Here is a 142,576-nt window from a genome sequence, read left to right on the forward strand (position 1 = left end):
CCTCATGCTTGGGCAGCAAGCACTTTACCCACCAAGCCCTCTCCCCAGACCCATTACCCATCTACTTTCAGGCAGTGGTCTCACAGAAGTCAGAGAAGCCTCCATGGCTAAAGCATCCCTCCACCCCACCACACAAGACAGCCAACTCTTGTCATCCCTGCTGCTGATCACATTTATGTCACTAGTCACCTTAGAAGTCCTTCTTAGCTTCCTTCTCCTTTACTGTCATTATCCTACTCCTCCCTTCCCACAAAATAAGGATTTTGCCCAAATTTTTCACTTTCATATTCCCTGTGTCTACAGCACATAAGACACCGTCAATAAATGTTTCTTGGTAGCACATACCTGTAATTTCAACACTGGGAAGGATGAGGCAGGAGGATGACATGAGTTCCAGGCAAACACGGGCTACAAAGCAAGCACTAGGCCAGCCAGAGCCACACTCTAAGACATCCCATAAACAAACAAACATGCAAACAAACTTTCAGATTAGAGGCTGGGGAGAAGTCTCAGTGGGCAAGAACACTTGTTGAACAAGCACAGGGACCCGAGTTCAAATCCTTAGCACACATGTAACAGCTGACCATGCCGTGTGTGTCTATAATCCCAGCATTGTGGTGGGCAGAGATAGGAGGGTCTCTGGGGCTTTCTCATTGCTAGCACAGGTCCAAGTTGTGTCAATGGAGTGATGCAGAATGTGGTACAGCAAGACAATTGATACCCTCACTTGGCCTCTCCATATGTACACCATCACACACACCTGGGAGCATATATCACACACATACCACCACACACACTCACATACATACTTTAAAATTTTACTGGTTGAATGGATGAATAAAACTTTTGTCTAGTTAAAGGACATTTCTCTATTTTTTTAAAAGGCAAGGTCTCGCTACGTAGCACAGGCTTTCCTCAAATTTGTATTCCTCTTGGCCCTGCCTCCACAGTGCCAGGATTAAAGTCATTCACCACCATGCCCAGTGAACAAGTTTTTGAACCATTTTATATCTGTTGCAGAGGCAAAACACAGCACAGGTGCTGGGACCAGTGAGGCCTTGGTTTTTAACCCCAGCTCAGCTTCCATGTGTCCTTGGGAAAGTCACCCAACCTCATTGTTCCGGTCAATGAAGTAAAAGACACAATGGCAGAGGCTCATCCTGATAAGTAAATTAAATGATTCAAACATGGAGCTCAACAGAATGTTTGGGATATAGTATGCCCTTAGGAAACACCATGCAACTTTAGCTGAATAATGATAGGAATGGTGAGTTGTCCCCAAGAGTAAAAAAAAAAAAAAAAAAAAAAAAAAAAAAAAAAAAAAAAAACTAACTAGAAATCTGCCCAAATATTATACCCAGTGGTTCTATACAGAGCAACTCCGGGTGCATACACAGTACAACAAGGCTGCTAGCCAGCACTGCTTCAGGGAAAAGGTGACTGGTTGCCAAATTGTTCAAAGTGAGTAACAATTCAGAAATAGAGTAACAATTCAGAAATAAAAAGATGAAATTATGAGGCTGGAGAGATGGCTCAGTGGTTAAGAGCACTGGCTACTCATCCAGAGATCTTGTGTTCATATTCCCAGCAACCACACAATGGCTCACAACCACCTGGGATCTGATGCCCTCTTCTGGTGTGCAGATCCAGCACTCATAGACATAAAATAAATAAATCTTTTTTTAAAAGTACAAACTATCTTTACATCATACCAAAGTTTGGTCCCAACCACCTACAATGCCAGCTCCAGCAGATCTGACACCCTCTTCTGGCCTCTGTGGGTATACACACACATGTGCACGAACCCACAGAGATATGAACACACATATAAACAGAATATAAATTTATTTTAAAAGATGAAATTATTCCTACTGAAAAACATTTATTTTTAATTATTTTCTCATCCATTACATCCCATCTGCTGTTTCCCCTCTCTCCCCCTCCCCAGTTTCTCCCCCCCACCTTCCCTTTCCCCCAGACCCACCCCCCTCTTCCTCCCCTCAGAAAAGAGCAGGCCTCCCAGGGACTTCCACACCCACCAAATAAAGATTCAAGTTACAATGAGACCAGGCATGTAACCATCATATCCAGGCTTGATGAGGCAACCAGTAGGGGGAGAAGGGTCAGAAGTGGCCCGTCCCCTAAAGTTAGCTTGAGGAAAACTAACAGAAAAGTGATGAGTCAACAAAAATGCATAATTCATTGAAATAGGATGAAACAAAATTAACCTCTTACACCAACAATATTCAAAATGACAACAAAACTACTTTATTATTATTATAATTATTATTTTATTTTATATGTTTGGGTTCTTTGCCTGAATGTGCATCTGTATTCTACTATCATGCCTGATGCTTGCAGAGGCCAGAAGAGAGTATACCCCTTGGGAAATGGAGTTACAGATGGCTGTGAGGCACCATGTGGGTGCTGGGAATTAAACCCTGATCTTCTGGAAGAGGAGCTAGTGCTCTTAACTACTGAGCCATCTCTGCAGGCTAACAAAAACTATTTTGCAAGTGCTGAGATGCAAGTAAGAAGCTGTTATTTTCTAAGGTGTAGATGAGGGAAAAATAAGGTTTACTAGATAATCTATAAACAGATATGTAAATATGAGCACAAATCAAAACACAACGAGGCATCAATTGTAATCCCACTTGCTTTCCCCGTTGCTTTGAACATTTCAAAAACTAAAAGAGCAAAAGCCAGCAGGGTTTTAAAGGGTTAGAGAGTGACCTCACCCCCCTCAGCATCCCCAGATTAGTCCAGACCATTGGACTTAAACCTTAAACGTGTTGCACTTATTGACCCTTCCACATGGCTATGAACGGAATAGTTGTTTTTCTTACTGCTAAACTTCAGCATTTTCTGTATGAAAATGTTCACGCCAAGTTAAACTGACACCAATCCCCAATGCAGTTTCAAAACCAGGAGTCCACGGACAGCAGCAACCTCCTCTTCGGTTAACCAATCACTGGGCCAGAGAACCCAGGGCTGCTAAGCTCAGGGCAGCCAGGACTCGCCAGATTCTTGGCAGTGCTGACTGCTGCGTCAGTCTTAAACAGGGTTGCTGCCAGCAGAAGTGGACCATGACCTCTGCTGACCCCTCCCCCTATTCTTTCTCTTCTAGAACTGTCAACAATGGGTGACTGGTCTCTACCTACAAGTCCATAAGAGAGTGTCCCCTATGCCTGATGAGGAGGGACATAAATGGCACTGGCTGTAAGAAAGCTTCAGAGAGGCCTCGGCTTTGGTGAAAGGGTGTGAGCAGGTGGGATGCACAGTGCTCTACCTCTTGCCATCTCTATATCTCTGTGCTTCGTACAGCCCAGAGCTCCCGAGCTTCCAGAAGGCCATTCCCATCCCTCTCCGTCTTCCCTTTCCTTTTTGACGAATTAAAACACTACTTTCTAGAACAGTTTTAGGCTTAGGAAAGAAGATTAAGTATGGAGCTCCCGCATACTTCTGTCTGCCTCACCAGACTCTGCGGCCTGCATCTCCTAACAGCGCTACATTTGTTACATTGAGGGACCTCAAGTGCTTAGCTGACACAGCATGATCACCAGAAGTCCAGTTTACATGAGGGTGCCCACTTGCACACATACAGGGACGCCAAGCCACGATTACAATGTCACACAGAGCAGTGTCACTGCCCATATATCCTCAACCCTGGTACCCACCAACTTCACCACAGTTTTTCTGTCTCCAGTCTTAGCCTTTCCCAGGATGTTAACTAGATGGAATCACGCACTGTTTCCTTCCCAGATTGGCTACTTCACTCCTCCCTCCTTTTGGTTTCCTTGCTCACAACAGCATCACCATTGCCAGGTCACAAATGAGGAAACCAAGGTGTAGCGAGATGACGCAGTCTGCCCAGGGCCACCCAGTTAGAAAGTGGCAGAGCCAGAGTCCAAGTTCAAGTCTTGTTCGCTTGGGCCCTACATTGTTATGATTGTTTTCCCTGGCCAAGAAACAGCAGAGGCCCACCGGCAGCCATCTGGACTATATCTTCACAGCTCCTGGCTGCAGTCACAGACTCCATGAGGAAGCAAGAGGTGAGGACAGATAGAGAAACATGCCTGGCCTATAATGTTGTCTCCCCAGCTGAGCAGGTGAAGGCCCTTGTGGATCTGCTGGCTGGGAAGGGTGTTCGGCTACTACAGGCCCCTGACAAAATGCCAGACTCTCCCCTGGGATCCCAAAACAATGGTAAGTCTTCTGAGGTGGGGGGGGGGGAATACCTGACCCTCTCACCTTGCCCTGGGACCTCCTCACCTGTTTTGTCCTGTGTCCCACAGACTCAAGGATACGGAGGCACTGTGAGGCCCTGCTGAGCAGGGTGGGAAATGACCCAGAACTGGGCAGCCCCTCACATAGGCTGGCCAGCCTCTTGCTGGTAGAGGGCCTGACAGACCTGCAGCTAAGGGAGCATGACTTCACACAGGTGGAGGCCACACGTGGGGTCTGGCACTCTGCCAGGGCCATCACCCTGGATAGGCTCTTCCTGCCTCTGTCCCGGGTGTCCATCCCACCTCGTATCTCTGTCACCATCGGAGTGGCTGGCATTGGCAAGACTACTCTGGTGAGGCATTTTGTTCGTTGCTGGGCCAGAGGACAAGTGGGCAAGAACTTCTCATTGGTTCTGCCTTTGACCTTTCGGGATCTTAATACCTATGAGAAGCTGTCTGCAGACAAACTCATCCACTCCATCTTCCCAAACACTGGGGAAGGTAATCTGGTGGTAACTGCTCCAGACCGAGTCCTCCTGGTCCTGGATGGCTTGGATGAGTGTAAGACACCCCTGGAATTCTCCAATACCATGGCCTGCACAGACCCAAAGAAGGAGATCCAGGTAGACCACCTGATCACTAACATCATCAGAGGCAACCTATTTCCAGACATCTCTGTCTGGATCACCTCCCGTCCCAGTGCTGCTGGCCAGGTCCCTGGGGGCCTAGTGGACCGAATGACTGAGATTCGGGGTCTTACTGAGGAAGAGATAAAAGTGTGTCTGGAGCAGATATTTCCTGAGGACCAGAACCTCTTAGGCCAGGTGTTGAATCAAGTGAAGGCCAACAGGGCTCTGTATCTGATGTGCACTGTGCCAGCCTTTTGTAGGCTCATGGGTCTGGCACTGGGTCACTTGTACCACAGCAAGCTGGCTGTCCAGGACACAGAGCTGCCACTGCCTCAGACCCTGTGTGAGCTCTACTCTTGGTACTTTAGGATGGCCCTTGGTGGGGAGGGGCAGGACAAGGGAAAGGTAAGTCCTAGGATTGAGCAGGTGGCCCAGGGAGCTCGCAAAATGGTGGGGACATTAGGACGCCTGGCTTTCCATGGGCTGGTCAAGAAGAAATACGTGTTTTATGAGCAAGACATGAAGGCATTTGGCGTGGACCTCGCTTTGTTGCAGAGTGCTCTGTGCAGCTGGCTTCTGCAGCGGGAAGAGACCCTGGCCTCCTCGGCAGCTTATTGCTTTACTCACCTATCTCTGCAAGAATTTGTGGCAGCCACATATTACTACAGTGCATCCAAGAGAGCCATCTTTGACCTCTTCACTGAGAGTGGTATGTCTTGGCCCAGGCTTGGTTTCCTCACACATTTCAGGTGTGCAGCCCAGCGGGCCACACAAGCTAAGGATGGGAGACTGGACGTGTTCCTGCGCTTCCTCTCTGGCCTCCTGTCTCCAAGAGTTAATACTCTTCTGGCTGGCTCCCTGCTGGCCCAAGGTGAGCATCAGAATTACCGAGCCCAGGCGGCTGAGGTCCTACAAGGCTTGCTGCGTCCCGACACTGCAGTTTGTGCGCGTGCCATCAATGTCTTGTACTGCCTGCACGAGCTGCAACACACAGAACTGGCCTGCAGTGTGGAGGAGGCCATGCAGAGTGGGACCTTGGCTGGGCTGACCAGCCCCTCGCATCGCACTGCTCTGGCCTACCTCCTGCAGCTGTCTGATATCCGCTCCCAGGAGGCCAATTTATCCCTGTGTCTCAGCCAGAGTGTCCTCCAGAGCCTGCTGCCCCAGCTGCTTTATTGCCAGAGCCTCAGGTGAGTATGGGGTCCATGCAGGGAGTAAGGGCACAGGAGAGACTCAAAATGGTTCCTTGTTTCATCATGCCCCCTTCCCTGTAGTCTGCTGAGACTGCTACCGCAAAGGTCCACAGCTGGGTGTTGAACCATCATGGCAACTGATTCAGTTCGGGAAGCCAGAAGTCTGAGGTCAAGGGCATGGGCAGTACTCCCTCTGAAACTTTGGCAGGAGGATCCTTTCTGCCTCTGGAGCTCCTGAGGGCCAGCAGTTGTTGACATTCCCTAGCCTCCACTGTCATATGGCCAAGCTATGTCAGTATGATATCCTCCTAGCTCTTACATCTGCAAGGAGCTCACACCCATATTCTTGAAACAGCAAGGTTAGAATTTCAACATGGAAATACAATCCAACTCATGAGACCCTCTGAGAGCCAGGCATTGAGACTCAGACCTGTAATCCTAGCAACGAAGAGGCTGAGGTAGGAAGACTGCTGAGTTTTGGGATAGCCTGAGCTACATAGCAAGAATATATACATATATATTGTGTATATGTACACACATATGTATGTATGTATTATACACACACACACACACACACACACACACACACACACACACACACACGCGCAAAGCCAGTCGATGTTGACAGAAGCTACAGAAGCTGAGGAGCCATACTCTGAACTTAGCAAGCAAAGAGGGCAAGAGGTAGGCCACGGATCAATCAGGACCTGAGAGTGGTTTTGGCATCTTCAGAAGTAAAGCTAGCCAAGACTCTGTAAGATGCCACCTGGGAGGAACCACCTCAGGGAAGTCTGAGCTTTGTGAGTCTGGAGTTCTGAGTTGAAACAGTGGACCACAGCAGGAATGAGAGGAGGTGGAGGCCCCGCCCTACTCATGGGCTGCAGTACCACTCACTGTCATGGCTTCCCCTGGCCAGGCTGGACAACAACCAGTTCCAGGACCCTGTGATGGAATTGCTGGGCAGTGTGCTGAGTGGGAAGGACTGTCGCATTCAAAACATCAGGTAACACAGCCTCCTGTGTATCTACCTGTTGCATGGGATGGGGGGGGTGTCTTCCCACTCTGCTCAGCTAACCAGGGTACCCCAAGAATGTGCATCTTTTCAGGGTGTGGCTCAGGATGCAGTCTGTTCTTCTAGAAAGTTCCAAAGGTTCAGGCACTTGGTCTGTATGAAAAGGGAAGTGATGGGTAAGGCTCAGACTCTGTCCTGGACTTGGGGATGTGTCTCCAGCGCTCATGTGCTGCCCTGGCTCAGGCATTACCTTCTCAATGCTCCTCTCAATATTCACTCTCTGTAATATTCTGAGCACAGGATTACATGTTAAACTAAAACATTTAAAAGTTTAATTTTAAATTTAATTTTTAAATACGATTTAAGGTAAATTTTAAAAATGTTACTAGATGTATGTGTCTGAGTGCTTTGCCTCTTGCAAGTGTATGTGTGCCATGCCTTGCTTTTTGTGTCCACAGATGTCAGAAGACAGTGTTAGATCCTCTGGAATGGTAACTATGGATGGTTGTGAGTCGCCATGCGGGTGCTGGGGATTGAACCCAGGTCCTCTGCAAGGAACAAGTGTTCTTGACAGCTGTGCCTTCTCTCTAGCCTCAATTATTTTTGCTTGGACACAGGGTCTTGTGTAGTCCAGATTTGCCTCAAACTCCCTATATAGGTAAGGTGATCCTCCTGAGTGCTGGGATTGCAACAATGTGCCATTATACCCAGTTTATGCCATGTTGGGGTTGGAACCCAGGGTGTCATGCATGGTAGGCAAGCCCTTTACCTATTCGAGCTACATCCTCAGTCTTATTCTCCAAAACTTAAGCTTAAAATTTTGTCTTTAGCTGGGTGTAATGTACATGCCTATAATCCCAGCACTCTAGAGACTGTGAGACAGGAGGATTGCCTGGGCTACACATACTGAGATCCTATCTCAAATAAAATTATTGTTTATGTTGTAATTAGAGAAAAGTCTGTATGCTGACTTCAGCACTTATGAGATTTCTACACTTGATGTAAGTAACTCTTAGGTTTGCAGTGTGGTGATGTCAGGAAGGTTTGTAGAACTCTGAAGTCATTTTGGAGTGTAGGATTAGGAATGAGGTGTAGTGAGGACTTTGCCTGGCTAGTGAAATATGAGCCCCTTTGAAAAAAAAATGATCTTGCCAATTTCTCATTGTCAGTATTTTGTCTTTCACAGTCAGGCCTTTTGGCACATGACAAAATAATCAATTTAGTTTTGCTTAAAATGGGGCTCAAAAATGATCGTGAAGAAAGCCAGACATCTCTTCTATGGTCACAAGTGTTTCCTCTCTGGTTCTCAGTGACACTTGCTTACAATGTCTAAGTCATTCTGCCGAAAAACACATAAGGCTGTTTGTGACATATTATTTATATGACATTATATAGATTTTATGGCCACAAAAGCAGGCTGGTCACTGAGCATTGGTGGCTCACACCTTTAATCCCAGCACTTGGGAGGCAGAGACAGGCAGATTTCTGTGAGTTCGAGGCCAGCCTGGTCTACAGAGCTAGTTCTAGGACAGGCTCCAAAACAATACAGAGAAACCCTGTCCTGAAAAACAAAAAACAAAACAAAGAAAAACAAAAACAAAAAGTAGGCTGGTCTTCAAACATTTTGATGATGAAGGGCAGGGAAAGAAAGTCACCTTGTAGTCCAGACTGGCCTTGAACTCCAACCTTCTACGTTCTATAACGACAGATGTGTACCACTACATCTGGCTGGTACTCAAATTTATTTATTTGTGTATTTACTTATTTTTGAGGCAGGGTATAATTATGCAGTCCCGCCTTACCTAGAACTAGTGTGTAAAACAGGCTAGCCTCTGACCCATGGATTTCTGCCTGCCTCTGTTTCCCAAGTGTTAGGATTAAAGGCGTGCACCACTACACCTGGATCCATTTTATTTTTAAGCAACAGAAGTCATTTGAAAAGTGGTGTCAATCAGAACCCCAATGAATAAAATGGATGATGGGGAACTGTTAGTATTAAAAGAACCTGTTCACTTGGCTTTCCTCGCCTTCCTGTTGGTCCCTGGTACCAGGAACCCAAAGTGCTCTTGGAATATACTTGATTCTCACATTGCAGGGATTCTAATGGACAACTCTATCCTATGGGGTGCTGCTTATAAAACTAAAAAGCACACACTTCTGGACACAGGAAGCAGCACTGAGTGGATCCACCAGCATGCTCTAGGAACCACCTCTCTGGGCACATGAAGATGAACCTTTTTATTTATTTATATATTTTTTAAGATTATTTATTTATCATGTATACAGTGCGTGCCTGAAGAGGGCACCAGATCACATTACAGATGGTTGTGAGCCACCATGTGGTTGCTGGGAATTGAACTCAGAACCTCTGGAAGAACAGTCAGTGCTCTTAATCCCTGAGCCATCTCTCCAGCCCCCAAGATGAACCTTTTTAAAGCTTAGTTAATTTTGTGATAATTTTATTATTTGCTGTTTTGTACTAGAGAAAGGCTAGGACCAATGGTATGCTTAAACTAGTTTGTACTGGTTTATGAGCGCTGTGGGTTTTCAGGAATTTCACAAGCTGAGGATGCTTGAAATTAGCCATGGTTTGGGGCATTTGCACCATTGAAACCAGCACCAGTGTTTGGTGTTTTGCTTTTTTTGAGGGTCACATGGACATTATACCACCAGATGAGGTCTAAATAGAAGATTTTTTTAATATCCGCAAATCCAATATAAAATTTACTGCATTTATTGTATCTGTGCTAGTGCATATGTGTGCATGTGTGTAAATGCACAGACCACACACACATGTGGAGGTCGGATGGTAACTGCAAGCGCAAGCGTCAGTTCTCCCCTTCCATCATTTGGGTTTGGGGACCAGATTCAGGTTGTCAGGCTTGGTGGCAAGTACTTTCACGCTCTGAGCCACCTGCTGGCCCCATATGAAAGACTTCTACCTTTCAAACTCTTGGCTGCATATTTGAGAAGAAACCACTGTGCAGTATGCTGGGCAAATTTCCCTAGGACCCTTTGTCAGGGCGAAGGTCATGAGGCCAACTCTACCTCCCCGGTCCGGGGTCTTCCTACTCCTGGTTTTCTGCTCCCTGGTCACTCTGTCTCCACTTACATCCTCATGGGTGGCGCTGGGCAAACAAGGACGAATCATGAACCTAATGTCACAGAAGAGGCAACGAGAGGCACAGACTTGAAATAACCACTTTCCCTTTTCTTGGCAGTCTGACTGAGAACCAGATTGGTAACAAAGGGGCCAAAGCTCTGGCCAGATCCCTCCTGGTCAACAGAAGTCTCATCACACTAGAGTAAGTTGGACACTACAGGCCCGTCTAGGAAATGTCTTGAGGTTTCTCCGTCTTTCTCCAGCTCCCCAGAGTGGGTCCTGCTGACTATATGTCCTTCTGGCTGGCTGGAAGAACAGCTGAACAAGCAAAGTCACTATTTCTTTTGTCTCTTGAACTTCATTTCACAAAACACTTGATTTTTGACCCTGATCTATAATCATTGTTGTCATCTCCACACTTAGCCCACTAGACCACCACATCCTACATTCTCTTCCCTTTTCTCATCATGTGGGGCTGCTTTCGGGAACCTCTTTATTCACATGTACATACATACATACACACACATACATATATAATACATACATACATACATACACACACATACATACATAATACATACATACACACACATACATACATAATACATACATACATACACACACATACATACATAATACATACATACATACACACATACATACATAATACATACATACACACATACATACATACATAATACATACATACACACATACATACATAATACATACATACATACACACATACATACATACGATCTCTGTTATAAGTCAAACAGATCTTTCCCTTTAAGAATTGTAGACTTTAAATGTCAGTGCCATTTTGATCCTTCTTCCTACCCCAGTCAACATTTCCTTTTTTTTTTTTTTTTTTCTTGCTTCTACCAGCCTCCGGAGTAACGCCATTGGACCACAGGGGGCTAAGGCCCTGGCAGATGCTCTGAAGAAAAACCGAACTCTAACCTCTCTGGGGTATGTAGCTCCACTCCTGGTCTCAGGAGAGGGCCCAGAAAACAAAACCCTGGCTCCAGGAGATACTGTGGAGTGGGAGGGGACTAAAAACGGAAGCTTTGGAATGTCTGCAAACTTCAGCTTTCAGATTGCCCTAACTCATGTGCTCCTCTAAGACCCCACAGTTTCTCAGGACAAAGGAAAGCCTGCTTTCCAGAAAATGACTATGCTTGGGCATGGCTTGCAGTGTCCCTTTTAGGAAACTGTGGCTGTGTTCATCTAGTTGAGGGTGTATTACTCTTCTGGTTTTCTACTTTCATTATTTAAATGAAATTTTTGTTGTTTTTTTTTTTTTTGAAACAGGGTCTGGCTATGTAGCCTTGGCTGGCTTGTAGCTCACTATGTAGGCTAGGCTGGCCTTGAACTCACAGAGATCCACCTGCCTCTGCTTCCCAAGTGCTAGAATTAAGGTGTGCACCACCACACCCATAACCAGGTGAAATTTGATAATATAAAAATTATCATTTTGGGGCTGGAGAGATGGTTCAGGGGTTAAGAGCACTGACTGCTCTTCTAGAGGTCCTGAGTTCAATTCCCAGCAACCACATGGTAGCTTACAGACATCTGTAATGAGATCTGGTGCCCTCTTCTGGCATGCATGCATATAGACAGAACATTGTATACATAATAAATAAATCTTAAAAAAATTAAAAATTATCATTTTGAAATATATAGTTCATTGGCATTTGTTTTATTTTATTTTTGGTTTTTCAAGACAGGGTTTCTCTCTCTGTGTGTGTGTGTGTGTGTGTGTGTGTGTGTGTGTGTTTTTCCGAGACAGGGTTTCTCTGTGGCTTTGGAGGCTGTCCTGGAACTAGCTCTTGTAGACCAGGCTAGTCTCAAACTCTCAGAGATCCGCCTGCCTCTGCCTCCCAAGTGCTGGGATTAAAGGCGTGCGCCACTACTGCCCGGCTTTTCTCTGTGGTTTTAAGACAGCAAGTTCCTGGCTGTCCTGGAACTTGCTGTGTAGACCAGGGTGGTCTTGAACTCAGAGTCTGAGTCTGCCTCTGTCTCCCCAGTGCTGGGGATAAAGGTGTGCACCACCACATCCTGGCATTTTGTATAGTCACAATGTTGTACAACCACCACCTCCGTCTAGTTCCAAAATGTTTTTGACTTTTGTATTTGCTTTTTCCTTTTTTTTCTGGACATCTCATATAAATGGAATTATACAATAAGAACTCTGTGTCTGTCTTCCTCAACTAGCACATTTTCAAGATTCATACATAGTGTAGCACATTGGTTTTTTTTTTGCATTTAATAGCTGAATAGTGTCCCACTTTATGGGTGGGGCACAGTCTGCTTATGTACTCATGCACAGATAGACATTCAGTGTGCCTCTTTTAGCTGTCATGAATAATGCTGCTGGCCACATTTGTGTAGAAGTATTCAACTACCTGTCTTTAATTCTTTGGGGGAATATATCTAGAAATGGAATTGCTAGGTCATGTGCCAAGTCTAAGTTGAGAACTGCCAGACTGTCTTCCACAGAGGCTGGACCCTTTGCATTGTCATCAATAGTGTAAGGCTTCCAGTTTCTCCACATCTTCGTTGATATTTGGGTACTCTGGCTCTTGATTGTGATGGGGACTAATGATGACTTCATTTTAATTGATACAGATAGAAAGCATGGACACCTTGTTCCTAGTTGGCAGGCAGCTACTTAAGAGACTTAATACAGGAGGGTTAGCAGTCTTCCCTGAGTAGTGGAGCACGGAGAGGGCATATACGCATCACTAAATCTTTTCATGGCAGTCAGTTGCTTCTTGTCTTGGGCCTCCAAGGCAGGTGTCCCCATTGCAGTGTGAGTTCAGGCCACTGGTGATACACTTCTTCTTACCTTTGTAGTCTCCAAAGCAACATGATCAAGGATAATGGTGTCATGTGCATGGCTGAGGCCCTGGTCTCCAACCAGACAATCTCCATACTACAGTGAGTAGACAAACTCTCATTGCTTCTCTTCTCTCCTAGTGAGCTTCTGCCTTGTCCCTGATAGAGAGAACAGGAGGTGGTCCTAAGGCTTTCTGACCCACCTGTGTGGTCCCTGGAAAACATGATGTCACCTGTTTCTCCAGAGAAAATTCTTCATAGAATTCCTGAAAATAAAAACTCCTGCCAACCTAGGAAATCATGTCCACAGACACAGGAAAAGAACATATGGTTCTTCTATTAAATAAGCACCAATCTGACTGTAAAGCAGCATCACGGGTAATCTGCCAGTGAGGTTGCAAAGACAGAGGCCTCTACAACCCAGCAGAGGCAACCATTCCATGTGTGCTCCCAAGACCAATGACAACTTGTCTTTAAGTGTAAGGAGCTGGTGGTAGCACTTTACAGCAGCTTGTCCTAGGTACACCAGACAGCTAGAAAGGTCACAGGTGCCTCAGCAAAACTTCTGCTACCTTTGTGACAGCCTGGTACATCCCAACTTGGAGCCAGGTGTCCAGGCTAATTCCCACAGCAGCAGGGAGACAGGGGCGCTACCTTAGTTGATGTTTATCTTGGAAAAGAGGGCCCTTAGAAAGACCCCAGGGAGTCTGGTATGGTGGTACACATCTTTAACTCCAGCACTTGGGAAGCAGAGGCAGGCAGATGTCTGTGAGTTTGGGGCCAGCCTGGTCTACATAGTGAGTTCAAGGCCAGCCTGAGCTATATATAGGAGGCCCTGTCTCAAAAACCAAAACAAACACAGAGAAACACACTCCTGGGCTGTGAAACCAGAGGCAGCTGGCTGAGCTTGCAAAGAGACAGAGTACGGATTTACAATCTATAGCTTCCTCAAGAAAATATTCTAGAAAAAGGGAGATGTCTTTTTCCTTAAAAACAGATGTGAGGACATGTACAGTCCAGGTACATTATTTTATGTTTTATTTCTTTATTGTGTGTGTCCACATGCATGCACATGCCATGGCACAGTATGGAGGTCAGAGGGCAACTTGCAGGAGTCAGTTTCCTCTTCCCATCATGTGGGGCCTAGGGATTGAATTCTGGTCTCCAGGCTTAGTGGTAAGCACCTTCACCTGCTGAAAGACCAGGCCCCTGTGTCTTTCCTTTAAATGGAGGGCGTTTTACCCAGGAAAGGTCCTTCTTCATCTATCCTATACCTCTTCCCAGGGAAGTTTCTTCGGGTGGGAGGTGGACTGCGTTCAGATGGGAAGTATACTTTACTGGCTGGCAGACTTGTGTGTGGAGGCCTATCTATCAGCCTCTGCTCCCAGCTGCACCTTCCCCTTAACTCTTCCAAGCAGATACTTTATGAGGCCCCTTTCCATTGCTGTGTAAATGGAGATGGTACCTATATCCCCGTGACCTCTCACCCATAACCTCAGAATACCTTTGGCCTGGGAATGACTGTGGCTGGCTTTGTTGATGGAGCCGTCTCATGTCCACAGGCTACAGAAGAACCTAATTGGGCCTACAGGAGCCCAGCGGATGGCAGATGCCCTGAAGCAGAACAAGAGTCTGAAGGAACTCATGTGAGAAAGGCCAAAGGGCAAAACTGGTATTCTCCATGTCAAACACAAGGCCAGTGCACCCCACATATCTGTGACTAGAGGAATGGGTGAAGGGGCAGATGGATGAAGGGATGAGGAGATGTGTGCATGGATGACTGGAGGGGTAGGAGGCTGAGTGGATGGTTGGATGGACGAGTAGATGGTTGGATGGGTGAGGAGTAATTTGATGGGTAGTTAGCTGGATGGATGAGTAGATAGACTAATGGCTAAATGGATAGAAAGGGGTATATAGGAGATTTAGTGAGTGATTGCAGGTTAGCCGGCTTAGAAGCGCAAAACACTGCACAAGGAGAACTGAAACCCAGACTCCCAGAACTGGGTGAGCCCAAACACCATGAGCTTGTTTACATTATCGCTTTCCTGCTTTCAGAGGGAAACATCATTTCTGTACCATCTTCACATAAAGTCCCAGAAATACCTTGAAGGGTTTTTTTTTTTTTTCAAAGAGTTAAGGAAAATAGGGTCACCTTCAGAGACTACTGATGAACACAACTCAGGCCAAATGTACTGCACTGGACACCCTTGAGACAGAGGTGGTCTCTCCCCTGAGCTCTGACTCCTAGGCCCAGCCCATGGTCATCTGTCTCTTGCAGGTTTTCCAGTAATACCATTGGGGATGGAGGTGCCATGGCTCTGGCTGAGGCCCTGAAGGGGAACCAGGGCCTGGAGAACCTAGAGTGAGTCTGCTAGAGAACCCTCCCTGGATGACAATGACCTAGACAGAACTCGCTTCCATGAGAGAGCCCTACCAACCCTCCCGACAGTGCTGCTTCTGTCCCCCACCTACCCTTGTCCTATTCCACCTGCCAGCTCCACTCCCCTGCAGCTTTTAGAATGACAAGGTCAATGTGCCTTGCCATAAGCAAGCACCTGTGGCTGAAGAAAGCCTTGGTAGATGGGGCAGGGGCGGGCTGGATACTGCCGCCACATTAGGATGGTTTTGCTGTGTCACTTTCTCTGGAGCTGAGTAATATGTACTTCCTTGAGGATGTGTGTGGTCTCCATGTCAAGGCAGTTTACGCCTCAGGCTTATGCTAAACTACATTGCCTTTACCTGGAAGGAGCTAGAAAGGGTGGTGGGAGAGGAGAGAGGGATGAGGAGAGAGATTTCCAGGTTCCCAACTCTCTGTTGAACTCGGGGGTATAGCTCTAGTCTAGATCAGACAGCTGTCTCCAGGACCTGGGACAGCCACATCAGCAGTGCCTTGTCCTTTATCCGCAGCCTACAGAGCAATGCCATCAGTAACACTGGAGTGGCAGTGCTGATGCGAGCCCTCTGTGTTAACCAGACACTCTCCAGTCTCAAGTAAGTCCTGACCCCCAAAGCTCACAACCAGGGTGTTGCCCCTTTGACCAGTGGGAATACAGGGCCTTTGGGACTTGGAGGAAAAGGCTGGGACTGAGAAAACTGCTGTAGAAAAAAATCTGTAGTTGTATGGGCTTGGTCCTGGCCCTTTTCCCACTTTGTCAGTGTGGCCCCAGTGGGCAGCTGCCTTCTATGGACAAGCCCTTCAGGTGCCACTTGCCCATCATAAACCAGCTCTTGTCCTTTTCCTCCTGTACTAGTCTTGAGTGGGACACCAGCTAGAACCCTGGCTGGCTAGAATAGGCTTTCACATTTCACATTTCAGCCCAGATGGCCCAGGAAGCCCAGGGCCTGTCTGTGGTTTCTTGGGGTGTGAGCAGCCTAAACATCTGGGCTTGCTCTGTCAGAAGCCTCACTTGCCTGGTTGGATGTTCTGCGTCTCATCTTTCCTCAGCCTACGAGAAAACTCTATCAGCCCAGAGGGAGCCCAGGCCCTCGCTCAAGCTCTCTGCATGAACAACACTCTGAAGCACTTGGAGTATGTAATAATTGGGTCTGGAGGGATGGAGGTCAAAGGGAGATTATGCTTCCTCACCTACTCGGACACCAGGGTTAGTGGGCACCATTATGATGGGTTAGACCCTTGGAATCGTCACAGTTCACAAGGGTGGACTAGGGCAGCCTGGAGACCTGATACCGACTGGCAAACCCTACACAAGAACTCCCCAGCCTTATCCCTGGAGATGGACAAGCACATGGGAGTGTTCCCTAAGAGTTGGCATGGGACCATGCCAATAGGCAGTAAATCCTGTTCATAGAGGTGTGTGTTCTCCTTGCATGGCCTGTAACCACTCACTGAGTTGAACATGGGATATTCTCTAGTATGCTTGGCACACCAGGGTTCTCCATAAGCATGAGCTACACAAGCCTAGCATCGGTGTGTCCCTTGGAAGGATGGGGAATGACTGGGATCCCCTAGTTACCAGGATGGGGGTGTTCACAGTGGCTCCTACTTGCTCCTGTTTCCTTTTTACCAGTCTAACAGCCAACCTCCTCCATGACCAAGGTGCCCAGGCCATTGCGGTAGCAGTAGGAGAAAACCACTCTCTCACACACCTTCAGTAAGTCTACTATCCCCAGCTCTCACTAATCTCCATTCTTCCCAGGTTTAGGGCTACCCACAAACCAACTGTGGCAGACAGAACCTGGCTTTGGGCCATGCCTTAGGCCTTCCCAGGCTACCTGCCTCCAGCAGGTATACCCCATCCTGTGTTTGGATTCCTGAGGTTATACTCAGATCTAGATTATGAGGCTAATGTCATGGCTGTAATGGCATGATGTATGTCTTATGGAGAATATTTAAGCTTGTTCCCATGGCTACCACTGGTAAAACACTGACCCTCTGGGGACTGAGCCCAAAGGGAACTTCAAGAATCCCCATGCCATATCCTGCAGAGACTCACCCAGCACCAGACCCTCTTGGATGCCTTATCGTCTCTAGCTGCATTCTTGGGTTTTATGGTCACGTGTCTGTGTCTTTATAGCCTGCAGTGGAACTTCATCCAGGCGGGTGCAGCTAGGGCCCTGGGACAAGCACTCCAGCTGAACAGGACCCTGACAACCTTAGAGTAAGTGTGCCTATGGGGATGAGGGTCAATCTCCAGGCACAGGGCTGGCCTGGCCTGATGACCCTCAACAACAGCCTCCTCTACCATGAGACCACAGACTTGTTTCAGTCCTCACTGAAACAAGAGGTGTGTGTGTGTGTGTGTGTGTGTGTGTGTGTGTGTGTGTGTGTGTGTGTGATAGCTTTACTAATATAATCCATACATCATAAAAACCAACTGTGCAAACATCACAACAACCCATTTTAGAACATTTCCCTAACTCCAGAGATGCTGTGCATTGTAACTGCTGTCCATTCTCACTTCCATATTTGCAAAACACCAGTCATTCTGGACATTTTACATGAATAAATTCATATGGTCTTTTGTGCTCTATAGCCTGTATGTGCACATACATGTCAGAAGTTGAAACTAGGGCCTTGAGAATTTTAATCATGTGCTCTACCATAGAGCTACACCCCCAACAGAGCAGTTTTTGTTTTTGTTTTTGTTTTTCCTGGTAGCATGTTGGTACTTCCTTCTTTTTTCTAACTTTGTTTTTAAAGAAGTGTGTGTGCATGTGTGCATGCACTTGCCATGGCATATGTGTGGGGGTCAGAGGACACATTTCAAGAGCTGGTTCTCTCATTCTACTCTATGAATTTCAAGGATCCCACTCAGGTCATTGGGGTTGGTAGCAAGCACCTTTACCTTCTGAGCGCTTACTAGCCCCCACCTTGTCCCTTTTTAAAATCTTCGTATGTGTGCACATATGTGAGTGCATGTACTAATGCGTGACAGTGTGAGTGTACACACACCAGGGCATACATATGGAGATAAGTGGACAGCCTCAGGTGCCTTCCACCTTGGTTGATACACCCTTTCCCGGGTTTTCTCATGTTTGCTTGCACTCTCCCTGTAGGAGAGCTGTGGTTATGGACGTGCCGCTGCAGCCAGCCAACTTGCTCTGTTCCCTCTGCTTACGAGCTAAGCACTTAAGCCACTGAGCCACCTCCCCAGACTGGAGCGTAGCCTTTTGAACCTTTTTTTGCATCACATTTCGGGTTTTCTCCTGTCAGTCCATCACTTCACTAGCTCCCATTTCTCCCTCTTTCCTGGTGTTTTACTCCTAGAGATTGGAGCTCCTCCGAGTTCTGCCCTTGGGCCTCTTCCTTTGAATGAACTGAAGGATTAGGAGGTGTGGCCATGCTGGAGGAGGTGTGTCATTGGGGGTAGGCTTTGAAGTTTCAAAAGTCTAAGGCATTTCCAGTGTGCTGTCCCCGCCTTATGCCTGTGGATCCAGATGTAGGCTCTTAGCTACTGTTCCAGGATCATGTCTGTCTGGTACCCGCTGCCATGCTCCCTACCGTGAGGGGCATGGATTCTAACCCTCTGAAACGACAAACCCCAAGTAAACTCTTTCTTCTATAAGTTAACTGGGTCAAGGTGTCTCACCACAGCAATAGAAAAGTTAACTGTCTCTTGAACATCATGAATCCACATCCCTGTTGCCTTGTGCCCTTAGTGTCTCACAGGCATTGCAAGTTGCTGCATTTTCTTGGTCACAAGCTTGCTTCTTAGTTCTCCATCTGACCCTTGGACCAACCAATTGTGCAAGCTAGAGGCACCACCTCCACTTCCAGCTCATTTCCATGTCCTGCTGGCCCTCTTTTCCACTGTCCATCCCACAGTTTCTGTCAACTGTCACCATCCGGGCCATATCACCACTCACCTGCCATACTAGGTGACCTCCATCCTCATCTAGCCCATCCCTTCCAACTGCTGGCCAGAAATCTTTCTGAAACATCCATAATTCTTCATTATGGGTGAGATCCTTAAATGACTGTGCCTGCACAGTCAAGTGTAACCCTAAAGCTTGGATTCCAAGGTCCCCAAAGGTCTGTCTCCCTCACACTTCCAAGCCTCATCCCTCATCACTCCATGACCTCATCAGTCTCCAAGATTTCTTTAGCTGTACCAGCCTTCAGATTCACATGGACTTCCAGACTCCTCTGTGTATTAATATGAGGCCAAGGGCACAATGGCTTCCCAGAAGAGACAATTATCTAAGGTGTAGGTGACTGGGTGTAGGTCTGGTGTGTGTAAAGGGCCTAAACCCCATAGGCCTTGGCACAAGTGTTGGTTTGTGCACCTGTGTACCAATGGGTCATGCTGTGTTTAGTTTACAGGAGAATGCCATAGGGGATGAAGGAGCGTCTGCAGTGGCTGGGGCCCTGAAGGTGAACACAACCCTCACTGCTCTCTAGTAAGTCCCCAGTAGACCACCCTTTCACCACCCTCTCATGCCACAGCTGCTTTTTTTATCAGCCTAGGAAAGTTGTTTTGCTTTTCTTAGTGATGGATAATCAAACATCTAGGAAGGATTGAAGGTACAGACAGCATTCATCCCAGCCCTTCTGGAAGACACTTTTACTCCCCATACTGTGTCTAGATCTTTTTCTTAGGTGTCAAAGTATAGATGGGAGATCCAGTGTTCTTGGAAAAATCATAAGAGATCAATCCTAGCTGGGCTGTGGTGGCACATGCCTTTAATCCCAGTACTCAGAAGGCAGAGGCAGGCTGATCTCAGTGAGTTCAAGGCCAGACTGGTCTACAAAGCCAGTTCGAGGACTGCCAGGACTGTTATACAGAGAAACCTTGTCTCAAAACACTAAAAAGAAAAGAAAAAAGGAAATCAATCCTTAATGTTATTTCTCAACCTTTAGCCCTAGCTAAGGGGTACAGAGTATGGAGGGAAGCCGCTAGTAGCCCAGGGCAGGGAGGGGCCAGGAGCACAGGGGGTCCAATTACCCACATTGATTGCACTCCCGCTCATAGCCTACAGGTGGCCTCCATTGGCACCCAAGGGGCCCAGGCACTTGGGGAGGCCCTGGCTGTGAACAGAACCTTGGAGATTCTCGAGTGAGTATTCCAGTGTCTGTTGACAGACTTTTGCTGGAAGAAATCAAGCTACAGATTCAAAAGGAATAAATATGAAGACAAATATCCATTTACACAGACACTCACAGATAATTTTCATGACTGTTATGTGTCCATCTTCCCTGTTCCCACTTTATGTCTTTCCCTGAAGTTACCATGGCACTACACTCTGGATTGGGCATGACCCAGACAAACATGACCAAAGGATCTATTTAATAAAATCCTCTCCTCCCCCCACACACCATAGAAACCAGTAGCCACCTCCTGGGGTGGAGTTGGGTTAGGGCTCAAGCTCTATGAGGCTCTCAGCATGCCCGTGCCATTCCTCCTGCCCAGGGTCCCTATAACACAGTGTGCTGTAGACCTCTGGATGGAGAGTTACCTCTCGCATCTCAGCCTAGGTTTCCCTTTGCTGGAGTGGCAAAAAAAGAGCAGGCTTCCTTCTGTAAGTGCTTAGGAAGAAGCCGCCCCCAACTCCTGTGATGGGAATGTCCAGACACCCCACATCCATCTGAGGGACATCAGTGTCACCACTCAGCCTATCCCTGCACCTTAGGCTTCTTGCTTGCCCTGACAGCTTACGAGGAAATGACATCGGGGTAGCTGGTGCCAAGGCCTTGGCAAATGCTCTGAAGTTAAACTCCAGTCTCCGAAGACTCAAGTAAGTGATCATGTTACCCATGTGCAACCCAGAGCAGCCAACTTCTGCCAACACTTTTGGGAAGAAACACGCAATTTCCTTTAGTTGCTTCCTTCTGGATGTTAAACATCCATAATGTCCTGACCATTACTGTCCACATCCAATGAAGTTAGCTTTGTTCATTCATCTTAAGTCCTTTACTTAAAATTCACATTTATGGTCTTGGGTAGAGTACCTGGCTACAGTTGCTATGGTGCCTGTGGACAATCAGCCCAGAACTACTTATTTCATCCACATTGCAACAAGGCAGTTGCCTCCTTATGTGTCTTCTGTCCTGATGGCTCACCATGGTGTCTCATCTCTTCCCTGCCTAGTCTTCAAGAGAACTCCCTAGGGATGGATGGGGCCATATATGTCGCGGCTGCACTGTCTGAGAACCATGGTCTGCATCATATTAAGTGAGTATACTCAGTGGCTTCTGCTGAGCCTCAGAACTGCTCCCAGGTCAGGTTCTGCCTTTAGCCCTATTCTGGGAGCCAGGTGACACAAGGACATGCTAGCAACCCCATAGGGAAACTAGGTCTAAGAAGGAACATGCCAGAGTGGTGTGTGGAGGGACCCCAAAAGGGCAAAGGCACAATTATAGCAATAATCGCTGCACTAAGGACAACTTGCAGGTGCTGAGTTCTGCCCTAACTCTCCTGTTCTAGTCTCCAGGGAAATCCTATTGGGGAATCTGGTGCCAGGATGATCTCAGAGGCTATCAAGACAAATGCTCCCACATGTACTGTGGAAATGTAAGGAAAGCAAGTTCCTGGTGGACCATGCAGAGACTTCACTGGAAGCTTTCATCAGTGACCTACCTGTTTCTGCATATCTTCCTGGAATCTGAATGCCACTGAGCCAGCTCTCAAGCTGGTCTCCTGAACAGAGGAAGGAAGGGCCCTTCCAGCAGAGGTCTTTCCTCCCCAGGGTCAGTTAAAGGGAAGATGGATACTCTGTGACAGCATAGAGAAGGGAAGGAGCTGCTGCCAAGGGGCACTCAGGGACAAAACCTCAAAGCTCCACAAAGTAGGAAGCTTGTCCTGGCTTATTCATACCCTAGGGTCTTCATAGCCCCAAGTTAAAAAACAAAACAGCAACAACAAAACCAAGTGTGTTTCTGCCCTTGTGCACTTACATGGCTAACATCATCAGTCTTTGGAATCCAGCTGCAGTCTTCAAGTCCAGTGAGCACCTTAGCTTGGCAAAGGTGATAATGCCCCCCCCTTTTTTTTCTCAAGAGAAAACATGAGAAATCTGTGAAGTAAAATGAAAGGTTAATTCTAAGGTTCTGGAATCAGAGATAAGTCTCCAAAGGCTCTGCATTCTGTAAGATCTCTCAGACATCTAGAAGGGTCTGCCATATTTGGAGTCCAGCACACTGGTCATCCACTGTAAATTAAGTGTTGATACTTGGATGCCATTATCTTGTATTTAGGCATCCAAAACCTCTACAGTGGCTATGGCTTCCCCTTGGAGACAAACAAGCTATGCTTCCATGAGGCAAATTCCCTCCATTGTCTGATTGAAACAGGAAAACCTAAATGAGCTTCACAGACCTCAACTAAGCCACTAAGATAAATGCTTATAAAGACCATAAAATGAGTCCAGGCATGGTAGTGCACACCTTTAATTCCAGCACTCAGGAAGCAGAGGCAGGAAGATTTCTGAGAATCCAAGAGCAGCCTGCTCTACAGAGCAAGTTCCAGGATATCCAGGAACTATATAACTAGACCTTGTCTTGGAAAAACCCCAAACTTCGAGTATCCAGAATCTAGACATGGAGGCACACACTTGTAATTCTAATATTTGAGAGGCTGAGAAAGAAGGCTCATGACTGAGGTTTAAACTACACAGGGAGGTTCTTATAACAAAAATGTAAAGATGAGTGTTCAGATGAATTGCCATGGAGACTGCTAAGGAGAGGTGTTACTCCGGTTTTATACAAAAAGAGGTATCTTAGCAAGTAACACAACAAATGCTGATGTAACAAAGTGATTAAACTTAAGCTAGGCATAGTGTTATGCACCTGTATTCCCAGCACTTGGAGGAAGCAGGAGGATCAGGAGTCCGAGGTTGTCTTTGGATACATGGTGAATTCAAGACCAGTTTCTGCTGTATGAGATCCTGTCTCAAGAAAAAACAAAAGAAAATAAAGTGACTGATTTAATCTCACAGCCATGGGGCAAATGAGCGTCATGCATGACTGCAGACAAAGCACCAACAGAGCATTTCCGCCACAAATGCCTACCCAAGCCTAACCGTAGAGGTATGGAGACACAAACTCCAAACGGAAGGACTTTCTACAAAGCTGGCCGGACTGCTGAAAAAGTTACAACAGTCTGGAGATGGTTTTAAACTAAACAAATGAAAAGGACCTAATAGTTCTTGATGGGTTCCTAGGCTGGAAGAAAAATATAATCTTCAAAGAATGGTACTTGGAAATTGAAGTTGTATTCATTTTGGTTTTGAAGGGTACTATCTGTGGGTATTGGATGCTACTCTCTTTCTTTTGGTACTTTTATGATGTTGCTCTCAGACTGGGACTACATCCATCTCAGTGGAGTAGGTCCTGGGTTCTATCCCTTGCACTGCCAACAACAACGTTGCTCTAGGCCTCTGGCTTACATTGTTTCTGGCTGAAGCTCAGCAGGCAGAAAGACATCAGTCAGTCAGTAGACAAATGCAGGGAAAGTTGTATCCTGTAGAAGTCTAGTATGTAAGTCTTGTTAGACCCCCGGAAAAAACTCAGGCCTCCGGGGTCTCAGCCCACGACCATGGTCACCCCAATCACCAGGCAGATTCGAGAGCTTGATGCAAACTGCATAAGGCTTTATTGTTTTTTAACGAGCTAACCCCATGTTAGCTCGGGTCTTTCACCCACCTGCCATGGCGGACGGCCAGCAAAATCACCTCGAACCGGCTGCCGAGCGATCTTGTAGGGCAGCGTAAGAGGCGTGTCTAGTGCACAGGCTCAGGATTGGTGTGCCTCCAGGCTTGGAGGACTTGCCCTGTGTTGATTGGCCAACTGGTTGTTATGGCCCATAGGCCCTCCCAGGGTGGTTGCTATGCCCTGCGTGTCATTGCTGTGTGCTTGTCCATAAAGTACACCTAGAGCCATAAAGCATAGCACCACCAGCTAACTTCTGATTGGTTCCTTGCCACGAGGCAGGCATCTGACCTCTTAGTGACCAAGGCAAGGTCATAGCAAGCACGTGTTACTGTCATGGCTGCCGAAATGGGGAGCTGGTTCCTTCAGTCTGAGGCCTGTCGTGGCCCGGCATGTCTCAGCCCCAAACCACGGAAGCCATGAAGTTTGGTCTGAGTGGGGGAGTGTGGACTTGGAAATTCCTAGCAACCCAATGGTGATAAAGACCAGACACATGCATCTTGTCATCTTTAGAGAGCTCTCAGTTCCATGCTGCAAAACTGGAGTCTCTCCTTTATTCAACATCTTCTTGACTGTTTTCTAACCATTCTTCCCTGACCCTGAGACCGTTTCTCTTCCATCTTCCTAGACCCTATCAGCAGATCTCTCTCAATTGTCTCTCCTCCTGTTGACCTCTCTGCCCAATACCTCCTCACCATCTCCTCACTAGCCCCTTAGCCTTGGTGCAGGCCTTTTCAAATGCTTAGTCCTGTAGAGATGCAAAACTAGGGGACATTCTCCACTGAGGCTATGCCATTCAACAGCAAATCAGCTAGCATCTGCAATACAATGCAGACCAGAGAGGTTTGGACCTCAAGAAATTCCCTAATGGAATCAGTTCTTGGCTCCCAACAGAGGCCCAAACACTGTGAGAACAGAGGGTGCTCTCCAAGGATATTGAGAGCAAGCCCACTAGACCTAGAAGGTTCCCTTCCAGAAGTTCTATCCTATGTCTTCTGATACCGCTATGCTTCTGTAGTTCTGTCCTACCTGATCTTTTAAAAAAGATTTACTTTTAACTCTCTGTCTCTGTCTGTTTATCTGTCTGTCTGTCTGTCTGTCTGTCTCTCTCTCTCTCTCTCTCTGTGTGTGTGTGTGTGTGTGTGTGTGTGTGTGCGCGCGCGTGCGCGCATGCACACATATGAGTACAGGTGCCCAACGAGACTGCAAGAGTGCATCAGACACCCTGGAACGACAGTTATAGGTGCCTGTAGGTCACCTGATATAGGTGCTGAGAACTGAACTCAGGTCTTCTGGAAGAACAGCAAGTAACCTCAACCTCTGAGCCATCTTTCCAGCCCCAATGTTGGGTTTTGTTTTATTTTTTCAGACTTAAAACAATCCTTTGAGATTTCACACATGTATACACTGAAATATGATCACATATACCCCCATTTCCGCTCTTCCCCCAACATGTACTCCCTTCTAATTTCAGATCTTTTTTGTTTGATAACCCACTAAGTCCAATTAGTATAGACCATATGTGCAAGCAGGTGGGGCCATCCACTGGAGCATAAGAAACAGCAGTGGGGACTCCCTAAAAAAAAAAGAAAAAAAAAAGATTGTCTTTGTTTAAGCAGTTGTTAACTGCCAATAGCTCCTCAGTACAGGACGGGGCCTAGGGACTGTCTCTTTTATATAGGATGGGGCCTAGGGTCATCTCCTCATCTATGTGGGGATTCTGGCTGGCTTGATTGTACATGGATCTTGTGTGATGGAGTCTTGCTTGCCTGTCCAGGGCTGGGATGCAGATCATGGTAGAGCACTTATCTAGAATAGCGAGGCTGAGTTCCATCCTTAGTAGTACAGAGAGACAAACAGACCACACCAAGCCCAGAAGACCCAGCCCAATCTGACTTTCACTGACTCTCCAGAGGCAGTTTACTGCTTCTTACTCTGGGTTCCCAAACCTATAATACCCTACACTGTACACACCTTGCATGCAGATGCTAAGACACATTCATCTCTGAACTACTGTGAGTATAGCAGCTGAAAAGAAAATCTGCACAGTGTACCTATGACAAAATGATTCCATGGCCAAGGCCAAAGAGACTCTATGTACCAATGTATTAGGTTCCTGAAATTTATTGAGACAGGGTCTTTATCCTCCTGAACCAGCCACCCTGCCCTGACCTCCTGAATGCTGGGATCATAGTCATATGTCACCACAACAAATTTCTACATTATAACTGCTCTTTCACTATTATACATTCATATCCTTGGAAAACAATTCCTCAAAATTACTTAAATGTACCATTGCTCAACTATAAAGTGACACTGAGGAGTCAAGGTTAGGGCCCCTTGACTACATAGTGAGATTTAAACAGTACAGATTCTGTCTCAGAAAGCAGGAGATTGAAGGATGAGGCCAAGAAGTCTGCTCTGTTGATTACACCAATGTGTGGACCTCTGAAGTCTCTTCCAACTCTCAAGCCCCTAAATATGACCATCTGACCCCTCCTTCTCCTCCACAGTGTTAGACCCCCAGAAAACTCAGGTATCCGGGGTCCCAGGCCACGACTGCGGTCACCCCAATCACCAGGCAGATTCGAGAGCTTGCTGCAAACTGCACGAGGCTTTATTGTAATTTAACGAGCTAACCCCATGTTAGCTCGGGTCTTTCACCCATCCTCCAGGGCGGATGGCTAGAAAAGACAGCTCGAACCTGCTGCATACAGATCTTGTAGGGCAGCATAAGGGGAGTGTCTAGGGGTACACACAGGCTCACGATTGGTGTGCCTCCAGGCTTGGAGGGCTTGCCCTGTGTTGATTGGTCAACTGGTTTTTATGGCACATAGGCCCTCCCAGGGTGGTTGCTATGCTTTGTGCGTCATTGCTGTGTGCTTGTCCGTAAAGCACACCCAGGGTCATAAAGCATAGTGCCACCAGCTAACTTCTGATTGGTTCCTTGTCACGAGGCAGGCATCTGACTTTCTAGTGACTAACTAACTTCTGATGGGTTCCTTGTGAAACAGGCATCTGACTTTCTAGTGACTAACTAACTTCTGATTGGTTCCTTGTCACAAGGCAGGCATCTGACCTCTAAGTGACCAAGGCAAGTTTATGGCAAGCATGTGTTCGGCTGTTATGGCTGCCGAAAGGGGAGCTGGTCCCTTCACACAGGAAACTGGGAAACAGAGAAAGAGTTTATGTTTTCTTCTTGACTCAAGTAAAAGGGAATGGTTTTCATGTTTTATGATGTAAAAAAAAAAAACAAAAACAACAACAACAACAACAAAAAAATAAATGCCAGCTAGTGGATGCGTAAAGCATTTGCTGTGTGTGTATAAGGCCCCAAGTCTGACTCCTCAGAGTCCATGTAAAACTGGGTTAGTAAAGTGTGTCTGTGATCTCAGTGCTCCTGTAGTGACGTGAGAGCTGGTGAGAGACCCTTCAAAGTTTTGGGGTTGGCTGGCCTGCACTATGCAACAGCAAATAAGTGACTCTGCCTCAAATAATGTGGAAAAATGGGGACTGACTAGAGGTTTTCCTCCAACTTCCACACACACACATGGCATATGCACACCAGCATACCTGTGTGTGGTATACATACACAAAGATTTAAAAAAGAGAGTACCAGAAGTGGTGATGCATGCCTTTAATCAGAACTCTAAGGCAGAGGTAGATAGACCTCTGTAAATTGTAGGCCAGACTGGTCTACATAGGAGTTCCAGGCTAGTTAGGGCTTCATAGTAAGTCCTTGTCTCAAAATAAATGCCAATCGGGCTGAGGATATAGTTCAGTTGATAGAATGCTTGCCATGCAGACATGAGGTTCTGAGTGCAATCTCCAAAACCCTCACAAAAACTCCAGGTGCCGTGGTGTGTGCTCAGAATCCTGGCCCTGAGATACCTAGAGCTGACTGTCTAGTCAGTCTAGGCTAATAGGTGAGGTCCCAGGTCCCAAACAGACCCATCCCTACTCCCCAAAAGGTTGTTCCTGAGAACAACCACAGAGGTCTTCTGGCCTTCACACAGACATGCACACATACTAGCATAAACATGTATACCTGGGCACACACTCACATGTGCACATGTAACACTCATGCACACACACACTCACATGGATGCCTGCCAGCAGGAACAGACAGCAGCAGGAGTTGGAGCTGCAGTTGCTGAGACAACCCATCTAGTAGTTCCCAAACAGCCCAGAGTGAGGGCTGTGAAGTGGGAATCTGAAGTGACTCTGCCTCCCAGAAGAACACCAGCCCTCTGAGAGAAACAAAACATTCATAATCTGGAGCCTCTCTGTGGGCTGAACATCAAGGAAAATTAATTTAATAATAACAGCAGTCAAGACTTACATGGTGTCAGTTTATATTTCTCTTTTCTTGTGGATTTGAATTACTTAGAACACATGTATCTCCCAAATGTTACGAAATAAGACAAAAGAAAATCTTGGTTGGGGTTTGGGGTTTGTTTCAGTAATGGTTAAGCCCAGATGGTGTAGTGAAAAAAAAAAAAAATACATGTTACCTTTCCAGTCTGCTGATTCCCTGTTTACCTAGAAATCTGAGGCTCTTAATCTGCCTGTGTCCCTTGGCAAGAAGGTCAGAAGTCATTGTCACTCTCATCCAGGGGTTCAGGTTTCCGGACCCTACGACTGGGCTTAGCTGGTGAGAGAGCAATGCTCTCATCTTCCAAATCGTCATCATCTTCTTCATCATCTTCCATGTCAATTTCACTGTCCTCTGAGTCTTCCTGAAATAAAAAGACGGCACATGCAACTGAGGTGCTAGCTCACTACAATATCTTGTCCTTCGAGACCCCACTTTACTCTATCAAGGACGGTGCAATAACCAGCAATACCTCTATAGTGGAAGGTTGTGGGAACACTGCACGCTGCCAGCTGAACAACTCCACTAGACTGAGGACATAACCAGTAACTCAAACACCAGCCTTTACTGGGGTTGTCGAGCAGGAGTTGGCTTTCCATGGATGTCTTGGGAATACCCTTAATATATGCTGAGGGACCTAGATGCTGAATGGCTCCTGCGGTCTAGAGACACAGCAGATAGGTAGACAGCAAGAAGGGCAGGAAAGTGAGGCCAATTCCAGATGGAGACGGAAAGCAGCACAGATGTGGGTAAGAAAGCAAGATGAAGGGGCCCCAGCTCCTTCACAGTCTGGATCCAGGGATCTCCAACTCGAGTTGTCTTATTTACAGCAAGTCCTATGCTCCATGTATACCAAGATGGCTGGCCACCCAGTCTAGATTATTATTCCCAAGTAGTACATACATGTTAGAATTCTCATCTCACTACCACCTTCTCTAGCTACCCTGCTCTGTATGCTTCCTTCTCAGCAGAAATCCTTGGGAAAGCCAGGTCTGTGGTGGTATAAGCCTACAACGCCAGCACTCTAGAGGCTAAGGCAGGAGGATGATTATGAATTTGAGGCCAACCTGAGCTACACAGAAAGATCTTGTTTCACAAGAAAAAAAAAAAAAAAGAATGAACTCCTTGGGTAAATTGCTGTACTCAAGTGTGCTCCTCCCGTTACATAAGTACAACAGGCTCTATCCCATAACCCCAAACCACTCTTATCAAGACTGAAAGGATTCCAATCCAGTGGGATGGATCCATAGTCCTTCCCACATCTGTCACCGACATACCCTTCTTTCCTGAAGGCCACCCCCCCACCCTCCATGGCAAACACTCTAGTCTGCCCTCCATCCCTAGCTCTCTGTATAGTGTGCTCCAACTCCTTTACCCGATCCTTTTTAATTCTCTGGCCTCTGCAATACAGAGGTAGCTCAGGACTGCAGGCCTCCTCTTTTCTCTTCCTGCTCTCCAAATAGTGTAATCACATCTTTATCATGGCTTCCATCTAAATATGGATTGCTCCCAAGTTCCACTTCTGGTCCAGCCCTGTTTCTTAAATTCCAAACTTTTCCTGATCTGCCCTATCAGTCCCTTCCTCAAATCATTTCTGTCTCAAGAAGTTAAAACCCCAGGCTTTCGGTTAGTTCCACCACTGAAACATTCTGCATTTTTCTTCTTCATCACCCTGGGGTATTCAACTAACAAAACAAGATGGGTCAAACCTCAGAAACACCCAGAATCTATCTGCTTCTCAATACCAACACCATCATGGCCTCGGGCTAAGACGTCCTCACCTCCAACTTACACAGTTGCACTTGCCACCTCTGAATCTCTCCGCTGGGCACACAATTCTTTAACATCTCCTATCTTACCCGGTCCTCAATGCACCCTGCATAGTTCTGTCCCCGTTGTCTCTCACCACTTGCACCCTAGTCCCTTCCATCCTGCCTCTGCCTTACTGTAGGTGCCCACACACCCTAGGCCCAGGGGCTCTGCCCATCCCAACATGGCTTACTCTTTCCCTCATTCAGGTCTCTGCTTCAATTTGTTACTAGATAGGCCTTGCCTGAACATGTGAAAAGATACCTTGTCTATCATTTCTCATCTCCTGAATCTACTTTATTTATTCCCTAATACCTATGACTGTGGTAAATCTACTTAGTTGTTACTAGAACATGTGCGTTGCAAAGGCAAGGACTGTTCACCCCACTCCCCGCCACACCTCCCCCTCCCCGACCCCTACTGCATTCAGGATCTAACACTCATAGGATCCAACAAATTCAAGCCCTGTGATAGGAGCTTCATGAAATAAACAAGTGGGAAGACTGCTGAAGCCACTGCAGACACATTCATCCTTAAAGCATGCGAGCAAATAAAACAGAACAGAAACCACTTTCCAGGAAGCACTGGTTTCTTTAAGCCAGATCCTCCCTGTTTCAGACTCAGGTGGACAGGAGTAGATGCGCACTACCTTATCACAGTGCCCTCTCTGTTAAGAAGAAAGTTATTGTTGAGTGATTTCCCTGACTCTCCTTTGACTGTCCTCTAGGAATTCAAGGTACAAGCTTCTCTGTTCCTGCCCAGAAAGATAAGGGCCAGCTTGCTCTGTGTATAGCAACACTGCACTGAGGTACTTAGTAAGCCAAGCTTCCTACAAGAGCATATGGTCCTGTTTAGTCCCTGTGCAGTCTGGCACCAGCGCCACACCCCAGACAGGCTTGTTCCTTACAGACTGACCTGGGATTGGTGTCTCTCCAGTAACCTTTGCTAAATGGGCCAAATGGCACTGCCAAGGACTATCACAGAAGAAGGGCTCAGAGAGTCCGGCAGGGTATGCTCAGCCTGCTACTTTGAGAGCCCAGATTTCCCTTTTTGGTTAAGTTTTCTAGTCAGTTATTTACCTGGTAGAGTGCAAAGCACTAGCAGCCTGACTTCAGCCTCCTGTTGGGCCTCTCTGAGGCCCTGGTCTAGGAGGACACCTTTTCCATGTTCCTGCTGCAGAACCATAGGACAGTGCTGAAGAAAGGCTGGGCCATGGCCCTTGGCATCAGCACTTTATCTCTGTTATAATTCAGGGCCTGATGACTGTCTTGGTGTTTGAGCCTCCTTAGTTTGGTAATGCAAGAGACCACTCTGCCCTTCTCTCCATGGCATCTATTCTGAGGGCTTCTTGCCCCAGAGAGGAAGCATCACCCCAGAGGAGAGAGGCTCTGCTGGCCCTGAGCAGGTCAACACACACCAACTAACAGATGAGGCAAGAAAAGAAAACCAACCTGCTTCCTGGAGCTGGGAGTCTTGCATTTACCTAAGAGGACTGGTGCTGCTTCCAACTTTGGAAAGCGAGAATGGAAAGAACAGTGAGAAGGCGGGAAAAAAAAGGGCGAGCATATTTGTGTGAAATGAGAAACAAGCTATTGACAAACTCTGTCACATTCAAGCAATGTGCTGGGAACAGGCAGTCCCTGACTTCTGGCAGCACCTGAGCTAATCTAAGAGGACAGCCCCAGGACCAGGAGGCACAGGAGTGGTGAGAGGGTGCCGGGACTCACATCTTCATCTGAGTCTCCACCTTGCATTGTGCCCACGATGCGTTTGCTGGGCCTTCCTGAGAACAACAAAACATGAAATTATAAGATCCTTGGAAAATACAACAGGAAATGACATTTAAGACTTGCTTTCCCTTAGAAAATGTAGTTAAGCTTCAACTAATTAGAATTACCAACAAATAATCATCCATTTCCTGTATCCCCTATTTTGAGAAACTCACTATATAGCTGAGGCTAGCCTTGAACTCTTGATCCTGCCACAGCCTCTAGAGTGCTGGCATTGCAGGTTTGTGCTACCATGCCCTGCTCTGCAATTCTACTTAAAAGATAAAAAAAGAGCAATAAAATTCAGCATGTGATAGGGTACATCTGTTATCTCAGACTCAGGAGACTGAGGCAGGAGGATTACTGGGAGCTCAAAGCTAGCTTGAGGTACATAGTGAGTTGTACCATGCCTCAGCAACAATAATAAAAAAAAAATGAACAAATAAATATAAAGTTAACATGGACTGGCAAGATGGTTCAGTAGGTACTTGCCACTAAGCCTAATGACCTGAGTTTCATCTCAGGAATTTACATGGAAGAAGGAAAAAAATGAGTTCCAAAAGTTTTCTTTGGATATGTGATTATGTGTGCACACATAAATGAATGTAATGAAAATTTACATACAAAAATATACATGAAGGCTGGGGGTAAGGATAAGTGGTAGAACATTTAGCCATATGCTTAAGGCCATGGATTTAATCTCCAGCACCACAAAACAAACATGAATTAAGAGTACTTGTTTGTTTGTTTTGACACAGGGTTTCTCTGTGTAGACCTGGCTGTCCTGGAACTTGTTCTATAGACCAGGCTGGTCTCAAACTCACAAAGATCTGCCTGCCTCTGCCTTATGAGTATTGGGATTAAATGTGTGTACCACCACCACCACCACCCAGCAATCAAGAGTATTTTTAAAACATATTCTCTGAGTATCTGAGGGGGAAAAAAATCACTGAACTCCATTATTAGTTTACATGCAGTAGAACTTTCATGGTATCTGTTGAAAAAGAAAATATTATTCTTTTATGAACTAGTGTCTCCTCTACTTTAATCTAGGCCTAAGTTTCCAAGTGAAAATGTTAGCAGGGTCACTGCTGGCTGGGTCCAGGCAGAGCAGGAGAAGGTTGCTCATATCAGGCCCAGAGAGACAACTGAGCACTGGGCCAGACAAGGTGCAAAGCCTTATGGCATTTGAAGGCCCTTGCCATATTTTTTGGAACTGGACTATATGAACTTACTCTGCAAGATAAGTACTTAAGCAGGATTTGAATAAATCGTTGCCTTTCTTAGATTAACACCGAATCAGTTACACACCTTTTCCTAGTGTTGGCTCCCATTCATCAGATGGAAGACCTACCATTAGCCTCTGTTTATGTCATGAAGCTGTGAAAAAGTGAAAGGTTACAAAAGAAACCAAAGCAATTAGTCATCCAATGGGAAGCATACATAAGAAATAAAGACAGCTGGGCCCAGCATAAACAAAAGCAGCTAACAACAAAGTTAACATAAAATGATGAAAAGATGATGACAACACCTCTGAAACTTATTAGGTATAAACTATTCTCTACAGTACCAATGCTTTAGAGGCTGAGGCTGGAGACTGAGTTTGCATCCAGGATGAGTTGCAAAATAAGATCCTGTCTCAAAGACCAAAAAAGTACCTGTGGGCTAAACATTAGCTGGGTGATGGGTAAGAAACATATTTAAAGGTAAATACAGGGCAATTGAGTAGCTATCAAAATTAGAGTTTACAGTTGGGTATGGTGGCACCTGCAGTCTGAGAGTCTGAGCACTTGGGTCCTTGGAGTGCAAGGACTCTGAATTTGAGGCCATCCTGTGCTATACAGCATGACCCTGTACCAAAAACAAAAATTAAAGTTAATAGAATGTTTAACAGAAGAATCCCATTTGATAACAAAGTTAGACTAAGATATTTTTGTTAAATAGTTTTGAAGTGAAAAAATCCAAGAAGGCAATCTAAAGCTTTAGAAAGGCACATAGTTGAATGTGGAACTCATCAGGGAACAAGAACAAAGCAGCCCAATTATCATTAGCAGACGTGCCTTTCTTGCTAGGATTGCTTGATGACCCAAGGTGATGATTAATTCCTTATACCCATTTCTTCCCTCAATCTCCTGATATAAAAAATTATTAATGAGTGGTTATGCACCCAAAGTTTTAAAGTAGAGCTGACTGATTCTTTTTCATATACAAAAGTTTAGGTTTGTGATTCCTTATAAGATTACCTTTCAAGATAAGTAACAATCAGTCCTCTTTTAAAAAAATACCATTTGAAATGATGCACACTAAAGAAACACTTGCACATATGCAGAAAGAAGTATTTACAAGAAAAACAGTGAAATTAAATATCTCAGCATATAGCTAAATAAATTAAGGGTACAGTTATGCAGTGGAATATGATGTGGCCATTAAAAAGAGCATCTCTGTTTACTGATAGAGTTACTATCAGTAACTATCTATCACAGACAGTTACTGTGACAGAGTCCCAGACCTTGGCACAACTGACTCCATGATGGAAGTACCATTCAGGCTGTAAAACTAAGCATGTAGACAGCACCACCTGCCAAAACTAAAACAAGGTCTAAACCCATCAAAGTCCATAGTTACGGGAAAGTCTCTAATATACCAACCTTGTTTTCAGGCTTCTGTAGTTCTGCTTCTGCCTAACTTGTTCTTGTGAACTGAAGTATATCAACCCAGAACATGGTTTTTGTGCTTAAAAGCTCACTCCGAAAAAGGCTCAGGGTTCTAATCAGATCCCGAAAATCCAGTGTAGTCTCCAGCTAGCTAATAAAAATTTTCTATTGACTAAAACCCATACCCAAGCAGTCTTCTCTGGTGAATATTCTACAACAGTTACAATATATTTAATTTGGGTGTAGTGTATGTATGCATCATATTCATGTGTGTGAATACATGTATGCCTGTATGTGTATATGTGGAGGCTAGAGGTTGATATCAGTATCTTCCTATATCATCCTCCATATATATATATATGGAGGACGATATATATATATATATATATATATATATATATATATATTGTTTGTTTGTTTCTTGTTTTTTGTTTTCTGAGATAGGGTTTCTCTGTGCAGCCCTGGCTGCCTGGCTATCCTGGAACTCACTCTGTAGACCAGGCTGGCCTCGAACTCAAGGGATCCAAGTGCCTTTGCCTCTTGAGTGCTGGGATTAAAGGCATGTACCATTAACAACCAGCAAGTCAATAGTTTTAAAAAGAGTAAAATTTAGAAATATTTGTACCTTTATGTAAGGATATGTTTATGCTTTTGTTGAGATAGGGTGTCACCACGTAGCCCTGGCTGACCTGGAACTCATTATGTAGACCAGAATGGCCTCTAATTTAGAGATTCAACTGCCTCTGCCTCCCAAGTGCTGGAATTAAAGGCGTGTGCCACCACTGCCCAGCTCCATATCTTTATTTATTTATTTATTTATTTACTTACTTTTTTTTTCCCTTTTTGAGAGAGGGTTTCTCTGTGTAGCTTTGGAGCCTCGCTTGTAGACCAGGCTGGCCTCGAACTCACAGAGATCCACCTGCCTCTTCCTCCCAAGGGCTGGGATTAAAGACATGCGCCACCACTACCCGGCTCCATATTATTTTTTTGAGACCTGATTCAATAAGACTGGCCAACAAGCCTCAGTGATCCTCCTGTCTCTACCTCCCCAGTACTAGGGTTTCAGACAGGCACTACAGCATTTGGCTTTTCACATGGGTGCTGGGAATCTGAACCCAGATTTTATACTTGAACAGCAAGCATTTTACTGGCTCAGCCTTCTCCCCAGCCCCAATATATTTAATTTTCAGAATAAAAGTCATAGAATAATGATGTAATCTGTTCCCACTTAGGCTGAAGAATTTTCAAGCAATATTTTTACCTATGTTTGACAGTATGTGTGTATGTGAGTGTATCTTACATGTGCATGGAAAATCAATTTGTAAGGACAAAGCCCCTGAAAATTAGCTATGACCCTCTAGGTTGAAGTGGAACATGAGAAAAAACCATTTTAAATTTTTTTTTTTTATGAGATGTACTCATGTGATCCCTTTACTCTGTGTTAATTCCTTGGCCACAGGGATGTAACTGTACCGAACCCAAATGAGCAGAATACAGAGTTCAGTTGCAGAGGCCATTTCTGAGGTATCTGTGAATCATCAATTCCCAGGGCCACAGAGAAGAACATTACAGGTGCTAGGCATGGTGGTGAATGCCATAATCCCAACACCTAGGAGGTAGGGCAGGAGGATCAGGTTCAAGGTCATCTTGAGGTACACTGTAAATTAAAGGCCAGCTTAGCCACATGAAATTGAACAGAAGGACTGTTAGAGGTAACGATTCCCAATGAGCAGTATGAGGACAGATCCGGAAGAACAAAATAAAAGGAGGCAGGAATGGCTTCGGGGACCCTTCACAGTACCCTGTGGATCTCAATGCTAAGCAGCACCCATTTGACTTTGCCCTTGGTGATCTGAGAAACAGGCAAGGGAGCTGGGCAACAGAAGGAGTTATACTACCTTGCATGAGCACCTCCATGGCTGTCCGAGGCTTAGATAGCCGTCTCTCCTCTAGCTCACTATCAGATTCATCGTCCTCTTGGATGTCTATGTCTGAGTCATCATTACCTGACAGGAAGAACAGAAGGCAGAATAAAGGAGTAGTTCTTGCATTACAGCCAAACATCTCCTGTCTATTAAGGCTTCAGTGCAAAAGCATCTGCCTTTCTTGGCCCCTTTTCATCTATTAGCTTTTATGAGACCCCTTGGATTTTCTCAGGTACTAGTGAAGTGTTAATGCAGCTCATAATAGAGCAATTTTTCAAAGCAAAAAGAATGTGGACCGTGTTATGACAGACTGAATTTTTCACAAACTGAGTAGCTGGCTGTCAAGGTAGCTGGAAGCCCTTGGCTAATGGGGGAGGGAAAGCCACTCTGTCCTATGCCAGGCTGTCACTAAGAGTCCTGACCTTAACAAAGATAAAGAAGTGGAGCTAGATGAAGAAGATAAAGCAGGATGGAGGCGAGGAGGGAGCCCAGGCTTGGGCAGCAAAGCAGGATATCCCGAGAAAGAAAGTGCACTAGTACATGACATTCTTCACTGGGGAAAGTTCTAGATAAAGGCTACATTGGGTCCCTGGGATTGTGGCTCAGTGGTAGAGCATGTACTCACTTTCTGCAAAACTCTGGGTCCAATTCCTAACCCCCCCACAAAACTAATTAAGAAAGCTATTTTTAAAAATAAATTGTATTTATTTTGGAGGGGTGTTCATGAACGTACTCTATAAAAGGGATTTTCAGTGCAATTGCTTTTTTGTTTTTTTCAAGAGCAATCACTTTTTTTTTTATTAAAAAATTCTCAGTGTGTGTGTGTGTGTGTGTGTGTGTGTGTGTGTGTGTGTGTGTGTGTGTGCTTGTATGCCATATGTGTGGGGAGGCTTGTAGAGACCTGAAGAGGATGCTGGGATTCCCTGGAGTTGGTGTTAAAGGCATTAAAGGCAGTTGTGGGGTACTTGGTATGGGTGCTGGAAACTGAAGTAGGGTCTTCTGGAAGAGCAGCAAGGGTTCTTAATCATCCTCTCCAGCCCTGAAATCACTCTATACACATTTAAAAAATAGTCTTTGTGCCTATAACCTATGAACATTTTCTAGACAGAACCAACAGAGAGAGACTATATTGGGGAGAAAAATCTCTCATTGCTTCGTGCCTCACTAAGCCCAGGGAGTGACGGGTGGGAAGGAGGAACTTGGAAAGATTTGCAGTCGTTGGTCTGACATTGACTTAGAAGTCAGCCTGGAAATCCAGCAGTTGTTGGTCTTCCAAAAGGCTTTCCTTTGTGCCTATATGAGATAACTGTATCCACCCAGGAACTATGGAAGGCAACTTGCTTCCTTTAGCCAAAGGAAGAAGAGCTGTGTTTTTCAGTTCATGAGGGAAAGCCTAGAGCTGGTGACAGTGTCACAAAGGGATCCCTCAAGATCACCACCACAATCTCCTAAAAGTTTTTATACAGACAATGGATTCATATTAACATAATTTAATAACTATAACACAAAATCACCACTCAGTTTAGTTTCCTTCTTACTTCATCCATGAAAATTTGATATCAATGAAATATAGATCACTATACCACTTGTTTTCTGTCTTGACTAACCTAGAACTAAAGCAGCAGGAGTGGCTTGGCTAGAGACACTTTTCAGGTTTTCTAAACCTGTTCTTAGAGGATTCCCCGAAGTTCCTGCTCTCTTTCGAGGGCTCTCTGAGAACAGGTACAAAGGAGATAAACACAAAGGGAACAGGCAAGTTGGGGGAAGAGCTAAATGGTCAGGTGTATTGTCTTGACCCTGAGAATAAAAACATCTTATGAAAACAGAGAAGTAGCAAGAGAAGTGTAATGGTGATGAGGCAGGAAGATAACACAACGCAACTGTGGTGTAGCAGGAAGACCACACACTGCTACGGCTCCCAGTGTTGGATGGACGCCCTGATGTTGTCCCGGTGAGCAATGCCAGCTCATCATGGAATCCCAGAATCTAGGTCTCAAGTTTAGTGCATTTTCCTATAGGTGAGAGCCTTACTGAGCACTCCTGGATGACTGTATGGCATCTGCCAACGAGCAATGGTCCCTTCATAGATACTGCATGAAACAGTTGCTTTTTTAGCATGCTCTATAACGGGACCATTCATACTACTAGGAACAATTTGTCTTTCATAATTATTTATTACATAAATTCAAGCTAACTGTAGTATTTAATGAGACAAAAATGTTGTATCATAGGAAATGAATATTAGTTAGATGCTGTGTAATTAGAAGCAAGCTTTGATATTATTATTATTATTGAAAAAGACTCTAGCCTGGTGGTGGTGGCATATGCTTTTAATCCTAGCACTTGGGAGGCAAAAGCAGGAAGATCTCTGAGTTTGGTGCCAGTCTGGTTCTAAAGAATGAGTCCCAGAACAGCCAGAGCTACCCAGAGAAACCCTGTCTTGAAAGACAAAAACAAAAACCTAAACAAAAACACAGAAGAAAATAGATTCTTCTCTCATATAATTCATCCCGACTACAGTTTCCCTCCCTCCACTCCTCCTAGCTCTCCCATTTCCCCAGGTCCATCCATTCCACCTCATTTCCTCTTCAGAAAAGAGCAGGTCTCCAAGAGATGACAGCCAAACAAGACAAAACAAGATAGTTACAATAAGACAAGGTGAAAGCCTCATATCAAGGCCAGACAAAGCAACCCAGTAGGAAAAAGAGTCTCAAGAGCACCTGGTGCAGACCTGTGCTTCCGTTTTAGCCTCTGTGAGCTGTCTGAGTAAACTCAAATGGTACTTAATATGAAAGCTGTGAGAAAATTGCTTTCAGGAAATATTTTTGCACTTCTAGTCAACAATGACAGATTTGTTAATGTTTAAGAGGACAAATACCATCTATATTCTTATTACAATTAAAATTTGAGAGAAAAAAATTAAAGAAAATAAAATATTTCTTAAAATGTAAGTAACTCATTGACTTACATGAGAAATGTAACTCACTGTATACCTGTCAACAACCTGATGACCTGAGTTTGAGTCTCAGGAATTCATGTAAAGGTGAGAGGAAAAGAACCAATCACAGAGTTGTCCTCTGACCTCAACATGTGCTCCATTGCACACCCACAGCTGCACACTCACACACACACCACACACACACACACACTACACACTCACATACACACACTCACCACACACACACTACACACTCACACCACACCTCCCACTCACACCCACACCCTCTCTCTCTCTCTCTCTCTCTCTCTCTCTCTCTCTCACACACACACACACACTACACACTCACACACACACCTCCCACTCACACCCACACCCTCTCTCTCTCTCTCTCTCTCACACACACAACACACACACACTACACACTCACACCACACCTCCCACTCACACCCACACCCTCTCTCTCTCTCTCTCTCTCACACACACACCACACACACACACACACACACACACTACACACTCACACCACACCTCCCACTCACACCCACACCCTCTCTCTCTCTCTCTCTCTCTCACACACACACACACACACACACTCACACCACACCTCCCACTCACCCCCCCCCTCTCTCTCTCTCTCTCTCTCACACACACACACACACACACATACACACACACACACCACACCACACCACACCTCCCACTCACACCCACACCCTCTCTCTCTCCTCTCTCTCTCTCTCTCTCTCACACACACACACACACACACTACACACTCACACCACACCTCCCACTCACACCCACCCCCCCCTCTCTCTCTCTCTCTCTCACACACACACACACACACACACACACACACACACTCACACACACATACACACACACATTCACACACATAGGACAAAAACCTTAAATCTACAAGGAACCTTCTCAAAGCTGAAGGCTCTAGTCAGAACTAGCAGACTTACTTCCACTCTTGAGCAGCCGCTTTTCCTCTTCCTTTAGCTTATTCTGCATTAGACGGAGAGTATTTTCAGCTTCCTGTGGAGGAGAAAGACTAGATTAAGGATGATGACCTTTGATCTGATTCTACACCACCATGTGAATACTACAGTGTCTGTCATACAGAACTCACCCCCCCCCAAAAAATCAAAACAAAACAGACTTTAGGAGGTAGCTTAAGGGGATAGAGACATGGCTCAGTGGTTTAGGGCACTGGCTGCTCTTACAGAGGACCCTGGTTCAATTCCTTGTATCACACAGTGGCTTGCAACCATCTGTTACCACCAATGTAGAGAATATGATGTCTTCTTTTGGCCTCTGAGTGCACTGTACATGATGCACAGACATACATGCAAGAAAAATACCAATACACAAAACAGACATTCATAAACCTTTTTTAAAAATTTAAAAAATTTACCTAAGTAACCTATGCAGTCCATATACCTGTGCTCTTTCTCTGCCATCTATCCAGCAGCTTGTGGGGATGGCCTAGGCATTTGATGTTCCAGCCCTATACCCTCCTACTACCACTAGAACTCTGGAAGAAATGAGTGACACTACACAAGTTCACTATGTGTGCCTGTAAGGGCAGTGGACACAGGAAATATGTCTAACACAGATAGGCACAGTTCTCCGCTCAGAACAAAAGAAGGCAGAACTGTTTGCACATTTCTGCCTGTACAGAGTCACCACTCCAATCTAAGATGCTAATGGCAGATCAGGATGCCGGGATAACAAGGAAATACTGGTCTTAGTTCCTGGTGTATGGCCAGAAGGAGGCAATATGTCAGGTATGTTGTCAAATGGAGCCCCAATTAAGCTGGGCATGGTTAACATGTATGTTATAGTTCCGGCACTTAGGAGGCTGAAGCAAGAGGTTGGACTGAGCAACACAGCAAGACACTGGCCTCCCCACCCTCAAACAGGCAAGCCAATATAAGGCAGAAAGGGGAAAACACCACATGTGCACTTCTGGCCTCCCTATGCACACGCACCCATACACATGTGAGAATGCACATAACACACAGACATGTTCAAATGCAAAACATCAATCAAACTAAAAAACTGGCTTTTAAATTTTGTTTGGTGTTGTAAGCATTAAAAAAAATGCCCTTTGCTGGGTGGTGGTGGCGGCAGCGGCAGCGGCTCACGCCTTTAATCCCAGCACTTGGGAGGCAGAGGCAGGCGGATCTCTGTGAGTTAGAGACCAGCCTGGTCTACAAGAGCTAGTTCCAGGACAGCCTCCAAAGCCACAGAGAAACCCTGTCTCGGAAAAAAAAACAAAACAAAAACAAAAAAACAACAAAAAACCCCCCAAAAAACCCAAACAAACAACCAACCAACCAACAAACAAAAAAAATGCCCTTGTATTAGGCATGGGAAAGGGCAGAGCAAACACAGGCCCTTCCAGGTCACTTCACAGGTCACAGGTCACAGGTTACAGGTCACATTTCCTCTTCTCACTGCCCAAACCCTGGTAACACATCTAATACTTGACAACCAAGAATCCACGCTGTGGAGTCAGCAAGGCAGAGGAACCACTCAAGTAGCCTGTAGCGTACATTCTCATACCACGATACACACAAATCTATATGGCTCAGAGTGTAGAGTAACCCAGAAGGACTTACTTCAAACCTCTCCTGCTCCATCCTGTGATGATCCTCAAGTTGCTGCTCCAGGTAAGCCAAGTTCCGGAATTTCTCTAGATAAATGTCATACTGCTTTTGCAATTCTTCCTCAATCTTCTCATACTCATCCATAAAGGCTGGCCTAAAGTGAGCAAATGAAGTAAAGAGTAAGTTAGTCAATTTACAGTAGTTTGAAATTTGTATTTAAGAGTTCCAACTTCCATCATCATGACTTTCTTTGAAATATATCATGAAACCTCTCATTACACAAGGTCCCCACTCTGCTAACTGCTTAAAAGTAACTTGCCTGTTCTCTTTTCTACCCACATATGTCATCACACCCAACCAGAAATGTATTTTTTAATAAAAATTAAAAGGTAAATTAGCAAGTCGTTTTGTGGATTTCACTTCAATGGATCACAGGATCCAAAAGGGTTAACAGTCACGTGCCATACACACTTCTGTAAATCACTAAGTTATTTATTTGTTTTTGGTTTTTTGAGGCAGGGTTTCTCTGTGTAGCTTTGAGTGCCCTGGAATTCGTGCTGTATACTAGGCTGTGCTCAAACTCACAGAGATCTGCCTACCTCTGCCTTCTGAGTGCTGTGATTAAAGAATTAAACATATGCATTATCTGAGCTGGTATAATATTCTACTATGGACATGACACAACACAGTCTTCCTGATAGGGGATGCATTTCTGTATACTGTGATTATATGTTTCTCTTATTGGTTGGCGAATAAAGCTGTTTTGGCCAAAGGACCGGCAGAACATAGCCAGGAAGGAATGATAGATGGGGCCACCAGACAAGGAGAATGCTGGAAAGAGGAAGGCAGAGAATGAGTTGTGAGGGGACACCACACCACACAGCTGCTGGGAAGGTAGGATGCCTGGGCATTCTCTGGTAAGCCAAGACCACATAGAGATACACAGATTAATAGAAATGGGTTAATAATTAAGAGAGAGCTAGCCAATAAGAAGCCTGAGCCACTGGCCCAACAGTTTACAGTTAATATAAACACCTGTGTGTTTATTTGGGACTAACTCCAGAACCAGGCAGGACAGAAACTTCCATGAACATCTTCCAAACACGTAAAGAGGCTACTGCAAATGAGAGCTGTTTTAAAATAAAATAAAACTTAAAACCTGTGACAAAAGGCTATTTCAACTGGTTGGCTAAATTTTCTTTTTTCCTCTTAGCATTAATTTTCCCTTCCTTTTCTCTTTTACTTTCCTCCCTGATTCTCCCAAGTGCCAGGATTACAGGCATGTAACACCATGCCTAATTTTGTTATTGATCTTAATGGGAAAACTCTTAAAAAAAATACAATGAGTGGGGTGTTGGTGGCGCACGCCTTTAATCCCAGCACTCGGGAGGCAGAGGCAGGCGGATCTCTGTGAGTTAGAGACCAGCCTGGTCTACAAGAGCTAGTTCCAGGACAGCCTCCAAAGCTACAGAGAAACCCTGTCTTGAAAAAAAAAAATTACAATGAGGGGCTGGAGAGATATCTTGGCAATTAAGGGCACTGGCTGATTTTCCAGAGGATAAGAGTTCAGTTCCCACTGCCTATTTGGTAGCTCATAATCTGTAACTCCAGTTCAGTGGGATCTGGTACCTTCTGTTGTCTGCATGCACCAGGCATGCACATGGTACATGGGAATACATGCAGGAAAAACATCCATACATATAAATATTTGTTTGTTTATTTATTTATTTTGGTTTTTTGAGACAGGGCTTCTCTGTGTAAATAGCCCTGGCTGTCCTGGAACTTGCTTTGTAGATCAGGCTGGCTTCAAACTCAGAGATCCACCTGGTTCTGCCTCCTGAGTGCTGGGATTAAAGATGTGTGCCACCACCACCTGGCTATAAATTTTTAAAAATGAAAATTAGCTGTAAAGGAATGTGCCTGTAGTTCCATCTCTTCTGGTGGCTGAGGTGCTAAGACACAAGGGTCCCTTTAGCTCAGGAGCTGGGAGCCTGAAACTTTTACTGAAAAATTCAAGGTATATCCTGGATCTTTTTCAGAAAAGCTGCTTTTCACATGAATGGAGGCTTTGAACACCACCTTCCACCTGAGCTGAGTATGTTCTCTTTTCAAATTTAAGCTCCCCTGAGTATATCAAAGTCTGGACTTGGGTTAAGCTCTTGGTACCAATGTCCTGATAGGAATGTTGGATGCCAGCAATCAAGTAAGGCACAAATTTGTGGATAGACCCTTTGTCCTGCACATTCCCCAAAACTCCTTGGGCCACTTTGATTTCGTCAGCTTCACTAAGAATCAATTCTAGCTGCTGAGATGCTTGTCCATGGTATCAAGAGAGTACATACCAAAAATATGAAACACTTCATGAATTGTGCATGGGGCCATGGTAATTCTATTGTTTTATTTAGTATATGTGCAGCTGAAGCAAACACCTGAAACAGCTTTTAAAATAACACAGGAATAGGGAATGTGATGGTTTGAATGAGAATGACCCCCACACCCTCATATATTTGCATACTTGGTCCCTAGTTGGTGAGACTGCTTGGAAAGGATTAGGAGCAGTGGTGGCCTACCTGGAAAGGTGTGCCACTGGGTACAAGCTACAAGATTTCAAAAGACTAGTTCTATCTCTCCTGTTTATAGCTCAAGATGTGAATTCTCAGTTGTTTCTGCTGCCATGCCTTTGTTCCATCATGGATTCTAACCTCTGAAACCATACGGCCAGCTAAATGCTTTCTTTTATAAGTTACCTTGGTCATGGTAACTTTTGTCACAGCAACAGAAAAGTAACTTAAGACAGAGGATGAAACACAGAGGGAAAGAGAACATTAATCTTTTAAACCAGAATAAAGCAACTTACCCTATTAAAAAGGGCTTGCAGGGTATAGTGGTGCACACCTCTAGTTCCAGCACTTGGGTGGCAGAGGCAGGCGGATCTCTGTGAGTATGAGGCTAGCATGGACTATAGAATGAGTTCCAGGACAGCCAGAGATACATAGGGAGATCCTGTTTTGAAAAACCAACCAAAAAAAAAAAAAAAAAAAAAAAAAAAACAAAACAAAACAAAACATGATTTAGGGCTTAACTGGAATGAATTATGCTTTAAAGACGACTTTGTTAGTGAATCCAAGGACTCTTGTAGCTGTGATTTCAGCAGAGGAAAGAGCAAGGCCCTGGCATGAATGGGAGGACCCTGGGTGCCTTCTGTTTGCCAATGCTCACTCCCAAGCTTGTGGAAAGAAAAGCAAAAAATGCTGAGGCCAAGGAGGGAAAATATAAAGCAAGTAAAGAGAAGAACACAAGGAAAATATGAGGAATATATAAAAGGTTCCATTGACACAGGCAATGTTCTGGGCCACTATTACACTTCTTTGTTCCCCAGGACTGTTTTTCCACTGAGGCAAAGTCATAAGAAAGATAAATTGTTAACAGGTGAGGAATTATCAATGTGAAAAGTGTAAAATCTACCAAAACCAAGAGCAGACGTATATTCTATTTCAATTTAATTTATGACAAGATTTTAGAAGGCCAAACCTGGTATAACTCATCATCTGGATTTACTTTGTCTCATGTTCAAAGAAACCACAAAACTTTGAAGAAAGCTCCAGAGTTCAGCCATGTTGCAGACATATTGAAAGCAGTACAGAGAGCGAGCCAGTGTAGCAGTCAGCATTTAGAACAGGCAGCAAAGAAACTGTAACATGGGGTCTCTGTGCATGAGGCTGCATTCTGATGCTTGAACAGCTAATGCCACTTACATTCTTTCAACCTTATTTCCACCTTTCACAGACACTAGCTACTCACTCTACCTGACACTCTGCAGGGTCTGTAGTCGCTTCCGATTTCTTTCCAGTTCTAATTTTCTCTTTTCAATTTTGGCTTCCAAGTTAGCTTCATCAGAGGCCACATTATTGAGTAGGTCTTTAGTCTTCTGAACCTGTGCCTACATTGAATAAGAAATATTGAGAAAAAGTGCTGGGGGTGGGAATGGGGTGGTGGGAGGGCATTACCCGACTCTGGGCACAGAACTCCTTAATACTTTGGGCAAAGCAACATCACATACACTATACACTAAAACATAACATAAAGCGTAACATACAACAAAATATTACCCATCCCCTACTGCAACTTATGTAACAAACTTTTCAGAGACAGGAGTGAAAGAAGGATAACACATAGACAGAAAAAAAAATTACCATTCTTTTCATGAAAAGTGGATGTTCCTCTCCAAGGAAACACACAAAAGTAGAAAGAAGAATGCCTTTGAAGTGCTTTTTAATTTGAGCACTGATTGTCTCCTATTTAACTGATATATACTATAAACTATTGTAATTCATTTATGTTGATGTGCAAACAGTCCCTGGTTTGATCAGGGGAAGTCCATCAAGTTGGCACCATGTCTCTTCTACAGACTCTTGGTAACTTTGAACGCCTCTGTTCCTCCTGGAACAATAAGAGGTTGTATGTATTTCTCCCAACCAGCTCTAGAATGAGCCATTTTTCTTGGGTTCTCTGGTTCCCATTAGTGGAGAATGGTATTTAAAGGCCAAGATCCAGGTGCTAGGTATACCCAGAGCTTAGAAAAGTGTGATAGTAGATATATACATACACAAACACATGGTACATCTACAGGTGTGTACATCTCTAGCAAAACTTAACTGACACTGAGTGAGTGAGTGAGTGAGTGAGTGAGTGGGATAAGATGGTGAGCATCTACTTGTTAGAGTGCAGCTTAGAATGAGGGCCTGCAATTAGCTCAGTGGTAAAGTGCTTGTCTAGTATATATAAGGCCCCCAGTTCTAAAACCTTCTCTACACAGAGACAAAAAGAAAGCCTGGAAATCATTTAAATGCCCAGTAGTAAGGAGTTGGCTAAATAAAATAGGAGAATAGTCACCAAAATATTGAAATAAGAACTGTTTAATTACTTTAAAAGTGGTGAATTTTTAACAACTTGAGAAACTGCTTTTACTTCTGAAAGGAATAGTAGTAGCTATAGCATAGAAATCCTAAAATATCCTCTAACTATCCCCTAAAATATCTCTTGTTTCTAGGCTTCTCTTATTCTGTCTGATACACAGAGAAAATAATTTTTGAGTCCCAGGTGTAAAAACAACAAATAATAGCAGTATAATCTTACCAAAATATCTTTTATTGCAATTCTCATCACTTTTTCAGTCTCGTTTATTTCTAGAGGTCTAGCAATGGCTTCTGTTCTCATTTCCTAGGAGAGATAAAATAACTTACACAGTTTGCAACAAGGAGTTCAGTTTTTAATTTCTAATAGTTGCCATTTTTTTTTTTTCTTTCTTGAGAGCCTTGTTCTTTCCTGAGATACGCTTGGATGCGTATCTCCCCATCCTCAGACTCCAAACTGCTGGATTTCAGATTTATGCCCCCCCAAAGTATGTGACATATATATTACACTAATTCTCCAATGTTTGGCACAGTGATAGAAACTATGGCTCACCATGTACAAGGCCTGGAATTCAATCTCTGATATCACAAGAAAATGAAAAGCAAAATTTTATACTAGTGTATATCTCTGAACAAAACATCTCTTGTCATAACCTTCTATAAATGGCCTCCAATGCCTACGTGGGCTCTCCTCATATTTAAAGTCTTCATTTTCAGCTCAAGATTCTGTGTGATCCTAACTCAAATGGCAAACATGAAATTAATATCCATTAGCTTTACTCCTAATGCTTCTATTTAGATGACCCACCCTATACACAGACAGCTCGCTGTCTGTCTGTATATCCATCAGCCCTGTAGCTAAGCTTCTACTTCTGCTTGTGCCTAAAGTAGAAATGGGAGTTAGGTATGACAATGAAATGACAAAGCAGCGAGAGCAATGGCGGCTGACATACTTGAAAGAGAGTAAGGAAATGAAGTCTGTTTACAGTATACAAAACGTTATACTGAGAACGAATGCTTTAAATACCATCAGTGTGTACACATAAGGACTCAATAATACTTTTCTTCTAAAACCAGTGGTTCCCAAACTGCTGTTTTGTTGGAACCTGATGCTGACTCGTATTGAGAAAGCCTGGCATGGGAGTTGTGTTCAATGTTCAGCCAAGTTTGGGAACCATGCTTAGACAACTATTCATGGAATAGATGGAGCACATTGGATGATCGGCACTGGAAAGTATGTTTAATAGCAACATCTTCCTCTGACTACCTCTAAGTGCTACTTAGATCACTGGCCACACACTTTTGTAATCACCTGGGGAACATTTGAAACTCCGGATGCCCAGCTCATATCCCATAACAGTGACACCAGCAGGAAAGCCAGTTTTATAAAGATCAATGGGTAAGTCTGGGGAGGAGTGAGTACTAGGAGCCAGGGACTGAGGTACACTATTGAGAACAATGCGGAGAAGAGGCACAAGGAAGAAAGTCACAGCTTCATGCTGTTTTTTACCAATCCTGGACTGGAAGCTAAAGATATTAACAATCACAGAATGGAAAAGGGCAAGTAGACACAAAGTCCTACTCCTAACCAAGGAGCTATTTGCAATTGATAGCTACGAGGAGAAGGAAGATCAGTTTTCTTCAGTGCAGTGACACTGTGTATATTAGCCATGCTCCAGGGTAGGCCTCATGCTCATAAGTACTTGGCCAACACAAATGGACTCAATGCTTTTTGTTTTGTTTTGGTTGTCTTTTGTTTTTTAGAGAGAGAGGAAAAAAAAAACCATGATGTTGGGTATGTAAGGGAGGCAAGATCTGTGAGAAGTTGGAGGAGGGGAAGGAGTATAATTAAAATATATTGTATAAAAATATTTTTAATTAAAAAAAAGTAAAACCTGTAGACCATTATCTACTAGAATCAGGAAAGGGTTCATATCCTATACCAATTTCCCACACATTAACCCACTCAATCAGGTACAGTTGAGTAAAGACTGGAAGAATTATAAGGCAAGAAGCAAGAGAAAACTCATTCCTTAATTGAACACTACTTACCCTCAGCTCAACCTCTTTGCCCAGCAGGTCATACAGAGATGCTCCTTTGGCAGTAATTTCAGAAGCAAGTTGTCTGGCTGCTTTTAAGTCTGCAATCTGGAAGGAAAATTGCAAATACAGAACCTCATTTTTCAATAGGCATTCAGCTGCCACTCTGTGAACCTCAACCATTTCCTTCAGACAGGTTTATAACTATAGAGCACATGTTTCTGCAGCCCTATTTACTACTGTAGAACACAGCTCCCAAGACGCCAACTTAGAGAACACCAGTTCAAATGGGACCAATTTCAGGACATCTGGTCTCTCAGAAAGCCAAATGTGAAGTCAAACTCAATTCACAACTAAGTGGTATAAGTGACAGAAAGCTGACATGCCTCTAATTGGACTGGGTCTCTAATAGAATGACCAAAGGGGCAACCTGAGAGACATTCTCCTGCAGCATCCAAGGCCAGAGCCTTAGCCTTTCCTCCAAAAAGCTGCTATGATGCCAGGAGGTAACTTCTGCTTAGTAATCAGAATCTCCTGGACCATCACAGGGGACAATTGGCAGGAGATGATCCCAGCAACTTTGATGATGACTCAGCATCCAGACTTTCTTAGGATGTGTGCATTACCTTCTTCCTTCAGTGTGTTAAATTCCCAAGGAGCCCAAACATCAACAGGAATCCTTGCTCTCTCTACTTTTAACCTGTCAGCAACAGCTCTCAGCAGATTACTTCCCTAACCTTTTCTTTTCTCTCTCTCTCCCCTCCCTCCCTCCCTCCCTCCCTCCTTCCCTCCCTCTCTCTCTCTCTCTGGTTTGTTTGAGACAGGGTTTCTCTGTGGCTTTGGAGGCTGTCCTGGAACTAGCTCTGGAGACCAGGCTGGTCTTGTCTCGAACTCACAGAGATCCGCCTGTCTCTGCCACCTGAGCGCTGGAATTAAAGGTGTGCGCCATCATCGCCCACCTGGCTTCCTTCCCTTTTCTTTGGTCCCACCCTGCACCCCCTCCATCTACTATTCTAGCTCCTCCTCTTAAGGCCCAGGGTACTACCTCCACTCCACCTGCTTCTCCTGGCAGCAACTACCCACATTGCTCTCTAAGATTTACCTCACTGTTTCCACCTCTCAGCAATGGTATAGGTATAGTCTCTGGCATCTTCATCCTAACAGGTGCTTCTAACCCCATGGTTTTAATCCCCTGCATGTTGATGCCTTCTAAGTGCCAGCTTCAACATCACATACAAACTCTTGTGAGGCATTTCCACTCGGACATCCAAACGGACTGATAAGCTTACCACGTCCGAAGGCAAACTCAGAACAAAAATTTCACTATCCATACTGGCTATTTTTATATTGAAATTACTAGACCTCATTTCCTTGATTAAAGAATACAGCCCAGATGCAGCCCTTAGCACATCAACACATCAAGTCTGATGTTCTGTAAATGGTTTGAGGATCTTCTTCATGCCGTCTCATCTACCTCAATTCATACCCAAACCCAGAAAAATCTACCAGATGGTAAAAGGTGCTTGCCACAAGGATCTATGTGGTAGAAGGAGAAAACCAAGCCCCAGGTGTAGTGACATTGCCTGAAGATCAGAGTGCAGAGCTAAACCACTAGAGGTCAGGGAGTGGTGGCAAACACCTTTAATCCGAGAACTCGGCAGACAGAAGCAGAGGGATTTCTGTTAGTTCAAGGACATCCTGGGCTATATAAGAATGAATCTGCCTAAAAGAAAAACAGTTCACACAAAGGTGATCTCACTCAGCACTAAGGAGGCAGAGACAGGAGTGATATGGCTGGGTGAAGAGAAGAAGATAAGGCAGTTAAGTCTAAGGAGCATGCAGTCTGAGGAGCAGTGCAGTCTAAGCAGTCTGAGGATGCAATTTGAGAACAGGATCACCCCTTTTTTCTGAGCATTGGTAGAGGTGAGAACTCTCTAGTGGCTGGCCACTTTGCTTCTCTGATCTTCAGCATTAACCCCAATATCTAACTCTGAGCTTTTATTATTAAGAACAATTAGAATTCATGCTACACCCAGGTTAACCTCTGACCTTCTTGCCTACACATATAAATTACCTTTTAACAATGTCTGAACCTCAATTGTGAGCTCTGGCTCCTGGTATGTGCCTGTGGAGTACAAGCATAATAATCAATGCTTTCTCTGGCAGGCCTCAGAGAAAAGAGCTGTCCTGGCATCAGATTAATGTGTGTTCTTAGCTGGGATTTTTTTTTTTTCATTCCTCAGTTTTTCATCTGCTATGAGCCATAGAATCATTCAGCAATTAATCAGCCTCATTTCACAAGGTCAACCAATCAGAGTCAGGGACTCTGTTTGGAGGATTAGGCCAAGATGCAAGGTATGTTGGAATTATTGCCTTGTGAATAAAGTTAAAGTGGCCGTTTCTTGTAAATTTCTCATTGTAACTTATCCCCTTTTGTTACAAACTTGAGATCTATTTCCCACAGTTCAGCACTATTTGATCATTTATTGGGCACAATTTCCCCTATGCATTTGGGGTATATTGATAACATCAAACTTAAGATTTTAAGATAAACTATTACCAAAATAATACAATGTTACTTACTTGGTCATGTAGCCAGCTATATTTCTTATTGAGACAAGGTAAATAGTGCAGAGTAACCTAATTGCAGTACCGGGGACAACAAGTAGCTCTTTGCATGGATTCCTAACCTCAGTTTTATGACCTTGTTCAGACACCATGGGGCAAGAGTCCCTGACTCTCCAGGGCTAGCTACAAAATATAAACTAACTGAATAGCCCCAAAATATAGTTACAAGCTTCTCTTTCTATGGCAGGGTTACATGCTGGACAGAAAAATGTATTTTAAGATTTAAAGTGCTTTTAAAGTCACTGTGCCTCTGCTAATGCTGTATGGGCTCCTCTGCCCCTTGTCCCTGCAGCTCACACTGCAGCTCTCCCTCTGAGGACACTTTAGTAAAGAGACAAGTCTCCAGTCTGAGGAAGCCTGACATTTATGACCACCAATCACAAAATGTTTAAGATGTTTTATACTCTCAAAAGTACAGGATATAACACACAATTTCCTTAATTCTCTTACTAGTTTAGTCCTATAAGGTTACCTCTATAGATAAAATAACAGAAAAGACTTCTCCTTTTACAGCTGCTGTTTGCAGCCCACTAGTTAGGAAGTTAACAAAAAGAAAGTACTCTTTTCTTCCATCTGGATTTAATGCACTGTGAATTGCTGGAATGACTCTGTTTCTTACCATTTACTTAAGAAATGGTATGTGTCCTAGAGATGAAGACCTGCAAGATTTCATGGGTCTTTATAGGCTGGGTAGAGCAAAGAGGGTAAGAGAAGAAGCTGGGGCAGAAGCTGGAGCAAAAGCTGGCAGAAATTACCAGAAATAGAAAAATGAAGAAGACAAAGAAAAAGAATGTAGCAGAGAATTGAAATTGGAATCAGAATTGAGACAGAGAATTAAGAGTCTAGAAATTACAGACAGTTAGGACAGAAGAATTAGGAGAGAGGCAGAAGAAAAAAAGTGGAACAAAAGAAACACGCTGAAGAGAAGCTTCGTGTGAGCTCATTCGATTCTTTTACCTTAGACATTTCCCTCCCTGGCTGTAGAGCCTTAGCTGGACCCTGAAGGGGTCTTAGGGGCTTGTACCCCAAAAGACCCCATTTCCCATTTGAGCCTTGAGCTGAGAATATCTTTAATTGCTTCTGATGAGGCCTTTTAATGGCAAGATGTGAGAAAGCCCTTATATGGTAACCTAGTAGCTTTCCACTTTTTTGTTTTGTTTTTGTTTTTTCAAGACAGGGTTTCTCTGTGTAACCCTGGCTGTCCTTGAACTCGCTCTGTAGGCCAGGCTGGCCTCTTATTCAGAGATCTACCTGCCTCTGCCTCAGAATTGAAGGCGAACAACACTACTACCTGGCTTGGTTTTCCATTTTTGACCTTTTCCCCATCTCGGGTCTGTGGAATTTCCAGAGCCTTTTGTTGGGAACTCTGAATGAGCAGTTGCTATTTCCTCTAGTCTAAAGTCCTGATATATCATCACGGCAAGTGAATAACAACTTAGCTTTCTGTGGCTTGTTGCTTCTATAAGCTGCTCAGAGACCGGGCAGCTCAGCACTAAATGAGTCCCATCACCTATCCAGCCCTTACGTTTTCTGAGATGGGGACTTTCTAATTCCCAAGACTGGCTTAAAACTCTTGGGCTCAAGGGGCCTTCCAACCTCAGGCTCCCAAGCAGCTGAGAAGGCAGGTGCATGCCTCCTTGTTTGGCTGAGAGGAAACTCAAAGCCTATACATCTCTGCTGAAAACCCCATTGTCCACCTCAGAGTAAAAGTCAAAAGGCTTTTCCGAGGCCAGAGGATTTGCTGTATTTCCCTCTTAGCTTCCACCAGAGGGCTTCAGCCCTTTTTCTTAAATATCCAAAGTACATTTTCATCTTGAGACACTAGTCCCCACCCCCACTTCCATGACAGAAGTGAGAGGGAAGGGATCACGATCTAGCCCTGGCGGCCCCACTGCACGCCCTGTGTGTGACAGCCCTGCCCCTCACACACTCCATTCCCACACTGCTCTGCTGTTCTCCAGGGCACTGACTACATCAGACCTTCTACAACTTTATCACTGTTGTTCATACTCTGATTTCTCTAACTGACAACAGGAACCAGGACTTCTGTCCTCTTTGTTTATGCCTGTATCCCCAGTGCTTGAACACTGTCTGATAAAATTAGGCTTTAAAACAATTGGATTTGGGGCTGGAAAGATGGCTCAGACGTTAAGATCACTGACTGCTCTTCCAGAGGTCCTGAGTTCAATTCCCAGCAACCACACGGTGGCTCACAACCATCCTTTATGAGATCTGGTGTCCTCTTCTGGTGTGCAGATATACATGGAAGCAGAATGTTGTATACGTAATAAATAAATAAAATCTTAAAAAAAAAAGAAAGACCCTGTCTCTCAAAAAACTTTAAAAAAAAAATGGATTTATTGTGACTCTGTTTTCATCCCCACACTAATGAGAACAAACTGTTGCCACAAACTGGACAAATGCCCTAAGTCTCCAGGCAAGGAAGGGGTGCTGCAAGTCAGACATACTCTATGCCAATTTGAGAAACAAATATTCCCTAGACACAGACTTCACCATCCTTACCTTAGAGCCAAGATCAAACTTGAATTTGCTGATATCTTCCTCTCCTACTTTAGAGCCCTCCATCCCTTTGGTCTTCATAGCATTATAAAGAACAGATGTGATCTTCAACAGTTCTTTCACGGCATACCCATCTGCTTGATAAAGCTTCTTAGTATTGAGTTTTATATGTGCCTTTGTGGCCTGTTTTGAGACAGACAAAAATCCATTTTTTTTTTTGTTTTTTGTTTTTTTGTTTTTCTTCAGACAGGGTCTTACTATGTAACCCAGGCTGGCCTAAAACTCACTATGCAGTTGTTCAGGCTAGATTCAAACTCTCAATTCTCCTGTCTTAGACTTCTAAGCACTGGAATTACAATGTGCTCTATCATACCCTGCTTCAAAGTTTAAGGTTGTATACAAATCCCATGTAGGTACTTTGAAAATGTTTCTGTCAGCAACTGATACAACTCAGTGATTAAAGATAAAACACAGTGTAAGTGTCCCATATTGTGATTAAAAAGCAACCTGGGAAAAGACCAAAACTACAAATGCACGTATCTTTGACCCAGTAATTCCAATTCTAAGAACTAACTCTAAGCATAAACTCACAGACAAAATGAAATGCACATGCTATTCATTACAGAATTGTTTCAAATAGCAAAGGTTATAAATGACCTAAATACCTATATATAATTGTGGGATATTTATGTAAGCAATATTAACTCAAGTGAAAGAGAGACAATTCTAAACGCATTTGAAAATTTCTTCAAAATATACTACTAAGTGAAGAAAGCAGGATGCTATACAGCATGTGTAACAGGGAATATATGTATACCATTGTCATTTACATATAATTAACACAATTAATATCAACATATTTATATATTATGATTTATCCAAATATGCATAAACAAAATCTCAGCTCAGATTTAAATAGTGGTTATTATGATTGGAACTCAGCCCAGAGCAGACATGGCAAAAAGTCATTTTACTCTGTATATGTTTATGATCAAAAAATTTTTGAATCATAAAACATATCACTTATCCAAAAATAAACAAATAAAACTATATAAGAAATGAGTCAACAAACAAACATTGGTGAAATGGTTCCACAGAAATCTGTCAGTGGGATGGTTTTAGAAAGTACACACAATACTAAATTAAAAAATAGTCCCAAATAGGATTCATCTTTTTCTAACTTATTTGACAATTCTATAAAATAACTGAACTAACCATGAACTGGGCAATTGCCTTAATGAAGAAAACTCGGTCTTGTTCCGTCTCAATGTCAGAAGGGATGTCAGTCTGTGGCTCATATCTGTCAGAAAGAATAAGCATGAGACAATTCAAAAGAAAGTCCCTTAAAGTCAGGTGTGGAGGAGCATACCTATAATCTCAGAGTCAGGTGTGGGGGTGCCAGCCTGATCTATATAGTGAAACCCTAACTAAAATATAACAAAGCAAAACAAAGCCACCAAACAAAACAAAAAAGGTCCATTAAAGGGAAACTACGTGATTGAGTATTGCTAACACGAGGTTTTCCAGGCCCCATCCAAGGCAATATGATTAAGCAAAATCTTTAAGAATGAGGCTAAGTGACAGACCACAAGATGACTCAGTGGATAAGCAGGTTTCCAACAAGCCTAGCAATCTGAGTTCAATCTCCAGGACTTACATAGTGCAAGGGGAAAACCAACCAGTTCTCTAACCTCCAGTTGCATGTTGTGGCTAGCATGAACCCATACACATATGTGTATTTACACATGCTTAGTAGGTAAGGGGGTTTGCTGTATAAGCCTAGAAACCTGAGTTCAAACCCCAGAACCTGTATAAAGATGGAAGCAGAGAATCAACTCAACAACCTTGTCCTCTGACCCCCACACTCGAACATGTGTGCCATGATACGAGTGTGGAGATAAATAAAGTGTAAAGAAAAAGAATATGGGATCAGATTACAAACTAAATCCATCTCAAACTTCTAACTTTTATGAAAATAACCAAGATTTTGACTCAGGCTGATAGCCCTTGGCCCAAGATGGACATGTGGACTAAACAATTCACTCTAAGAAGTACCAGAGTTGTTGAAATTACTTGTTTACTGAGAATTCACAAAGGCCCATAAGCCTGTGATTCTCAGCGTGTATTCGTATAGTCTGAAAGATAAGAATAGTTTTTACATTTTAAAAGCAAACAAAAGGGGCTGGAGAGGTGGCTTAACAGTTTAAGGACATAAACTGTTCTTCCAGAAGACCTGTGTTCAGTTCCTAGCACCAATGTCATATGGCTCACAACAGCCTATAGCTACAGAATATTCAACAGACATCTCATGTAGACTTAATTTTATGTGTAACAAAACACACAATATTTATTCTCTGTTTCTTAACACAAAAGTTGCCAATCCTAATCATAAGACTTTTAACACAATGAAAACTCTACATTATTTGCTGTTTTAATTTTTTATTTTTAATTATGTGTGTAAGCATGTGTACATTAGTCCCTGACATCAGAGGTCATCCCAGAGCATCTGTAATATTTCTAACACAGTATATTCTGAGTGTGCAAGAAGGTCCCTGCCATTTTGTGGTGAGGGGCTGAAGAGGAACCTGGCCAGCACTCTAATGAGGATAGTCACTTCCTTCCATGTTCTTTCAACTCTGATGATTTCTTTCTTTCTTTCATTTTTTTTTTTTTTAATTTGAGAGAGGGTCTCGCCCTATGTACCCCTGGCTGGCCTGGAACTTGATATACAGGCCAGGTTGACCCTGAACTCACAGAGATCTACTTGTGCCATCATGTCTGGCAACTCTGGTGAATTTTTACAAGTCACAACTAAGTCCATTCTATGTAGATTGCACTATATTCTTCACTATGCATCACAAAAGGTTCCAGTTCCTAGTTAGCTAATGAATGAAAGTGCATTCTAACCTTTTCACAAGCCACAGAAGCACTTCAGAGACAAGCCCGAAGTTGGGTGAGCGGAAATTCTCCATAGAAATATGTCGTGGGTATCCCAAGGCTCTCATCATCTCTGTGAAATCTGTCCAACATAAAACACAATTCGGTTAGTCCTTGTCAAATGGCAACTCTTTGGAGAGTAGTTAATCTTATTCTCTCTGCTTTCCCTTCTTACTGGGTCTTCCCAACTTAGTAACAGCTTGAGGTACTGAATCCATCAACTCTGTAAGAGGAAAGGCAAGGTGGGGCAGATAAAAAGTTACAGTATCTAGTCCATCACATGAAAAACATCTAAGTTCAATAGAGTAGATTTTTCTTCAGGGAAATAGGGCTTAGGGGATATCTGAGACTTTAATTTCTTTCTGATATCTTTACTATCCCAAATAAAAACTACCTAGCCTCATAAAACATCATTAGAAAAAAAAGTCAATCATTATTTATGGGAGGGCCCAGGGTAGAGTGAAATTCAAGATTTTTTTTTTTTCAGTGAGCACATACAATTTTCATGACATATATTTCAAAGATCAGTTACCTCATATTCAGAGAAATTTTTAAGAAAATGGTTGAACTATAATGCAGTGTTTAGATTTAATGTAAAAACAGACTAGTAAACAGTAATATTGTAAGTTGGGGCACCTGAAAAAAAAAGAAAGAAATTGCTTGAAAGAAAACAGATGAAAACAAAAATGAAGAAACACAATGCTGGGTAGTGGTGGCATACACTTTTTTTTATGCAAACTGCATGAGGCTTTATTGTAGTTGTTTAATGAGCTAACCCCATGTTAGCTCGGGTCTTTCATCCACCCACCATGGCGGATGGCTAGGAAAGACACTTCGAAGCGTCTGGCATACACCTTTTATCGCAGCATTCAGCAGGCAGAGACAGGTGGATCTTCATAAGTTCAAAGCCAGGCTGGTCTACAGAGTGAGTTCCAGGATAGCCAGGGCTATATAGAGAAACCCTGTCTCAGAAAAAGAAAAGAACACAACCAAGCAGAGGCAAGTGGATTTCTGTGGGTTCAAGGCTAATCTGGTTTACAAAGCAAGTTCCAGGACAGCTGAGGCTGTTGTTACACAGAGAAATGCTGTCTCAAAAAATCGAAATGAACACAGTCAACGTTTCTGAGTTCCCACAATATGCTGCGCTCTTGAACATGTTTCCTGGCTGTGCAATGTCTACTCGTGTTTCTTGAAGATGGCCATTCAAAACAACCTGTTGACAATTCTAAATAATCTACTTGGACAATAAAACAGGGTGAACTGCACCAGATCGTGGAGGGAAAAGATGGTAGAAAACAAGTAGCAGTCTCCCCCTCCAGCCAGGCTTTGCCCAAACCTTTCATTCCAGTAAGCAGAAACTATCACGTTCTCCAGTGTTAGGTGGGGACAGTGGGGACATCGTCTTATACATTACACAGTATGCAGTATTTATTTGAGGTAAGCATTCTGAAATACTCTTCTTGGATACTCTTGAGTACATCGCTATTCAATGACCCTAGGAAAGTGCTGGCTTCATAAAAAAGTATGTGGGAAGCCATCATTACAGTGTTTCAAATACCCTCAAATCTCAGAAGACATGACTCACTCGAGGTTGATCTTAGTAGCGGCTACTTTTCTGCAAATGAGGCCAAGACTTTGGGTCACACAGTCCTTCCTGCCACTCTTCCTAGCTGTGTGTACCATGAGAAGCTATACTACTTGCAGTTAAAACCAGAAACAAAAAGTGAACTATGACAGCCTGGCACATAACAGATGTTCTCCAAAGAGTAGTGACTAATATAGATTTTCCACTTTCCCACTCTCCGGCAAAGTTCTTTTCTCAACATTCGGCGTCCAACCTCCAAAGCTGCTCGCTCTAGCTATTACGTCCAAATTACTTTGACCTCTTGTTGCCTACTTCCTCATCTCTGGCAGACACAGGGCACAAGAATTGCCTAGGAGAAAACGAAATAATGCCCACAAAGAGAACAGTATGTGATAGATTATACAACAACAACAACAACAAATCCTCAAAAATGAACAACAACCAACAACAAAAAACTAATAGGAGCATCCAGTCACCTCCTTGGTTTTATTGTTTCTTTCTACAAACTCAAACACAGAAAAAGTCTGCCATTTCCTATGACCTTTCTAATGAGGCTGCGAATGCGGCTGTGACAAATTGAGATAAAATGAAGTAAAATTAAACACATCCAGTTCCTCAGCCGCGAGACACATTCCAAGTGTTCTAGCCACACGCGGCCAGTGACTGACAGAACTTTCCAAAGGTGCTGTAAAGTTCTTTCATTCCCTGGCTAGTCTAGGGCTGGGGACCACCGGCCTGACTGGGCCGAGGGCTCAGGCAGGAGTCCGGTAGGGGAGCTCCGAGTTTCTGGGAAGCCCACGGGAAAGCCGGGTGCAGCCTTACTGCGGAGGTCGCGGAAAGACATGGCGTTTGGGTCCCAAGAGTCCACTGGGGCGCGGCTGCTCGCCTCTTTGGAGTTCGCAGGCCCAGCGCTCGCCGGTCTCTATAGTAACCTGCAGAGCACTTGGATAGCGCGCTGTCGGGGCCAAACAGGACCGGAAGCGATGAGGGCAGTGCGCGCACGCGCATGGCACTGACCGGCAGGTGGCGCCGCGCACCGTTCATTGAGCGCTTTTGGCTCCGGTCCTGTTGCGGCTCTCATTGCCTCATTTCTTTAGAGAGCACTATCACCTTATGTGACAGATCCTCCTTCGTATTTGTAAAAACATAGCTAGACTCTACAGTCGAAGCCGCATTAAGTAGCCATAAAATGATGGGAACGAAGATATGCTACCCTTGGCAGAACAGGAAAGCTGTACCCGGAAGGATTTCGTGTACGTACAACTTGTCAGTCTTCACGACAGGCCGGAAATCAGTTTCCATACCCTTACGCCAGCGGTTGTCCTGGAAACTGTGGTTAAGTCTGAGGCTGGTCGGTAGCGCTGGTATCACACCCGTGTGTGTGTGTGTGTGTGTGTGTGTGTGTGTGTGTGTGTGTGTGTGTGTGTGTGTGTGTGTGTGTGTGTGTGTGTGTGTGTGTGTGTGTGTGTGTGTGTGTGTGTGTGTGTGTGTGTGTGTGTGTGTGTGTGTGTGTGTGTGTGTGTGTGTGCGCGCGCGTGTGCGCGCGCGTGTTTGTGTGTGTGTAGGAGTCAGCCTGGTGTATCACACCCCTGTGTGTGTGTGTGTGTGTGCGCGTGTGTGTAGGAGCCAGCCCAGGCTCAGCAGGGAGGACGACCTCGATAAAAAAGGACTTGGGAGAGAAGAGATGAGCTAAGCCAAGTAGGGTGGGAGAAGAGGAAGGCAAAGCCCCAAGATGGGCAGGCACAGGATGTAAAAGTGTCCCTGACCTGGACATTGTGATACAGACCAGGAGTAAGATGCTTAAGTACTTAACGTGTGGAACAGGGCCACACATTTGTGGCTAGCGCTACATAGGTGACAATGCATTTGGACAGAGAATCGTCTTTGCAACAAATGGTTTTGGAACAATGAGAAGTCTACAGCAAATAAATGGAAACTCCACTATTATCCAGATACAAAAACAATGGTTCATAAACCTAAATGTAAAACATAGATTTTTTTATAATGAAATTTTTTATAATGAAACGTGAAGGTTTTGTGACTGAGTTGATTGCAAAATAGTTGTAGTTTTACATTTCCACCATCAAGGTAAGAGTTCCAGTTTGTCCATATACTTAGGGGGAAAATAATGGGATCATCTACACACTGCCTAACAACTTGTGAGAAAATGGACAATTAGACAAGTGTTACCCAGAACCACCTTCTCAGCATGATTCCAATCTCTCCAGGTTTGTACCCCAAACCCTTTCTCCCAAACACAGATGGGAAAGCCGAGGCCCCCTAAAGGTCACCTCATAGAATGACTTTCCATCGTGCTAGAGCTAAATTTTTGTGTGTCTTGCCCTGAATTTGAAGACCAGTGAATTTACTTTAGGTTTCTAGCCCCTCCCTTTGCCCTCCTCCCACTCTGCCCCTGACCTGATAACATACTCTTCCAAACTAAGGGGTCCAAGAAGACTAGAGTCTTTATTGTGACATCATAAGAACAGTTGCCATGGGAGACCTGCAGACCCACCTCCTAGGCAGGGGAGAGCAGGCCCTGCTGCACACAAGGCCTGGCCACTCCTCCCCCATCATACTGGCCCTCCATGGAAGCCTTGGTCTGTGCATTCTCTGAGCTTCGAATAAGAGAAGGTGCCTGGCTGCAGGGAGGAGCAATAGCAGAGATGACATTCTGTTCTAACCCGGGTCCAAAGCTACTGGGGAGACCCCAGGGACACGAATGCTTGGGAGGGGAGCAACTCCCGATCTAGGCTGTATGACTCTTGTACCCACTTTGCTTATACTGGCACCAGCATACCCTTTGTAGGATAGAGGGCACAAAAAAGGGCTTATAGTGCTGAAAGAGAGCTCAGTGCCAAAAGTCCTAGGCTTCTTAGGGGGGCAGAGAGGAGAAATGGGAATAGACAAGAACTGAGGCTGGATAGCCTGGGGGTGGGGCCTATCATATAAGCTGGTACCTGCATTTTTTTACCCAGATGCTGGGCCCACTGGCCACCACCCTCCTGCTCTCTCTCCTGCAGATGCAGTGAGCTGGGCCCCAGGACGCCCCAGCCACCCTGACACACCACCCAACATCTATGAGGGAGGGCTGGGGGCCCAGCAGCAGCAGGGCCCCGGTGCCCAGGGAAGCAAGCCCAAGAACTTCCGATTGCGTCACCTCCGGAGCCTTGCTCTCTACCTGCCAGGCCACATGCAGCCTGCTGGTCAATGTGGAAGCCACTGGCTAGGCCGGCTCATGGCTGGGGGCAGCCTGCCACGGCCTGAAGGCTCAGCCTGGCCCCTGGACCTGCCACAGGGGACCCTGGGTCCAGGTAACAGCCATTGCTCAACCCTTCTGGAAGCCCAACTGCCCAGGGACAACCTGGGAAATACAGGTGAGCTCTGTTAAGGAAGGACTGCAGACATGAGGGAGACTCACGGGAACTCAGATGGGCCTCTTCCAAACCCCAGCCTCTGCCAAGAACTAGGAAAGGACACAGTGGCCAGGACACACTAAAGTAATGCCATGCTCCAGGGGCCACATCTTGTTGAATTTTTCAATCTGTGTGCCCCACTATTGTTTTCGCACTGAGGATGTACACTCTAAGTCCTAGGAAATATCAGGGGTGGTAGTATGCAACTGGGCCACAGCTGGAGCCTGTTGGGATGAGGAGTGTAAGGCAGAGAAAATCTAGGATTAAGAGTTCTGGGTTCCAATCCTCATTCTGTATTTTGATGGACCTTGGGCAACTCTCCCTCAGTTCATTATACAAATGAAGCGTTCCTAACATTTTCAGCTTGATCCATGATGTCACTTTCTCCCCGCATCCCAATAGTTCTATTAAGGATGTAGCACCAAACACTTCAATTGTCTTGAAGGTTATAAGGTCCAAGGACACCAAGGTGGGGTTTAAGATTGGGTCCCTGAGTGACTTCTCTTTCCTTTTTCCTCAGCTTCCAGTTCCAGCATGGACCCAGCCAAGGGTGTCCCCTCCCAGTCTGGTCCCCATGAGGGCTTGGGACTCAGGCCCAAGAGGTCCTGGAGAGCCTTGGAGGAGACCATGTGTCCCTTGTGCAAGAGAACCCGCTCTGGGGCCTTGGAGAGGACATAAGGATCCAAAGTGCCAGGGCTGGGGACGGTAGGGGAAGGATGGCCGAGGAGGAGGAGGCCAGGTTTACTGAGGAAGGGTTCAGTCCCAGCAGCAGCCCTCCCACTGAGATGGCCCCCATAGTTGCCCAGCACCAGACCTGGGCTAGTCTGGGGAAGGTATGAGGGAGGGAGGAGGAAGTCCCACGGGAGGGACAGAAGAAATGGAAGCATGCCTGTGCCCTTGCAGCCTGCCTAAACTCCGGTCAGCCACTTGTACCTGGGAGGCCAGGCCGAGCAGAGAATCTGGTTCCTGAGAGACCAGGTAGTCCTCAGGTCTAATCTCAGTAAAAGCCAAGGCCTGCACCTTCTTGTCTGTTTGTCATCAAGTCAATCCAGTAAAAACTGCCCTGTATCCATTCAGGCTTTCCTGGGGTACATGGGGAATCATGGGGAGGTTCTGTGGCTGAGGAAGTGCTGAACATGGGTGCTCTAGAAGGCAGACAGGGTCTCATTAGGCCTGAAAACAGAGCATGGCATTCCAGGGACAAAGGGATGAAAAGTGGGTTTGGTTTAAACAGAGAACCAGGAGGGGACCAACCAAGGCAGGTGTGTTGGCCTGGACCTCACACTGCCCCACCGAGGAATTAGATGAATTTATGGCCCCATAGGAACCCATCAGCATTGCCACAGACCCCCCCCCCCCCCCGTACCTGGGTGTTGATGACCTTGGGTGTTAATATTTGGGGCTGGATCAAATCTGTTTTGGCCCATTCTGTGCCCTGGGGGATGTTTTGTAACTTCCCAATAATGTCAGCAGTACCCGCCCCCCCCCCCCCAGGCTGTGACCACATAAATTGTCTCCAGACAACATCCACCAGAGAGACACCCACTCTGGTTGGGAGCAGAGCCAGTTTCTCTACTGACCATGTGCCTGCATTACCCTTGGAGCTTTCTCTAAGTTATGATGGTGATGGGGGACAGAAGGGGGGGCAGGAAGAGAATTATAGTTTCCTACTTGGACCAAGTCCTAGCTCAAATCTGAGAGCCAGGTGCAAGTAGGAATCTTTAGGATAATAGCCCAGTTGCTGCTTTCAGTAGATGCCTTCACCAGGTTCACACTCTCTGCAGGACAGATGCCTGCATGGCTGAGCCACCAGCAAGATCTCAAGCCCTCAGCCCTAGCCCTCAAGGACAAAGCACAAAGTGTGGGGAGCCAGCTACTAGACACAGGATGAGACTAATGAAATTATTTATTTGTTTGTAACGAGACTACACACTACAATTTGTTCAACACTGGGCTGGACACTGCAGTAATTAGGGGACAGGAGGGAGGGACAGACAGGTCGAGGCTTGAGTTGGATTTAAGAATGTCCAAGTCAGAAACTCCTAGAAGGCTCTTCCTTGACCACACAGGGCAGAAATGAAAATCACATGATCACCATTGACTGAAAAGGAGGGGGTCACAGGGCTGGGGCCTCAGCACACAACTGAAACCAGTCAGGACACTGGCCACCTGCTGGCCAGTTCTGTTGAGGAAGGGGAATGCTTTTCCTGCCTTGGCCTCACTGCTTTGTGAGGACCCTTCTCTGAGGCCAAGCAGCCTTGGGCTGGCTCTGGGGCCTGAGGATGCTGTGGGAGGGAAGCACTCAGTAATGAGGCCTATCAATAGAGCTGTTCCTAATCAGTCTGGCACAGTGAGGGGCTGTGAGGATACCCTGTCAGGGCTCCTGTGACACTGCAGCAATGCTGGGCAGGACTCTGGCAACAAACATTTGGGGGTAGAAGGGAAGGGATGCTGCAAGTATAATTCCCGGCACTGACAAGAGCCTCTGCCTCAGAGGCTGAAGGTCCGCAGGCACCAACTGCCTTCTGCTCCCAAGTCCCATGGGTCCAGTAGAAGAGATACCCAATGCAGAGTTCAGCCTCCTCCTGTCTGCATTTGGCCAGGCCTTGAAGCTTTCAGCTTCTAGAAGGATGAGCAAGGAAGGAACCCAGAAGCCAACAGCTACCTGTCCTTGGCCCAGCTCCCAATGTAGGTCAGCTATATGGAGCATGCCAGGATTCAACAGGCAGGATGATCCTTCTGGACAGTAGGAAGTGGGTAGCAGGAGGCCTGAGGAACAGGGAACTGTCCATCTAACTGTCTATGGTGAGGGCTGATTCCTGAAACTTTAAGTTCTCATGAAGGGCCAGCCCCACTCTTTCTCCCCAGTCTCCAGCCTTTCATGGAGGAGAACTGCTTCCATAGTCTAAGTTTCTTTAGGGCATTCCTATATAAAAACCTGGTATTCGCTTTGCTGTGCCTCTTTATTCTAACGTTCCTGTGTCTTCAGGGTCAAAGGCGTCCACATTCTTTTCACAGCAAAGTTCAGTCCATTTTGTAGGAAAGATAAAGGAGCAGGAGGCAGAGGAGAGGCCCGGCCAGCCCTTTTCCAGTGAATGTAGCCAACACCTGCCAGGCCATTGGGACGGTGCCAGTGCATGGAGGCAGGACAAGGGCTCCAGGTGGAAGGAGAAGTTTCCAGAAGCAGGAAGGAGAGCCTGCAGGGAAGAGAGCAGGGCACGTGAAGGCACTGCAGGATGCTCACCTATTTCACACTCTGGCCTATTGGCTTTAGCTGAGTTAGGGTATACCAAAGCAGGAGCCCTTCTCCAGCCCACAGTCTATGAGTGGCCAGCAGGCTCCCTGGAACTTTACAGATGCAAGCACTGCCAGATTCACACCTGGATGTGTATCAAACCTTAGTGTAGATGGTCAATGGAGTGGGCTCTGCAGTACCCACACCTCTTACAGGTCTGCAATTCTCTGTTCCTTTGGACTGGGAGACCAGCTCTCAGCAACCAAAATGGCTGCATGCAGGCATAATGTTATTTACAAGTTGTGGGCACAGGAAAGCCACAGAGGGCTTCGGACAATGCCACATGGAGATGTACTGGTGACAGTACCAGTGCTAAGAGTGGAAGTCTGGGTAAAATTCTGAGGAGAAGCAGACATGGATCACAGATCGTTGAGTGGCTCTTGTAAGGTAAAACGAAGTAACTGTGGGCCTCCAGTAGGAGCTGCTTGGGCTTTCTGTACCTTTCCAAGATTTTAATCACATGAATCCATCATTTTAGCAAAAAAGGAAAGAAAACTTTGTTCAGGCCCTGGGGAGATGGCTCAGTAGTTAAGAGCATTTGCTGCTCTTTCCAGAGGACCAGGGTTCAATGCCCAGGATCTACATGGCACAACTGCCTATACCTCCTGTTCCAGAGAATCCAATGCCCTCAAATTCTCAAAAGATAAATAAAAACATTAAAAAAAGAAAAACATTCAGAGACTGGAGAGATGACTCCATTGGAAAAGCGACTGCTATATAAACATCTAAGACTGAGCTCTAACACCCACATAAAAAGCCTGGATAGGCAGCTGAGAGAGACAAGAGATGTCTCAGGCTCACTAGCAAGCCAGTTCAGTTAAATCAGTGAGCTACATGTTCCAGGAGAAACCCTGTTTCAAGAGTAAAGTGGAGAATAATTGAGGAAGACAGCCCACATTGAGTTCTACGCTCCACAAATGTGCACACGTGTATGCAAATGTGTACACACAGTCTAGGGAGTAAACAGAGTTCTGGCAAGTGGTTTGAGGTCTTTGGTCCCTCGCTTTTCAGAATGCTTCTGGACCCACTGTGAACTGCTCACAAGTACCTGCCTAGAGACTTCTGTCTCTGCAAGCACTAGACTCCCCAGGCCCTACCATCTGTTCCTACCTGTTGAAGGACAGGCATACACTCTGCTTCTGAGCCAGCATAGCACCGGGCCTGCAACTGGGGCAGGCCGATGGGCTGGCAGGTGGTCACCAGCTCCTTGCAAAGGAGAGCAGAAGTCAGACAGACAGGAAAATAGGCTCCACAGAGTGCTAAGGACAGAGGCCTGGGGGAGGCTGCCCCAGTGGTATCACATGGTACGGCTGTATTCGATGCCACCTTTGGTGGAGATACTGGACCATGGCAGGAAGCTGCAGAGCAGGCTGTGGGCCTGGCGGTAGATCCTGTGTGGGATGGAGCAGGGACTCAGGTTGGCTAGTGCTGAGCCCAGGTGCTGGATGTAGTCTGTGGGTTCTGTCAAGGAAGATACCGACATGCCATCATCTGCCTTGTCTGCAGCATCCTTGGAGTCTGACCAATGACCCACACAGCATTGTTCCCACATGGCTCAATGCATTCAACTGGAGGCCATGGGCCTATTAGGCCTTAGAAAATACTAGAAAGGCTCATTAAATGGACGATCAATTTGGGAAATAATACAGAGTAGAGCTATTTGGGACAATCACCATAAGGTACTTAACAAAGACCAGGGAGGATCTACAAGACAAGTATTCCTAGTTCTCCAGAGGGACAGAGCTTACCCCAACAAGGAGATGTCAGGATGCCCATACATGCCTGATTTCATGTGAGCTAGGTCTATGGAGTGTGGGGTCACCTCTTTGCTGTTTTACTTCCCTCTAAAATGAATCATTTCTTCAAAATACCCATAGGTATATGTGGTATATTCTGGTCTATTACCTCATGGCTGCTGGGACATCTGGTTTCCTTTCCACCTAACAAGGACACCATTAGAATTGGGGGTGGATGCAGCTGCATGAGGAAGGGCTTAACCCAAGTGTATTCTGCCACTGTTTACCTTCTTCTCGGCATCACAGGCTTAGGGTGGGACTTGCATCGGCTACGTTTACTGCTGACCCCTAGAACAGGAGACTTTCCATATTTCCTGAGTGGATGGATCAACCCTGGGGCCCAAAGAGTTAAAACCCAACCTTCCTGCTGGGTTAAAGCTGCCAGGGAGTGCATTTTCCTAATATATGTGACCAATCAGGTGCGTTAGACTATTAGATCCGCCGCCCGTACCCTGAGCTACTCAGGGAACAACACTGCAAAGCTAAGCCAGTGACTGTCACCTGAAGGGGGCCACAGTCCCAGCTGACCCTCTGGTTCTTCTAACCCTCTAGCCAGGAAACCACAAAGCCTTCTTCTGTTCCCTTCCAGCAGTAAAGGATATAAGATGGTCCAGGGAGGGTGGCCGCCATTGATGTAGAGAACATAGGTGAAACCATCTTTGAGGACCCCTCGGATGGAGTAGTAATAGGGCAGATAATGATGCTGCTTAAAGTCTCTGTTTTCATAGAAGTTTATTGCTGTATTATTGGTGGTGAGGACATGTAGGTAGATGGCTTTGCAGTGGTCCTGGGCAGTGGTTGAAATGTGATCCTTTAAACTTTCTAGTAAAAGGGAACCTGGGGAAAGGAGAGGAAGGTTTCCCACAGCAAGGTAGTTAAGAGGACGTAGATGAAGCCACAGCTTCTGCAGGAGTCTAGAGGGCTATGGTTCCAGATCTGAAACCAGCCTCTGGTTCCCTCCAACTGTCAAAGCCCCTAAAAGATCCTAGCCAGACAGAACCCATGAACTGCATGCCACTGTGGACCACAGATGTATCCTGGAGGTACTATGGGTCACAGGGGATACTTACCAACCTTTCAGACAACAAAAAAGTGTAAACCAGAACCCAGAGGATGTAAGAAAGACAGACTGTGTGGTGTGGAGTAGGGTGAGAATTTGATGACACAGTGTCTGATAAATGCTGGAAACTGCTGATTCTTCGTTTATGGTTCTTATTCTGAACTGAGAACATCTTGCTAAACACATGACTATGTCTGACAACACAGGAGAGGTAAGGGTGGTCTAATCCCTCCTGATGCTGTCCTAGATGTTGTTGCTGATCTGTTTATGACAGATTTGGGAGGGATGGAAAATGATGAAGGCCAGTGGGGTACGGAGATGCACTGGGAGGACATTATCTGCCCCAAAATTTGGGAAAGGAACTGAAGACCTCAGAAGAAGTAACTGATGGGGGTGGAGGATTTGGGAGGGTAATAACTAGTGTGTATGCATGTGTGTGTGTGTGAGGGGGCAGCAGTAGTTCAAACCATGAGCTTTCTGCCTCTTACCTATGCCGTGTTTTCTGAATTCTTTCACTACTCCCAGACTTAGAATGTATGCAACTTGTGTATCCACAGAGAAGCTGGAGGCTAGAATATCTCCATCCTAAAGGCAAAGTCAGAGATAAAGTCAGGGCAACATGGAGTATACAATCTCAAAGCAGAAGCTGTCTGGGTACTCTGTCCACTCTCCATTTCCTGACATGTACAGCCACAAGGTGGGAAGATATAGAACAAAGAGGACAAAGACCCCCCCCCCCCCAACCTGCAGATACAGAATGCCACTACAGTGAGGACACACCCACGAGGAGCTACGTTTGGCAGACACAAGGCCATTGGTCTGATTCCACCACAAAAGAAACACAAAAAAGAATATGATTGTCCACAGTGGTCACACATAGGTTGTCAACAAGCAGTGACACAGTCACCATGATGTGAGACAGCTGACAAGTGAAAAGTTGCATTACATTTATTCGTGTGTCAGGGTGAGCACGTGCAACATCACTGTGTGGGGGTCAGAGGACAACTTTAGGAGTTGGTTCTCCCCCTCCTCCATGTGGGCGCTGGGAATTCAGGTTTTCACTACTGAACCACATCACCAGTCCAAGTGCAAAGTTTTAAAGGTTTATAAAGAAAAACATGCTGTCCCCGATGACCACGAAAAGCAGGTTAAGACAGCAGCAGTCTACCTGCTCCGCTGCCCATGCTGCGAAACACTACAGTATGGTCCTCCACGGATCTCTCTTGTATGGACACAAATGCCTCACGAATCATACTCTGACCATGAGGTTCTCATGTTATTCCAACCTCTTAATAACAATAAATATCTGCCATTTGTAAGGTTTTCTCTTCCAAGAAAGGATACTAAGCAATTGGGCTTTTCTGCTTCCCATTTACTAAGTAGCTCCCATGTGTTAGGCATGCGCTGGGCCAGGCCCTGCTCCTGGACCCTGTTTAGCACTCCATACTACAGTGAACCTGGACACAGCAAACTTGGGGAGGGGATAAACTCACTGCTCTAGTTAACCGAAGCCCCTAGGTTAATGATGCCAGCCAAAAAGCTAGACAAAAGAAGGACCCCTAAGTCTGTGGAAAGGGTAAGCATAGCCAATAGACCCTCTGTTAATGTGCCCCAAGAGAGATCACAAGGAAACAAGGTCTGGGCAAGTGAAACAAGGTCCAATACAAGATAGCAGATCCAAGGGATACTAGCCCTGGCTTTCTCTCTATCCCAGCAATGAACAGTGTGAGGCAGTGGCTCAGGAGGAAGCTGGGCTGGACAAAACAAACAACAAACAACATCCCAAGATATACTTATGTGTGAAATGGGGTAACCTTTAGTAGTCTGGGTTCTTAGAAGACATGTTTTTTCTTCTTCCACTAGGAATGGGACTCAGGGCCTCCTGAATATTAGGCAAGCACTCTGCCATTGAGCTGCAGCTCCAATATTACTTCCTGCATCTTTAAAGAAACAACCTCAAGCAAGTTGGGTGTGGGGTGCACACCTTGGACTCCAGCACTTGAGAGGCAGAGTCATGTGGATCTGAGTTTCAGATCAGCTAGTACACAATGAAACCCTGTCTCCAGATGGATGGGTGGATGGATGGATAAATAGATGATAGATAGGTAATAAATAAGTGGAAGGTAGGCAGGCAGGCAGGAAGGAAAGGAGGAAGGAAGGAAGGAAGGAAGGAAGGAAGGAGAAAAAAAAAACAAGAAAGAATAACCTCAAGCCAAACACAATTCTTTGCTGGTTGATGGGATCCCCTCTCCTCAAGTAAATAATACTGCTCTATTGCCATGACCAAAATTACCAGGAGATGCCTAATGGAAATCAACCACAACCATGGTTTACAGCTGTGGCCTTACAGTCTGCACTGAAAGCAGTCACCCAAATCCTTGAGGGTTCTGAAGGAGGTAGGTCTTTGAGTGGTCCATGACACTGAATAAAAAGAAATACGTTTTCACTAATCTCTAACTGAAACCTAGTGTTTCCCTCCAAAATATTGGTGCTTCTGTGACAATGCCAACAGCATAAATGACAGGCACTTCATGTCCCACAGTAATGGGGAAGATTTCTAACATGTCATTTCTGCTTGCTCCTATTTCAAAATGGCTATCTTTATTAAGTCCACTAGTAGGTCCTATTCATTATTCATCTTATTTCATGAACAAAAGTACATGCCACTGGGGCTGGAGAAATAGTTCAGCAGTTAAGAACATGTATTGCTCTTGTAGAAGACCTGAGTTTAGTAGTGGGCAGCTTGAAACCACCTATGATTCTAGCTCCAGGGGGGAGTCTTCTTTGGTCTTTGTGAGTACAATAATAATAATAATAATAATAATAATAATAATAATAATAATAATAATAATAATAATATAGATAATAATTAACAACAACATCTTTAGAAAAAAAAGTCCATGTATTCACACCTATATATAAATAAACCAACTAGACATGAGTGTTGTTCACTGCTCTGACTCCTCAGGTCACAAGCTGCTGAGACACAGGCCAGAGCTGGCAATGTGTCCCCATTGCAACATCCCTTTTCAGTTGCCACAAAGGCCAAGTCATGAGGCACAGACATACCTCTTTATGTATTTTGGTCCTATTCTTTATTTCGGCTACTATCATTCCCACGATGGCACCTCTGTAGGTTGCAGCAAGAGAGAAGAACTTCTTGTTGGATGTGATATCACGATACCATGAGTCTGGGTACCTGAGGGAGAGAGCACAGTCCATGAGTCACAGGGACCCTGGCCTGCCCTGCCTATCACTTAACAGCTGTCTTCTCAAAGTAGCCATCTGTCCACATGGGAATTTTTTATGTAAAAGACGTATTTTTTATATAAAACATGCATTTTTTTTTAAATGTAAGAGAGGGAAAACCCTTCAATGAAACTGTCTTCATAGATAGTTCCTGGAGGGACAGCACAAGGCAGCCTACTCCTCAGTGTGAGCTGAGACCCTAGGGCCCTCAGTGACCTATGGACACTTGGGTGGCCTATGAAGAATTCTGTGAGGACTGGTGGGATGGCTCAGCAGGTGCAGGTGCAGGTGCTTGCAGCCAAGCCTCGAAACTTGAGTTCCACGAGGTGGAAGGAGAGAACTGATTACTGCAAATGGTCCTCTGTGAGACTTTTCAGCATTGAAGAACAGGCAAGGTGATTCAAGGAAGAGCCAAAGTTCATGAGTATGTAGAATATCTTTCTAGACATGGGTGGGGATGTGACACATGGCTAAGGGATAGGAGAAGCTAACAGCCAGGTACTTGAGAATGTACAGGCACAACTCAGTGTGGATCTTTACAACCCCAGACAGTCCTCAGGAGGGCCTCAATGCTATACTTCCTGGCACTCTTATTTCCTGGAATTACTTTCGGTAGTGGGATGGCTAACTTGAAGGAAAATTCATGGTTTATCTTATAAAGCCCTGTTAGCCCACATTCCTAAGAAGCTGGCAATTCATATTCCAACAGAGATGTATGGCAAGGGGAATACGCCCCTACTTCTCTGCTGTCATGGAGTAACAAGTGTAAGGTGAGGAGTCTTAAAACACCAATGACTTAAAGGACCCCACTGAGTTTTAACATTTCAAAATTTGTGTCTGTTTTTCTCACTAAAAACTGTTTTTCATATCATACAATAATCAAGAAATAAAACAAGTAAAAACACAGGGACCCACAGGTACTAATTAACCACTCTACCCAAAAATGCTGAAAGTACTTAATTTAGTAGTACTGTGGGGGCTCAGGAAATGATTCTCCACAGGCGAACCTCTCAGGCCTCCTGCCTCTTGCTTCTCATTCGCTCCCTTAAGGTAAGCCAATCTGCTTTTTTGTGCAGGAGGTAGCCATGAAGAAATCCTTTGTCCTATCTTGTCTGACAGTAGGTCTAATATTACTATTAAACTTGATTGTCAGCTTGATTAGATTGGGATGTGCCCTTCAGATTAGCACAACACATTTCTGAGTGTGTCTGTGACTGAGTGGAACTGCAGGCTACTGGGAAGTGTAGAACCACACCAGGTGGGGCTTAGTTGGAGGAAGTAGGTCACTGAGGGCAGGACTGTGGGGGCAAGAGCTTTCTGGTGGCCTTCTCTGTGACTATTCCCCTTTACCCCCTGTTCACTGTAATGTGAGCTGTGCCCCCCCCCCCCATGGCCTGAAACCTTGGAAATGGTGTGGATAAAACCTTAAGTTGTTTCTGTAAGGAATTTTGGTGAAAGCAATGATAAAACTAACAAATCCTTGCTACAGAAGGGTCCTACTCTATACATAAAGAGGGACTGCTACAGACAGTCCAAGTGGAATCTAAGCAGACAGCCTCACTGTGCTCTCCACCTTCAATCTATTAGGTGTAGATAACACTCTTTGTCTAATAATCTCGATATGACAGTCCAGGCTTCATTGAACCTAAGCACAGAAATGGAGAACTCACCACTGGTCTTTGGATCCTTAGTACGAAGGTCAAATGAATGTATTACTCTCTTCTGCTAACATACATGTCTTTTGTTAAAGTGTTGGCCATGATTCTCATGAAGGGCAGGGTCATTTTAATTGCTCCACAGGATATGGAAGTTTCTACCTAGGCATATTTTTAAATGAAAGTGGAATATGGTATGCATTTGTTCTCTGGTCTCCTTTCACTTAACATTTGGTAAAACAAAGAGGAAGGAAGGGAAGGAATTTTGTCAAAAAATACACTACTTTAACAGATTTTGTTTCTGGATGACTAATGACCTTTCTAAACACAGGGTGTTTCCCATACAGCCCACGCTGGCTCAAAACATACTTACTATGTTTCCACTTCTTGAATTCTAGTATTCCAGGCATATGCACCATACTAGCAACACTGCATTTTTACATATCCATATCCTAATGTATCTAACCAATCTCTTATACTGAAGCTGGTCCTAAATTTCCTGGGTACTGAAGCATTGGACATCTTTCTAAGTTTCATTTCTCACAGGACCTTTTAGAGAAGGTGTGCAGCCCAATATGGAGGCCCGAGGTCCACTGCCTAGTTGGCCAACTTAGGTAGCAACTATGAGCCATATGGTTCTGCCAGACCCACTGCTGCCTCTTCCAGTCTCAGGAACTACAGATGTGCGCATCCCAGGCACTGGGAATACAGTGTCCAACACTCACTCAATGGGGAACCAGTCGCCACACAGGTGCTTCACAGTGTCTATGTCATCGTGGCAGAGGAGGCGCAGGCTGACCTCGCTGAGGGCACTGGAAGGCACCACCTCTGTCATTCACACCTGTGGGGAGAGGAGACAGCATCACCTGGAGGCTCTCTTACCTGTTCCTTCTCTAAACTAACCCAGGAGGTGGGTGAGATAGGAGATTGCTAAGAGCTTCCCATGATGGAAAGAATGTTCTTGTGTGATTGCCTCCACTCTGCAGATGAAGAAGAGCTGTTTGCCTCTCCTCTCCACTTGAGCTGCATCCCATCCTTCAGCTTTCCCTAGAGTGACTGAAGTTCCTGTCTGGCCGGTCTTTTATCTCTTAACTGCTGCCCCTTCTCTTGGAGGCAAATGATTCTAACAAATTTGACTCTGACCCAGTGTCAAAGACAACATGGGCTTAACAAACCCCTTCCAGAAGTCTGGTGGGTGGAACCTAGTGAACGATCAGATATTAGGGCAAATGGCACTGGCTTCACCACCAGAAAGTCACATACTGCTTCTCCTCCATGTCTAGCAATAGAAACTTTCAGACACTGAGAGTAACCAGATTTTCGAACGGTGGTGGTGGTGGTGGGCTCGGTGAGGCAGCTGAGGATCACACCCAAGGCTATGCTGCCAGCCCTGTCTTAGTTTGACACAAGATCTCTCTACATTGTCCAGGCTGGGGAAGTCAAGTGCTGAACTCTACCAAAAGGGAAAACAGCCACTATTTTTCTTTAATCTGGAAGTAGGTAACTCAAAAGAAAAGGAAGATACATTTATCCTATGGTTTTGGGGGAAATTGTGTGGTTAATCTGCCATGGCTAGCGCAAAGGACTTTGCAGAATGACCAGGTGAAAGCAGAAATGCTGACAGACTCAGAGTCACCATTGTGGAATCTCAAGAGGAAATCTCCAAGTCCAATAAAACTCCTCAAAGACTGTGAGGTTAACAGGCAAGGGTTGCTGAGGGGCAGGTACAAGGCATAGACACAAAGTACTTAGCACCCAGGACTTAGTATGTACAAACAAGGAGAGACCCCAAGCCAACAGGCCAATCTCTCCAGTGTCCTCTGCCTGCAGCAGGACATCACCGAAGCCTTTGGGAGTTCTTCTGAAAACTACTAGGCCTGGGGCTAACCACAGCCTTCATACCCAGCCTCCTGGTTGCAGTGGGTGCTGGACATACAGCAATAAGGGAAGCGACATACAACTGACAAACACTTAACCTTTCACATTAGGTCTCTTCTAAAGGTCAATCACATTAAAGATATAAAAGCAAATAAATGAAATAAAAAAAAGACACAAGGAGATCTAGAATCAAATGTAATGCTCAAACCTGTACCATGAAAAAAGGAAATCAAAACATTTAGTGAACCTTAAACACATGCTAGCTGGTAGATGGAAGGCATTATGAAACAGCTGTTAATTTGCTTGATGAGGCAGAGGTCCAACAGGACAAGATCATCTTTCTTGCTGAAACATTTTGGAGCAAGGTATCCTGGTTTCTACTTGAAATGGTTTAGGTTTGGGGGAGTTTTTGTTGCTGTTGTTTGTTTTGTTCCTTTTTTTTTTTTTAAGTGTGGTGGAATCACAACAATCCTGAGTCAACCCTGGGATTCCTGGGCCTCAAGGCAGCTCTGTGCTTCAACTTCTTAGGCATGCTTTAGGGAAGATTCTAAAACCTTCCTAGAGTCATGGGAGCGATGGCACAAGCTGGAAGCTTCTACAAGATCAGCCCCACATATTTCTCTCTGGGCTAGCGCCCTCCTCTGACACTTGTTGGCATCTTTCACACAAACTCCTCTCTAGCAGGCTATAAACACAATGTGTGTGCCACCTCCCTCATCTTACGATCTTGTGCTGCCACGCAACCCCCCTACGTCTGCTGCCTCCTGTTTCCCTCCAACAGCCCTTCCTACTCACCATGACCAGTTTCTCCCTTGCTGCCGCCTCTTTTCCTCAGGAACCCTCTCTCATCTGTGCTGTTCCTGCTCAGTTCAGCACTTCCTCAGACCCTCATCTCTCTTCATTTCACAGCAGAGGCAAGCAGTCACATCCTTCCCTCATCAAAGCATGAAGCACGTTACTCTAAGTACCTCCACGTGCATGGCAGGAAGCACAGGCTCAAAGGGTCCCTGTGAGACGCCACACACACAAGGCTTACTCCTGATTTGAAAAGGCCAACAAAAATGAAATTTAAGCTCCTTCCTTTAGGAAAGATGGGTTAAAAAAAGGAAACACACACTAGTGATAGATACAGGACATTTAGCAGTATAGGCGCAGGGCCTGAAGTGGATGGTGAAGGAAGCAACAAACACTATTCACAGCTCGTTTGTTCAAATGAGCAGCTGCCTGTGGGTGAGAAGCCATCTCCATAGCTGCCTGTGCTGCTTCCAAAACTGCAGAGTGGGAAAATGAATAATTTTCAGAGTGACAAGAAACAAACACCCACCTCTCTATTTCCAAACAGCATTCCTCTTAAAATCCAAGTCTTCATGCTCTGAAGGGAGCCAATATCATATAGATTGAGCACATATGATTTGAGACACATCTCTTCAAATGCAAAATAATGATACAGGAGGATTCCACCTGGAGATTCTAGAACTGGCTAAAAACTAATGGTTCTAGCAATCAAAAGTGGTTACGAGGGAAGGCCTCGGGGTCAATCGTTAGTACTACATGAACTGGGCCTGGTGATGTACACTAACTCTAATCGTGGCACTTAGGAGGTGAAGATAGGAGAACCAGGTGTTCAAAATCATTCTTGGCTATAGGGTGAGTTTGAGGCCAGTGTGGAATACATAAGACAGTTTAAAAACCAACACACACATATGAAAGCCAGACATGCTCGGGCATTTCTGTGACCCCAGGCCTAGAGCAGCTCAGGCAGGGTAATAGTGAGTTTGAGACAGTACCAACCAGCTCCTGCCCCTCCTCTAATCTGCACTGATCTAGTTCGTTAAACTGCATATTTGGCCACACCTTCATTAAGCCTCACGTAAAAAATAGCATCAAATGGTGAGATCCAGAGTCCAGACTTAATCTTTTACCATTGAGTCAAAAATTCTCTGCATTTCACACTAAAAACCTACCTAATCATTAATTTATCAAATTTGTAAGACAAGTCAGGCTTTGCTCAGGAGACTAGAGTCACAGTGATGAGCAGAGTTCAGAAATTGTTGGCTGCACAGAGGAACGTGACACTTTGGGGTCCCATTTACTATACATACACGCTAAACTACAGCTTGCTAGAGAAATCCCATGACAAAAAAGTACATTAGTCAATGTGGGAGATGCCCCCAACTGACCTGGGGAGGGATACCACTTCCTCCTCCAACCATTGTGGGTTCCTCCTAGAACCCACAAAGGAAATAGTGGAAACTCTTCTCCAAGCATCTGCCCCAGAAGTGCACCAGGACACACTAAGTTCTAGGACAAGAGGTCTAAATGGTGTCTATCTGTTTGGCTAGTTGGCAGCTCTTTTTATGTTCAACATCAGGCTGGATGAGCAGAAAGCACAGGGACAGAGGTGGAAAAGAAAACACAAGACTGAGGCCAGAAGAGACCAAACCCTATGGCCGTATCACTGAAGAGCTTTGGGTAAGTCTCCTGTCTTAGTTTGCTTTCTTTTGCTATGATCAAACATTCTAACCAAATGCAATCGGGAAAGGAAAGGCTTATTTGGCTGACACATTCTGATGACAGTCCATGACTGTCAGGAATGCAAGCCAGGAACATGGGAGCAGACCATGTCTCTAGCAGAACTAGAGACCATAGAGGGATGCTACTTAGTGGTTAGTCCTTCATGGTGTGCTCAGACTGCTTTCTTGCTTTCTCTGTCTCTCTCTGTCTCTCTCTCTCTCTGTCTCTCTATCTGTCTCTCTGTCTCTCTCTCTCTCTCCCTCTCTCCCTTCCTTCCTTCCTTTTTTTTTTTTTTTTTCTTTTCTTTTGAGTTTCTTGAGACAGGGTTTCTCTGTGGCTTTGGAGGCTGTCCTGGAACTAGCTCTTGTAGACCAGGCTGGTCTCGAACTCACAGAGATCCGCCTGCCTCTGCCTCCCAAGTGCTGGGATTAAAGTCTGGCCAGACTGTTTTCTTATACAACTCGGACCACTTACCCATGTGTGGCACCACCCCCAGTCAGCTGGGGCCTCCAGCACCATTCATCAATCAAGAAAAAGCCCTACAGATTTGCCTACATCTGATGGAGACATCTACCTCAGTTTAAGGGAGAATACACCCTCCATGCAGCAGGCCAGCCCCCCTGCCTCAGCAATCTTTCCATCTCTAATGCAGGTTGTTTTTAAAAAGTGTTTTCTCTCTCCCCTGTTGTTTCCATCCACATTCTTCCAGAATAAAACAAATATAGGACAGTGTTAAAATTTAAAGCGCACGCCTTTAATCCCAGCACTCGGGAGGCAGAGGCAGGCGGATCTCTGTGAATTCGAGGCCAGCCTGGTCTCCAAAGTGAGTGCCAGGATAGGCTCCAAAGCTACACAGAGAAACCCTGTCTTGAAAAACAAACAAACAAACAAACAAACAAAGCTAAAAATACTTCACTGTCACAAAGTATTTGTGATTTTCTATAAGTATAAACATAAAATTTAGCAAAATTTAAACTTGTGACATATATTTTTTATTCTAAGACAATATAGCTAGATTTGGTTAAGTCATATAAGAGAGGCAAGATTTTATTTGTTTGTTTGTTTGTCTTGGGTAGCCAGCCTGGTCTACAGAGCGAGTTCTAGGACAACCTCCAAAACAATACAGAAAAATCCCATCTCGGAAAAAAAAAACAGATAAATAAATAAATAAATAAATAAAAATAACAGAGCATAAAAAAATGTCCAAACTTGGGGCTGGAGCGATGGCTCAGAGGTTAAGAGAACTGGCTGCCCTTCCAGAGGTCCAGAGTTCAATTCCCAGCACTCACATGGTGGCTCACAACCATCTATAGTGGGGTCTGATGGCCTCTTCTGGAATTAAGTTGATAGAGCACTCATATACATAAAAAATAAATCTAAAAAAACCCCAAAACGTCAAAACTCAGGGGTTAAAATCCCACCAATCCCCATCCTGGAAAACTTTGCCCTTCCCCAAAACCCTGTATAAAGCCTGCCTCTCTCTCAGTTCCCTGCTGATTCTCTACAGAGAAGAGGAAGCCACACTCTTGTGTCTTTCCCAATAAATCTCTTGTGTGATGTTTGTTGTGTAGTATGACTTTGTGGTATTCCTTAGCTCCTGACTCTAGGATACCTTTCCCCTTAGAGCTGACACTTACAGTACCCATATAAGGGGGCTCACAACTAGCCGTAACTTCAGCTCCAAGAGATCTAACACCTTCCTTGGCCTCTGTGGCAATTGTTAAGGCATATCTTGAGTACATGCATGCTGAAGCCAGAGGTCAACCTCAAGTGTCATTCCTCAGGAACTGTCTACCTTGTTTTGTGAGGCAAGCTCACTTACAGGGAGGGACTAAGGCTTTTGGATTAGGTTAGGCTGGCTGGTCAGTGATGTCCAGGGATTTGCCTGTCTGTCCCTTCCCAGAACTGGGACTGCAATGTGTGCTGGGGATTGCATTAAGTTATCATGCTTGTATGGCACTTGCTTACTTTACCAGTGAAGCTATCTTCTCAGCTCCTAAGAACTCATTTCAAGGCCAAAGGAAGCTGTTTCCATTCCAGATGCTATTAATTAATCTATGAGTAAAACTGCTTACACAAAATCCAAAATTAAAAGCTTTAACAAGTTTTAAGCTTACCATTTCACAAAAGGCTTTAAAAAAAATCTTTCTTGCTGGGTGGTGGTGGCACATGCCTTTAGTACCAGCATTCGGGAAACAGAGGCAGGCGGATTTCTGTGAGTTTGAGGCCAGTCTGGTCTACAAAGCTACACTAAGAAACCCTATCTTGAAAAACCAAAACCAAAACCTCTCCTATTTTTAGAAGAAGGGGGATGCTCTTAGACTACTAAGAACGTACGGGCTGCAGATGTAGCACACTGGTGAAGTATTTGCCGTGTGCACAAGGCATTGGGCTCAATCCTTACCACTGCAAAAGAAAACAAGGGCAAGGGCTGCAGAGTTGGCTCAGTGGTTAGGAGCACTGACTGGTCTTCCAGAGGACCCAGTTGACTCACAATTACCCTTACGTAAGTCTATTTCTAGGGGTTCTGATGTCCTCTTTTGACTTTTGCCAGCACTGCACACATGTTAGGCGCCCGCGCGCACGCGCACACACACAGGGTAAAATAAATATTTTTTAAGAAAAGAAAAAAAGTACAACAGAAGGCAAAATTAAATCCTGTGTTCATTCCACCCACATACAACTGTCACTAGTTTCTTTCAGGTCCTGTGAGGGGAATGATTTTCTATAAGGAGAAGGCTTGCCTGGTAAGCAGCTGCCGGGCTGCACGTGTGCCCACACTCTGTTCATTTGCTAGGTGGTGCATTTTCCCACACTTCAGAGAAAGGTTAAAAGGAGAGGCCAGAGGACAAGCCAAGTAACCTGAAACTCAGGGCAAGAAAGCGGCAGCAAATGTCTGACCCAGAGAAGTGCTGGGTATCAGAGCACACGGGTGAGCTACTTAGGAACAGGTTACAACTGTAGTTCCAGAAACAGAAATTCCAGTAGCACTCCACAGCACTTTATGTTGTTTATTTTTTGAGACAGGGTTTCTCTGTGTAACAAACAGCCTTGGCTGTCCTGAACTCACTCTGTAGCCCAGGCTGGTCTGAGACTCAAGAAATTGACTGCCTCTGACTCCTGAGTGCTGGGATTAAAGGCATGCACCACCAATGCCTGGCTTCCACAGCATTTTTTGAACACCACAGGAATGACAGAAACCCTGTTTAATATGTATCAACATATTTTCCAGAAAAAGAACCCCTTCCAGTACTGAAGGAAAAAACAAAACAAAACAAAAAACACCCACCTATTTCTAAGCCTTGGCGCCCAAATCAACTCCATTTCAAACAGGGCATTGATGGTGCATGCCTTTAATCCCAGCACTCGGGAGGCAGAGGCAGGTGGATCTCTGTGAGTTCGAGACCAGCCTGGTCTTCAAAGAGAGTTCCAGGACAGTCTCCAAACCTACAGAGGAACCCTGTCTCGAAAACAAAACAAAAACAACAACAAAACAAACAAACAAAACCCATTTCAGGAACAAATGGGAAAAGTGTCTTTTTGAGTCACAGTCTTACTAGCAGTCTGTACTAGTTAGCACAGGTTGGCATCAAACTCTTGAAAAGAAGGGGAAAAAGGATTCGTTTTTATGTCTGCCATCAAGTATGTTTGTGTACTCTGAGGGTGCCTGCTGTCTGAAGCCAGAAAAGGGCATTGGACACCCCTGGACCTGGAGGTACAGATAACTGTGTGAGTTGTCATGCGAGTGTCTAGAATCTGAATCCAATGGGGTCCTCTGCAAGAAGAGCAAGCACTTGTAACTACTGAGCCGCTTCTCCAACCGCTACCCCCAGTATCAAACTCTTGATCCTTCAGCCTCAACCTGACCTCAGCAAGGCTGGGATTACAGGCATGAACACCAGCTTCATTCTGTTTATTTTAAAGACTTGTTTATTATTGTGTGTATACCTGCATGTGTTTATGCACACTATATGGGTACTCAGTGCCCATGGAGGCCAGAAGAGGGCAGGATGGCAGATTCCCTGGAGCTGGAGTTTTAGGTAAGGTTAGGAACCAAACCCAAGTCCTCTGAAACAAAAGCATTCTTACCTATGAGCTATCTCTCCAGTCTTTTCATTTTGTTTTATTTATTTATTTATTTATTTACTTGGTAACAATAACTACTCCATAAAAAAAACAAAGCAGTGTATTCTATGTAGCCCATGCTTGCTTGAAAACTCATTACATATCTCAAGCTAGCTTCAAACTTGTGACAATCCACCAGCCTCTACTCGAATACTGGGATCCAGGCGTGTGCCACCACTTGTGGTGGAACTTCACATCATTTTTTTTTTATTTTAAACCTCACATCATTTTGAGGGTGCTTTCTCTCCTGGCCAGGTGGACTCTAAGGTAAAGACATGGAAAGGAGTCTGAGCTGAAACACAGGCCAAAGTTAACCTTCGTTTGCTGTTGTCACTTTCCTGACTGTGTTAGCTTGAACCCTACCTCAGGGTTATGGTTATATCCTTGCCAACCTCTGGGCTGAGGCAGCTAATTAAAGTACTGCTCGGCTTTACTCTAGATTCCAAACCACTTTCTGCAGGAAGTTCCAGTTGTACCACATAAGCTCTGAGCAACCCCCTTAGTTGCAGACAGATCCTCAACTGTCCTGCCAGCCAGCCTCCATCAGAGGCCATGCTAAGAATGATGTATGGGAATATTCGGAAATCTGCCCCGACATTACCAAAGTTACTTAAAACCATTTGCTGAATCAAATTCTGTTTGAACTGGGCCTGAACTCAAGTTCTAAAGACTCCTGTCTCCATCTGTCTGTTCCTTGTGACTTCAATGGGGGCTCATTATTCATCTGAGCTGCACTAAGAGGTACACTGAGTCACCTAGTCTTTAATCATTAGCACCTCCCTGGTCACTGATAAACCTCTGCTTCCTGGTCTTGGTTCAGGACTATCTTTAATCCCTCAGATCTGACATCCAGAAATCATCTCTTGTCAGAAGCATGTTGCTATGCAACTTGTACAAATCAAATCTAAAGATACTCTCCACACAGTGTGTGGGTATGGGTGAAATAAACAGTGACAAAGTCTCTTCAAGTTACAACTAAAAGAGGCTAAAGATAGGACACACAGACTTTAAAAACAAAATTTCGTGTTTTAGGTCTGATGTGTGCTGACACCAGCACACATCAATTTTCTTATAAACTCCTCCAGGGAAGCCTGTCGTGGAACTGTCTAGGTCTGTGAGTTGAAATTCTAGCAAACCATAACCTGTTAGAAGAGCCAATACATACCCCACTCTCAAAGGGCTTATGTGCTGAATACTATTCTTATTACACACACACACACACACACACACACACACACACACACACACACACACACACCCTGAAGGGGGGAGGTGGGAAGACTTATGTTTACTGTCATGACCAGTCCACCACTTTGGAACTATAGCCCTTCAGATTCCTCTAGTGTTTAATCCTGCCTGTACTAATTGAGCAGTTTGGGTATGCCTGTGTGTGTGCACTTACTTGGTTTTTTGTTTTGTCACAGACCCCCCTCTTCCTGATGTTTCAACTGGTAACACGGGTCACAGGACTTCTAAAACTTTCCTCCATGTCACATGGCTATGTGGAATCAAGTATTTGCATAAATGATTTCTGGAGCAATATGACTTTGCCTGCTGGGTCAGACAAACACTAAAAGGGGTTTTATGTTTTCAGTACTTTGACAAAGGAAAACCTGTAACTGGCAACTTCTCTCTTGATTAGCACTCCAGGCACCACAGTGAGCCACATTGTTAGGATGTTATTCTTTTCTTTCAAGACCAAAGGGTGACAAGAATGACCCAAAAGCACATGGCTCAAGGACTTGGCAGACTTAACAGATCAATAAAGCAGCCAAAGTTTATGTTTATTGCAGCCTGAGCTCCCCAAGCCTTGAGTTTTGACACCGGCGGGGCAGGCAGGCATTTGCTGGAGATTCAGGTTACTCAGGCAAGGAGTAACCCCTCCAAGACCCCGCTCCAATTTTCCCAGAAGACAAACAGCACTGGCCATAGATCCACTCTTCTGCTTGGCAAGTGTTTCTTCCAATTCAGAAGAGACAAGCCAGAGTCGATGGGGGGGGGGGGTCAGCTTGGCTAGTAAACAGAAATGGAAGGCTTCCATTTGCCGGAATACCAAAAAAAAAAAAAAAAAAAAAAAAAAAAGTACTACTGGAATGGAAAGACACAGAGGGATCCCAAGCAGGGTCCTCGGCTTTCACGAGTGCAAGCAAGTCGGCAATTACCAGCGGCGCAACAAGTCCCCAAAGAGAAGCGGGAGCTAGACGAGGCAACCAGACCCCTCGCCTCCAGCAAACCCAGAGGATGCCGCCTTTCCATTTCCAATTCCTGCAATCACTGGCTGAGGGTCCCCGGAAAGGCCAATTCCCGACGCCCCTCCGCGCCCCTCGCCGCTGCCGCCGCCACGGAAACGACTGGGCGCTAAGAAGCGCGGCCGCGCAGAGGTCTGTAGAAGGACGCGCTCTCCGGGAACCCGGCCTCTCACGGCCGGCCAGTGCCCTCGGGGTCGCGGCTGCGACCTCCCCACCGCCCCGACTTGCACCCGCCGAGGCCCCGGCTGCCTCACCTCGGACGGGAGCCGGCGGCAGCGGACGGCGTCGCGGGGCTCAGCGCATCCTGGGGAAGCCGGGAAGGCGGACGTGGAACTGCGGGAGCCCCCGCGACGGGTTATGTAACCGGCAGGGGCCGCAGCCGGGACGGAGAAGGCGGCCCGCGGCACTTCCGCCTCTCGTGCGCTGCCGGCGGCTCAGCCCGGAAGATCATTGGCCACTGCACCACGTGGTGCCACCCTCCCTGACGCTGACGCCACCATCTTGGGAGCGGGCCCCGCCAGCTGTCCCAGGCTTGTGTGATCCCAAAGCTGCCCGCGCCGGCTGCGGCTGCGGAAGCGCCAGACAGCTGCTGGCTGCTGAGCCGCTCTCGCTTGCGTGACGCAGGTGGCTGGCCGTGGTTTCTGCGCCCTTCCGCGATCAAGCCGGTCAGAGAAGCCAGAGGGCCTCCCAGACGCTGAACCCCACGGCCCCGCCGCTGGCCTGTTCTTCCCTCCCTGGAGGTTAGTAGACGCCAGCGCCGGTGATTGCAGAAGCCCTGACTCAATGGCACCGCCTTGCGCTCGCGCTGACAGCCTCAGAAGGGTGGTTCTGGGCTATTACTGCAGTGGGCCTTCAGGACCGGGGTGAGGGTTCTTTATCCAGATGTAATCCAAAGATAATTCAGTTCTCGACACCAGGGAACCGGTGTTGATAAAGTTTATCTTTCGCTTTCGGATAACTACAATGACCCATATAACAAAAACAACAAGAACAGAAACTGTACAGCCAAGGGCTAAAATAACCCTGAAAAGATGTAAATATCAAAAACATTTCGTGTCTCAAATTGTATAAAACAGCACCATCTTTGAAATATCAAAGCCGTATTCTTTTGATATTTTTGAAAATTAAGGTGTTCCTCAGGATTTTAGAATTTTGGGGTTGCATTTATATCTAAATGGTAGAAGGCCTTGGGGCTGGGTTCCATACTCTGCAACACACACACACACACACACACACACACACACACACACACACACACACACACACGACCAAGAGTTGTGAAACAAGATGATAAAAGTCAACTGCGAATAGTTATCTTGCCTGTGTAGTATGTTGTATATGGCTGGCATAATTTATGTAAGCAACCTATATTTATATTTTCTTTTTTGTGACAGTATAAATTGTTAATTTTAAAGGAGGACTCGAAAATCACTCGGACAAAATGAAGACCGTTAAAATTTACAATTTTGTAGATTGAAGTGTCACAAATATGGTACTGTGTACAAGCAGTGGTGATTATCATCATGTTTGGACCCATTCAGGTCATTTTGAACCTTCAATATAATTCTACTTGGTGTACCATTACTGAAATTTATTTCTAATTAAACTTGCTGCAGAAAAATATTTAAGATTGATCTTGATGTGTGATCTTGGCACACACCTGTAATCCCAGCACAGGAAAGGCTGAGGCAAGAGGGAATGGGATGTCTGCAACTTGTGTCACATTCCTGAAATAACATTGCTAAAATATCAATGATAAAACTATGTTAAATGTACAAGTGAAAACTATGGAAAGGAAATTGCCTACTCTCCAACTCCCCCCCCCCCAATTTTCTGCCTGTTAGCACATAGTGGTAAACTCATTCAGTGGCAGAGGACAGGCAGAACCCTACCTGCATCCTCATTACTGTCTGGGCTGGGGTTTGGCATCAGCATCACCTTGGGGCTTGTTAAAAATAAAGACCCCCCCACAGATTGTCTCAGTCAGAATTTGTATTTAACTCAGAAGCAGCATCCAACAGGATTCACAGGTGAATGGAAAAGGCATTAAAGGTTGAGAAACACATCCTGGGTGATGACAGAGTAAGACATTCTTTGGCTTCCAGAGTTCTAAAATAAACTGACAAAGCCTTGAAAACACAAATTTGAGAAATTAAAAGGTGTCTGGTGAGATCCTGTGTCATAAACATGCATGTCTGAATGTGCACGGGCACATGTGTGCAAGTGTGTGTGTGCTTGTGAAGGCTCAGAGTTGATGGATCTTCACTGTACTGAAGCAGGGTCCTTCAATGAAACTAGAGTTCACCAATCCCAGCTAAACCAACTGGCCAGCTTGTCAAAGGGATTCCCTGTCTCCCGTTCCCTTGTGCTGGGATTACTTCTCACGCTTGTGCAACAAGTGTTTTATTCACTAGGCCATCTCCCAGCCCTGAAACCACTATTTTTAAACACAAAGGAGAAAATGATCACTGCTTTCCTGGAGCTTCCTATTACTGGATGTTGTGTTAAGCAAGTCTCATTTAGCTCCAGGACAAGTTCAGCACTGTGGTATTACAATGACAGTAAAGGTAGCTAACCCCTAAAAAACAAAACAAAGCTACTCTCTCCCATACAGGTGTTCTTAACCTGAGCCTCTGTTCCAAAGTCATCTACAAGGTTTAATCAGTTAATGCCATTCTGCTCTCCCTTGGCTCACTGATTAGTTCAGCTAACCCTAAGCAGGATGAGGGGAGGGGGCCATCTTCTGGTCACTGGAATTAATCTGAATCAGCACAGTGCAGTACTAAGCATCTAAGACTCTGCCTTCTAGTTCACTATCTTCTGATGTGTTTTAATGTATCTCCTCCACTTCACTCAACATGCTACTAGCTTTGTAATGACCACCCCCTTCTGCAGTCTACTGAATTGAGTCTGTTACAGCTTGAACAAAGCTGCCATCTCCCTCCTTTGTTTTTTTACATCAAGAACCCCTATGCTGAGTTCTGTTTCTTTTCCCTTTGGTTCCTAAGGACTTTATCAAGCATACTAATTGTTTTCCTCTGGCTTCCGGTCAAACAGACTGCTAAAGGTACTGCAGTGGGGGGCACACTGGCAAGCTGGAGAAAGCAAGCTGCCAGGCATGGCCCTCAAAGAGAAACTCTTAATTCTGCCTTAGCTCCCTAGTGCTTCCCTAGCCTCTGAGACAGGTACAGAATCAGGCTTCTCTGGCCCAGGACCAGCAACAAGCTTTCAACTACATGCTTAGGCTCTTTCCTTCTTCTCCAAAGTCATAATCTCTCCAGAAATTGAGGCATCTATCACTGTAGTTGATAGACTTCGTGGTCTTCATGCTCTATCCAGCCCCTAGCAGAAGAGTCCAGTACTACTGTCTTACTTCATCCCTAAGTGATACTAAACCTCCCATGGCCTTACCTCTGACCTGTCTGAGGAAGGGAGTCAGTAGATGGACTGGGAAGAGAGTAGAGCAGAGACGGGTGATCACGTTACCCCAACACTATTTAGGCAGTGATGAAGAATACCCAAAGTCAGAACACATCTACATACTTTGATTACTCAGGCTGCTCCACACACAATGATACACTGATAAACCCACAATAAGATAAAATATCACAAGCTAAAAATGCACTAAGGACTGGGGAGAAAGTTGGTACAGTGTTGAACGTACAGCTGCAGCATTGGGGGTTCTGAGACAGGCAGATTCCCGGGTCTTGCTGGCTAGCCAGTCTAGTCAAAATGACAAGCTCTAGGTTCAGTGAGAGACCCTGTCTCAAGAAACAAAAACAAAAAAGGATAGAGAGCCATAGAGGAAGTCACTGACATCTCTCTCTAGTCTCCACAAGCATGCATGTACTCATCTGTGCATGCACAAGCACAGACACTGGAGAGTGCACTCTTGTGCATACATACACACAAATGCACAATACAGTAAAAGCTGGATATGGTGGTACATGACTATTATTTCAGAACTTTTGGAAGCAGGAGAATCAGGAATTTAAGGCAATCCTTAGCTACATAAGTGAATTTGAGGCCAGTTTGGGTTTCATGAGACCCTCTCTCAATAAATAAATAAAATAAAAAATGGATTTAATATTTCTAACCTGCCAAACATCATTGCTTTGCCTACTCTAAATATGATTAGAACACTTACATAGGCCTCTAATTTTGCAAAAACCATCTAACATAAAGCCCGTGTTTAACAGAATGTTGACATTTCATGTAATTTGTTGGCCACCTATATCCAAACAATCCTGGCAACATAGTATACTGTAGAGAGCTCAGCTCAAAGGGTTGACTGGGTGCTGTAGCACCCACTGCCCAACACCTCAGGTAAGAATTGTGCCATATATTGCTAGCTTCGAAAACTATCAAAAGTTGAAGTATGGTTTCCACTAAATGTGTAATGATCTATTATTGGAAAGCTGAAAAACTATTATGTGGAGGCATGCTAAGTTGGGGACCATGTGTATTTCTTTAGGAAAAAGTCCTAGAATGTTGGTTAAAATTGTTTTTAATTAGCCACATTTTAACTTTGGAAACAAACCTAATTGCCTGCCAGGTAGGTTCTAAGAATGAGAAGGCTTCACCTGCTACAGCAGGGCATATGGTCAATCCCTTGGCCTAGACAGCTGAGGTGAAAGGGACCATATTACTTTTGTGTACAGCCTTAGTATGTTTGGTTATTTTTCTCAGTTTCTTCTTGAGACAGGTTCTCATGCAACCCAGGCTGGCCTTGAGCTTTGAACTCCTGATCCTCCTGCCTCTACCTCCCAAGTACTCATATTATATAGTTGCTAACATGTCCAGCTCCATTTTTTTTTCAATTTAGAAGAATCATCATATTTAAACTTCACGTTTCTACAAACGTGTCCAAGGTGTTTTGAGTCTGACTTCACTTTTGTGATTTTCTGACATTAAATCATTAAAAAAAAAAGTAGCAATGCATATTTGTGACAAACATTTTAGATAGAATTAAAAGATTCTCGGTGAAAATTTTTCCTGTCTGACTCTACTACTAGAAGTCTCAGTTAATCATGTTTACCAGTTTCCTGGTATCTTTTCAGGGATCTTATTCTCATGGTAAAACAGTCTCTTCAGAAATAAAATCCAAGTGTGTATTTGACTGGGATGACAAACACCTGTAATTTCAGGACTTGTAATTTGAGTCAGGGTAACCAGGGATTTGAGACCAACCTCAGCTTAATAATAAATTCTAGACTAGCCTGGAAGACCATGAGGCCATGTTTCAAAAATAGTGGGGCTGGGGAGATGGCCCAATATAAAATGTGCTGGCTGTTAAAGCACGAGAACCTGAATTTGATCCTTAGAAGCCACATAAAAACAAACAAAAACAAAAAACGACAGGTGTGGTATGCCTGTAATACCAGCACCGGGGAAGCAGAGAAAGGTAGATCTCTTGAGACTTGATGCCCAGCCAGCTTTACAAGTTCCAAGCCAGTAAAGGATCCTGTCTCCAAAAACCAAATCAAACCAAAAAGATGGACAGCAGTTGAAGAATGACATCGAAGATTGTCCTTAGCCCCCCACAAGCATACTTACTCTAACACACAAGTGTAGGCACACTGAAACAAAAACAAAGTGCAAGGGTCAAGCTTGGAAGTTCAGTTTTTTTTTCTTCTCACTTACAAAGGAACCAGGCATTGTGGATTCAGAACACACTCTGCTTTGAAGATTTGATATTGCTTGAGAGAAAGACAGAGACAGAGACACACAGAGAGACAGAGAAAGAGAGAAAGGATTTCAACAAGTGTTTATTGTAGAAACAGAATTTTTAGAATTGAGTATGAGTGAATATATATATATATATATATACATATATATATATATATATATAGTTAAATACTCTGCTAGTCCTTCAAATATATTATTTTATTTTCTCAACAACACTGAAAGGTGCTGTCCTCATTTTGCAATGAAACATCCACCCAGGGCCTTTATTTATAGTATGCCAGCTGTTGAGGACAAAAGCTAAGAAACAAATTGGTTTCAGTGACACCAAGTGGTTCAGCATTAAAAGCCACAAGTTCTTCATTTGGATCACAATTTGCCTGACATACTGGAGGAAAACCATGAGTTTTCAAAAGCAGCCTTTCCAGGAAAACACCAAACACATCTTTTCCAGGACCTTGTAAACAAGCTTTTAAAAAAATAAGCCTCTTCATGGTAAGCTCCACAGGCAGTTTGTTGACCAGTATCTACTTGGATGTCGGAAGTACTCAGGAGAGAAGAATGGCTCCATGAAACTGTCATGAGATAAAACGGATTGTCCGGGCTTGTATTTCTAAAGGGTTACTACTACCTCCATTGATCAAAACCAGGACAGGTCTGGGAACACAGCTCAATCAGTAAAGTATTTGCAAGTGTGACAACATGAGTTCAATATTTGAACCCACATGAAAATGCTAGGTCCTTGTAATTCCAGGACTAGGGAGATAACGACAGCAGGATCTCTGACATTCCTGATCAGAGAGTCTAGCCTAATTGATGAGTTCCAGCCAATAAGAGACCATCCCAAAGGAGGTGGACAGTGGTCCTAAAGGTAACACTTGAAAATTATCCTTGGACCTCCATGGGCATATGCATTTCATTCATGCACACATGAACATGTTTATGCACGCGCGCACACACACACCATACACACACTGTAGATGCATTAAAAGAAAAAAAAAAGTCCAATCCTGGAAAAAAAGGAGCCACATATTTTACTTCCAAAAGCCGAAGAAAATTTTCTGTTATGAAATAACACAAGTAAGCCTGGAGAGATGGCTTAGCAATTTAAAAAAACCTGTTGCTCTTCTAGAGGACCCAGGCTCAGTTTTCAGCACCCTCCCAGTGGTTAACAACCACTTGTAACTCCAGTTACAGGGAATGTGATACCCTCTTCTGACCTCTTTGAGCACCAGGCATGCTTGAGTATACAGACATACATGCAGGCAAAGCACCATGGACAATACCACTTCTTACACAAAGGTGGAATAAGCTAACCATGTGACCACAGAATGTTAGGGCAATGCCATGGAGGGTATGGTTCTCCATTAACATTTGAGACTGGGCCTGACAATTGGACAAGAGATGATGCATATATTAAATGCTTGTTCATTTCTTAATAGTCAGAATAACTGGAATACTCAGATAACAGTTTTATTTAACAAAGGATATAGTCATTAACCTCCAACAGTCTTTAAAATCCCCTCTATCTTTCAGTAATAACAATTTTAAAAAATGAACTACTTTTGTAATTGAAAAAAAAGTTATGTGTGTGGGAGAGAGAGATCTTCAATTTGCCTCAAACTTCTGAGTGCTGGGATTATAGGTATATACCACCATACCAGTCTCTTATCTGTTTTTGATGGGTTTCAGTATGCAGCACTGGCTGGCCTGGAACTCAGTATGAAAAACCAGGTTGGCCTAAAATTCACAGAGATCTGCCTGCCTCTGCCTCCTGAATGCTTGATTAAAGGCCTATGCCACCATGCCAGACCACACCAGTCTTAAGTTATTTTTAATTAAATAAAATGTGATCTTAAGGTCTTCAGAAAGAAGACATTTGGCTAGAGAGAAAACTTCCATTCATATAGATTTTACTTTTGCCATTGATATTACCATTAAAGGTGAAAATGGAAAATCTTGCAAATGATGGCACTCTTTCAGATTTTGTGTATGTGTTTCTGTGTGTGTATATGTATACATATATGTACATGGAAGGTTGTTTAAGGGTTTTTTAATTTGTTTTGTTTCAGGAATTATAAACTTGAGTTAACATTTTATGTCACAATTACTTAATACAATAAATAATACAATCATATTAATGGAAAAAAATTCAATATCCATTTATAGTAAAAACTCAGCAAAACAGGAGTATTTTCCTATTACAATGTATTGGGCATCTCAAGAGAAATACAGTGATATGGGAAGTGGATTTGGATTCATTTTTAACTGTATATATTAGGTAGCCAGGAAAAAGTTTATGAAGGAAACATAATTCATAATGGAGAAAGAAAGAAATGATTCATATATTCAATTAATACAGACGAGGCAAAAAATGGTGGTAGAAAAAAGCAAGACAAGCAATAAATAGTAACTAGTGCTACAAATGTCAGGTAATGGTGAAAAGTATCAATGCTTGTTTTATTTTTGAGACAGATCTCATATAACCCAAGCTGTCCTCAAGCTGTGGAACTGAGGGTGACCTTGAACTCCTGGTTTTTCTGCCTCCACCTCAGTTTGTAAGCTTCAGTTAGTAGAGGACATGCATGTCACTACACCAGCATAAAAATGTGGTGCTGAGGCCCAAACTACGTCAGGCAAATACTCTAACTTACTCCCATCTTTGTTTACCTTAGACTTTTTTTTTTTTATTTTTTTTATCTCAGCTCTTTACTTTAAGCAAGTCCCAAGCTTTCATGTTTCACAGTTCATTTGTTTGCTTGATACTTAACACCTACAATGGCTGAGGAAAACATTTTTTTTTTAAATTAGTAATTTTTTTTAAATTACTCTTCTTTTTTTATTTTATTATTTTTTAAAGATTTTATTTATTTATTATGTATACAGTCTATACAGTCTTCTGCCTGCATGCCAGCAGAGGGCACCAGATCTCATTCAAGATGGTTGTGAGCCACCATGTGGTTGCTGGGAACTCAGGACCTCTGGAAGAACAGTCAGTGCTCTTAACCATTGAGCCATCTCTCCAGCCACCCTCCCCCCTCTTTTTTTTCCCCCAAGACAGGATTTCTTTGTATAGCCCTGTCTGTCCTGGAACTCACTCTGTAGGCTGACCTCAGACTCTCAGAATTCTGCCTGCCTCTGCCACCCAGGAGCTGGGATTAAAGGTGTGTGCCATCACCACCCAGCAAAGCTGAGGATAATTTTGACTCACCCATTTCAGGGCTCACTTTTTCTCTGGTTAGATAGTAAGCTATTACTTAGTTTCTAGTTATTGGAACTTGCTTATTGGAACTTGTAATACTTGAAAAAGAAGGCTCAATGTAAAGAACCATGGCTCTGTATCAAGGGATTCTTAGCCCAAATGAGACATCCATTTAAAAAAAAAATAATAAAAAATAAATAAAATTGGCAAGCACAAATCAAGGAGACAGATGGTCACATGAGTTGCATCAAGACATGTTGAATATACCTTTGCTTTAGAACTCTACATACTGCTCTTCAATATATGTCTTTTGAAATGGTCTGTAGGGAAGTTTATTCTTATTTTTGTGCCTGTCACTTTTATCCTGGGACTTTTAGGTAGCCTCTTTACTGATCCATTTCCAGACAGCTTGGCTATCAGTAGATGACCCTTGTGATAAATGTTAGTGATTTATGAGGTTTTCTATTTCCATTTTTTTCTTTTCTCAAAGCATGTTAGATCCTTTTCTTGTACCAGAGCACTGCACTGAAACATGTTAGGCCAAACCCTAATGAATTTTTATTCTTGATAAACTTGGGATGGGTAAATGACACAATAAAATTTAGCATGTTTTATCCGTATTCCATTGCCATTATCAGCATGCTAAATGAAATTATGTTGGCTGTCAGAAGGTGATGGCTCTGAGCCTTTAATCCTAGCATTTGGGAGGCAGAAGCAGGTGGATCTCTGAGTTTGCAGCCAGCTTGGGCTATTACACAGAAAAACCCTGTCTCAAGAAAACCAAAAAAGAAAGAAATTATGTTGACACTGGGCATAGTGGTGCACTCCTTTAATCCCAGCAATTTGGGAGGCAGAGGCAGACCTCTGAATATTGGAGGTCAGCCTGGTGTACATATCAAGTTTCAGAGTAGCCAACGCCGTAGAGTAAGACCCTATCTCTAAAAAAATAGAATTGGGATTATTCAGAATCTTCAAGGTACTATCCTGTTTGTTACCCCCTCCCCAGAACTCCTTCAAACTGGCAATTTTTTCAACACTTTATATTTTAAATTATCTTCTAAATTACCAAAGCAAAGCATTGTGGGCTCTTTGCAGCTGAGGAAATCAAAGTTCAAAGCTGTCCAGTCTCGGTGGGTGACAGCTACTAGGGATACTGAGGCAAGCGGACCCTAAGTGTAAGGCCTGCAGGGGGCTTCAGGGTAAGTTCAAGGTTAGCCTGGGTCAATCTCTGTTTTAAAATAAAGTTTAAAAAGGATAGGGGCCTGGGTACAGCTCAGTGGTACAGTGTCTATGTGTGAAGCCATAGGTTCACCCTCAGTAACAAAGGAAAAACTTTGGCACAATTATCCTATTAAGTGGCAGTTTTGGAAAGAGCTCGACCTTTCAGATTTTGAATCTACAATTCGCCACTCAGTGATGGTTACAAGACATTTGCCATTGGTGCAGGCCCAGTGTGAGGTCCTGTGAAGGAAATCAGATCGATATCAGCAGTGGGTCCCAATCATTCTATTGGACTGCACCTGTGGGGTACATTGATCCTCATGCCCCTAGAATAATTTGGGTTGCACATGAGCAACCAGGCTAACCTGGCCTGAACTTGCGATTGCACAAGACACCTCTTATAGACCATAGGCCTAAAGTAGGCCTGGGACTCGAAGCCTCTCATTCACTTCACCCTGTCGGATAAAAACCTCAGGCCCACAGCACCTGCGTGTTCCCGCATCCCATGACCGACTCCCGGATGTTCCCGCCTCTGTTTTGAAATCATCAGGTACCTCGGAGGCTATCCTACTGCTGCAACTGACCCTACCAACATGCGGGCACTCACCACTGAGACCCAGCCAGCGGAACCGGAAATAGCCACTTGTAGAAGCTCAGGAGTAACTACGTCTCTCATTTGCTAGGTGCGATTCTGGTCCTCAGGAAGCTGCTCAATTGGCCTATTGAAGAGGGACCGCCGCCTTGGGAGCGCTTTGGCCAATCAGAATGCAGGATGGTTGAGCCGGAGGGCGCGTCGCTTCCGGCGGTTTCCCCACAGCTACTGCGTGGGGAGCATGGGAGCGTGGGAGTTTTGTGGAGGCCTCCGCCTCCTTTGTCGCGTCTCGGCTGGGCGTGGCTTCGTGCCGCTTCTGCCGAGTAGGGCGAGACTGTCAGTGCTCCAGGGCTGCTGAGTGGGTCCGTTTCAAGGCTGTTTTGGAGAAAGAAGCCGTCGCCTCAGATTCTCAAAGGAGCTTGAGGGTTTCGAGGAACCTCAGCGGGGTGTGGAAAGGCCTGGCAGCCGAGATTCTAGAGACTGTTATCCCCACTCGAAGTGTTGTCCCATCGTGGGGACTTGAAGAAGGACCCCTTCGCTTTCCCAGATGGCGTCCACGCTCCCCGCATCAGATGACCAGGTGAATTCTGTCGCTGTTTGCTACAAGTGCCCTGACCTCCTCGCAGGAGGGACAGACACGCAGGTCCTGACTCGCGTGTGCCTCCTCAGATAACCCTTTCACCAAGCTGTCTTCTTTTCAGACTTACCAGATGGGGAGGAGAGCCCTTGACAAGGGGTCTGTAACACTTTCTCAAAGTGTCTTGCTGGAATGCTTCTCCAAGTGGCAGATTTCTAGGCTCTACACCTGTTGAATAGTGATAATTAAGTGCAGGTGATTTTTAATCACAGCAAAAGCTCTGTGGGTTTATAGGAACGGTAAACTTAGGTGGTGGACGATGCTGAGCAAACACAGTGATGAGGAAGACAGACAAGACTGCAAAGGTTGTAGGGAACTCCTGAAAATATCTCAAGATTCCTACTGGACTGCCTAGTCGTTTTTTCTTCTTTCCCCTTTCCTCCCCCCTCAGAGCACCCTTACCCTAAAGATTTCTCTCCCCAAAAATTGTTCACTCGGGGGGGGGGGCGGGAGGGGATGGCTGAAGAGATGACTCAGCGGTTAAGAGCGGAGTGTGCTTCCAGGGGGCCTGAGTTCAATTCCCAGCAACCACATGGTGGCTCACAACCACCTTGAATGAGATCTGGTGCCCTCTGCTGGCGTGCAGGCACAAGACTGTATACATAATAAGTAAAAAAAAAAAATTTTCTGCTTCATCTTATAAAAAAAAAAAAGAATTGTTCACTCATCTTTTCAGGAAAGGCTACATTGTCTCGGTGTACTGCCTTCTCACACCACTGTTTCAAAATTTACGTTTATGCTTTCCCTTCTGACCTTACTCGTAGAATCCCTTGCTGAGGAATATTTTACACCAAGCCTTTTCTTTTTGATATGTGAAAGGGTTTAGCTTTTTTCAGCCTTCCTGTAATAACACTCTTATACTAACAGGGCTCTCCTGTTTCAGGGACCACTGTTGTTTGAAGATCTGGACGTGTATTTTTCTCAAGAGGAATGTGTGAGTCTACACCCTGCCCAGAAGACCAACAGTAGAGAAGCCACACTGGAGTGTTTTGAGGATTTGGATTTGATAGGTAAGACAATTCTCCTGCATTATGGAACTTTCATCATTTGTAGGATGAAATTTTATTACTTGTTCACATTGGTGATGTGTGATTTATGTTTGTGTGTATGTATATATGGTCTTATATGACTATAGCAAGAATTTGAATGAGACAAGTTTCAAAGTCTGCAATTTCTTTTCTTGTGAGAGCATGTGAGTACTAGTGTGCATAACCGTGTTCTCGTGTGTGTGTGTGTGTGTGTGTGTGTGTGTGTGTGTGTGTGTGTGTGTGTGTGTCAGTCACTCTCCACTCTATTTACTGAAGTCTGGCTAGCTAGCTTGCCTTGGGATCCTCTATTTCCACATCCTGAGTGCTGGGGTAACAGGTGCCACAGCATCTATTTGGCTTTCGTTGGGTGCTGGGATCCAAACTCCTGTCATTAGTTTACATAGCAAACATTTTATCTGCTGAGCCATCTCCTGAACCTTGAAATGATTTTTTAAATATTTTATTTATTTATTATGTATACAACATTCTGCTTCCATGTGGTTGTGAGCCACCATGTGGTTGCTGGGAATTGAACTCAGGACCTCTGGAAGAGCAGTCAGTGCTCTTAACCTCTGCGCCATCTCTCCAGCCCCCAGTGATTTCTTAAAAGAAACCAAGTCTACAACTGTGACCATGGTCTCACATACTATGTATCAATACTTTGTAATCTCCTGAAATATTTGTTGGAGTCAAATTAGTTTTACTTGAAAAACTTCATTAGTATAGGTTATTGTCATTTGCTAAAGATTGGGAATGTATTTTCTCTTAGGGGGGTATTGTGACTTTTCTCACTTAGGGGTAACCATATGCAGTATCCCTATGCCTGAATAGACATCATATCTTTTCTAGGGTTGGGTACCTAAACTATTTTTCATAATTCATGGCTTATATTTTCTACTTCTGTCATGTTTATGTTCTTCTCCAGCTTCTCTTGAGCAAGTTTATTTATATATATTTATATTTATAAGTGTATTATAAAACAAATAAATATATTTATAAATATATAGTATATTTGTTGTTTTTGTTTTTTAGCCAGGGTTTCTCTGTGTAACAGCTCTGAGTGTTCTGGAACTCACTCTGTAGACCAGGCTAGCTTCAAACTTAAGAGATCCACCTGCCTTTGCCTCCTGAGTGCTGGAATTAAAGGCGTGTGGACATGCTAATTATAATAATCTATGACATTTCTAGGTCTTTTTTTTTTTTAAGATTTTATTTATTTATTTACTGTGTATACAGTCTTGTGCCTGCATGCCAGCAGAGGGCACCAGATCTCATTCAAGGTGGTTGTGAGCTACCATGTGGTTGCTGGGGATTGAACTCAGGACCTATGGAAGAACAGTCAGTGCTCTTAACCTCTGAGCCATCTCTCCAGCCCCTCTAGGCCTGTTTCTATTGATTGATTTTTTTCCTTGTTATTAGTTGTGAATTTCATTAGTTTGAATGGATTTTTAGACGTTGGTTATTTTATGTATTTGTTTTAACTTGTAATTTTTAAAGATTTACTTTGTTTTTGTGTATATGAATATTTGCCTTCATGTGTCTGTGCACCATGTGCATTCCTGGTGCCTGAGGACATCAGAAGAGGGTGTTGGGTCCCATGGAACTGAAGTTACAGATGCTTGTGAGTTGCCATGTGGCTGGGAATTAAACCCAGATCCTCTGCATCTCTGTAGGCCCTACAGATGTGACTTAAAAAAGAAAGAAAGAAAATCTTTAATTTGCAATTAGTTGAATCTGTAGGTATTCACCTATGGATATTTAGTGATGGCTATATTAGGGAAGATATTTAAAAGGAATTCTTTATGCTAGGTTTAGGTTTTGTTAGCCCTTGAGATAAGACAGTCATCATTTGTCTGTAGTCTATATACAACACCTTTATCATGATCATTCTTCTATGAAGGATGACATTTTAGAGACCCTCTAGGATACAGAACTACTTTTTAGTAATTCGGATGTTTACTAAAGAATAAAAATCTTTGTTTTCTTTCTTTTCTGATAAGTCTGTCTAATCTCCATTCTGGTTTTGACTACTTGACTCTCATTTGAGATAATGAAAAATTCCTAAGACCTAAATAGACTAAACAGAAAAAACTACATTTCTAGGTACTGCCAATCAAGATTGTCCTCAGTACCCATCTCACCAAACCCTGTCTTAGAGTCATTCTTTGCTCCTTCTCTTTGCAGATTGACCTGGAACCTTGCAGTCCACCCACACGGATAGACTTTTGATTTTGGGAAGTCAAGAGAGCCTGTTGGCTCCTGATTTTTGTATATTTATTAGTGTCTGGGTAATAAGCTAACCCATTTTCAGTTTCTGGTCTTCAGTGTAACTACTTTAACTTGTTCTATCTCTAGTGTCAGCTAAAGGTGGTGTCTATGTTTTCCTTTGTTTTGCTTTTATCAACAGGAGGGGAAGACAAGACTGAGAACAATCAGCAGTTAAGCCTAGAGTCTATGGAACTTGAAGAGCTGTCCCTAGAAACATACTCCATTGCTGCACCCCTTGTCCATTACTCTGATAAATCTGAGGATGATGTTGGAACACATGAAAGCAAAATGTCAAGTGAAAATTTAACTTGCAAGACTAAGGTTATAAGCCTCTTGGTTACTATTGAAAACCAAACCCCATTAGTAGAATTATCTCAATGTTTAGGAGTCAAAACACTTTCTGATATTATTGAAGTTCCCTGGGAAGAAGCCAAAAATGAGTACAAGTGTCCTGACTGTGACCAAAGTTTCAATGATAATACATACCTTGTTTTGCATCAGAAAATTCATTCAAGAGAGAAAAAGTACAAATGTAGTACCTGTGAGAAGACCTTCAGTCACAGAACCAACCTGAGGACACATAAGAGAATCCACACTGGCGAGAAGCCTTACAAGTGTACCAAGTGTGGAGCCAGCTTCCGGCAGCAGTCACACCTGTCCCGACACATGAAGAGCCATATAAAGGAAAAACCATATACATGTTATGTATGTGGGAGAGGTTTTATGTGGCTCCCAGGATTGGCAGAACACCAGAAGAGTCATACTGATAAAACTTCTTATCAGTGTGCTGACCGTGATCAACATTATTGTCAGGAAACAAATCTGGCTTTGCCGGAAAGAGCAGGCTCATCAGACACTCCATACCAGCACACACAGTGTGTGAAGAGCCCGGAGCAGCCCTCATACCCTGCTCTCCCTGAGAAGGACCACGAGGAGGAGTCCAAGAACTGCAGTATTGATGACGACGACTTTTTTTCATTCTCCAGATTTAAACCCTTACAATGTCTTGATTGTGACATGACTTTTCCTTGTTTCTCGGAGCTTGTTTCTCATCAAACCATTCATGACATGGAAAAACCTCATAAATGTAAAACATGTGCAAAAACTTTTGCTTTAGATTCAGAACTTGCATCCCATGAGAAGACCCACATGAGAGAAGAACCTTTCAAATGTACGGTGTGTGGGAAGAGCTTTAAAGTGAATATGCATCTCATCACTCATAAACGAACCCATAGGAGAAACACCAAGTAAATACAAGCTTTTGCTGCTACTGTGTGGGCTTTTTAGTATCTTTATGATGGGAAACACTGCTTATGTGCGGGGCACTAGGCTAATCAAGCACTTTACACACATTCCATGTAATGTCGGCAGTATTATTTATTACACCTGATTTAGAACAGAAGAGACTTAACCAATGTTACATAGATAACATGTGAAGCCAAGATTTGAACTCAGCTACTTGATCAAATTCCGTTTATATGAGCCAGAGAAACATGAAACTTTAAAATTCAGCTTTTGACTGCTGGGTGTGGTGGCACTCAGGCAGTAGAAACAGGTGGATCTCTGAGCTCCAGGCCAGCCTGGTCTACACAGTGAGTTCCAGGACAGCCAGGGCTACATAGTGGGACTCGGTCTCAAAACAACAAAAAAGCCAAAATAATTTAGTTTTTGTTAAAATGAAGGTTATTAGAATTTTTTTTTCCAAATTTGGTTTCTAAGAATTTTAGGAAGAGGAAATTTTATTTTATTTTGCCAGTTTTGTACATGTAGTATCTAGGAAAATGAATGTATTTGTTTTTATACTTTTCATGCTAAAACTATTTCATTGTAATGTTTGTATAGAATGTTTTGTTTTAATGTGAATTTCTAGTTTAGAACTCCATATAAAGCTACCAAATGAGCCAGCTTTTGTTTTTTTAAGTGTGTGTGGAGGTTCTTGCTGTGTAGTACAGGCTGGCCTCAAAATCATTATTTTCCTGTTTCCATTTCCCAAGTGCTAAGATTACTGGTATGTATCATCATATCCACAGCTAGTTAACAGCTGAAGATAGTATCTGTGGACTTCAGAGGCAGGTCTTGACATTCTCTAGCAATTAGATTTTGAGGGGAGTGCTTGTTCCTCTCTAAGGGGATTTGCCTCTAGATCTTGAAGCACATTCCTGGCTGGTTATGAATAGTTAGAACTATGTTTTAGAGAGCATGCTAATAATGTGAGTATATTATTTTGTTTAATTTTGAAAAAAATCTGAAAGGACTCGCCATGTAAAGTCAATACTTTGCTAAGCACACATAACATCAAACTGTGATGAGGTTGACATCTACATTTAGGCATGTTGTAATTCTTAAGGCCAAGCATTTTGTGACAGTGCACTATCTGATGGTATTTGTGCCACAAGTTAACCCTCGGAGACAAGGATGCTGGGAGAGGAAGGGGAACAACAGTCATCATGGAGGCTGCCTTGGGACGTACTTCCTTTTATTCAAAGCTTGATTTCATTACTCTTAAAAGGCAACAGAAGACTCTCCATGCTTCATGCTTGAATTTCTTGTCACTATATCAAAACAGATTTTTTTTTCCCCATCTTGAAACAGGGTTTCACTGTGTAGCCCTGGCTCTCCTGGAACTCCTTCTGTAGACCACCAGGCTGGCCTTGAACTCATCTGCCTCCTGAGTGCTAGAATTAAAGGCATATGCTACCACCAACTGGCTAGAGATTTTTTAATTAAATTGTAACATTTCGTGTCCATTTCCAAAGACAAATACATAGAGGATTATTGAGTTTTTAACCAAAATAATTGATAACAAATATGCCTTTAGGTATTGGTATTACAGATAAACATTAGAGCAAAATATTTTCATAGTGTGGTTATTAAAAGAACCAAAGAATGTTGTAAGTACACATTCTTACAGAACTACACTTTACAACCAAATTGATTATATACCTATCAGTAAAACTATCTACACGGACTTTTGGCTAGTATGCAAATATGATTTCATTCTGTGTAAATAGACTGTAAAAATATAGTATCTACTAAAACTGAATTACTGCTAAGAAATTTTATGCACAAAAATAAAGCCCTCTTGAGGGCCAGTGTCTGAAACATAGTACCTGGGAATTGTTCCTTTAACAGAAGAGCATTTTATGATGCCAGCCCTGTGACTAAGCTCTTAATATTTACGATAGACAGGAAGAGCACTGTTGCTGAGAAAAACTGAAGTTAATAGCCTTGCCTCATCTGTTGCCCCTCTCATAGATGGAGGCCACTATTTCAATTTATCCACAGTTGAGACTGTGCTATGTATGTCAAGGTCAGACTTGGCTGTTCTCCACATTTAGGATATAAAGGATTATTCTGTCAGGGAGTGGGCTCTCACACTTGAAATGGCATTCTGGTCTCTGCAGCCCTTTGTCAGAGGTGGCTTTGAATTATATAGAAAGGTAGTCTCAAGTCTTTAGCTAACTTTGGGATATAATGGTTGTTGTTAAACAGCAACAAGAGCATTAGTTTCCCACTCTCTTGCTTCTCAGAGTGGGTGAATGGTATGGTGCCTCATATGCTCTAATATTTCAGTGAAGACTGAAGAGTTACAGGATGAGAATGAAATTGGAAAAGAGGCCCTTAACTAAAAAGGTTGGTACAGAAAGAATAAAAGGGAAATGTGTCAGAAGGTACTTGGACAAAATGTGACTGATATAGAAGATGGAAGTTGTCCCCTGCCCCCATACACTTTTGCTTCTAAATAGAAAAGAAGGTGAATTTGTACTGCAGGGGGTGCCACACATTTGAACATGGAAATTCGCATTTCTAGTTGGGGCTCTATTCACAATTTACCTCTCAGTGTTTGTGCTTTCCTGCATTCTCCAGATTTTCAAAGATTACCCACAAAAGATTAGAAAAAAGACATGTTTACAAAAATCATTACTATGTAATGATTTTTAATTATTAAATGGCTTGTGGTATAATATTACTGGTGATTGGTATGCAGAAAAAGGAAAAAAACTGAATGCTACTGTGAAATAGGCATATTTTTAGTTATTTATTGTGTACTTGGTCCTAAAAACATCAGTTGTATGTTATCCTCAAGCTGCTGTGAGTTGAATGAAGAGCTGTGTCTGCCAGTGATATTTGGGCTACTTTTATGATAATGGCCTTTTCATCCTCCTAACTATACTGTCAACTAGATTGCTCTTAGCCCAGGATATTAGCAAGTCATGTTAGGTGCTACTAACAAATATTGGATGCAGTCAATATAGGGATTAAAAAGTGTAAGAGTCTATTGCTATGAATGGTTAGTTAACTACATGTTGTAGGCAGGATGTTGACACTATGAAGTGTGGAAACTTGGTACTGAAAAGACTGAACTCAAACTTCATGGGTTTTGTTGATGCCATGATGAAAATGTGAATAAAACAGTTCTTTAACATGACTGTGGGGATATCAGGTTCTGTTAAACTGTCATCATTGATGACAACAGCATTTCCCAGTGGAATTTAGATGCTAGTGTTTGCACTTTGTATTTAAGTGATGTTAGATTTTGTTGGAGTTGAACTCAAATATTTTGTCTAGAATTGTGCTGCTACAATTAACAATCTGTTCATAGATCCCTGTAACCCTGAAGACAGCTGGCCCAGTAACCCAGGCAGTTAAAACAAATGACATTTTTGTTTTTGACACCTGAAGTTCCATAAAATTAAGTAGCAGTGTTCTGGTGACTATAATGTAAGATGCCAAACAATTTGAAATGTTAAGATTTTGCTTTTGTTATTATATATGTATTCAAAGGGAGGTGTAGGTTATAGCTTCTATTAAAAAGAACTTTCTATTGGAAAGTTGCAGGGATCTCATTAGGAAACTGCTTTTGCTTTAACTTTGTTAAAAAGGTAAATTTTGTTTTAAGTGTGTATTTTTAACTGTTTTAGTCTTGTATATTAGGAGATATTTATGTGATACAAAAATAACTATTATCTTTCCAAGGCTAACTACAGGTGTTTTGTCTCTTTGAATTGAGATCGTTGTCTGCAAGAACAGTGTAGGGAGAAAGGGGAGACAAAATATTCATTTATATAAACCTAAGAATAGTCTACCATGTCTAGTTATTTTGATGCCTAGTTAATGTTTTCCATATGTACTTCTGTTAAACATTTCAGCTTTACTGTTCTTGACACATTCTCATTGGTTTTATTACCTCTAGATTGAACTCTCTCAACTGTGATTGTGTGTATCTGATGTGCAATTTATTATCCAATAAATGTTATTTTATGATGGCAAGGTTGTGAACTTTTAAAATGTATACTTCAATGACTTTGGGTTTCACTAAAGTTAAGTTCGAAAAAGCTAATTGGATAATAGTTTTAGAGAAGGTGAATGAGTTACTTTACCTCACTTGATAAAGGAATCATATGTCTTGTTCCCCGGAATTCAGTATAAAGTTCCAGGATTATTCCAAGACAGCACTAGATGTCTACCTACCTTCCAGTCTTAGCTGCAAGGTAGTGGAACTCCACCGGACAGCAGTTGTCTAATAGATGGATCCAGCTGGGAAGGAACTTAGTAAGTAGTTCTCCATTAAGGGTTCCCATGGCCTCGGAGTGACTGTAGGCTGGCCAATCAGTCACCAGTCGTACAGGTTAGAACACGCCTACCAGGTGCCTTTTGCCTCGCCAGCCGCACAGGAAGCCGGAAGCTGAGGCCACTTCCGGTGTGTCTGCTTCCATCCGTGCTTTGTGCACTGACCTGGTGGTTGAGGCTGGGTATCTAGCAGTGGAGTTTGGTGAGGCATCATCTGTCCCATGGCCACCCAGCACAGCTAAGGTCTCAGCAGAAACTGGGCTATGGGCAGAGGACATGTGCCCCGAGGTTACACCGGACTGTACATCTGTGCAAGGGTAGTGTGATGAGGTCACGAAGACCTCTTACCTCCGTAGGAGATGGAGGCACCGACCATGCTGAACCAGAGAAGCCGTGTTGTCCCCTCAGCTTCTTGCTTGCCCTAGGTAAAGCATTTTCTCTGGAACCTGTCAGCAACTTACTTTTGGCGTGCTGTGCTGCTTGACTGACTCTCTGATTGTTACAATATGTTGCACAAACTTTTACCTCCCACATACCTCTCCGGAGTAGCTGAGACTAGAAGCACAGCTGGTTCCTTGGAGCATTTTTCTAATGTGCTGGTCAGTCACAGTGTGTTCTTGGCTTACCCTGGGTAATGGTTTCCCCTGAATGATTTTAGCCAGGATTATGACTGCACTGACGTATTTGATGTTAGTCCAGGTTTCTCCTCTCTATTGGACTCAATTCCTGTATTCAAGTACCTGAGATATCCTCCTTTGAACATTTTTGAGAAATCCAAATACCTGTCCAAAACAGCGCATGCATTTAGCCTGTTTGCCTCTGGAGTATATGGTACTCCATCCACACAATTGTACTTTCTCTTCCTTCCCTCCTACTGGTTCCAGTGTTTTTCTCCCAAAATTCATATGCTAGAATCTTAGCTTCAAGGGGATAGTATTAGAAGGTGGAGAACTTTGGAAAGTGACTAGGTCATGAATATGGAACCCTTATTTAGTTCCCTTATAAAAGAAACTTCAGAGAACTAGCCAGCACTTTCTACCATATGAGGGACCATCAAGAGGGCACTATCTGCCCAGCGGTGGTGGTACACGCCTTTAATCCCAGCACTTGGGAGGCAGAGGCAGGCTGATCTCTGCGTTCTAGGCCAGCCTGGTCTACAAAGTGAGTTCCAGGACAGCCAGAGATACACAGAGAAACCTTTTATGGGGATGGGTGAAGGGAAGAGGAACTATCTATAAAATGTCCCTTTCTAGATACGGGGTCTGCCAGCACAGTAGTCTTGGACTTCCCAGTATCTAGCAATATGAAAAACAAATCTGTTATTTATAAGCTGCCTCAACTCCTCATCTATTCTGGCATGAGTTTCTGTGAATACCTCAAAAATATTACTCATAAGGTGATGGGCATATAATTCAGTGACAGAATGCTTATTTAGCATATGGGAGGCCCTGTGTTGGGTCCTAGATTTACAAAGCAAAAACCAAAGAAAACCCCCATATGGAATCTGTTTCTCTACTTAATTGTCCTTATCTTTCTCCAATAGTAACTAAATCCATCCAGTGAACTTTATCCATTAGTCAACTAAAATAGTCTGGTAACATCTTGACACTTTCCACTGACATTCTGCTGTCCTTTTGGGGGGATGTTGTTGCACAACCTTGTGAATGTAAAAACATTTAAGGTTTTCAATACAACCATTCCTGTTACTTCCTTGCCGTCGCTGCTCTCTAGCTACCTGTGGATTTCCAGTTCAATTTCTTCTTTGGGAATTGTACATATCTCTTTCAGGGGAGGAGAGGTTGGGCAGTGCTGGGGGCCTCATACGTTGCTAGGCAAGCATTCTCAGTTAAGGCACTATTTATAGAAACCACATGTCACGAAAGGGAAGTTGAGCATGAGAGTTTCATTGGATACAGAAAACAAAAGGGGCCAGCAATGTTAGCTTAGTTGCAAAGGTGCTTACTGTGGAAGCCTGAAGACCTAAGTTTGATTCCCATAACCCACATAATGAGGAAGGAGAGAACTGACTCCACAAAGTTGTCCTGACTTCCACATGCACACAACAGAAAGAAATGGAGGCAGGAATTTCAGAAGCTCAAGATCATCCTCAGCTACATAAGACCCTGTACTGAAACCCAAAGAGTTGAAATGAAGGATCAGCAGTGCCAGTCTGCTCCTTTTGGAGGCATACTTCAGGACAAGGCTAGGTCTTCACAAACATGCATGAGTCCTCATTCACTGCAACTATCCCTGGTAAAGCCTTATGTGGAACTTTCACCTGTGGATATTCTTGACTGCCTGGAGTTCAAGGTGCTACAATCCTGGTGCTGGACACTGGGTCAGCTGGCTGTGGGGCCTGTGATAGAGACTTAACTGTGAAGTTGTTTCATCATCTTTTTGAGTTATAGTTAACTTAATGAAATTCATCCTTTAAAGTACACATTAAGTTTTTTTTATATTCGCAAGGTTGTGCAACAACATCCCCCCAAAAAGCCCACATCAGCAATCACCCCATATTCTACCCTCACCATAGCCTTTGGCAATCACTAATTATTCTTGTCTTTAGTATCTGCCTAACCAGACATGCCACATACAGGAAATGATACATGTACAAACTTTAACACTTGGTTTCTATCACTGAGCCTGTTTTTAGGTGCATAACATGGTGTAGCATATCAGTACTTCCTTTTTTATTAAGATTTTATTTATTTATTTATTACATATACAACATTCTGCCTCCATGTATGCTTGCATGCCAGAAGAAGGCACCAGATCTCATTACTTATTACAGATGGTTGTGAGCTACCATGTAGTTGCTGGGAATTGAACTCAGGACCTCTGGAAGAGCAGCCAGTGCTCTTAACCTCTGAGCTATCTCTCCAGCCCCCCAGTACTTCCTTTCTTATTGTTTAATAATACTCCTCCACGGTAGGGCCACATTTTGTCTCTTCATTCTATCTATGTTCTCTCTTGGGGTTTGTACCCTGTAAATCTTTTATGTGATGATACAGCTTGGAAGAGTCAAACTGCAAGTGGCATTGTTCAATACAGACCTAAGTCAGAAAAGCCCACCCAGAATCTGTTCTCTAGACAGTCCTCCATCCCAGAACACCTCAGTAAACTCCACTGATGTGCTTCTTAGAGGCCAACATCTTCTGTATTCAGGGTTTCAGCAGCTTCACTGAGAACATTACCCAATACTTCTGATTCCCAAACTCACAACACAGTGATTTAAAAATTTCCAGGTAAAGTGGCACACACACCTTTAATGGGCTTATGGGCTAGAGAAGAATCAGGAATTCAGAATCATTCTAGGCTATATAGTTCAAAGCCAACCTGGATTGGCTATGTGAGACTGTCTAAAAATCTGTGATGGTTTGAATGAGAAAGGCCCCCAAACATTCATATATTTGAGTGTTTGGTTTCCAATTGGTAGCTGTTTAGAAGGATTAGGAGGTGTTGCCTTGTGGAGAAGGTGTATCACTAGTAGTGGGTTTTGAGGTTTCAAATGCCAGCACCAGGTCCATTCTGTCTGCCTCTGTCTCTCTGCATGCTGCTTTTGGATTAGATGTAAACTTGGCTACCGCTCCAGGCCATGTCTGCCTGCTACCATGATTCCCACCTTGCTGTAATGGACCAACCCTCTGAAACTCTACACAAGTTGAAAATCTCTCTCTCTCTTTCTCTCTCTCTCTCTCTCTCTCTCTCTCTCTCTCTCTCTCTCTCTCTCTCTCTCTCTCTCTCTCTCCCTCTTTCTCTCTCCTCTCTCCCCTCTCTCCTCCCTCCCCCCCCCTCTGAGACAGGATTTCTTTGTAGCTTTGGAGCCTGTCCTGGAACTAGCTCTGCAGACCATGCTGGCCTCGAACTCACAAAGCCCCTCCTGCCTCTGCCTTCCTAAGTGCTGAAATTAATGGGGTGAGCCATCACTGCCCATAAATGCTTTCTTTTATAAATTTCCTTGGTTATCGTGTCTCCTCATGGCAACAGAACAGTAAATAAGACAGAAACCCAAGAAAAAAATAAAGTAACAAGTGTTTTGTTCTCCAGATACTCTAGAGGCTGAGGCAGGAGCACTGCTTGAGCCCAAGAATTTAGGGCCAGCCTAGGCAACACGAAGAGACCCCATCTCAAACCATCAAGCCATACTAGCCAAAGACCCAATAAACTAAAGAAACAATAAACTGTAACTCAGACCTACTCTTAATTGTCTGGCAGTCTATGAGATGTGGTCTAGAATTTGAATTCTCAACACTGTGGCTTTCTTTTCCCTAAAATAGCAACAACAATAGAAAAATAATCTCCAAATCTGCTGGATTAAATGAGTTTAATCCCCATAATGGAAAAAAACATGCCAAGTCATTACCAACATCTGTTGCTTATGAAGTAACAAATACCATTCTTTATTTCAATCAGAACATGTTTATTCCAAAGCCTAAACAGCAGAACTATTTCAACAGATACTGGGAACCACACATGGTTGGCACAGGGAAGTCTGAGGAACTGGTATAAATTGTGCTCCAAGGATCCTAAACTTCTTAATTCACAGGAATGTCAGGTTGTTTTTACTGCCAATTAAGAAACTGAGAGTTTGGTCCCTTGGATTTTTGGCAAGTGACAATTGTTTTATTACAATGTGTACTGTTGGGCATACGTGTACACTAGTAATCCCAGCATTCCACTGGTTAAGACAGGAGGATTGCAAGTTTGAGGCTATCCTGTGTTACACAGGAGTTTGTATCAACCAACTGCAACAACAACAACAATTGTACAAGAGTGTATTACAAGCTGGGTGGGGCACACGTTTGATCCCAGCACTCGTGAGGCAGAGGTAGGTTGATTACTGGGTTGAAGGCCAGCCTGGTCTACAGAGTAAGTTCCAGGACAGCCAGGGCTACACAGAGAAGCCCTGTCTCAAAAAACAAAACAAAAACACAAAAAACAAAACAGCAAAAAACAAGCAAGTAAACAAAAAAGAGTATATTATAAAAGAATGAAACTGTAAGTCATATATCTGATAAGGACATTATTCCAGAATATTTAAAGAATTCTTACAATTCAGCAAAAAACAAAATGACAATCCGTTTTAAAAGGGCCACAGAGAGTTATGGTGGCTCACACCTGTAATCCCAGGACTCAAGGCTGAGGCAAGAAGATTGCTGCAAATTCAAGGCAAGCCTAGCTGGCCCAGCCTGCAGAGCAAGACTCTGTCTCAAAAACAACAGAAATCAAAGGGTTTGGGAAACAGCAAGATCCTGTCTCAAAACACCTGGGGTGGGGGTGGGGGAGAGTTGTGAGTAACCATTTCTTCAAAGCAAATATACATACAATAAACAAATACACCATTAGTCATTGGAGAAAATAAATCAAGATCATGACACACCACTTCACATTGATTGGGATAGCAATAATCAAAAGGCAAATACCAGGAACACTGGACATGGTGACACATGCCTGTAATCTTGACACTTGGGAGGTAGAGACAGAAGGATCAAGAGTTCAAGATCATCCTCAGGTAGGATTGTGAGTTCTACGCCAGCCATGAGAGCCTGTCTCAAAAAAACAAAGTCAATAACAATAATTATGTTGAAGGTGTGGAGAAACTGGAACCCTGTACACTGCTGATTGAAATCTAAAATGTGGTGTATACACTTTGGAAAACAATTTGGTGTTTCCTAGAAAGGTTAAACAGAAAATTATCACATGACCTAGCAATTCAATCTTTAGGCATGTACTCAAGAGGAATGAAACACAAAAACTTAAATATCAATGTTTATAGCAGCATTACTCTATCCACAATAGCTAAAGTGCAATTATACAATCAATCAGTGGATGAACTGAATGCCTCTTCATACAATGAAGAACTACTAGGAAATAAAAAGAATAAAGCCCTGATATGTGATACAATGTGTATAGATCCTATGATACTATACTCCAGAGGCACAAGGTGTGACAGGAACAGGAAATAATTGCTAATGTTTAAGAGTACTTTCTCTCTGATACTGACAATGCCCTAAAATGAGATTTGATGACAGTTGCACAGCTTTGAATACTATATTATTAACCACTGAACTATATTACACACACACACACACACACACACACACACACACACACACACACACGTTCTCTAGTATGTGCGATACTTCAATGAAGTAATAAAAAGGAAGCATTTTTGCAGTCTACTGTACTGTGAGGAGTCACTGCCAATTTTACTGAGAGGGACAGTTGTATTGTGGGATTGGTTTATACCTTATCTGCTGTAGATGCTTTTTAGATGTATAGATTCCCACTATCTTTCAATGCTTCCTTTCTCCTTGGGTTTCCTTGGGGGTAACTAGGGGATCAAACATTGAAAGCAGGAGGCACCCCTAACCTGATACCAGTATGTGCTAGGCAAGACCCAGAAATGTGGGAAAACCAATAGGATGCCTAGGATCAAGAGTTGCATGTGAAAGGAGAAAAGTCGCCCGGTGGTGGTGGCATACACCTTTAATCCCAGCACTTGGGAGGCAGAGGCAGGCGGATCTATGTGAGTTCGAGACCAGCCTGGTCTACAAGAGCTAGTTCCAGGACGGCCTCCAAAGCCACACAAAAAAAAAAAAAAAAAAAAAAAAAAAAAAAAGGAGAAAAGTCATTTTCTTATTTTGGGGTCCTGCAAAAGGAAGCTGGATGCAAGGAAAATAGGTCAAGACTTTATGCTGAGGCTCTGGTGAAGCATGCATAGGCAAAGGAGATGAGGGAACCCCTACATCTGAACACAGTACCCAAGGGCCTTCTGTGCCATTGGACTCTTACTGCCATTACTTGTCTGGAGGTAACCTTATACAAAGGAAAACTGGGCTAGAGGCACAGAGGCAAGGTGGCATCATGGTCTTGACACCCCTTTGGAAAAGAATAATGTTGACTGAGTTTGTCATATAAATACAAGGTCTACAGTTGAATAGGTACCCAAAGACACTAAACAATCACTGATGTATAATCTGAAGAGAAGAAACATACTAGCTCTATGAAATATCTCAAGTAGCAAAACTCTAGCAAGTGTCCTTATGCCAACCTTTATAAATAACTCTATGTTCCTTTTCTTTTGGAGCTCCCCTTTGGGTGACCCAAGATACACAGAAATGACAGGTAAGCCAAATGATGGTCTTCCATCCACATACATTCACATCCTAATCTCTGGAACCAGCAAATGTAACATTAAATGGCAAAAGGAACTTTTGGTGGGTGTTATTCAGGATCTTGAGATGGGGGAGATTATCCTGCTAGGTCCAATACAAGCATCCTTCTAAGAGATTCAGGAAGGCTAAGGTTAGGCAAGATGGAGAATCAAAGAATATACTTTGAGGATCAAGGGGCCATGAGTCCAAGAATGCAGGAGGCTGCTGGAAGCTAAAAAAGTCAAGGAAACTGACCCACCTCTCAGTGTCTCCAAAAGGAAAGCCCTACCCAGGGTGATTTTGGCTGAGTGAAACTGATTTCAGACTTTAACTTCCAGAAGTTTTGTGTTAAGTCACCAAGTTTTCAGTCATTTGTTACAGCACCAATAGAAAACAGATACAGACATGACTAAGACTCAGAAGTTACCAAGAGACCACAGTGAAGTTGGCTTAGAGGGAAGGGTATGTGTGCTTGGTGGTAGTGGGGTGAGAGCTATAAAGGCTCCAGCCAGTAATTGTATGTGGACTGGGGAAGAGGTAAGGACAGGCTGAATATTGAAGATAAAGGCAGTATTGATGCCTTCAGGAGAATGGTCACCTCCCACCACTTGTACTCAAGGTCATACATCTCTCTCATCTGCCTGAACTGAGAAGGAGGACACCTTGCCTATGTTGATACTGATTGGGTTCTACTTTCTACTTTGAGAAAATAAGAGTTTGACATAGGATGGTGTCCCAGATCCAGTTATGAAACTCTAATATTTTATATAAATATAGCATTCTGTCATTTGAAAAAATGCTACGGAGGTACAATTTACTTATAAATTAACCTATTTCAGTAATTTTCCTAGAGTCACTGAGTTGTGTAATCATTACTATAATCCAACTGTAAACACTGTGAAAATGTCAGTCACAGGTCTTAAAGCTAATGGCTTATTTGAGAAAGAACAAGCAGACTTCCCCTATCCACCAGAGCAGTATTTACTTCTCCCTGTAGCTTTTCCTTATCTTGGGCTAGAGTTGCAACATCTTTTGTAAATCAAAAGTACTTTGATATAAAAAGATCCCTCAAATACAACTTTTTAAATAAAAGTGATATCTACCACCTGGCACCTTTAATTCCAGCAGTCAGGAAGCAGAGGCAGGCAGATCTCTGAGTTTAAGGTCAGCCTGGTCTACAGAGTGAGTTCTAGGACAGCCAGGGCTACACAGAAAAAGCCTGTCTTGAAAATAAAAATTAATTAAAAACCACCACCACCACCACCACCACCACCAACAACAAAAAAATTAGTTGCAGAAAGACTATTAGAGATCTCCCTAGTGAATGTTTTCTTGGAATGCTGGTGAGTTGCTCAAGTGTACACATGAAAACACATATTTTATAAAACAAAGCACCAAGGAGAATTTAAGGATTAATTTAAACCACTTGTGGCTCATCCTAACTATTCTCAGTAAGTAGTCCCCACTCTGCAGAGACTGCAGTTTTCTTTGTCCCAACACCCAGATCAGGCATCTTTGCAGACAGCCTCCTTTTGAGCTCCTTACCAGTTGAATATTCACCCATCACTCCTCAAGGACCACTTGCTCCTCTGTAAATCAAAAAGACACTCTGTGATTCACATGCAAGTAAGGGAAAGGAGAGACAGGAAGCCCTTCCCTGGGACTCTAAAGCACATAGCATCTGTTTAGTTCCCATGGTGGAGCCTGTGGTGCTGGTGGAGATTTGAGCTTTGGCGAAAGCTTTTCCCACACTGGCTGCACTGGTATGGTTTCTCCCCGGTGTGGATTCTCTGGTGCAGTTTCAGAGTTGACTGCCTTCCAAAGCAGTTTCCACACTCCCCACAGATGTAGGGTCTCTCTCCTGTGTGTACTCTCTTATGTCGTTTCAGCTCTGAATTCCATGTGAAGCTTTTCCCACAGTCATCACATTTATAAGGTTTCTTTGCTGAGTGGGCTGCCTGGTGACTGAGACATTGCTGGAGGCTGCTCAGGCTTCTTCTGCCTTCTTGGCTTTTCTTTAACTCTCTCAGCGGGTGGCCTCTGAGGGGGTTGCTGATATATTCCAGTTCTCTGAAATGTCTCTGGTAGTAAGCAAATGCCTTCTGAGCATCTGGGGGACTAGCCTGCCTCTGTGACAATTGGGGCTCATTCATGTTCACCCCTCCTGGCTCAGAGCTGTGCAGACTACTCCCTTTAGATCTCCTGGATGGCACTGCGTGTGTCTCTGCTCCTTTGGACCCCTCCTGTTGTGGGTTTTCCTTATTGTCACTTCTCATCCTGCAGGCCTCTATAATTAGAAATAATGTGCTTCATTTTCTGTACTTAGAAAAAAGAGCTTCAGTAAAAGAAGTATGAAGTGTGTTGTGAGGGTTGTCAGGGTGGGCAGCCTTCTGCTGGTAATGTATGAGCATCAGACTCCTCTGGACCCATAAACAAGGGGTTTCTCACCCTGACATTGGTGAATCAGAACTCTGAGGGTTAGGCCTGGTAATCTGCACAGTTAACTAGCTCCTGAGAGTGAATTTATAGTAATTTTAGGAACCAAATTCTCCTTATGTCCTTCCTATCTTTAGGAAAAGGTGTAGGAAAACAAGAATAGAAAGAACAAACAAAAGACATCAAAATGAAGTGTCAACAATGAAGAAGGAAGACAGTTGACATGCTTATTCACTTATTGACATGGTCTATTATATAGACTTTAAACTCTATGACTTAAGTGATCCTCCCAGTAGCTGGGACCACAGACATGTACTGCTGTACTTGGCTGAAGGTTAAAATTCCAATACTTAAAATATTTGAATAAATATCCCTCCCTTACATGGACAAAGGCCAACAATCTCTGTCACTTCAAAAGAATGATAAATTCAGCGACTATGGTGTTTTTCTCATTACAGTGTTGACAGCCTAAGGGTAATGAAATATAGAGTAGATATGTACCCTAACTAAAGAAACTGTCACCTTCTGGCAGGACTGAGGGTCAAGATGGATGTGAGCTAGAATGGAGCAGGGAAACTGGAGATCAGCAACAGCACTATCCAGCAGGACCTCAAAGTGGAAAATTTGTTTTCATGAACTGCATACATTTAACCTGACCCACACTTAGGAAGATGTGTCTGCTGAATGTTTGAAACAGAGCTCATGTGACTGAGGAACAAAATTTTGAATTTTAATTCATTTAAAATTCAATAAGGAGCTCAAACAGTTATTGCCAACTGATTTTCATCAAGGTTTTGTTGAACTTATTTTTTTTTTTTGAGACAGGATCTCATGTAGCCCATGCTGGTCTCAAACTCACTATCTGCCTCCACCTCCCCAGTGCTAAGATTACAGGCCTTCATCACCATGCCTGGCTTCATCGAGGTTCTTAAGAACAATTCAATAGGAAAGGAGTCATTTTTCAGTAAATGACCCTGGAATCACTGGAGTCTCATAAGTTTCAAGGAATTAAGTTAGATTCCAGTCTGATTGAATGCTTACCCCTAAATTTCTGTGTTGACAATCCCCAGCATAGTAGAACAGGGGTGTGATTGGGCCATAAAGATGGAGCCCTCATGAATGGAGTTAGTGCCCTTATCAAACAGACAAAAAAAAAAAAAAAAGTGTTTCCTGTTTTTCTTTTCAATCAAGTGGGGACATATGACAGGTGCTATCAGTCATCCTCAAACACTGTATCTGTTTGTACCAACTTTGGACTTCTTTTTGTTTGTATGTGTGTTAGAGTGTGAGTATGGTGCAGATGTTTGTGTGTGGGATTTTGTAAAGCACAAATAAAGAGACCAGAAGATGTCAGGCCATGGGGATAAATCCTCCTGTCTGCTCCCATCCCCAAAGCACTGGCATTACAGAAGCATACAACTTGGCCTGATTTTGGGGGTGGGGTGGGGTGGGGGGTGGGGAAGGTTCTGGGGATTTGAACTCTGCAAACACTCTTACCCACTAAGTCAACTCTTCAGCTGACCTTGGACTTAACTTTTGAATCGGTTAACAATAAATTCATTATTTATTGCCCAGCCTAAGGGACTTTGTTATAATAACCTCATTAACACAGACAAAATGTCACTTATAAAAAACAAACTCAAAATGAACCGAAGACATAAATACAAGAGCTAAACTTAACTCTTTAGCTCAGTGGGTAAAGGCATCTATGACCAAGCCTGATGACCTCAGTGTGACCCACGGGACCCCACACAGTAGGAGAGACCCGAGTCTCCAAAGTTTCTTCTGACTTCCACAGGTGCACAGAGCATGTGCACTTCACATGCATACAGATACACACAAAATAAATAAAAATGTAGTAACATTTTTCAAAAACATTTGTGCTTCATGGAACACCATCAAAAAACTGAAAGGATAATTTACAGAACAAGAGATAAAACATCCATGAATTAGCTTCTGTGAGGTCTAGGATCCAGAATACTTATTTTAACTCTTAAACCTCAATAATAAAAATACAAATAGTCCAAGATACAATTGGGCAACATATATGAATAGAATTTTTCAATAAGCTTCGAGTAATGGTTGAGGCCTGACATCACAGGATTTAGGAAGTGAAGACTAGAGAATCAGGAGTTCAAGTTCAGCCTCAGCTAAGTAATGGCTTTGAAACCAGCCTAGGCTACATGACACCCGATAACCAACAAAAGATACACAATTTCCTTAAAAATGTATTATATTTATTTTGTGTGTGTGCTAGGGGGTGGCTGCTTATATGACAAAGCATGTGTAGTGCTCTGAGGACAGCTTGTAGGAGGGAATCTCTCCTTTATCATGTGGGCCTCATGGACTAAACTCAGGTTGTCAAGCCTGGTAGCAAGTGCCTTTTACCCACTGAGTCATCTCACTGGCCAAGATATATAATTTAATAAACATGTGAAATGATGCTAAACATCATAACTCATTAAGGAAATGACAATCAGAACCTCGGGTGATATTGCATCATCATCATAATAACTGGGAATAAGTGCTAGCAAGGATGTGGACCGGCACACTCACACTCTGTTGATAGGAGCCTCAAATAATACAGCCACTTTGCAAACTAATCCAGTCATTCTTCAAAGACAAACAAACAAGCAAAAAACTATGGTCATGCTGGCCTTTAATCTCGGCATTTGGGAAGCAGAAGCAGGTGGATCTCTGTGAATTCAAGGCTAGCCTGGCCTACATAATGAGCTCCAGACCAGCCTGGCTGCACAGTGAGACCCTGTCTCAAAAAAAAAAAAAATCAGTTATTATATGTAATTTTAAAAGGTGGGAACTGGCCAGGAAAATGACCAGGTAAGTGAAGGTACTTGTTACTCAAGCTCAGAGACTGGAGCTTGACTCCACAAAGTTGTCGTTTGACATGCACAGTGCCATGTGCACTGTGGCACTCAGGCCCCACACATCACACACACACACACACACACACACACACACACACACACACACACACACACACACACTAATTAAAAGGTGGTTGTATGCAACACACTTGCATTTGCAGAACCATGAGATGCTATGATAGAAATAAAGAGCTAATGAGAGGGCCCAAGGATAAAGATGTTTACCTGTCTCAGTCAATTTGGGGACTGCTTCCTGGTAGAGGGGATATTTCTCCCAATGATGGGGACTCAGTTGGTCATGAGATCCTTCCCAGGAAGGCTCTTCCAGTGAGTTCTCTTGAGTATCTCTGCTAGGAGTTTGGGGTTGAAAGTCCGGCAGTTCTTGTTCTACAAGCTGAGGCCCTGTTTTCTCCAGGAGCACCTTTTGCCCTTGCATACAAACGGCCACCTAGGAAAAGGGCTATCCATTAATTCTCCATTTCTTGACAGACTGGAACAACATGTGCTAACTGCTACAGAGTGACTCCTTTACCCTGGGAAGTCCTGGTAACCACCTGGAGTTCAACTTTAAAGATACCACCAAGGCCTTCAAAGGATGTGAAGGAAAGGACACGGGGAATGAAAGGGAGGGGCTGCTTCAGTCAGCCAGTACTTCCCAAGTAGGTGCCCAAAGCTGGGGCTCTTCACATGGCCTTGAGCCAAGACCATCAGAAGAGGGCTGGCAAAACTATCAGGATCAGTGATAACAGTGCCCCTGCCCCCAACCCTCTCTACTTCTGCTACAGAAAACAGTATGGTAAGGGGCCACTGGAAAGCATTCCAATTTGGGACTTTTTTTGCCGAGAGGTCCAAGGTACTCAGATCTAAGAAGACGAACCCACCTGTTCCCTCAGAGTGCCATTTTCCAAAGGACATCTGCCTTGCTTCTTTCAGAGGCTCCACCAGAGGTCTAACTTTGGGCTTTGGAATTGGGATTGGGGTGGGGCAGCAACAGCAGGGGAATTGAGCTGAAACTTTCCCGCTCAAAGGTAATATGGTAGACCCTTCACTGGACCAAAGTCCATGGAACTTCAACCAAAATTAGTTTCCTATCCAAGAGGCCACACCTGTTAGCCAAGAGCCCCGATTGTAGCAAATTTGGGACTGGGAAGACCTGACAGAACCTTAAAACACCTCTTCTAAGGTCATGAAGGAATACCTTAGTCCTCTACCTCCTCACTGGGTGCCAGTGGCTGGGTTTTCAAAAACCCTGTTACAACTTTTTTAGGAGGTAAGAGAGTCCCTGGAGGCTGGAGGCAACTTCTGAAGCCATCCATTCCTCTGGAATCTCTCTAACTAGCTAGGGATCATGAGATAAAACACTACCTCAAAAGCAACAAAGAAATCCTGGGACCCACAGAAAAAGGACCCTCCTTACCCACTGCTTTGGTTTTTTGGATGCTCTGTGCAAATCTTCCACCAGAGTCAGAATCTCCTTGCTGCTCCTTGGATATCGATGTCTGACCTGCGCCTGGATCTCTGGAGGTAGGATGAGCAGAAACTGCTCCATCACTAGGAGCTCCAAAATCTGCTCCTTCGTGTGTAGTTCGGGTTGCAGCCACTGTCTGCAGAGCTGTCGAAGGCGAGAGAGCGCTTCCTGAGGTCCAGAAACTTCTTGGTAACAGAAGTGTCTGAAGCTCTGGCGGGAAAGTTCTGGATCCAAGTAGGCTTTTTGCTGAAGGAGGCCACGTTTTTCTTCCAGCTTCATTATTATGTGTCTCTCTTTCTTGTCAGAATCCTCGGGGTAGGTCCTCAAAGTTATCTCCATTTTAGCTGCCATTTTGGGGGATCGGGAAACAACGTCACTCTAATCGTAAACTGATCAAATCCTCTGGGTCATTGCTCTGGAGAAATCTCTCTGAAGGCTAGAAAAAAAAATGATAGAAATGAAGCTCCTCTGGTAGTGTTAGGGATGGAAGGGCTGCAAAGACATAGCTTTCTCATTTGCTAGCCTTTACCTCAGACTCTGAAGACCAGACAGTTCCTGACAGTGGGAAGAGTTGGTCTTTTTGTCCGTTTTTAAGGAGAGAAGTCATAATTCAAAAGGGCACTGAGGGAATATTTTATTTTGGTATCTGGAGAAATGCACGACACGATCTAACGGGCCGGTAGAGGAATCCCCAGTAAAGTTCAAGCTGTCCTGCCAGTAGCTCGCACCAACTCTCCAGGACCCTGCAGACTCTTACCTCCAGTACCTCTGAGAGCAAAAGCGCAGCGCCAGGCGAGGCGACAGCGCGCCAAAGGTAGCGAGTGAGGCCCCGCGGCCCACTCAGCTCTGTTTGGCGAGGCTGCAGCAAGGGGGCGCGCAGCTCCACCGCAGTGCTGAGTGTCAGCTGCAGCAGCCACCTGCGACACCACTGAGGCAGCGAGCCAGCCAGCCAGCTAGCCAGCCACCGCCGGCGGGCGACGCACCTCTCCAGAGACTGGAGAGCGGGAACACGAGAGCACGAGCTGGGGGCGGGGCCGGAGCGGCCGCGGAGACGCCCACTGGCTGCGAGAGCTACAACGGGAATGCCCGCCTCTCCCCTACGGGATTGGACCTTCGGAACACCGTCAACCGTTTATTGGATATTTGATCTATCAATCAGTCGCAGTGCCTCCCGGGAGTCGTAGTCCAGTGGGTCGTCCAGGAGCATGCGCAATGTCCTCTCTAGTGTCCAGACAGTTGATTGACTATATATAACAATTGGTCGGGGAAATTGGGGAGCAGGAAGTGGGGTGACTCCAAGGAATCCTCCGCCTGGTTGTTTGCGGTGTGGAGGGCTTCAGGTCAGGCCTCACATTGGCCAGAAGGCCCTTCCTCTTAGGACCGGTTTTTGGGGTGCTGGGAAGCTGGACCCTGGTGTTGAACGAACCCTCACTCCAGAACAAGACCTTGACTTTCTCTGACCTCACCTCTAGGGTTTTTCCTACCCTCTGTGGCCCAGCTCTCACACTGACTCAGCGAGTGCTTAATGAGTAGAAAACAAAGTCTGCTCACTGCAGGGACTGACTTCAACCTAGCACCATCTACGATATGCAAGGGCGTGGGTTCAATCCTTGTCTCCACAACCAAATAATTGATAATTTAGTGATGAAGGAAGCATAAGGGGTCAAGGGCAGTCATTAAACCAGTAGAGCATCTATTACACTTCCAGAGGTACAGGATATGAGAGAAGGTGTAAGGCAACTGTAATTTAATTCAATTATTGAAGATCAACATTACCTTTTTCACAAACTTCTTCATATGTTTGAAGACATTAGACTTTCTCGCCACAAACTAACAGCTTAACCTTTCCAAAATGCATTTCTCTCTTTTTTTTCTTTTTGGCTTTTTTTACACAGTTCTCTGTTGTTTTACATTTATTTTTATGTGTGTAGGTGTTTTGCCTGCATGTATGTGTGTTTTACATTTATTTTTATGTGTGTAGGTGTTTTGCCTGCATGTGTGTGTGTTTTACATTTATTTTTATGTGTGTAGGTGTTTTGCCTGCATGTATGTCTGTGCACCACGTGTGTGCCTGGTGCCCATGAAATGCAGAAGAGAAAACTGGAATCCCCTGAAACTAGAGTTACAGATGCTTGTGAGCTGCCACATGGGTACTGGGGATCAAACCCAGGTCCTCTGGAAGAGCAGCCAGTACTCTTGATAGCTGAGCCACCTCTCCAGCTCCTTTTATTTTTCACTTTTTTTTTTATAAAGAGCTTTTTGTTGTTTAGACAGTTCTCACAAGGTAGTCCAGTTTATAATCCTCCTGCCTCAGCTTCCCCAGTGCCGGGATTATAGGCATGTGCCAGCATGTGCTAGAAAACGTTTTAATTATTTTTTTCTTGAGGATGGGAGATAGCTCAGTCAGTATAGTGATTGCCACACAAGCATGTGGACCCATGTGAAAAAACTGGCTGTGGTAGTGAGCCGTTATAATCCCAGTGCTGGCGAAGTAGAGGGAGGGCGGGTGAATCATTGGAACTTTACATATGCACAGGTGCACATAGAAAATTTTGCCTAAAAATTCACATAACATGAAATTAACCAATATAGAGTGAAGAATGACAGTATTATTTACAGTGTCATGTAGCCACTCCATCTAGTTATAAGACATTCTCATTGCCCTAAAAGAAAAGTTTGTACCGTATCTGGTTCCATCCTGTCTGTATTTACCTGTTCTCACATAATATCCCATTGTACAGGTAGAACAAAGTTCTGTTTCTATACTTGTATATCTTTTTCCAGGAAGAAATTTGATTGGATAGCCTGGAAATCCATTCCTGATGAATCTACTTAATTAAAAAAGGCCTCTGTCAGTTGCTAAGTAAATCCTGAATTCAGATGTAGAAGAATAAGAATAAATCCTTACTTCTCACTTTGCAGAAAAACCAACTCCAAATGGACCAAAGACCTTAATGTAAGAACTGAAACTGACAATGGTAGAGGAAAACAAAGGGCAGATGTGCCAAGATGTAGGCATAGGTGCCATGCTTTCTGAGAACACTCCAGTTGCTCAGGAAACACATTATTGACAAATAGAACCTCATGGAATTAAAAAGTGAGGCAGCTGCCAGTCAAACAGCTACCTCTTCCAGATGTCAACATGACAGCCACAAATGTCTTGACAGCAAATCTCACAGATGCTCGAAAACCTCCAATCCAGTCTTGGAAACTTGAGGTTCAGATGCCCAGAGAAGATTTCATTACAGCCTAGATATTGCCCTGCTGTCACCACCACAGACAGCCACAGTCTCCCTTTACCCTGGGAGACCCTGCTTTAGTCATGGCTGCTCCAGGGACCCCGTGGCTCTGAAAGGTGCTCCTCCCAAGCAGGGACTGCTATGATGCCCTTAGGTGGGGTCATTTAATGTTGACTTAAGTAGGCTGCCTCATCTCTGTGCAAATGGAGTGCTGGAGTTATAGTTGCTGTAGGATCTTCAGGGGCTGCTGCAATAATGTTTACAACACCCCCCCACCAACTCACCCCCACCTGGCAGTGGTTGGGTGCTATTTCTCAAAACAGCCATTGAGGCTGTGTTAGGGGGTTTGACAGCTGCCAATCAAATACTCTAGCCCACAAGACAACCACAATTTATTTATTTATTTATTTATTTATTTATTTATTTATTGCAAAACTAGGGTTTGAAGTCAAAACCTCATGCATTCCAAGCAAGTGTTCTATTATACCACTGAGCTTTATACCCAGCTTCAATCATTTTATTTTTTATAATAATTTTTTTCTTGAGGATTGATTTTTTTTTCAAGACAGGATTTTTCTGTGTAGTTCTAGCTGTCCTGGAAGTGGCTCTGTACACCAGGGTGGCCTTGAGTCTAGAAATTCACCTGCTTATGCCTCCTGAGTGCTGGGGTTAAAGGCACTTCCCCACACTACTCACCTGAGAATTTATTTTTATTTTAATTAAATACTTTTTATGTATTCGGTTGATTTGTCTCTACTTAGGTCTGTGCACCACATCTATGCCTGGTGCCTTTGGAAACCAGAAGAAGATATTGAATCCCATGGAACTGGGGTTAAACACAATTTTGAGTCACCATGTGGCTGCTGGGAACCAAACCAAGGTCCTGTGGAAGAGCAGCTCCTTAACTGTTGAACCATCGTTTCAGCCCCACTGTTGATGACTTCATACTGTGGACAATAAAAGGTGGTCATATTCACTCCCCAATCATTTTTAAAGGGAGGAGAACAACTGGGTATAATAGAGCACACCTCTAATCCATACCTTTGAAGGATAAGGCAGGAGGATTCCATGAGTTTAAGGCCATTATGACCAACAGTGTGAGACCCCCATCTCAAAACAACAACAACAACAAAAGGACAAAATTATTAGGGATTCTTTACAACAGAGACCCATGATGCCCTCACTCCCAATTACATTCAGTTTCTCCCCGCATCCTGTGTCTTTCCACTTTCCTAACTCCGAGTCAGTTTTAAGGTGTCCCATCCTTTCCAGAAGGAAGTTCTGCAGAACCCCAAAACATTTGAAGAATGACTCTCTTTTCTTCCTATATTTCCTGTAGTTATTTCAAAACTCAAATGAACTGGCCAGAGGACATTACTCCCCCATCTCCTTGGCTTTACTACTCCATGCATCAGCTGCATTCTGCTTCCTAGATTAGCTTTAGGAGCTTAGGCACTGTAAGCTCGTCTCTGAGAACTTGATCTGATCCAGTGTGCCAATGTGTCATCCAAGATGACATAGTTTGATAAAGTCACCAAAATAATATTAGTTGGCTCATTCTGGAGACAAATTGACTATTGTTATGGACAGAACTGAAAAATCAGGTTGTGGCTTTGATCTTAGCTAGAAAAATAAATTTAGGACAGGATAATATTGTTAGTTTCTTTAGGGAAATTATGAAAGTGTGGAAGGGAAAATGTATCACTGGTTGTCCCATTATATCCAAGGGACAAGATAACCCAAACCAGAAAAATGTGAAAATGGTTTGCATGGAAAGGTTAGTTCTTACCATAAAAAGGAGATTGACAGTCATAATTTAATTTCATTCACTGAGCACTTACAGAGCATAGACTTTGTGACAGGTATGTGTTTCACAGGTGGAAACAAAGCCGAAGACACTTTGAAACTCCTTCTAAACCCACTGATTTCCTTTTTTCCTAGTAATGTAGCTGCTAAATAGCTGTCCCATATTATCCTGGCTTCTGTCTGGGCACAGGGTGTTAACGGTGGTGGCAGATGGGCATTCTTTTGGCCATGCTAGTAATGGGAAGAGCCATATGGGTGTTATGATTTCAATTCACAAGTGTCTTGAGATAGGTTTTGTTCTAAACCAATCACTGGGTTCCTGTAACAGTGATGCTAGAGGACCAAAACTTGAAGCAGAGGACATGCTTTATGGATGGACTACCCTTGGGCTCCTAAACTTGCTTAAGGCATGGCATATTCCACAATCCACTGAGCAGACTGGTAGACCTGACGGCTCTGCCTGTTAGCTGGAATGATTTAAAGGAAGCCTAATCTAGGCATTTGGGGCTAGCATCGAAAGGTTTCTTGTTAATTATTATATTAGGTAGAAGGCAAATTTGTATGTGGGCATACAGAAGAGGGTAATCAGGGCAGGAAGTGGGAAGCATGAGTAGTTAGCCTGTAGTATTGAGAAGAGCATTGGACCAAGATGGTGGTGCCTAAGATACAATGGTGAATCCTCTTATCATCTGCCGTTGATAATGCAGGGCCAGAATTCACGGAGTTTAGTAAAATTATCCAAGAAACTTCCCATTTCTTTCCTTTGAAAGTGAAACATTCAGTAGAAATATGTCATAACAATTAACATGGACATCAGAGACAGAGACAGTGAAACACGGCTGTGCTAGCTAGATCAATAACCTCCTGACCCACAACGGTACATATCATAAATAACACTAGCCATCTTCCAAAAGTATAGTATTGTCAGGAACCTCCCTTGACTTCACTGAGGACAGAGCTTCTCATAAGAAAGAATGTAGGACAAAGATGCAGTAAGGAACAAAGAAGATTGTTCCTCCTCATCTGGCTTGTGTTCCCTTCCCCAACAACCTTCCCAGTGCCCCCTTCACTTCTTTGTTCCTCAGAGTATAGATGAGAGGATTCACCATGGGTGTGACCACAGAGTAGAAGAGAGAAATGAATTTCCCTTGGTCCTGATTACTGCTCTTAGCAGGAAGCAGATACCCATAGATAGCTGAGCCGTAGAAGAGGAACACCACTACCAAATGGGAGAGGCATGTGTTGAAGGCCTTCCGTCGTCCCTCCACGGAGCGGATCTTCATCACTGCCCTAGCAATGAAGCAGTAGGAGATGAGGATGGTGCTGAGTGGGACGGCAGTGAAGAAAGTACAGACACCATTGAGCACAGCCTCATTGAGACTCGTGTCTCCACAGGCCAATTTAATCATGGCAGGCACCTCGCACAGGAAGTTGTCCACTTTCCGGTGTCCACAAAATGGGAGCTGCAGAGTGAACGTTGACTGAATCACAGAGTTGCCTAAGCCACCCAACCAGCTGATAGCAGCCAGCAGCCAGCAGAGCCGTGGATTCATGATGCTCATATAGTGCAGGGGCCGGCAAACCGCCACATATCGATCAAATGCCATCACCACAAGCAGTATGCATTCAGTGGCCCCCAGCCAAAGGAAAACATAGAGCTGAGTTACACATCCACCATAGCTGATTGTCTTGTCTGGCCCCCATAGGTTTTTCAGCATTTGTGGGACTGAACTGGTAGTAAAGGCAAGGTCCAGGGAAGAGAGGTTGCTGAGGAAGAAGTACATGGGTGTGTGGAGCCGGGCATCAAGACGGGAAAGCAGGATGATGGTTGAGTTTCCAAGCAGGGTCAACAAGTAGGAGACAAGGATGACTACAAAAAAGACCATCTCCAGCTGGGGATGGTCAGATATGCCCATCAGAATGAAGCTCCCAGAGGAGCTGTTGCTGTCTGCTTCCATCACTGGTTGTCTCAGTCACTGGAAGCCTGCTCTGGAAAACTGCTGAGGGGAAAGCAAGGGAAGAGGCAGCTACTGCTAAATCTGCATCCAGATTTTTGTTCAGGCTCCACGTTTGATTCCAATCCAGCCACAAGCTTTCATGTGATCCCTGGTTGTCAGATGAGTTGGGATGTCAAAAGGGACCTAGCACAGAGATGAAGGGAGTGTCTTGTGAAGGCAGACAATGGTTAGGGCTCCATAGATCGGAGCAACAGTATGATGGGATAGAATGGAATTGGCAAGTTAGAATTAGGCACAGACATTCTCAAAACACAAATTCCTTCAGCAAAGTTTTTCTATGCTCTGAGCTGGGAGAAACACGGAATTTGGAAAATCTTCCCCAGATGTTTCTGGTAATTTTCCTTCTCAGGCTGGAGAGATGGCTCAGCAGTTAAGAGGACATACTGCTCTTGTAGATGACAGGTTAGGTTCTCAGTACCCTCATCTCACAGTAACCTGTAAATCCTGCTCCAGGGGATCTGATATCCTCTTCTGGAAACTGCCCACCAAAAAAATAAAATCTTTTAAAAATTTATTTTCTTTCTCTTTGATAGTCCTCTCTTCCCAAGTTGTCTCTTTGTCTGCAAAGACCATCATGTGTCTATTGGGAGCTGGAGAGATGGTTCAGCAGTTAAAGCATTGATTGTTCTTCCAAAGGACCAGAGTTCAATTCCTAGAACTTGCCTGGTGGTTTCAGTGGATCTGATGCCTTCTTCTGCCTTCCATGGGCACTGCAAGTATGTGACTGGGATATATATATATATATATATATATATATATATATATATATCACATACACAAACAAAATAGTTTTGTTTTTTGCTTTGTTTTTTTGAGACAGGATTTCTCTGTGTAGCCCTGGCTGTCCTGGGACTCACTCTGTAGACCACACTGGCCTCACAGACATCCACCTGCTCTGCCTCCCAAGTGCTGTGATTAAAGGCATGCGCCAGCACTGCTCAGCAAAATAATTTTTGAAAAAGAATGAGAAGACTAAATATTCTCCATATACAAAAGATATGAATTTATCAGCGAAGAATAAGTGAATATAGAACAAACAAAACTTCAAACATGTCCCAAAAGGTTAGGTAAAACATGTTCAAAATATAAAAAAGTGGGTTATTTTTAGAAGATTTATTTTTATGTATATGAGTGCTCTATCTGCATTTATGCCTGCGTAACAGAAGAGGGCATCAGATCCCACTGTAGATGGTTGTAAGCCACCATGAGGTTGCTGGGAATTGAATTCAGGACCTCTGGAAGAGCAGCCAGTGCTCTTAACGTCCGAGCCTTCTCTCCAGCTTCCAGAAGTGGGTTTTCTAAAGAGGAGTTAAATCAGTTTACATGTGTCCATAGTAAGGGAAACTAAAATATACTGGAAGCTGCCCCTGGTATTTTGAAGTATACTATTGCTATGTTACGGCTAAAGCAAGGGGTAGTTCTTAACATCTCAGAGCAGAACACAGACAGGGTCTTGTTAGTAATGGGTCAATTAATGTCTCCTTTCTTTAGACAATGTGTGTACCCATGAATGTGAAGACCATAAATCAGCCTTAGGTGTCATTCCTCAGAAGTGGTCCTCTCTCCTATTGAGGCCAGGCTTGCTGGCCTCAGGGACACCCCTGTTGCCCCTCCCTGCATTGTGCTGCTATCACACTTGGCCTCGTCCCACCACCATCGCTGGCCTTTTCTTGGGTACTGGGGCTTGAAATCAGGTCCTCATGATTGGTTGACAAGCAATTTACCAGCTGAAGTCTCTCTCCAGTTCCAGAATACTTTCGTGTCTGAAGATAACAAACCAAGGCCCTTTCTCTTCTTTTGCCTAGCAAGTAAACGGAGCAAAGAGAAAACAGAAGCTCCTTGGGCCACCTGGAAACCAAGCGCTGGGAGAGAATTCTGCCTTTTCTGTGGACTGTGACCTTCCTGTTCCACGGGAACCTCAGCTACTGGCCCAACCAGAAGAGACATTATTTAAGGGGAATGTGCAGGTGTGCTTAGCTGCTGTTATTGTAAGAGGCAAGGATGACTTGAATAAAGACCCTGGAATTAGAAGTGGGGAAAGTGGGAGGAGAAGAGGGAGGGGGAACTGGGATTGGAATGTAAAAAATAAATTAATAAAAAAGTGCCCCCCTAGCCGGGCGTTGGTGGCGCACACCTTTAATCCCAGCACTCGGGAGGCAGAGGCAGGTGAATCTCTGTGAGTTCGAGGCCAGCCTGGTCTCCAGAGCGAGTGCCAGGATAGGCTCCAAAGCTACACAGAGAAACCTTGTCTCAAAAAACCAAAACCAAAACCAAAAACAAAAAAGAGCCCCCCCACAAAAAAAAAGAAAAAAAGAAAAAGAAAATTTCACACTGGAGAACCATGTTAAAGTCAACTGCAAAGAACTGGATTATCATGTATGCCTGGAAACAAAATGATCCCAAATCCCCTTACTGGAATCCTGAGATGTGACTGAAGTTTTACTAGATCTGATTCTTTGTATAAAAACATGACAAAATTGGGACTACAACCTGAGTTAGTTATTTCCCTATTTGTTGTGCTTCCACATGGCTTAACCAAGAAAAGGTAAAGAAAGAAACAAAGATAAAATCAGAAATAATGTCAGGCACTTAGTATTGATTCCTTTTAGGAGTGTCAATAATAAATGCCACTATGACTTTCAACAAGTTAAAAAAAAAAAGACCCTGGAATTATCCTTTTTTAAAATCAACATATATTAAAAAAACATTGGTCATCCTGGTGTTAGAATCCTCCCAGGAGTCAAAGAGGAATTTGTAAGTTTGTGTGTGTATACAGTGTGTATGCTAAAGCACATGAGTGCATAGCAGGAGGCCGTTCCTTCTCAGGTACCTTTTGCCTTATTTTTTGAGACCCAGGGCTTACTGGTGAGGTTAGGTTTGCCTATCAGCAAGTCCCAGGGACCCAGTTGTTTCTACACTCCCAGAGCCAGAATTGCAGGTGTGCTTCACCACTCCTGGCTCCTCCTCACAGGGTACTTCACAGGTTCTCACACTTGTGCAATGAGCCCTTTACTGTTTCTCCAGCCTCAGGGAAGGACTATTTGTAAAACTGCTTCCCAGGTGAGCAGAGGAGCCTTTCTACCAGGTCAGGGACGGCAAGGTGTCTGAGCATCCTCCATGTCACCTTTGTACCTACATCTAACATTAGAAAAAAGATGGCTTCCCCTTTTCTTCTAAGACAACTGAGGGGTTAGATTATCCCGATTCTCTATTTGGTAGTTCTTCCTGAGGCTTCCCTTCCTACACTCCTCAAGTTGAATATCCCAAGCTCCCAGGAGTGGAGCCCACGGGCCCTGCTCTCTGCCATTGCTCTGCTACTCAGTCTGTGGGAACTGTGGCTGCTCAGGAGTTGTCACAATAGCTCCTTCCAGTCTCTACTCTGCTCCTACTGAGCAGTTTCAGCCCTGAGATAAACAGACAAAAAGGAAAAGGAAAGGCTGGAGTGGAGAAGCTACTCAAGTTCAAAAGCAAATACCAGACTGACTGGATTCCTGGCCTGAGCTTGACAAAGCCTCAAGCTGGGGAAGGGGCCTCCAGGGCTACATCCAGGAACTGTTCTTCAGGGCCTTTCCCTCTCTGTCAAGGGTATTTTCTTTTTGTCTTGGTTTCCTTCCAATTTGGGAGTGTTTTGTTTTTATTCTGTTTTAGATATGATTTTATGTAGCACAGGCTGTCCACACCTTATTATAGAGCCAAGGCTGGCCTTGAATTCTAGTTCTTTCTGCTTCTAGCTCCCAGTACTGGGATTATAGGCATAGACTACTATGCCTGGCTCTTATCTGGAAGTGTGAAATTAATCCAGACTTATTTGCATTCAGGAAGAGCCTAGAGAGGATGATATTGAACTCTCCTTTCAGGAAAATATGCACTATGGGTGTTTTTGTTTTGTTCTGTGTTTGAGACAATTCTCTCTCTCTCTCTCTCTCTCTCTCTCTCTCTCTCTCTCTCTCTCTCTCTGTGTGTGTGTGTGTGTGTGTGTGTGTGAGTGTGTGTGTGTGTGTATGTTTTGAGACAGGGTTTCTCTGTATAGTCTTGGCTGTCCTGGAACTTATCATGTGGACCAGGCTGCCTCCCAAACGCTGGGATTAAAGGCATGAACCACCACATCCAGATCAGACAATGTCTTATAGAACCCAGTTCAGCCTAAAACTATACAATCACAGATGGCCTTGAAGTCTTGCTCTACCTTCTGAGTGCTGGGATCAGAGGTATGTATTACCATGTATGATTTTGTGCAGTGTTGGGGCTTGAACCCAGAGCTTCATGCATGCTAAACAAGCATCCTACAGATCTACATCCTAGGACCCTATATATTATTCCTAAAATATATATAATTTTAGGAATAGCTTACATGAAACACAGATGTCCTTGTCTTTGTCTGTTTGTAAATTTAGTTTCAAAATGTCACATACTCTGTCATATACAGGGTATAGCACACAATTATTTCCTGCTCTAGCTCCAGAGGGTCCAATATCCTCTCTGGCCTCAGAGGTCACCTACATGGATAAGGATATATCAATACATTCACTCTCTCTCTCTCTCTCTCTCTCTCTCTCTCTCTCTCTCTTCTCTCTCTCACACACACACACACACACACACACACACACTTAGGAGCATACACACACATGTGCACACATGCAAACAATCAAAACTAAAAATTAATCTACAATAAGAAAAGTGACACATGCTGAAAGAAGCAGCCAAGATTTGCTTCTTCAAGAGAATCTTGGGGCTGGGAGTGTAGCTCAGTGGTAGAGTACTTGCCTAACATGCACAGATCTCTGGGTGCTGTCCCCAGCATGGCAGGAGACAACGTGGGACCTTGTATTTTTGTCCTTTCGCTTCTCCCCCAGCTTCCTGCCCATTTCTTTCCCTAAACTTCACAACTGTCTTTTGCCCACCTAAGGATTAGCTGCCTGCAAGTCTGACATTTAGGCTTGGCTTTCTCATATGCAGAAGCTGTTCCTGGCCTTCGGGAATTTCCTGAATGTGAATGCATGGCATTAAAGTCCAAATATTGCACTGACATTATCCTGAGCAAAAGCTGACAAAATTGTGGCAATGAAAAACAAGTAAACACCCTAGGCAGATGTTGCTGCAAATGCCTATAATCTCAGTACTTTGTCGGTGGCAGCAGGAGGATCAGAAGTTCAAGGACATCTGTATCTACCTAGCAAGGTAAAGGCTAGACCTTGCAGCAGAGACCCTGTATCAGAAAGGAAACAACCAGAAACAAATACCTAAACAAGCAACCTAATTCTGTACTCCTAGGACCAGTAGAGTTTTAAAACATGCCTCATTTTAAATGTTTTATTTATTTAAGAAACGGATAATTGTGATAGTCCCAAATAGCTTACTTGCACCTGACTATTTTTAATAAAACAGTCTATGTTAATATTATCTTAAGTGGTCAGAATGAATAGATGTCTTTCAAAATGCATTACTATTATGATAGAAAGGCAGGTAAGAATCACAAAACAAAGTCTTTTTTTTTTTTTCTAGATGGAATAAAGTCTGCATTAGAATGCAACCAATTGTCAAGTCCAAAAGAAACCTGGGAATAATGTCTAACCTTGCTATCTATTAGAATACCATGCTGTCTTCCAAGCTCACTCAGTGTTAGTGGCTCCTCTCAGCTCTTCTTACCCTGCCCCCTACCCTAAACTTCTCCAGCTCACTGGCTCCCCAGCTTCTCATTCCTATATAACCTTGCTATTTTAGCCAAGTGCTCTCTTGGCCCTCTTGCTCCTGGTTCTTAGTCCTCCCTTCTTTTTGCGTTCCCTCCCTCCCTCCCTCCCTCCCTCTCTCTCCATCTCTTTCTTTTCTCTCCCCCTCACCCCCCTCCGTCTCGTCTCTGTCTGCCTGTCTCCCCCCCCCCCCCCCCTCTCCCTTCTCCTCTTCTCTCCCCCATCTCTCTCCTTTCACACCTGGTTCATTCTACTGGCCATGGATATTCTACTTTCTCTCCCTGCTCTGGACCCTCCCAGATGCCTCTGACTACACTCACTCTCCACCAAACCTTGGAGCCATCATGTTCTCACTTTATATACCAATCACCGTGTATGTAGAAAGATTTAAGATATTAAACAGAGTAAACGTGAATTTTCTTACCTAAATCTTAGAGAAGGGAGACTCTGGTTCTTAAAAGAGATCAGTTTAGACCAATAAAAGAAAACAAAGTTCATTATTAATAGTAAACCCATAGAAATGAATCCTTCTAAGAAACATTCCATTTTAATATTTAAATGTAAACAATAGTTACAATGGGCAGTTAAGAAAGTTGGTCAGTTTGGTGGAGAAGACTAGTGAAGCTCCATTCAAATTTGTATTTTTGTTCTACTGTGGATGCTAAAAACCTTGATGTCAGCTAGATGGCTCAGTGGGTAGAAGGGCTTCCTGCCAACCCTGATAACCTGAGTTTGATCCCTAGGACCCATATGGTATAAAGAACCTATCATGCAAGTTGTCCTCTGACTTATGCATGCACACAGTAGAATGTGTTCCCCCAAATAAATAGATAAATAGAAGTTGGGTCTAAAGAGATGGCTCAGTGAGTAAGAGACCTGTCTGCCCTTCCCAAAGGACCTGGGTTCAATTCCTAGCATTTATATTGTGGCTCACAACCATCTGCAACTTCCGTTCCAGAGACTCTAACATCCTTTTCTGGCCTCTGCAGGCACCAGGAGTGCATATGGTGTATATACCTACATACAAGCAAAACACCCATATACATAAAATGAAGCTCAAGTTTTAAAAATCATATTTGAAGGGATGAGCTAGCCCCTGCAGCAGTCCTAAGAACACTGGGCTTTTAATGGGAGAAGGGCTAAATGCCCAGTAGCACAACAGATAACTAGGGACATTCAGCTCTGCAAACTCAGGATGACCCTGCCTCTCCAGGAGCAGGGCTCCAGGTGAAACTGTAAGAAGGTTGCAAAGGGTGTCCCCAAAGAGAAACAGGCATGAGGATTGTTCCCTGAGTGTGTTGCTTTGGTACTGCCTTATACAGAGGGCTATGCCGGGTTTGTCATTTGGAAGGCAATATGGAGAATGCACTTTTAAGAGAAGAGAGAGGAGGAAGAACAGCCCTGGAAGAGAGGCCAGATGTTATGGTTCCTTAGGTGCCTACAGAGGGTTTTGTTTTCTCTTTGTCCTGTGAAGGTCTTCGCTGTTATGATGGGGTTTCAAAGACCCAAGTTTGCTGAGCAGTGCCTTCCTGCTTTGTAACAACACATCAAGAACTAGGAGAAGCTGTGATTGGACATTCTGAGGTTCCACTTGCTAACACAGCAGACATTCTTTTTGCTCAGTCACAGGCTGCCAGGAGGTGCTGTAACCTGCCTTTGAGTCTTTGCTGTCAGAGGATTGTATACCCAGGGAGGGCTTTTTAAAATTTTATTTCCTAGTTTCTATAGATGATTTTTGCTAAAGGATTTTGAACAGAGCTATGTTAAAGTTTTCCTTTTCAGTTCAAATATTTTTCTTTCATGTCTCTCCTCCTAGTTGATATTGGTTATGTACCTCCATACCTCTAGCCTGTTTCCTAAAGGAAACAACACAGCCAGTTTAAAAGCCTTCAACACTCTTGCCCTTTCTCATTCCAGTTTTCCCTGTTTCCCCTACCCCTACCCCTCCCCTTTCATCTCTTTGCCTCTCTGATACTCTGGCTCTCCAATAATAAACAATGAGGGACTGTCTGCAGAACTATACCTGTGCCTTCAGGATCCCCCATTCTTCTGCCTGGGGCTCAGTGGATGGAGAGGAACAGTGTGTAGTCCAGAGCACAGTGTGGGTTGTCCACTGTGCTCCTACACTGAGCCCATGGCTTTTAACCTGACACTCACCTTGACCTTCTGAGCAGCCTGGATCTCCACCCAGAAGCCTGACTCATGAGGCTGATACTGAAGGACCCAAGGGGCAGGGTGCCTCAGTCCCCTCTCATCCATGCAACCCCCACCCCAGGCAATTAGCACATAGGGCCTGTGTGGCCAGAACACAGGAAAGAAGTGTCCCTGAAGAGCCAGCTTAGTCTTGCATCTGACCTCTCTCCCCAAACACAGAGAACTAATTGAGTTCAAGGAAGAGTTACTGTGTCCTATAAATGATTAGTGATTTGTAGTGTTTGATTTTCTGTTTTTCATTCTAATTCTTAAAAATACGCTATATGTCCAAGGGAGGCAGGTGTCCTACCCCACTGACAGAGAAACAGATAAAGCATAAAGTAATCATGTGCTTGACTGGTGTTAAATAGGTGCTGCCCAGCAAAGGCTTGTCTTACTAGGCACCAATAAGCCTTCACATCTGTGATGCACTTTTGAGATTGGTCAGGGCCATGAAACTTACACTTGTACACTGTGCCATGGGAAAGCAACAATTTACTACCACCAACACAGAAACATTTGGTGTGTAACTGAGGACAAGGTGAGGTCATTAGAGTTACAGAAATTGAATTAGTCCACAAATAGTAGAGAAACTTCATTCATTCAAGAAATGGACAGTGGGCTGAGGATGCAGCTGAGTGACACAGACGTACCCTGCCTCTGGAAGGTGTTGAGGGCAGTCCTACTATGTTGGAGTGGGGAATGTGTGCTATGTCTCAGTGCCAGTGTGGCTTCACATGGGTCCATGGGAAGAAGACTCAGAGTCACTTTTAAGAATGAGCTTTGCCTTTCTGGGCTGCAGGCAGGGTCCCCAGCCTTGAAGGACTGGAGCACTTTCCCTATGCCCAGGGCATTTTTATTTTTCTCAATATTTACACTTTAGTCAGTTGATTACCATATGCTCAGAACAACTTGAATGAAGCTTCCAAAGGGACAATACCAAGTGCTAAGAGTCTAGAAAGAGTAGTACTTCTGGGTTTCCCTTGGGCTTTCTATCCTTGGGAAACTACCAGACAAGATTCACATATGGGGATAAAAGGTATCTGCTCAACAAAGGATGGATTAGGGTTAGTCACTAACTCTCCAGGAGCTAGGCCAGGTATAGCCCAGCAGGGATTAGGGCTAGTTGCCAGCACTCTGGTGCCAGCCAGCAGGAGTTCTGCCAGAGGGGAATGCTAAGAATGTACAGTGGAAGAATTAAAGCCTAAGCAGGAATAGCCTGACACATGCCCAGTGGGACCACTGCCCTGTGGGCAGATGGCAGCATCTCAGCATCTCAGGATCCTAAGCAATATCTGTTAGCTTTCACTGCCAAATATGTGCTCAGCAGCTGGCAAGCATGATCACAATCACACATCACCAGATAAGCATCATTCAGCCCTTTGTGCAAAAGAGGAACCAAATCTGGGCAGTTTTATGTAACTTGTCTAAAGGCAATGGCTAGTGACAGACTTACTAAAAGAAGGTCTGTAGGGCTGGGGATATGGTTCCTTTGGAAAATGCCAGCCATGCAAGCATGAGGACTTGAGATGATATGCTCAGTACCTGCATTAAAATCCAAGTGTGGCTGGGTGGCAGTAGCACACACTTTGATCCCAGCACTGGTGAGACAGAGGCAGGTGGATCTCTGTGAGTTTGAGACCAGTCTGATCCACAGAGCAAGGCCCAGGACAGTCAGGGCTACACAGAGAAACCCACATGTGGAGGATGGAGAGATAGTTCATCAGTTAAGAGCATGGTGGTGCACACCTTTAATCCCTACACTCATGGGGTAGAGGCAAGTGGATCTCTATTAGAGGCCAGCCTGGCCTACATAGCAAGTTCTAGGACAGCCAGGGCTACAAAGATAGAGCTTGTCTCCTAACTAAAATAACCATAATAAAGGGAGGAAGGGTTGTAGAGATATGTAGATCCCGGGAGTCCTGACCAATTGGTGAGGGCCAGATTCAATGAGAGACTCTCTCCCAGAATGGAAGGTGAAGATCAATCAAGGAAGACACCCGAAGTCAGCCTACTATATTTGCATATGCACTAACTGCTTGTGCATATGAGCACACACCATACTCTACATGTACACATACACACATTGATGGCTCACATTATAATGTGAGCACCCAGGAGGCTGAGGCAGGAAGAATGCAAGCTTTAGGTCAGCCTGGGCTTCATAGCAAGACTCTGATGAAAAACAAAAAATTAGGCCCATTTGACTGAAGAGTTCATACTGAGAAGAAACTGGCAGCTGTCTATGTCCATCATGAGGAAATTAAAAATATGACACTTGTATGGAATTTTGTGCACACTGCCATTGTTCTCTGCAAGACCAGGCTTCTATTGGTGAATTCTTGTTTCATTTATTTTTCATCCTTATTCTCAATTCCTACTCTCATTCTTCTGTATCCACTCTTGGGTATCTACTCCATGGCATGTGTTTGGCATATCAGCATTGAAATACATATGTTGTTGTTGGATATTTATTTACATTGTGTGAAGCTGTGTTGCTGTTGATTGATTTAATATAAAGCTGAACACTTAAGAGCTAGGTAGGTGAGGTTGGCAGGACTTCTGGGAGAGAGAGGAACTCACGGGGATGAATCTAGCACCAGAGAGAGATACCAGGGAGACATAGAAGGAGTCGGACATACAGAATACAGGAGAGGTCAAAAGCCACATGGCAAAATGTAAATTACTCATTGCAGGTTGATTAATTTAGAAGAACTATCTGGGAACAAGCCTAAGCTAAAGGCCAAGCTTTCATAATTAGTAATATTTCTCAGTGTCACTATTTGGGAGGTAGCAGTCAACAAGAGAAAGTCCAACAAGAAGGTCCTACCTCAACATGCACTGTGGTGAAATATATAATGTCTTGTGTTTGCAAATATTTTATTTATCACAACAATATTGTGTCATTGCTTCTCTTCTGCTTCTTACCTTCCATTGCCCTTTGCATCACCTTTTCATTTTGTTTTAAAAGACACTTATGTTTAATGGTTAATTTTTTTCTTTAAAAATTTTGTTAAACATTTAGTTACATGTTCATGGGATGGGGGCTGTGCGCACATATGAGTGCAGGTCCCACAGAGCCCTGGGGAGGAGTTAAGCCTATCCACCTAGAAGTCATTGATCCCTTTGGCATCCTCAAGTTCCAGTCATACCCCCAAACCCATCAACTGGCAACAAACCCTTTACATAAAGGCCTTTCAGGTTCACACCATGAACAGCAGAGGTCACTGCAGGTGTATGACTCACTGTACGGGAGACTTGGTAGCCTGTGTCATTCTTCAGCGGTTCACAGGTGAACAGCGGTCCCATCTTCTGTTCTGCATCTTCTCTACCATCTGGTATTGCAGTTTTTAATCTTAGCCATCATAACAGATAATTCATCCTGTTTTAAGTTCACATTTGCACAGTAACTGATGATATGGTATAAACTATTGTGTGCCTATTTCTCACCACACCCACTTTGGCGAGTTGTCTGTCGTGAATTTCACTTTTTTTTTTCTAAATTTTTGGCTAGTTTATTTATCTATTTTTTAAAATTTAAATTAGAAACAAGCTTGTTTTACATGTTAATCCCAGCTACCTCTCCCTCCCCTCCTCCCCTGCCCCCCACTAACACCCTATCCCATTCCCATTCTGCTCCCCAGGGAGGGTGAGGCCTTCCATGGAGCATCTTCAAAGTTTGTCATACCATTTGGGTCAGGGCCTAGATCTTCCCCCATGTGTCTAGGCTGAGAGAGTATCCCTCTATGTGGAGTGGGCTCCCAAAGTCCATTCTTTTGCTAGGGATAAATACTGATCTACTATCAGAGGTCCCATAGATTTCTGAGGCCTCCTCACTGACACTCACGTTCAGGAGGTCTGGATCAGTCCTATGCTGGTTTCCCAGCTATCAGTCTGGGGCCCATGAGCTCCCCTTTGTTCAGGTCAGCTGTTTCTGTAGGTTCCCCAGCCTGGTCTTGACCCCTTTGCTCATCACTCCTCCCTCTCAGCAACTGGATTCCAGAGTTCAGCTCAGTGTTTAGCTGTGGGTGTCTGCTTCTGCTTCCATCAGCTACGGGCTGAAGGCTCTAGGATGGCATATAAGGTAGTCATCAATCTCATTATCAGTGAAGGGCGTTTAAGGTAGCCTCTCCACTATTCCTTAAATTGTTAGTTGGGGTCATCCTTGTAGATTGGACATTTCCCTAGTGCCAGATTTCTCTTTAAACCTATAGTGGCTCCCTCTATTATGGTATCTCTTTTCTTGCTCTCCTCTATTCTTCCCCCAACTCAACCTTCCTGCTCGCTCATGTCCTCTCTCCCCTCCTCTTCTCCCCTCCTCTTTCTCCTAGCTCCCTCTCCCCTCCCACCATGCTCCCAATTTGCTCAGGAGATCTTGTCCCTTTCCCCTTCTCCGGGGTACCATGTATGTCTCTCTTAGGATTCGCCTTGTTTCCTAGCTTCTCTGGCAGTGTAGAATATAGGCTGGTAATCCTTAGCTTTACGGCTAAAATCCATATATGAGTGAGTACATACCATGTTTGTCTTTTTGTATCTGGGTTACCTCACTCAGGATGGTGTCTTCTAGTTCGATCCATTTGCCTGCAAATTTCAAGATTCCATTGGTCCCCCTCCCTGCCCCCCGCCGCTGAATAGTACTCCATTGTGTAAATGTGCCACATTTTTTCTATCCATCTTTCAGTTGAGGGGCATCGAAGTTGCTACCAGGTTCTGGCTATTACAAATAATGCTGCTATGAACATATTTGAACAGATGTCCTTGTTGTATGAATGTGCATCTTTTGGGTTTATGCCTAAGAGTGGAATTGCTGGATCTTGAGGTAGATTAATTCTCATTTTCCTGTGATTTCCAAAGTGGCTGTACAAGTTGGTACTCCCACCAGCAGTGGAGGAGTGTTCCCCTTTCTCCACATCCTCTCCAGCATAAACTGCCATTGGTGTTTTTGATTTTAGCCATTTTGACAGGAGTAAGATAGTATCTCAGAGTTGTTTTGGTTTGCATTTCCCTGATGGCTAAGGATGTTGAGCACTTTCTTAAGTGCCCATCAGCCATTTTAGACTCCTCTATTAAGAATTCTCTATTTAGTTCTGTACCCCACTTTTAAAATGGATTATTTGGGGTTTTGGAGACTAGCTTCTTGAGTTCTTTGTATATTTTGGAGTCCAGCCCTCTGTCAGATGTGGGGTTGGTGAATATCTTTTCCCATTCTGTGGGCTGCTGTTTTGTCGTGTTGACTGTGTCCTTCACCTTACAGAAGCTTCTCAGTTTCAAGAGGTCCCATTTGTTAATTATCGATTCAGTGTCTGTGCTACTGGTGTTATGTTCAGGAAGTGGTCTCCTGTACCAATTCATTCAAGGGTACTTCCCACTTTCTCTTCTAATAGGTTCAGTGTGGCTGGATTTATGTTGAGGTCTTTGATCCATTTGAACTTCAGTTCTGTGCATGGTGATAGACATGGATATATCTGTAGTCTTCTACATGCCAGCATCCAGTTATGCCAGCACCATTTGTTGAAGATGCTTTCTTTTTTTCTTTTTCTTTTCTTTCTTTCTTGTTTTTTTTTTGTTTTTGTTTTTGTTTTTGTTTTTCGAGACAGGGTTTCTCTGTGTAGCTTTGGAGCCTATCCTGGCACTGGCTCTGGAGACCAGGCTGGCCTCAAACTCACAGAGATCCACCTGCCTCTGCCTCCCGAGTGCTGGGATTAAAGGAGTGTGCCACCAACGCCCGGTGAAGTTGCTTTCTTTATTCCGTTGTATAACTTTAGCTTTTTTTTTGTCAAAAATCAGGTGTTTTGTAGGTGTGTGTTTTAATATCAGGGTTTTCAATTGGATTCCATTGGTCTACCAGTCTATTTTTGTGACAATACCAAGCTGTTTTCAGGACTATAGCTCTTTAATAGAGCTTGAAGTGAGGGATGGTGATGCCTCCGGAAGGGTTGTTTTGGCTTTCCTGGGTCTTTTGTTTTTCCATATAAAGTCCCTTATTATTCTTTCAAGATCTGTGAAGAAATGTGCTGGGATTTTGATGGGGATTGCATTGAATCTGTAGATTGCTTTTGACAAGATTGCCATTTTTATTATGTTGATCCTATCTATCCAAGAGCATGGGAGCTCTTTCCATTTTCTGGTGTCTTCTTTAATTTCTTTCTTTAAAGAATCAAAGTTGGCAATGACCCTTCTGCTTCTATTGTGTGGAACAGTTTGAGGAATACTGGTATTAGCTCTTCTTTGAATTTCTGGTAGAATTCTGCACTGAAACCATCTGGCCCTGGGCTTCTTTTGGTTGGGAAACGTTTGATGACTGCTACTATTTCATTAGAGGTTATAGGTCTATTTAAATTGCTTATCTGTACTTGATTTAATTTTTGGTAAGTTTTATCTATCCAGAAAATTGTCCATTTCCTTTAAAGTTTCGAATTTTGTGGAGTACAGGTTTTCAAAGTATGACCTGATGATTCTCTGGATTCTCTGGATTTCCTCTGTGTCTGTTGTTATGTTCCCCTTATCATTTCTGATTTTGTTAATTAGCATGCTCTCTCTCTGCCTTTTGGTTAGTTTGGATAAAGGCTTGTCTATCTTACTGATTTTCTCAAAGAACCAACTCTTTGTTTCATTGATTCTTTGTATTGTTTTCTTTGTTTCTACTTTATTGATTTCAGCCCTCAATTTGATTTTTTCCTGGCATCTACTCCTCTAGGGTGAGTTGCTTCTTTTTTGCTCTAGGGCTTTCAGTTGTTCTGTTAATTCTCTAGTGTGATTATTCTCCTGTTTCTTCATGTGGGCCCTTAGCGCAATGAACTTTCCTCTTAGCACTGCTTTCAAAGTGTCCCATAAGTTTGGGTATGTTGTATCTTCATTCTCATTGAATTCTTGGACATCTTTAATTTCTTTTTTATTTCTTCTTTGACTCAGGAATGGTGCAATTGAGCATTGTTCAATTTCCATGAGTTTGTAGGGTTTCTGCAATTTGTGTTGTTGTTGAATTATAACTTTAAACCATGGTGATCCAATAGGATACAGAGCGTTATTCCATTTTTTTTTTTTTGTATCTGTTGAGGTTTGCTATGTTGCCAATTACGTGGTTGATTTTAGAGAAGGTTCCATGTGGTGCTGAGAAGAGGTATATTCTTTTGTGCTTGGATGGAATGTTCTACAGATCTGTTAATCCCAATTGGGTCATAACTTCTGTTAGTTCCTTTGTTTCTTTGTTAAGTTCTGTCTGGTGGTCCTGTCCAGTGGTGAGAGCAGGATGTTGGAGTCTCCCATTATAAGTGTGTGAGGTTTTATGTGTGATTTGAGCTTTAGTAATGTTACTTTTACAAATGTGGGTGTCTTTGTATTTGGGTGTAGATGTTCTGAATTGAGACTTCATCTTGATGGACTTTCCCTGTGATGAATATGAAATGACCCTTTTCATCTCTTTTGATTGTTTTTAGTTTAAAATCTAATTTGTTAGATATTAGGATTCCTATACCAGCTTGTTTCTTGGGTCCATTTGATTGGAAAAACTTTTCCCAACCCTTCACTTTGAGGTAACATCTGTCTTTGACATTGAGATGTGTTTCTTGTATGCAGCAGAAGGATGGATTCTGTCTTCATATCCATTCTATTAGCCTGTGTCTTTTTATAGTCAAGTTAAGACCATTGATTGACATTGAGGGATATTAATGACCATTGATTGTTAATTCTTGTTTGCTTTTGGTTTGTTGTTGGTGGTGGTATTATGTGTGGATTTCCCACTTATTTCTTTTGATGTTGGTATTGTGGTATTTTGATGTTGGTATTGCCTATATTTTTGTGAGTGTAGTTATCTTCCTTGGGTTGGAGTTTTCCTTCCAGTAATTTCTGTAGGGCTAGATTTGTGGATGTGTATTGCTTAAATCTGGTTTTGTCATAGAATATCTTGTTTTTGTCATCTATAGTGATTGAAAGCTTTGCTGGGTATAGTAGTTTGGGCTGGCATCCATGTTTCTTTAGCATTTGTAGGACATCTATCCAGGACCTTCTGGCTTTCAGAGTTTCCATTGAGAAGTTGGGTGTGATTCTGATAGGTCTGCCTTTATATATTACTTGGCCTTTTTCCTTTGCTGCTCTTAATATTTTTCTTTATTCTGTAAGTTTGGTGTTTTGATTATTATGTGGCAAGGGGACTTCTTTTTTGTGGTCCAGTCTATTTGGTGTTCTGTAAGCTTCTTGTACTTTCATAGGCATATCTTTCTTTAGGTTGGGGAAGTTTTCTTCTATGATTTTGTTGAATATGTTTTCTGTACCCTTGAGCTGTATTTCTTCACCTTCTTCTATATCTATTATTCTTAGGTTTGTCCTGTAATGATAACTCTTTCTGCCAGCCTCCCGAGTTCCACTGCCGTGTTAGGGCCCCCAAATAACACACAGAGTCTTATATTAGTTACAATGCTGCTGGCCAATGACTAGGATTTCTTATTTGTTAGCTCAGTCTTAATTATCAACCATAACTACTAATCTATGTATTTTTATAAGGACTTATCTTACCAAGGACGATGGCCTTATTAGTCCTCTCTTCCTTAGATCATTGGCCTTTTCATGGTGTCCCATATTTCCTTTTGTATATTTTGTGTTAGGGATTTGTTGGACTCGAAATTTTCTTTGATCATGACTTTATTTCCTCTAGTGTGTCATCAACAGCTGAAATTCTCTCTTTCATCTCTTGTATTCTATTGATTATACTTACATCTGTAGTTCCTGATCATTTACCCAACTTTTCTATTTTCAGCATTCCCTCAATTTGTGTTTGCTTTATTGTCTCTATTTCAGTTTTTCAGGTCTTGGACTGTTTGAATTGTTTCCTTCATCTATTTGATTGTTTTTTCTTGGCTTTCCATGCTTTCTTTAAGAGATTTGTTGATTTATTGAATTTCTGGTGTGTATTTTTCTTCCATTTCTTTAAGGGATTGTCTCATATCCTGTTTGAGGGCCTCTATCATTTTCATGAAGTCATTTTTAAGGTCATTTTCTTCTGCTTCATCTGCATTGGGATGTTCAGGTCTTGCTGGTATAGAGGCCCTAGACTCTGGTGGTGTCATATTCGTTTTTCTGTTGTTGAATGTGTTTTCATATTGTCATCTTCCCATCCCTTCTTCCAGTGGGTGCATGTAGGGTCTCTTCCTTTCCTGGTGGGTATGGGTCCAAGGTTCTCTTCCGGTGGGTTCAAGCAGGTCCAGTACTCCTATGGGTGCAGCTAGGTCTGAGACACTGTAGGCAAGGGGCAGACCCAGGAAGATCAAGAAGGGGGATGTAGGGAGTTGGGGACCTGAGCAGAGCCCATACTCACCTCAAGAAGAGAGCGGAAGGCAGAGGATGGAGGCCTTTGGCTAGGTCTTATGTAGCTCTGACTGGCCTTAAATTCACCATATGTAGTTGAAGCTGGCTTTGGATTCCTAATTGT

The 142,576-nt window shown here is 43.9% G+C and overlaps 7 protein-coding genes across 19 annotated transcripts; 3 read left to right on the top strand and 4 right to left on the bottom strand.

Annotated features, from left to right (window-relative positions):
- Positions 1–4,022: 4,022 nt before the first annotated feature.
- Nlrc3 (NLR family CARD domain containing 3) lies at positions 4,023–22,028 on the top strand. Its single transcript, XM_035448297.1, has 17 exons — positions 4,023–4,206; positions 4,296–6,045; positions 6,965–7,051; positions 10,282–10,365; positions 11,052–11,135; positions 13,023–13,106; positions 14,567–14,650; positions 15,283–15,366; positions 15,912–15,995; positions 16,450–16,533; positions 17,033–17,116; positions 17,540–17,623; positions 19,782–19,865; positions 20,438–20,521; positions 21,117–21,200; positions 21,554–21,637; positions 21,890–22,028. The coding sequence occupies exons 1-17, from the start codon at positions 4,038–4,040 to the stop codon at positions 21,978–21,980; spliced, it is 3,189 nt and encodes a 1,062-aa protein (XP_035304188.1). The 5' UTR covers positions 4,023–4,037; the 3' UTR covers positions 21,981–22,028.
- A 6,370-nt stretch (positions 22,029–28,398) lies between these two features.
- On the bottom strand, positions 28,399–59,808 carry Cluap1 (clusterin associated protein 1). The gene is made up of 12 exons (XM_027424031.2): positions 59,645–59,808; positions 57,208–57,319; positions 55,516–55,600; positions 54,304–54,483; positions 49,165–49,260; positions 47,336–47,419; positions 46,006–46,139; positions 42,212–42,353; positions 40,550–40,622; positions 36,617–36,724; positions 32,023–32,078; positions 28,399–28,850 (listed from the first exon to the last, which is right to left on the bottom strand). Exons 1-12 carry the CDS (start codon positions 59,664–59,666, stop codon positions 28,701–28,703), a joined length of 1,242 nt encoding a protein of 413 aa, XP_027279832.1. The 5' UTR covers positions 59,667–59,808; the 3' UTR covers positions 28,399–28,700.
- A 21-nt stretch (positions 59,809–59,829) lies between these two features.
- Positions 59,830–63,257, top strand: CUNH16orf90 (chromosome unknown C16orf90 homolog). Of its 5 annotated transcripts, none has more exons than XM_035448251.1 (3): positions 59,830–60,075; positions 61,801–62,199; positions 62,759–63,257. In XM_035448251.1, exons 1-3 carry the CDS (start codon positions 60,012–60,014, stop codon positions 62,914–62,916), a joined length of 621 nt encoding a protein of 206 aa, XP_035304142.1. In that variant the 5' UTR covers positions 59,830–60,011; the 3' UTR covers positions 62,917–63,257. The 5 variants fall into 5 exon arrangements, with proteins under 5 accessions (XP_035304142.1, XP_027279837.1, XP_027279838.1 ...); XM_027424036.2 differs by having other exon boundaries at positions 61,846–62,199; XM_027424037.2 differs by lacking the exon at positions 59,830–60,075 and adding an exon at positions 60,361–60,910 and having other exon boundaries at positions 61,846–62,199.
- Positions 63,258–64,126: 869 nt separating this feature from the next.
- Naa60 (N-alpha-acetyltransferase 60, NatF catalytic subunit) lies at positions 64,127–94,873 on the bottom strand. Of its 5 annotated transcripts, none has more exons than XM_027424033.2 (7): positions 94,775–94,873; positions 74,019–74,134; positions 71,459–71,588; positions 68,878–68,974; positions 67,932–68,166; positions 66,644–66,987; positions 64,127–65,435 (listed from the first exon to the last, which is right to left on the bottom strand). In XM_027424033.2, exons 2-6 carry the CDS (start codon positions 74,126–74,128, stop codon positions 66,831–66,833), a joined length of 729 nt encoding a protein of 242 aa, XP_027279834.1. In that variant the 5' UTR covers positions 74,129–74,134; positions 94,775–94,873; the 3' UTR covers positions 64,127–65,435; positions 66,644–66,830. The 5 variants fall into 5 exon arrangements, with proteins under 5 accessions (XP_027279834.1, XP_027279833.1, XP_027279835.1 ...); XM_027424032.2 differs by lacking the exon at positions 94,775–94,873 and adding an exon at positions 84,314–84,449; XM_027424034.2 differs by lacking the exon at positions 94,775–94,873 and adding an exon at positions 73,309–73,455.
- On the top strand, positions 83,884–103,963 carry Znf597 (zinc finger protein 597). 5 transcript variants are annotated; one of them, XM_035448247.1, is made up of 3 exons: positions 83,884–84,799; positions 96,280–96,406; positions 98,609–98,797. In XM_035448247.1, the coding sequence occupies exon 1, from the start codon at positions 84,052–84,054 to the stop codon at positions 84,676–84,678; it is 627 nt and encodes a 208-aa protein (XP_035304138.1). In that variant the 5' UTR covers positions 83,884–84,051; the 3' UTR covers positions 84,679–84,799; positions 96,280–96,406; positions 98,609–98,797. The 5 variants fall into 5 exon arrangements, with proteins under 5 accessions (XP_035304138.1, XP_035304139.1, XP_035304140.1 ...); XM_027424030.2 differs by having other exon boundaries at positions 84,594–84,799; positions 98,609–103,963; XM_027424029.2 differs by lacking the exons at positions 83,884–84,799; positions 98,609–98,797 and adding exons at positions 94,964–95,339; positions 98,832–103,963.
- Positions 103,964–113,105: 9,142 nt separating this feature from the next.
- Positions 113,106–118,560, bottom strand: Znf174 (zinc finger protein 174). Its single transcript, XM_035447456.1, has 3 exons — positions 118,159–118,560; positions 116,967–117,189; positions 113,106–113,707 (listed from the first exon to the last, which is right to left on the bottom strand). The coding sequence occupies exons 1-3, from the start codon at positions 118,558–118,560 to the stop codon at positions 113,106–113,108; spliced, it is 1,227 nt and encodes a 408-aa protein (XP_035303347.1).
- Positions 118,561–124,273: 5,713 nt separating this feature from the next.
- Positions 124,274–125,212, bottom strand: LOC100766238 (olfactory receptor 15). Its single transcript, XM_027424042.1, has one exon. It carries the CDS (start codon positions 125,210–125,212, stop codon positions 124,274–124,276), a length of 939 nt encoding a protein of 312 aa, XP_027279843.1.
- Between the last annotated feature and the right edge of the window lie 17,364 nt (positions 125,213–142,576).

Source organism: Cricetulus griseus, chromosome 7 (genome assembly GCF_003668045.3).
Source record: "Cricetulus griseus strain 17A/GY chromosome 7, alternate assembly CriGri-PICRH-1.0, whole genome shotgun sequence".
Taxonomy (NCBI): Eukaryota; Metazoa; Chordata; class Mammalia; order Rodentia; family Cricetidae; genus Cricetulus; species Cricetulus griseus.

Coding starts and splice junctions, on each gene's coding strand:
- Nlrc3 (XM_035448297.1), top strand. CDS start 4,038: ATGAGGAAGCAAGAGGTGAGGACAGATAGAGAAACATGCCTGGCCTAT. Junction 13,107..14,566: donor CAGACAATCTCCATACTACA/GTGAGTAGACAA, acceptor TCATGTCCACAG/GCTACAGAAGAACCTAATTG. Junction 15,367..15,911: donor CAGGGCCTGGAGAACCTAGA/GTGAGTCTGCTA, acceptor CTTTATCCGCAG/CCTACAGAGCAATGCCATCA.
- Znf174 (XM_035447456.1), bottom strand. CDS start 118,560: ATGGCAGCTAAAATGGAGATAACTTTGAGGACCTACCCCGAGGATTCT. Junction 117,190..118,158: donor CCAAAAAACCAAAGCAGTGG/GTAAGGAGGGTC, acceptor CCCTTTTCCTAG/GTGGCCGTTTGTATGCAAGG. Junction 113,708..116,966: donor CCCCAAATTGACTGAGACAG/GTAAACATCTTT, acceptor TTCTAATTATAG/AGGCCTGCAGGATGAGAAGT.
- Naa60 (XM_027424033.2), bottom strand. CDS start 74,128: ATGACAGAGGTGGTGCCTTCCAGTGCCCTCAGCGAGGTCAGCCTGCGC. Junction 68,167..68,877: donor ATTCAGAAAACACGGCATAG/GTAAGAGGCAGA, acceptor TCCTTTCCCCAG/GTTCCCTTTTACTAGAAAGT. Junction 66,988..67,931: donor CACCCTCCCTGGACCATCTT/ATATCCTTTACT, acceptor GACAGAACCCAC/AGACTACATCCAGCACCTGG.
- Cluap1 (XM_027424031.2), bottom strand. CDS start 59,666: ATGTCTTTCCGCGACCTCCGCA. Junction 55,601..57,207: donor CTTCTGTGGCTTGTGAAAAG/GTTAGAATGCAC, acceptor TCTTTCTGACAG/ATATGAGCCACAGACTGACA. Junction 49,261..54,303: donor AGTTTGATCTTGGCTCTAAG/GTAAGGATGGTG, acceptor TTTTCCTTCCAG/ATTGCAGACTTAAAAGCAGC.
- CUNH16orf90 (XM_035448251.1), top strand. CDS start 60,012: ATGATGGGAACGAAGATATGCTACCCTTGGCAGAACAGGAAAGCTGTA. Junction 60,076..61,800: donor TGTACCCGGAAGGATTTCGT/GTACGTACAACT, acceptor TTTTTTACCCAG/ATGCTGGGCCCACTGGCCAC. Junction 62,200..62,758: donor GGACAACCTGGGAAATACAG/GTGAGCTCTGTT, acceptor CTTTTTCCTCAG/CTTCCAGTTCCAGCATGGAC.
- Znf597 (XM_027424029.2), top strand. CDS start 95,307: ATGGCGTCCACGCTCCCCGCATCAGATGACCAG. Junction 95,340..96,279: donor TCCCCGCATCAGATGACCAG/GTGAATTCTGTC, acceptor CTCCTGTTTCAG/GGACCACTGTTGTTTGAAGA. Junction 96,407..98,831: donor TGAGGATTTGGATTTGATAG/GTAAGACAATTC, acceptor TTTTATCAACAG/GAGGGGAAGACAAGACTGAG.
- LOC100766238 (XM_027424042.1), bottom strand. CDS start 125,212: ATGGAAGCAGACAGCAACAGCTCCTCTGGGAGCTTCATTCTGATGGGC.